Below are 121,098 nucleotides of genomic sequence, written 5' to 3' on the forward strand. Positions count from 1 at the left end.
GGATTAAAATAATAATAATAAATATATGTGATGTGAGCGCACGAGTTAATGTGTGGTTGTGTTTACATGAATAGCATATGCTAACGAGCTAACGTAAATAAACTGTATAAATACTGAGTAAACAGCGTTCAAGTTACTTTTATACTTTATTACATGACATTTAAGGGATATTTTTAATCGAGGATCACTATTTATTCATATATTTAATTCACAAATGAAAAATTATAGGCAATAACACTTAAATAATTAGTATTTTGCATTAACTTGCTTGTTATACAGACCTACGCTGAAGCTGAATGAGGCTCCGCCCACCGGCGCCATCTTGTCTCGCTTGTTGTTCATTGCGTATGCAGCCAATAGGGGCTGCGGAATTAGACTCCGCCCGTCGGCGCCATCTTGTTTTCGTGATTTCCCGCCTACCAGTACCGATCTGACCAATCACAGGCCTCAATACTTACACTTGTGTGAAAAATGCAAATTTTCGATGACGCCGGTACAGTACCAGGACCCGGCTGCAGGGGCGCACTCTCGTACACAGAGGATACACAGTGTATGGTATAAAATCAGGTTTTTGTGGTATATAAGGACATGCCGCGAAAATTGGAGAGGGTGCTTCTGGGACATAGAGAAAGGCATCTACATTGCCGGAATTACAAGGACATGGCCTGTGTCCTCATAAACCCAAATGTCCCCGTAATGCCGGTGCGTATTCAGGTCAAAAGTCCTCGTAAACCACAAAAACCAACACACACACACACACACACACACACACACACACACACACTTCTGTCCCACTAACTTTTTAAAACAAAGTTACACCACTGTACATTTGTTAAAAAAGTAATTAAGTGCCAGTTTTGTCAAATATTTAGTTTACCGTAAAGACCTCTCGTGCTCGCCAGTTTCTGTTTGGTTTTATTGCAGCTCTCTTTATATAAAGCATAATGTGGGTGTGACAATATTCTTTTAAACCACAAAACCTGCTAGGTGGCCTAAATTAGATACCAGTATAGTTTTTGTTTAGAAACGAACAAAATATAGATAAGAACTAAATGTTAACATAACTTAACACCAACAAACTTGTCAGACTACCTTATTAAAAGTAAAAAGTGAGAGACAAGCTGTATAAAAATAGCAAGAATGAATTTTCCTCTTCAGCAGCAGATTTCCATTCAATTTATAGCTTTATATATATATATATATTTTTTTTTTTTTGATTAATTAAATTCAACCTTATAAAATACACTCTAAAAGATTACTTTTTAAACATATTTTACACATAGTATGTTCTAGTTAAAACCATATGGTAAAATGGTTATTTATTTCTGTCTTTTTTTTATCTGTAACTCCTTTCAAAGCCATGCAACTCATTATTGATTTCATCGAGCTCAACCATCCAACATTTTCTCAACAGGTAATTGATATCCTTCTTAAAACGTCTACAAATGTTAATGTTTCAATTTGCAACATGGTTTGCTCGATTATGTCTATGTCTAGATTAATTTAAATATCAGTCTTTGTATCATGATTACCTAAATAAAGAAATATAACACATAAATCATTGAATTTGGCAAATCAAAGAGCAATTAAAGAGCTTTTGTCATTAAATTACTATTATTTGCAATACCTGGCCCATCAATATTAACAAAGCTTTTCTTCTGCACTTGTTTTACATATTGAACTTTCTGTTGATCAAAACATTGCTGTCTTACCCACCACTTCCCTTTGCATTTATTTTTCATAGATATTTTCTGACTGGTCTGTAATTTCTTAATAGTGATTTTATGATACATGATAAATTATCATTGTGGCTGAATGTTTTTTAAAAGAGAATAACATATAACATAACACAGAACCAGATGAACAAGTTACTAGATGGTTTAAAAAAATCCTGTATGTTCACATTTTACTGGCTATTGCATGAAAACTTAGCAAAACCTTAGATTATCTCTGTTCATAATCAAAACAACCTGCATGACATTCCCATCCTCAATCTGAATCTAAAAGACAAATTACTAACATGCATACAACAATTTTAATCTAAAAATCAAATAGTTTTATTGTTTTATTATATTGTTTATTATATTTGAATGGAAGTTTCCTCTCTCCATCTAGGATGACTTCTACTTTGCTAAGTGGCTAGCCTATGTTTTTATGAATCATTATACACACTCATATGTACAGGAGGACAAGATTAGTTTGTGAGGTGTTAGTTGTCAGAGCTGTCTGAAGTTTACTAACAAGATAAATAGAAAGGTGAAATACCTGATGCTCTGAGATAAATGTGTCATCGAACTTACTTGTCATGTCATGCAGTCCCTGTAAAGCAATGTGTTCTGTGTTTGTCACGCCACAGAAAAATGTGTTATTAACCACCCAGCCAAATCTGAATGATTAAAAAACGGCAAGTAAATTAAATAAGTTAGCAAAATCTTGAATAAATTAACAGTATAGCTTGTTTGCAATCATGTGATTCTGATGATGTGCAAAATTCAGGTGGAGGGCAGGAAGTGAAAATTAGAATGGACGAGATGGAGAAAAGTCAGTACTGTTGTAACGACGCAGGACTCATGGTAAGATCCATTTGCAGCTTTATTTAAACAGAGTTCATAGTCAGACAGGCAAAGGTGTTACAACAGCAAACATGGCAGAGAGCAGGCAGAATCGTAGTCGTGGAACAGGCAGTGGGTCAGGGCTGGCAGATAACAAACGTAAATCCAAAACAGAGCAAAGGGTCCAAAGGGCAGGCGGCAGAGTATCATAAACGAGGAACAGACAGGATCAGAAACAGGTAGACAATCAAGAATTGTAACAGAAGTTAACAAGACCTCGCAAAGTATGTGAGTGTGTGAATGGTTTAAATAGTCCAGATAATATGCTGCAGCTGGGTGTGGTGATTACTGATTGGTGAAGTGAGTGCAGGTGATTGCCAGGGAGGATTGTGGGAAATGTAGTCCGGGAATGAACGGAAACGTGACAACTGTGCTGGTTTAAAAAGGTATAAACAGAAAATGATGGACGTGCAGGATCTGTGTATTATTCTAAACCTGCATACATTTCTTTGTTCTGTTGAACACAAAGGAATATAATTGGAAGAGTGTAACCCAGCAGATCTTGCCCCCATTCACTACCATAGTAGGAAAAAAAAATACAATGTACTATTTTTTCAGACAATTAACTATATGTTATTTACAATTGAAAATGTATTATAGTTTACTACTATACTATATTATTAGTTGAACTTAAGAGTGCTTTTTTTAGGAGGAGTAGGAGTTGAGTACATCTGTAATTTCATGATTATTTCTATTGTCTTTGAAATATTATTGTAGATAATTGTTTTTGAAATATGGCTACTAATACTGCAGAATGTACTGACAAGCATTTATGGTAAACTAAAATATACTTTATTTATATTGAAATGTGCATGTCATGTATTTAAATATATTTGTAATTAATTACACATTTGTAATGACGAACTTCCAATTTAGTACATTTAAAATACAGTACAGTCCAAAAGTTTGGAACCACTAAGATTTTTAATGTTTTTAAAAGAAGTTTTGTCTGCTCACCAAGGCTACATTTATTTAATTAAAAATACAGTAAAAACAGTAATATTGTGAAATATTATTACAATTTAAAAGAACTGTTTTCTATTTGAATATATTTCACAAAGTAATTTATTCCTGTGATGCAAAGCTGCATTTTCAGCATCCTTACTCCAGTCTTCAGTGTCACATGATCCTTCAGAAATCATTATAATATGCTGATCTGCTGCTCAAGAAACATTTAATGTGTACAATTGTACAAAATATTTGTGTACAATATTTTTTTTCAGGATTATTTGATGAATAGAAAGTTCAAAAGAACAGTGTTTATCTGAAATCTAATCTTTTGTAACATTATAAATGTCTTTACTGCCACTTTTGATTGATTTAATGCATCCTTGCTGAATAAAAGTATTCATTTCTTTAATTTCTTTTCAAAAAAATAAAAATAAAAATTCTTACTGACCCCAAACTTTTGAACGGTAGTGTATAATGCTACAGAAGCTTTGTATTTCAGATAAATGCTGTTCTTTTGAACTTTCTATTCATCAAGGAATCCTGAAAAAAAAAAGTACACAACTGTTTTCAACATTGAAAATAATCATAAATGTTTATTGAGCAGCAGATCAGCATATTAGAATGATTTCTGAAGGATCATGTGACACTGAAGACTGGAGTAACAATGCTGAAAATTCAGCTTTGCATCACAGGAATAAATTACTTTGTCAAATATATTTAAATAGTACACAGTTATTTTAAATTGTAATAATATTTCACAATATTACTGTTTTTTACTGTATTTTTAATTAAATAAATGTAGCCTTGGTGAGCAGACGAAACTTCTTTTAAAAACATTAAAAATCTTAGTGGTTCCAAACTTTTGGACTGTACTGTATGTGTATAATGTTTTAATAAAACAGATCTCAATGTGTGTTCTGGAGTCAGATCAAGTGGTAACCACTTCCTGTCCTTTAGGAATCACCAAAGAGGTGTGAGTATCACATAGTGGCCTTTGTTGGTACAGCAACTAGTCTTTAATTTCCTAACATTTGAAACCACATAAAATGCATGTTTCTACATTACAGTTTAGTGTAATCTGTTATCAGAGGTGATCGTGTCAAAGTAATGTCTATATGTCAAAAATGTACAATTCTAAGACAAATCATGCAGTTAGCTAACATGTATTAATTTAGGCAGAAACAATGAAATCATTTAAGCAATTATTACAAGTTGTGATCATGAGGATTACAAAATATAGATAATTTGACAGTTGGTTCAGAGTTGGTGTCATCCGAAGTCCTCGCAGGAGACAAATGTGAAAACGCTCTCCCTCCTTTAGTGGACTTAGATAACCTAGGTATTACCAAAAGTCCAGAGTTTTGTGACCTTAATGAGCGTGATCGATTGTAGGACAATAGAAGATCAGTTAAATACACAGGAGCTGAACCATTTAGGGCCTTTTAAGTCAATAGCAATACTTTGCAACTGATAAGGAACTTAAAGGGATAGTTCACCAAAAAATGAACATTTTGTTTTCATTTACTCACCCTCAAGTTGTTCCAAACCTGTATGAATTTCTTTCTTCTGAACACAAAAGAAGATAGTTTGAAGAATATGAGTAACCAAACAGTTGATGGGCCCCATTGACTTTTATAGTATGGAAAAAAAAATATTTCTGTGGAAGTTAGTACATTATGAACTAACTGTAGCTTGTAGCATCAACTGTTTGGTTACCCATATTCTTCATAATATCTTCTTTTGTGTTCAGAAGAAAGAAATTCATACAGGTTTGGAACAACTTGAGGGAGAGTAAATGATGACAGAATGTTCATTTTGGGGTGAACTAACCCTTTAATAGGTAACCAGTGTAGAGATTATAAAATTGGGATTATATGATCATATTTTCCTGACCTGGTATGAACTCTAGCTGCTACATTATGAACTAACTGTAGCTTGTTTATTGAGGATGCAGGACAACCGGAAAGTAATGCATTATAGTAATCCTGTCTAGAGGTCATGAATGAACTAGCTTTTCTGCATCAGAAACATATATTTTTGGTATTTTCTGTTTTTGTAGCGTATGAAATATGTTTTTCAAAAGAAAAGTGTCTAATAAAACACCCAGGTCTTTAACTGTAGCGGATGAAGTAACAGTATCCTAAGCAATTCTGAGTACAGGTTTTTGCTTTTTATCCGGATTTAATAAAAAGACTGGTCATCCAATATTTTATATCTTTAACACACTCTCTCAACTTGGATAATTTAGAGATTTCATCAGTATCATCAGCATAACAGTGGAAATTAATTCCATGTTTTCTAATAATACCAAGCGGGAGCAGCTTGTATATTGAAAACAGCAGAGGGCCTAAAACAGAGCCTTGAGGCACTCCATAATTTACTGACATTAACTTGGATATTTCCCCGTATATATAAAATGATAACAGCTAGATAGGTATGATCTAATCAACTTTAAAGCCTGTCCCTGAATACCAGTGTAATTTTCTAATCAATCTAAGAGTGTGTCATGATTTATAGTATTGAAAGCAGCAAGATTGAGTTAAACTAGTATTGCGATGCATCCTTGGTCAGAAGCTAGAAGTTAGTCATTTGCAGTTTTAACGAGCACAGTTTCTGTGCCATCCTTTACATTTCATTAGTAGACCTAATCGTTTCATAACTCATAGTTCAACTATTGTTGTTTACCTCTGCAATGCCCTGGACAAATGGACAACTCTATACCCGAATTAATGAACACCGAACGTCTTTTTCTATGGCGAAGGCGACAAGAATAAACTCAATAAACGCACGAGGAAAGCTGGTTCTGTTCTTGGAATTGAGTTACAGAAACTTCTTAACATTATGGATAATACCTATCATCCCCTGCATGCCATAGTCACATAGCAGCATGTTTAGTCACAGATTACAGCTGTACCACTGAATGTTCATGTTTTTTTCCGCATGGCCAAGAACATTTGTATCATCCTCCTTTTTTGCTGATTTAAAAATCTAAAGTATGCCTAATATAAATAATTGTTTTGCAGCTAATTATTTCATTATTTATTTTCATCTGTTGTGCATTTATTCAATAGCCTACTGTTTTAGCGAAGTAAATAATTAAAAGTAAAAAAATTAAGTAAAATTAAGAGTTAAATCATGACATTAAAGCCACATTGTGAGTATAACCATCAAGTTTAGGTGTCATTTTGCGGATGTCCTGCAGGTGACTGCATGAGACTGTTTCTTTGGCACTGGATTCACATGACACAATAATCCAGAGCACTCGGAGATCTGAAATGATTTTCAACCTCTAAAGTTACGGTGATTTTGTGAAACCGTCTAAAATACGATTCGTACGATCGTTTCTGCGTAGGATACAATATGCTTCTTAGAAACACAGCACTGTTTAGGGCTATTACTTAGCCGAAAATAAAGCAAAATATTGCCTTGAATTATAGCCTAACTCTTAAATACATTAAATGTGTCACACATTGATAATTGAAATGTGTTAAATTACGTCATTACGTTACTTTAAAAAAAAAAATCACCCACATGCTTTATTGTAGCTATTTGTTTTTGTTATAAAAACCAGTGTTATCTAGCCTACTACTGTATTTGTTATCTGCTAAATTAGCTAGGCTACAAAATATAAATGTAATAAAAGCGCGTCTAATATCGGCCTCGTTTATTTAGGCTATTAAATTTGCTATTTTTAAAATATATTTCTCTTGGAAAGGAGGGAAAAAATACAATGTTGTTCTCTTACCCACTTAAACAAGCTTATAGTTTTTTGTTTTTTATTTTATTGAGTAGGTTATTGCCGAAATATGGAAGCGCTGGGAAGTGCGTGCTCGAATGATCGAAAGACAAAAGTGTATGCCTTGGCTACAAATTAAAATATTATTTTTCATAGCTCGGTGTTTACAAGGGCAAAGAGCTCTCTGTCATGAGACATTTTGCTTTTTTTCCTTGCATTATTATCAACCATCAGCATTTGTTACACTCTTTGTTTTTCGATCCAAACAGAAGTCCGTTTTCACAGACATACATTTTAAAAAGATATAATTCACGGTGTAGCTACAAAAAGAGCATACTATATTTTAATCAACACTGAAACACATATTTGTTAATATATAATTTGATTTGTAATTTATATCAACTATTGAAAATCATCAGTCTTTCACAGAGTTTCCATCAGTTTCATTCTCAGAGTCAGCAGGTCGATGAAGATATTCTCACCCTTTTTGTCTAAAGCTTTTCCCATTTCAATCACAAGGAAGTCACACTTGGTTGTGAAATGTATCCCACACATCTAAATCCCCTCAAATCTATTCATCCTGCTGAACTGACAAAAATCCTTTGCATTATTGTTTCCTCAAAGTCTTTTTGGTTGGGATAAAACTTGTTTATTTACTAGTGTGCCTTATGGATTGTAAATGGTTTCTGTTTGTGCGTTTTCAGATGGTGACCTTAGGCCTATCTTAGTTGAGTGACAATGTTAAACTTCAAGAGGAAAAGTATAGACAGTCTAGCAGTTCTCCTGAATAATAAATCACCAAATTCTGAGGAATTACCTGTTATCTTTTGATTAGGAATATCCTGATAATTTGTGTACATATTAACTAATTAAGTTTACAATATATATATAGGAAGAATACAAAACAAGTCTAAACTACTCAAAAAATTAATATCAAGTAGGCAATAACAAAGCAAAGTAAGAAAGTATCTTCAATTACAGTGTTATCAATTTTTCTAATCGAACCCTGAAGTTAAATAAAGCTACCATGATTATAAAATAATTATGCCCAAAACGCACACTGTCTTTACAGTATGAACTGCCGATAGCCTACAATCATAAATATCAATGATTACACATATAACTAGAAAAAAAATAGCCCAAGACCTCGGATAACCTATGTTCAAAAAATAGTGTAAAAATGAAACAATTTTCTCAAGGAAATTTCACAAGTAGCCAAATTAAGAAACGACTAAATTAAACGTGAAAAGACCGAAATAGCCTATTTTCTTGTAAAACGTAGCTACTCCATAATCCTTATTTTCAACTTCGAAAAACGTGTTTTAGCAGCGTGTAGCATTCACACATATATTGCAGATGTGTGATGATGATTTCATTCGCCTCTTGGCATGACTCAACACTATCCTGGACCTTTTTTTGTACAGGTCATATTTTATGGCCGTATGTTTTAGATGATAGAAGACTGATATGAGACATCCGGAAATATAATTTGCTATATTAGTTTTATCTCTGTCCAATTTCTCCTTGAAAACATCGACGCTTCTTTAAACACGTAGCTTTGAAAAGGCATGGTAAAATAAGTTGTGTGCATGTGCACGTGGCATTGGTGACTCCGGTATAGAAATATTCATTATACATAATTGTGTTATAAGCTACCTCAATGCTTGCTCTCTGTCACATACATAAATCAAAAACACACATTTCGATTTTTTGCTGTATGATTGTATGCGTACTTTAGTTAAATCTAATGTTAAAAATCACATTTGCAATAACCAGAACTAACAAATACATTAGCTATACGCTATATTCAGCATTAAATGTAACCTAGTATTGTATAGCTACCATAATTAAGATTATCTAAACCTCCATTTTGTCTTGCGCCGCTTCATTCTAACCCGAACACGGCGAGGTTCGATCGAACGCCCGTTTAACTGAGAACATTCTGCTGCTCCCATAGACATTCCATGTATGGTTCAAAAAAGCATTGAAATAATCTTCTTATAACATCCAGTGTAATGAGAATATATAAAATGTGACTGCATATAATCAGTGCTGTCTAAAAATGTAGGCCTGCATTATAATGCACATCCCATAAAATATAAAATTACATAAATGTAAATGATTATGGCCATGATCTTTGCCTTGTTCGCACTGCAGCCACTGTTTTAAATCAAACGATAATCGAATGTCGTGTGTGTATAACTATAGGCCTATTATAAATAGCACATTGCAAAGAAATATGGTATAAACTCGTAGTTATTAAAACAGTGACAAAGTTGTATTACGGCATGGTATTTTGGTCACTATATTTACAGTTCATGTCATTAAATCATAAAATGTTAATTTACTTAGGCTATATGTCTATCTGAGCTAATTTTGTACTGTAAAATGATAACACAGGTGGCAAAATGGAAGTCCACATTATGACTTAAAGTTTATGATAATTATTTTCTCCAACAAAGTAACAACACCAAACTATAAAAACATAAATAAACCACAAACACTCCACTGTTATGAAAACAAAAAATAAGAATAACAAAATCAAAAAAAAAAAAAAAAAAAAAAATGATAACGCGCACAATTTTGCAATGCCTCTTTCCCTTTTACGTCTAAAAAGTCATTTAGACAATAATTTACCTTACAAACAGCGATCATTTCTTGTTAAATATACATTTTGATCCGTAAATTCTAAATGAAATCATATTTTACTTTTAAAAACATTTCTTACAATATTATAGTAGTACATTTAGGAATGTAGACCTATTGTCTCTTTAAATGCATTTAACGTTTTTACAGTAGCATTTTTACATTTTCTTAATTGCTAACATGTTTACAGTGGATAATAATGTAATAAGCATAAATTCCGAATGTCACTCTTTCATGGGCCGCTCTGAACTGGATCATGACCAAGGGCAGTTTTGATACCGTGGGAGGGTGATCGACTCGTGATCATAAAAGTGACGTCAGCGTGGCAACCTTTAGCAGGCACCGAGGCTGAAGAGGGTTCAGAGAATCTGGCCAGGTAGACGAACCGTCAGGTTACAGGGAAACCTGGGTCTAAGGAGCCAAGATCAATTGTTTGGGTGCATATTATGCACTGGAGTCATCAGGCGGGAAGATGTATGTGAGTTATCTCTTAGAGAAGGACAGCAGTATGTACCCAAATTCCGTCAGACACCCAAGTCTAAACCTGAACCAGAATTTTGTAACCGCACCTCCACAGTATCCGGACTTCACAGGATACCATCACGTCCCTGGAATTACCAACGACCCTCACCACAGCCAAACTGGAGCCTGGAACCCCGCGTACCCTCCTCCAAGAGAGGAATGGACACCTTATGGGCCAGGAACTGGACCTTCAACCTCGAGCACTGGTCAGCTGGGCTTTAGTCCTCCAGAGTTTTCATCTGTCCAAGCGCCCGGCCTTCTTCCATCTTCATTAAACTCGTCAGTCGGTCAGCTGTCGCCGAACTCTCAGAGACGGAACCCGTACGACTGGATGCGTCGGAGCGCTCCGCCGACAAACTCAGGTGCAATGCTGTTGTTACACTTTCAAAAGTTTAAGTAAATGATTATTATTATCAAAGAGACACATATCTATCGGATTCGCAAAAAGCCACTTTAAATAAGTCCAGTTATGTAGCGGTAAAACTGCTAAGCTAGATGCCAAGGCCACAGCTTTACGGCGGACAATAGTTTCTGTATTCACGCGTTTGTCATGCTAATAGTGATTCTTGTGAGTCTCTTTGCTTTGAAGTCACTCTTTGTTCTTTTATAGAAGTCTGTTGAACACACGGATGTGCGCGTGTCATTAACAACATACTAAAATAGCAGTAAGTTTAAAATAAACTGAAAAAAAGGAGTAGGCTAAATAAGATAGTCATGTAATAATTCATGGGATTATGTTAACACAATGTGGCAGTCAGTTAGATAAAGCATCTTAAATTTAATGCAGCTTAAACTTTAATTATGTGGATCTCGCTGATTATGAAAATTTGAAAATGGAATAAAAATTAAGAAATTTTAATATGTTTACATGGACAGTTGGACCTAATATTTCCATCAGATGGGTTATAATGATATTTGGAATTATAGTATTGCAATTACTTAAAATAACTTTGATATTTCAGCATATTGTTGAAGAAAATTAGTTCAGTTTCATTTTTATCATGACAGGGACCAACTATAACTCTCATTAAATAATTTTATGCCATAGAAACATAGAAATCATAGACTCAAATTGGTGGTAATCTCTGTTTGAACACTATTTCACTCATAGTCTTTAATACAGATAAGCCATACACTCTAAATGTTGGGTTAAAAACAACCCAAGTTGGGTTAAAAATGGACAAACCCAGCGAATGGGTTGTTTTAACCCAGCGATTGGGTTGTTTTAACCCAGCGGTTGGTATAAATGTTTGCCCAACTTGCTGGGTAGTTTTATTTAACTCAACTATTGTTTAAACATTACTATATGACTGGCTTAAAATGAACCCAACATAGGTTGGAAATTAAAAATCAGACACATAATTACTAGAGGCAACAATAATAATCAAAAGGTGAACATTTATTAATAAGCAATTTAATAAATGTTTATTGTTTAATTATTATTCATTACACTTATTAAACATATTAATAAATACGTTTTCAGCATACTTAGGGTTCAATTTACGATTAAACAATAGTTGAGTTAAATAAAACCACCAAGCAGGTTAGGCAAACATTTAACCTATTCACTGGGTTGCTGGGTTTGTCCATTTTCAACCCAACTTGGGTTGTTCTTAACCCTGCATTAGAATCTTGAGGCAATTCCTCAAGACAGTAGACATTAACATACATCTCAGTAACATGACTGTCAAAAGTCTGGAGCCATTAGCTCACAATCAGTTTTATACTAATGTTCTAAATGCTTATAAGTGTTTTATATCACAATGAAATAAATGGCTTTTAAAATGGAGGATTGTAAGAGTTGCTTGGCTGAGTTAATGATAACTGGAGATTATGGTCTCTAGTGAGATTTTCGATGAAGATGCTATGGTTGAGAAGCCTAATTATCTGGAGTTCCTCCCTCTGCGGCTGTTGCCCTAGACAGGCGGTGTCCTTCTCTTTGCCGTGTATGTTTTAATATTTAACCTGGCGGCCACTTAAGTCCCCTCTTGCCACTGACAGGGTAAACTAAGTTTGAAATATAGAGACATGATTCCAAAGACCTTTATAACATGGATATCTTGGTGTTTTATAAATGTGTGCTCTTAACGATTGGCTTGATTAAGGGAGCAAACACTATGTTCCCATAGTTACTTTTTAATAGAGAAGATAAACACATAACTACATTAACTCAAAAAGACCCTTTATTTTTATCGCATTATCATTAATTATAGTCGATTTGATTTCTCACAAAACATTTTGTTTCGAATCATCCCTTAGTGAGCATAAGATGTACTTCATAAGATAGGATAAAAATGGAGAAAAGCCTTTAAATGAAACAAATTTACATTGAATTATTCTTCTATAATGTGAAGTGAAAATGATTCATCAGATGCCATGCGCCGTGAAAAGAAAAGGGACGTGTAGAATTAATTATTCACCATTGTTTGTTTACATTTGTAATCGATTATTAATTAATAATTGATTTGTTGTGGTGTTTTTCTTTTAGGAGGAAAGACCAGAACAAAAGACAAATACCGGGTAGTGTACACGGACCATCAGCGTCTGGAGCTGGAGAAAGAGTTTCATTACAGTCGTTACATCACAATAAGAAGAAAGGCAGAGCTGGCGACAGCGCTCAGTCTGTCAGAGAGACAGGTTAGCTGCTTTAATACAGTCTACAGAAATCTGACAACATATTCTTAGCCTAATCACGCATACATAACTAGATTATGATCATTCACATGCAGTGTTGGGGAAACGCGAGTTACGTAATCAGATTACTTTTTCAGGTAACTAGTAAAGTAACACAATACTTACTATAATGCATTTACTCATCTCACTTGCACAAAAACAGATTCAGTATTGCTCATAATGAATATGCAAAATGCTGAATATTACGCGAATCTGGGATAATTAAATGTTAAATAATTCAAATATACTTTGTGTATTTAATCTCACTTTATTTTGTTGCTGACCTTCGATGATCCAATTCAGTCATGCTATTAAGCAAAATTGACTTTAGATAAACATTCACATCACATTTGTGTTTTGTTTGTTTTTTTTCTGAAATAAGAGTGTTGAACTTTCTTTTTCTGCATCCTAGTTCTGTAATGCAGCATGGCCAACACAATCTCACAGCAATTCGTAACTTTTCACATTTTGGCGGCTAATCCGTATGAATTCTTATCTCATTTTATGTTTTCATACGATCTGTTTAGACCCCAGTGACAGGTAGGTTTAGGGGCGGGATTAGGTGTGGTCCTTCATAATGAAATTTTTTCTAAGGGGCTGTTTATACGACACCGTTTTGAGATAAAAACTGAAAATATTTTTATGCGTTTTGGTCGTTCATTTACACGACAATGACTTTTTAAGGGGGTCTGAAAATGCAAACTTTTGATTCACATTTCTGTGAATGTGCAAGACTTCAGATTTATTTGCCACTATAGGGAAATAACAAGAAGAATATCAAAGTGCAGTAAACTGTAAAAATAAGGTGGATAGGCATAAGTGTTTGGCGTGAGTGCTCTGTTAAAGAATGGAGTGCGTAGTCTTTCTTTAAGTGAAGTCGGCAACTACTTGTCTGGCATGCGTAATACAGCATTTTTAGTCATTTTTGTGGATCCATGTGAACAGGGATAGTTTGTCAGCTATACAAAGAAAAAACGTTTCCATTTTTAATACATTGTTAACTCATAATTTTTTGTACAATTCAATTTATACGGAATCGCCACCTATGTACAATAGTTATGTTTTCCCGTGAGATCGGGTCGGAATGGCAGAAGAGTTGAAAGGTTTGTTTGAGCGGCGCCCTCTATGGTACAGGCGTGAATTTGCATTTCCTTTAGCCTCATTTTACTTTGGTGAAAGGGCCTTTACATCTCTACAGAGCCCCGCACATGACAGGCAAGAACAAAAAGTAAATTGTGCATACGATTTACTAATTTGTTCCCTCGATTTGCTAAATCCTGCAGACGTTTTACTGTTTAGTTCCCTCAATTTGCTAAATCGTGCACGTGATTTACTAATTTGTTCCTTCAATTTATAAATTGTGCACACGATTTACTAACTTATTCCTTTGATTTTACTATTTCGTTTCCTCCATTTATACGATTTACTAATTTGTTCCCTTGTTTGCTAAATCGTGTGGACGTTTTACTACTTCGTTCCTTCGATTTGCTAAACCTTGCACACAATTTACTAATTTGTTCCCTCGTTTTATAAATTGTGCACATGATTTACTAATTTGTTCCCTCGATTTGCTAAATACTGCAGACGTTTTAGTGTTTAGTTCCCTCAATTTGCTAAATCGTGCACGCGATTTACTAATTTGTTCCTTCAATTTATAAATTGTGCGCATGATTTACTAATTTGTTCCCTTGTTTGCTAAATCGTGTGGACGTTTTACTACTTCGTTCCTTCGATTTGCTAAACCTTGCACACAATTTACTAATTTGTTCCCTCAATTTATAAATTGTGCGCATGATTTACTAATTTGTTCCCTCGATTTGCTAAATCGTGCACGTGATTTACTAATTTGTTCCTTCAATTTATAAATTGTGCACACGATTTACTAACTTATTCCTTTGATTTTACTATTTCGTTTCCTCCATTTATACGATTTACTAATTTGTTCCCTTGTTTGCTAAATCGTGTGGACGTTTTACTACTTCGTTCCTTCGATTTGCTAAACCTTGCACACAATTTACTAATTTGTTCCCTCGTTTTATAAATTGTGCACATGATTTACTAATTTGTTCCCTCGATTTGCTAAATACTGCAGACGTTTTAGTGTTTAGTTCCCTCAATTTGCTAAATCGTGCACGCGATTTACTAATTTGTTCCCTCAATTTATAAATTGTGCACACGATTTACTAACTTGTTCCTTTGATTTTACTATTTCGTTTCCTCCATTTATATGATTTACTAATTTGTTCCCTCGATTTGCTAAATCCTGCAGACGTTTTACTGTTTAGTTCCCTCTATTTGCTAAATCGTGCACGCGATTTACTAATTTGTTCCCTCAATTTATAAATTGTGCACATGATTTACTAATTTGTTCCCTCGATTTGCTAAATCCTGCAGACGTTTTACTATTTAGTTCCCTCAATTTGCTAAATTGTGCACGCGATTTACTAATTTGTTCCCTCAATTTATAAATTGTGCACATGATTTACTAATTTGTTCCCTCGATTTGCTAAATCCTGCAGACGTTTTACTATTTAGTTCCCTCAATTTGCTAAATTGTGCATGCGATTTACTAATTTGTTCCCTCCATTTATAAATTATGCACATGATTTACTATTTCGTTTCCTCAAGTTATAAATCGTGCACTATTTTTTTTCCTGCATGTCATGATGCGGGGCTCCGTACATCTGCCAAAAATAGAACTTTTTCTTGTAATTAAAAAACAAACATGCAAGCCCAGGTGAGAAAAAAAGTTAACATTACTTTCCATAAAAAGTAAGTAACCACAATTAGTTACTTTTTAAGGGAGTAACTCAATATTGTAACGGATTACTTTTAAAAGTAACTTTCCCCAACACTGTTCATATATAAGAAATAGAAGAAAATGTTTCTTCTCACAACACAACTTTTACCTCAATAACCCTCAAAGGAAATGTTTTTTCAGTATGACTCATGGCATGTTGTTGACAGGTGAAGATCTGGTTCCAGAACCGGCGTGCTAAAGAGAGGAAAGTCAATAAAAAGAAGATGCAACAGCCGCAGCCAGCATCCACAACCACACCCACCCCACCGGGTTCAGCTCTACCAGGCAATGTTCCCATGGTGACAAGTAGCAGCGGTGGCCTGGTATCGCCGTCTATGCCAATGACTATCAAAGAAGAGTACTGAAGAGAGAAGGATGTGCAGACTTTGACTGTTAATATTTTTATACTATAACAGAGCCCTTTCACACTTCTACACACATGGTACTTTAAAATCAACATATCTTTGATGCAATGAAAAAAGAAACTGTGACAAACGTGACAAAGACTGTCTGCTGCATGGGGTTTTATTGAAAAATACAAATCAAAAGTAGTCAACAACCATTCCAAAAGTAATGAAGCAACATTCTAAGCACACGTAAATCTGAAAGGTTGTGTAATATTCTCTGGTCGTGTTGGTTTCTTTATTCTAGTACTTTATTACTGCTGTTGTTTTGTTCATCATTGTAAACTTTAAGATGTTTTGAGATTCTGAAACTGAATTAAAATAATTGTGTATTTCTAAAGTAATTTGTATTAATAAAATAAATGTTTTATTGTGGCAAATTGATTTATTTCAGACTTGCCAAGAAGAGCAGCGTTTCTATCCATCAGCTGTACGCTTTGTTAAATTGTGCCTTCCCACAGATATCCAACAAAAATTATGAACTTTTTTTTATTTATTTACTAATTTGTTCCCTCAATTTACTAAATTTTACTATTTCATTCCCTCGATTTGCTAAATAGTGAGCACAATTTATTAATTAATTCCCTCAATTTATCAAATCTTGCGCATGGTTTACTATTTCATTCCCTCGATTTGCTAAATTGTGCGTTAACGGTAAAAGACAGTAAAAATGCTACAGTAAAAAACTGTTAAAGGTGCGGTAATATTTGATATTTGAAATCACCAAAACAAACACGCCCTTACACCATCTTCATAGCTCCACCCACAAATTCACAAACATGATATGTAACACAGGCACCTCCTCCTCATTAGAGTGGACACGCCCCTTACTGCTGATTGGCTACAATTGTGTTTTGGTGCTCGGCTGATCAACTTTCAACAGCGTTTCAGAAATCGCTTTAATTTGTTAACAGAAGGTTTCCATACTATATATGGTGAATAACTATAATCTAACTGTATATTTAATGTAATTTAACAGTAAAATACTGATAAATTTACAGTTTTTGGAAGTGAAAAAGAATGTCATTGTATAATTTACAGTAAAAAAAATCATAAATTGTCATTCAAAATTCCCTGCGTGACACTTCAAATTTGATGTATTTTTGTTGAAATACTGTTTCTTAGTTTTTTAATCAGTTATGTACACTAGGGTTTTATGTTACATCTAATGTTGTTAAATGAATGTTTATTGCATTTTAGTGTCATGTGTGTTACCATGATTGTGTTTAGTGTTTGTGTAAATGACGCTGTGCACCTTCTATATTAATATTTACCTTCTCATCTTGTAGAAAAGCTGCTTGTGATGAGCTTTGATTTATCATGTGACTTTCTCAACACCATTTGTTATTGGTGGTTGTCAGTGTATTACAAAGATTCAAAACAGATGTTAGTACTCCATTAGGTTGGTAAATTAACATTATATTAGTTAATGAAATACATCTATACATTTGCAAAACCTTAAATACCATTTTTTTTACAGTGTAGAGCTTACAGCCAAGTGCCAAATTTCACCCTATCAACAAAATCACATTGTGTTGCTCAAGCATTGATTTGTCAGTTTTGAAAGTGTTTTCATATTATATGTCAGATGTTTACACGCGTTTCATCCACACTTCACTGAAATTTATGTAGAGAGAAAACACCAATGGAGCATCATCTTAGGAGAAGCCCTGTCAGTGAGAACGAGTGAATAGACAGCACTCGAGCAGAAGCTCTCGCTGTTTACACAGTGTAACGGCATCGCTGGATAAGAGACAAGTGCACACCGAGAAACTGTGAGCCATTTCATTATCAAGCACACTCTGGACTCTCTTATCAATGGTGTGACAGAGAAGCTCAGCTTGACGGGCATAAAATATCTCCTCTACCGCTTCGCTGCAACAGGACCTGTTTTATGACCACGTTAACAAAGCCAGGGTGTGGCGTCCAAAGGCCGAGGCGAAAGGGACTGTTGAGCAAACAATATGCATCTGCCTGCGTACATGTCCATTCACAGAGAGCGTCCATATGTCCACACAGAACCTCCATCAGTATTATCTATGATTTTTAAATGAAAGAAGACATTTCACATTTTCATTATGATCGATATGGGTTTTTTTTTTTCAGATATTTCAGATATCCATCTCTGAATCATACAGGAACTTTTAAAGGCTAAACCAGATCCCATCTAAATAATATTAAAATGATAACTGGTAACAAAACCATTATATTATATTCTTGAGTTCTCTTAAGTATCCTGATTATACTGTACATTAATTGATACATAGAGTGAATTCAGCTTGATTGGGACACTTTTTCCAAGTCATCTCAATGGCAAAACGTGTCCCAATCACCCTGAATTCACCCTATGAGACAAATATAGTGACATAACATTCTAATTACAAGTTGTTTTATTTAATAAAGATCTGTTTTAAATCTGTCTTGTTACCTTACATTGTTCCATTTTCTTTATCACTGCTCTATTTCTGGTAAGGGGAGTGTATAAACAAGCTTGCTGATAGCTCCCTCGTAGGTCATAAAGTTTATTGGGGGTATGTTGTAAAAATATTCTCACCACAGTAACAAAAACTTGTTGACAGTGTTCTACACACAATACTGAATGTAGTACAAAGAGAACTTTTGGTAACACTGTATTTTAAGGTGACGTTCACACTGTAAACCCTAACGCTCAAAAATAATTAATTGGTTTGAGTAGGACAAACTTAAATTAAACAAATTAGTTCAGTCATATGAACTTTTATGAGTATTTAGAACTTTTTTTTTCTTTCAAGTTCACAGAACTGATATATTTTACGAAAACTGAACTTTTTCATTGTTTTGAGTTTTATGAACTTATTTCTTTTAATTTAGACAAATTTAAGTTCAACTGAAACTGGGCTGGGATTTCTATTTCCCACCATGCTTTGCCCATGGCACTCGAAAGGGAGAGTAAATGCAAAAATTAAGTGCTTTTTTGTGCAAAGATTCAGTGGTGATTCATTTAGAAAAATTAGTTTCTGTTAATGTGGGAGAGTCCATCAAGTGGTGCATGAGGTTTGGTTTGAGAGCAAGTACATTAAATGCTTTATATTTCTGCACTCATTCAGCAAGTGCACACTACTGTTAACATGTTAGTAAATTAGCAAGTTAGCATTTTCTGAATTAACTTGTTATAGCTAGCTAATTTTGCACTCATAAAAATGTTTACATTGAGGTTACATGATCATTTTAAGTTAAATGCATGAGTGTACTCAAACATTTTAAGTTAAGAACAATTAAACTGTACAAAGTACAAAATAAATATTTGCCAGTTTTTCTTACTTAAACTTTGAATTTCTTAACTTCTTAATGGATTGCCTCAAATTTTTTGAGTTTTGCCAACTTATTTGGGTTTAAAGTGTACATGTACTTACTATAGTAATAAGTAATACACTGTTAGCCCGGATAAGTTGAATTTACTTAAAAAATTTGAGGAAACTGGTTGCCCTAAAAAAATTAAGTAATGTTAACTTAATAATTCGAGTTCATTTAACTTAAAATGTTTTGTAATATTAATTACTTTGTAGTTATTACACCTAGTATATTTAAGTTCAATGTACTAAGCAAGTTAACTTGCCACCAATCAAAATTCATCCATGCCTCCCATCATGCATTGCTGCATGAATAAATTATGAGCTGAATCGTCTTAGTAATTTTCTTTATTCTCACTATTTACATTTTGCTGTTTTTCTGTGACTTTTTAGTAGCTTGTTTTCTAATGTTCAGAGTTGATCTGTTTATCAGAATATGTTGCTTGTCATCGTTGTTGAGATTCAGACACTGATTCTTGATGTCTGTGTGTGCCTAAAATATATATATATATTTTTTGTGATAAGGACAACTTTTTAAAAAAAATTGATCTTCCGCTGTAGAATCACAGTGCTGCTGTAATCAATAATGTAAATCTAACTCAGAGATTGGGCTCTAAATGAGTTCAGTGATTCAGGTCAAATAATGATTATGTGAAAACATAATCAACACCACCTGATCATCTTTTAACTTTGCTTGTCTGGTTGGTTTTAATGCAGTTAAAACTGCCCAATCAAAATCTAATATTAAAAAGTCAAGGGTCAAGAGCTCAACTAAAACAAACCCTGACCTCGATGATGGTAACTTAAAAATTTTGATTTTCTCCTTTGGTGAAAAACTATAAAAAGGTAAATGTTTGGAAAAAAAAAATGTCCAAAAATGTTCCAACTGCTCATCAACAGCTCCTTGAATTCACACACACCACGACAAAATTGTGTCATTACCCGCCGCAAACCAGTGTGTAGGAGGCGTGGTCTGGAGAAAAACTTCATAATTTAAGTGCATTTAACTTACATTTATTAACACATTCAAATACACCCACAAATTAGTAGAATATACTTATATTTTATAAGTAATGCAACCAAACTTAAATATTTTAAGTATATTGTAATTATATTTTTAAGTAAATATAAAATCCAGGCTAAGAGTGTAGTAAATTATGCATAATTTCAATAATAACCCTAACGGTGACTCTGTTGTAAGTCCATGTAATTAATTAGTACTTACAGTACTTGAGTAAGTACAATGTAAATACGTCACCTTAAACTAATCGAACCTTTTTTATTAGGAAGTCCAAATAATTTCTTGATGCATTTAATAATAGAAACTGAAAGTGTGTCTAAATTAATCAGGTGGAAGAAGAATCCTGTGGTTAATTTTAAAAAATGCAACACCATCAAAAAATGTGTTAAAGTATCATGGAACTACTGATTTTTAAAAAACAAAAAAGTCTTAATTTAAGATTGAAGATAAATATTTGTTTGTTTGTTTGTTTTTTCATCTTAAAACTTCTTTTCAAAATCTACTATCTATAAATAGTTTATTAGGGCAAATAGTGTAAAAACATCGAATACCCTTGTCTATCTTCACTTAAAATGGCTAAACAAACTCATTACCTGTCTAGTATTACTTATATAGCTGCTTGTTTACGAGGCTATTGTATCATAAACTTTCAATTACAATAGTTATACCCTCTAATAATCTCTATAATGGCGAGAATAATTCTACATAAACACTGGAGCTGTAAAGCAATGATTCTAGTGACTCTATAAATAGCAGATATGGTTAAGTGCCTATGACACCTTTTCATTGAACCCGGCGGAATTCACTCACAGAAATACCTGTGTCATAAAATAACTATATTATTATTTTTTTAAACAAAAACCTATACAAAAGGGTTCATTTTATTGGTAACAGTCAAATATAAAATATTAAAAAATATATTAAAAAGAAAGCAAGGCCCCATTATGTACCCTATTTGTGGAAGCTATATCAACATTATTCATATTTTTGAGAATTTTTGAAAAAAGGAGTGGGCCGTTGTTTTTGCACCATAGCAACAGATGAACGGCCGAGAAATAGTTTGATAAATTGCATAATCGTGACATGCCTTGATATCAAATATCAGATATTTGATAGCAGTGAGTGAATTTTCTCGGGCAGCTTTGAATGTCTCATCCTTCACCTTCATAATCAACCTTTGCCTCTGTTGATAATTTAAAGCATTTCAACACGACAGTGTATTGATGTCAAAACAAGTTCATGTTTGGCAATCCAAGATAGACGTGCAAGAAACAAACCTCAGTTCCTGAGATGTGAGAATCATTAACCACACAAAATGCTCAGTAAACTTTAACATCAATAAAATTGCAGTATGATTTCAACTGTCATTCTGAGTATTATTTTTCACAGCATTGCTGGTGCAGTAGTGCGATTTCTAATCAATTTTTCATCATCTTAGGTTGTAGTTGGGTTACACTTTATTTTAAGGTGTCCTTGTTTAAGTGCAAATTTACATTTAAGTAATATTAATTAACAACATGTAATTCCTATAGGGTTAGGGTTAGTAATTATGCATAATTCATAGTTATTACTATGTAACAAGGACACTAAAATAAAGTGTAATATTGTGCACATACTTGCTTTTACATTTTACTTATGTTTTATAAACTTTTCAGCTGAAATTAATTTCTGTAATTACATGTTAATTACACTATTGACCTTCACATAGACCTTAATCCATGCTTAAACTGCCCATACCACAAAAACCTGTCCCTAACCTTACTCATATCCACCGCAATAGCAGCAAAAGTGTAGTACATAGTAATTAAAGACACCTAATATAAAATGTGAGCTAATACGGATATTTTTATTTGAATATAATAATAGTCTGAACAGCTGAAATACTCACTGAGAATTAATTATTAACACTTATTCAGGAAAAAAAAAAGGCTTATCTCATATTTTTATTAGAGTCTTGCATTAGCTGTGCATTCATTTGAACAGAGACAGATGCTTTGCGGATGGCTTTATACAGCGCCGGAGATGAAGGAAACATGGTAAAACATGCTGTAGAAAAGTGTTCTTGATTTTTACGGTTTTCAAGTCATGTAAGTAAAGTAAAGTAAGTAAGTAAAGTAAACTTTTATTTATATAGCACCTTTCACAGATATAAATCACAAAGTGCTTTACAAAGTGCAACAGTATTAATAAAAGAACAATAAAACTTAGATAAAAAAATGAAAAATTTAAATTTACATTTACATACCAAATGCACATCTATGTTTTCAATTAGCCCCAAACTGATATCTGCTTGATTAATAAAACACACAACACAGGAAATGTGGTTTTCCCAAATGTTTACGCATTTATTACAGTTGCATTATGTAATAGGGAAAATATAAAAGGGAAAGTATACACAGAGCAAGGAAATATGCAAAAGAAGGGGAAAATAGAGAGGTGTAAGTGTGGGTAGAGGAAGGGATGTGATGAGAAGGAAAGAAAGAGTGGAACATATTGAAGGAGATCATATATGAGGAGAGAGGAGGAAGTAAAAATGGAGGATAGGAGAAGAGCTGAGTACATTGAAAAACTTTAGCCCGGCAATTTGTATATTCTCAAATGTCAGGGTGGCACAACTGCAAATATTTTATTTTAACTGACAAGGTAATAACTTTAGGCCTGATACTGTAATGCAACATCCAGATGACCCAATAGATCACTGTGGCAGAGTGAAAAGAGTTGTAGATATCTCTGAAATACTTAATTTCAGAGCTAATTTCAAGTATGGTAGATATATATTTACAAATATTTGGTTGTACCACCTGACAAGTTAAAAAAAATTTAATTTAAACACTTTGAAATGTTATGTAACAACTGAAACTTTTTAAATACCATTTCTGAAGTTATATAACAAAACCTATTGGAAAAACTTTACAGTGTTTTCATTAGTGTATTTGTACATCTACAGCTGAAAGTGTTGTAAAATCATTAGAGAATACACTTGTAGATTTGATGTTAGTATTTACTTTTCTAGAAAGAAAATGCAGTGCTTTATTTTGCAGTAAAGCTGATCTGTTTGGCTAAGGTGTTTAGATCACTGTGTTAACTGTTTTGAGAGCAGGTACATTACTTTGTAGAAGTGTGTCAAATCGATTGTGAATCCTATCACAAACAGTTTAATTTATCTCCCTAACTTGATTAAAAAATCTGACATATTTAATATAATCTCGGATGTACTAAGATAAATGCGAAGAACGGGGGACCAGAGATGACCAAATAAATAGGTTACAAATAAACAAATAAATTTGATAACACTTCAGTATAGGGAACATGTATTCTGTACTAACTACAACTTTTGCCTTAATTAACTCCTAATTTACTGTTTATTAATAGTTAGTAAGGTAGTTGTTAAGTTTGGGTAGGAATAAGAATGTAGAATAAGGTCATGCAGAATAAGGCATTAATATGTGCTTTGTAAGTACTAATAAACAACCAATATGCATGCTAATAAGCAACTAAAAGACCCTAAAATAAAGTGTTACCATAAATTTCATTTAATTTTCATTAAGCGTGAGGAGGATATGCTGATTAACTTTTGTTAATGTCTGCAATACGGAGACCTAAGCGGTCATGGTGGTGTATAAAAGTATGAGATGGTTGTAAATATTGTGACGTACAGTACAGTCCAAAAGTTTGGAACCACTAAGATTTTTAATGTTTTTAAAAGAAGTTTCGTCTGCTCACCAAGGCTACATTTATTTAATTAAAAATACAGTAAAAAACAGTAATATTGTGAAATATTATTACAATTTCAAATAACTGAGTACTATTTAAATATATTTGACAAAGTAATTTATTCCTGTGATGCAAAGCTGAATTTTCAGCATTGTTACTCCAGTCTTCAGTGTCACATGATCCTTCAGAAATCATTCTAATATGCTGATTTGCTGCTCAATAAACATTTATGATTATTTTCAATGTTGAAAACAGTTGTGTACTTTTTTTTTCAGGATTCCTTGATGAATAGAAAGTTCAAAAGAACAGCATTTATCTGAAATACAAAGCTTCTGTAGCATTATACACTACCGTTCAAAAGTTTGGGGTCAGTAAGAATTTTTATTTTTATTTTTTTTTTTAAAGAAATTAAAGAAATGAATACTTTTATTCAGCAAGGATGCATTAAATCAATCAAAAGTGGCAGTAAAGACATTTATAATGTTACAAAAGATTAGATTTCAGATAAACACTGTTCTTTTGAACTTTCTATTCATCAAATAATCCTGAAAAAAAATATTGTACACAAATATTTTGTACAATTGTACACATTAAATGTTTCTTGAGCAGCAGATCAGCATATTAGAATGATTTCTGAAGGATCATGTGACACTGAAGACTGGAGTAACGATGCTGAAAATTCAGCTTTGCATCACAGGAATAAATTACTTTGTGAAATATATTCAAATAGAAAACAGTTATTTTAAATTGTAATAATATTTCACAATATTACTGTTTTTACTGTATTTTTAATTAAATAAATGAGCAGACGAAACTTCTTTTAAAAACATTAAAAATCTTAGTGGTTCCAAACTTTTGGACTGTACTGTATGTGAGAAACCCAGCTTCCAAAGTGGGATGGACGTCCCTATAATATTTCTCTTATGGAGGCTCCGTACTGTATACCTGAGTTCTCCTTTATGTGCAGTCAGCAGACACGTTCTTCACTTCATTTTGCTTCCTTAAAGGGTTGAAGACCTCTGATTTACGATAATAAAGGAAGTTCCTTTCCTACTGTATCAGAGGTCTTCAACCCTGAAGTGTCATTGCAGCTTTCTGCTGAATACAAAAGTTCAAGTTTAGTTAACTCTGACCTGCAAAATCACACAGCCAAAAGTCAGGTGACCTTTTTTTTTTTTTTTTTTTTTGACACCAAAATTCTAAAAAGATTTTTGTTAAACCTAATTGTTTTCGAGTAAACAGATCAACAAATTAGTACTATCACCGTCTTTGGGCCATTTAATTGCTACTTACTAAACTATATGTCATCATCACCACCATTTCCTTCAGGATACCGGACTAGTTTGGGGAGAGGACAGGAATATCCAGAGCCTTTGAAGGTACGAGTTGAGTTGGGAACAGCGCCGTTCAGTGGTCAAAACACATAACAAAAATGTTTAAGTGTTTAAGTGTTTAAAACTTTTGATTACCTTATTTTAAAGCAATCCTGACAGCAATCACTAAGTTAAGTGGTCTAAATGTATATATTTGTATATACACCGATCAGGCATAACATTATGAGCACCTTCCTAATATTGTGTTGATCCCCTTTTGCTACCAAAACAGCCCTGACCCATCATGGACTCCTCTAGACCCCTGAGGGTGTGCTGTGGTATCTGCACCAAGATATTAGCAGCAGATCCTTTAAGTCCTGTAAGTTGCGAGGTGGAGCCTCCATGGATCAGACTTGTTTGTTCAGCACATCCTACAGATGCTCGATTGGATTGAGATCTGGGGAATTTGGAGGCCAAGTCAACACCTCAAACTCGTTGTTGTGCTCCTCAAACCATTCCTGAACCATTTTTGCTTTGTGGCAGGAGCATTATCCTGCTGAAAGAGGCCGCATAACCTGATATTGCTAAGTTCAACATGTTCCTGGATCAACATTTTTGTTAATCCTGGAACAACATTCAAATCAACCATCAGATTTCAGGGACAAGTTTACAGATTATGTCAAGTTTAGGCCTGGTGCTTCTACATTAGTGTTTTTCATCTATCATTTCCCTCTGATTTTTGGGATAACTTTTGGGTAGGGTTAGGTTTAGGGGTAGGAATAGAATTAAGGATAAATTTTCAGACTAGAATGTTGTTCCATGGTCAACAAAATATGTTGACCCAGGAACGCATCTAACTCAGCAATATCAGGATGTGCAAAGAGGCCACAGCCACCAGGGAATACCGTTTCCATGAAAGAGTGTACATGGTCTCAACAATGCTTAGGTAGGTGGTACGTGTCAAAGTAACATCCACAAGGATGGCAGGACCCAAGGTTTCCCAGCAGAACATTGCCCAAAGCATCACACTGCCTCCGCCGGCTTGCCTTCTTCCCATAGTGCATCCTGGTTCCATGTGTTCCCCAGGTAAGCGACGCACATGCACCCGGCCATTCACGTGATTCATCAGACCAGAACACCTTCTTCCATTGCTCCGTGGTCCAGTTCTGATGCTCACGTGTCACTGTTGGCTCTTTGGGCGGTGGACAGGGGTCAGCATGGGCACCCTGACTGGTCTGCAGCTATGCAGCTCCATACGCAACAAACTGAGATGCTCTGTGTATTCTGACAACTTTCTATCAGAACCAGCATTAACTTCTTGAGCAGTTTGAGCTACAGTAGCTCGTCTGTTGGATCGGACAACACGGGCCAGCCTTCGCTCCCCACGTGCATCAATGAGCCTCGGCCGCCCATGACCCTGTCGCCGGTTCACCACTGTTCCTTCCTTGGAGCACTTTTGATAGATACTGACCACTGCAGACTGGGAACACCCCACAAGAGCTGCAGTTTTGGAGATGCTCTGACCCAGTCGTCTAGCCATCACAATTTGGTCCTTGTCAAACTCACTCAAATCCTTACGCTTGCCCATTTTTCCTGCTTCTAACATCAACTTTGAGGACAAAATGTTCACTTGCTGCCTAATATATCCACCCACTAACAGGTGCCGTGATGAAGAGATGATCAGTGTTATTCACTTCAGCTGTCAGTGCTCATTATGTAATGCCTGATCGGTGTATATCTGTAAAAGGCGTAGGACAATGAAATGTCCATCCAATCATTGCATTCGGGTCAGAGGTCACTCTTCCGCCAGAACTAGACTTGCGTATGGACGTCTGTCTCTGGCAGGAGACAGTGATTATAGTTTATAAAGTTTTAAATATTGATATTTTCTTACAAAAATCCATTGCTTCTCTTCAGAAGGCCTTTATTAACCCCCTGGAGCTTTGATGGATGGATGCGCTTGGGCTTCAAAATCTCAAGCCTCATATTTTTTAATATAACTCCAATTATGTTCGTCTGAGAGAAGATAGTCATTTACAAATGGGATGGCTTGAGGCTAAAGTAAAACCTTCCTTTTTAGGAGAACTAACCCTTTAAAAAAGCATCTGAATGCGTTTAAACTGAATCAAACAAGCAAACGATATCTCACCATATTAGAATTAGAAGAGACCGCCTTCTCCAGCGTTCCACGAGATCTCTCTGGAGAAATTATTAATTGTCTCGTGAAGTGACAAAAACCTGCAACACTTGAATAAAACATGATTTATTCTCATTACTATAATGCAGTGGTTCTCAACCCTGTTCCTGGAGCCACCTCCTCCTTCATCTCACACACATATTACAGGTAGGATTCTCTTTATGGCACTCATTCATTTCTATGGTATCCACAAACAATAAATGACTGTCATATAACTCAGGCAGAATTCCAATGACGTCAAGCTTGTAATGTGATTGGTTATCAAGGTTATCATTGGTTATCAAAATTTAACCTCCACAAGAATATTGTTTACCAAATGTCGTGAGAAGCCATTTTATAATAAGGAATAATTGATATCTGGCTGTTGAACACGTTTGTCAGAATCATTGTATATGCACACAGTATAATAAGGTGGACCTAAAATAAGCAAGAGGCTATAACCATCCCACAAATTTTATGGTTCCATCTGTACATTTTCCCACCATTCTAATTTTCTAACCAACTAACTCCCATAGGCTGGATCTTCACTAAATTGGGCTCAGGTCAGTGCTAGACCACGTTAGTTATTATAAAAAAAAATCTATTTCTCTAAAAGGGTGTTTAAAATACTTAATTAACATGAGTAAACACCATAAAAACAAAAAACAAAGTACCACACCTTATGACTAACATTTTTTGTACGTTTTTTGGAAAACTATTTTATTGGACTTTGTTATTATTATTCTATCCTAAAAGCGTCTGGGCATCAGTGACCATAAGTCACCAACATCCCAAACTTGGAAGGATGGTTATAACTCAAAATGACAACTAAATATCAATATTGTCCACTAGAGGGAGCCACAGGATACTAGGAGGAACTGAATTTGACACCAACACAACAGTGTCTACAGCACTTATAGAATGGATTGTCAAATTTGGGCATGCTTTTGTGTCTTCTTGGACTAATAATTTCAAATCGTATTATTTGTTTTGTTTTCTTTCCCCTAAAAGTGTCTGATTGTCAGAGACCATGAAAGTCCACAAGCCATAATCTTGGCGGGATGGTTGAAAAATTCCACCCACTACTCAGAGAAGTGTGATGACATTAGTCCAACTCTAGGTGGTGCTACAATAAGAACATTTAAGTTTTCTACTTTTGCTACAGAGTATAGGGTGCTCCAGGGATGACGCATTTTTGTAGGCAAAACCCGGAAGCGAGTTAGCATTTTAGGACTTCCGGTTCCAACACCGTAAAGTCTATGGGTTTTTTGAATGGGTTTTTGCTAAATCGCCTGAAATAAGGTCTGTGGTTAACAAAGCCTCTAAATACTTTCACGTTTTGATCTATGACATAAAACACACCAGTTATAACCCCCTTGTGATTTTTTAAACTTTTACTGTGTCTTAAAATCTGCGGTTGCTAACAAGTTGCTAAAAGGGACTACTTCCTTTGGCGGGGACTTTAGACATCATCACTAAAAACGGGACATTTGGACAGCATTTCTCATGAAAAAGTGGAAAAGTATTCATAACAGCACAGATCATAATCAGCGAGCATGTTTTTAAATAAAGTTGTTTTTTAAATACAGTTTGAGGAAGCTTGGTGGTGACGACGTTGATCCGCGACCATGGTGTGCTGTAGTCCGTTTATAGCCTACTGTTAGCCTTTTATATCTGACGACTTTATTTAGGCTTCAAAATCTATAAATGTTGTGTTAACTTGTAAAGATTATCTTGATAGACAAAACGTGTAAGTGTCATAACCCTTTGTTAAACACAGAGCTTATTTTCTGCGATTTTCCAAAAGTCTATGGGAAAAATACATAGGCTTTCAACCGAGGGAACCAGTGCGCCGCTAACTTCCGGATTGGCCTACAAAAACACGTCATCCCTGGGGCACTCTATTACAGGGATGAAGTACATTTCTAGGCCAAAACCCAGAAACGAGTTAGCATTTTAGCACTTCCGGTTCCATCCTCTGGAAATCAAAGGGTTTTTTGAATGGGATTTTGGTTAAAAGCCTGAAATAAAAACAAAAAGGCTAAAAAGTATCTAAGTGACACTACAGAGGTTGTCAGAGACATTAAACATCATCAGCCGAACAGATAAACTCATCTACGCACTAGTCGCTTTCACAGCCTGGTTGTGTTTATAATCATGCTCTTGCAAACTATTCTAACTCAACTTTCAGGGATATTTCAGGGACTGAAAGAGTTGTCGGAAGCTTAGTGGTGACGCTGAAGTCAAGCAACCATTTATAGCCTAACTTTAGCTTTTTACTTCTGGCGATTGAATTTAAGGCTGATTTATACGGACCTACGCCGGAGCCTCTGCGCCGTAGGCTATGCGTCTGTTTTCATTTATACTTCTGCGTCGTTGTCCGCGTCGACGTGCATGCAGACCACTAGGAGGCGGTGTCCGCGGTCATGTTGAGTATCAAAACAAAAGCCGAAGAAGAAGCAGCTCGTCATGTAAGTTGTCAGAGAAGTTTACAAACAGAAACGGCAGAGAAGCAGCTAAATAGGTAATGACTTTTGTTGCATGTCGACTTCATGTGTCTTCTGAAACAGAGTGTTTTTTCATTCATAGTGAAGTTGAAATTGCTCGCTCTTCTCCGAGTGCTCCGCGCCAGTTTTTTGACCCGAGGGAGGGGTTCTAGCAGACCAATCACAGCGCTTGCGGTCCGCGTAGAATTGAAGCATTACATTTTGGACGTCAGGCTACGTTGCTACGGCGTACACTCGACGCAGAAGTATAAATCAGCCTTTATAGTCTTCAAAATTCATACAAGTTCATTTGATGGACAAAACGTGTAAGTATCACAATCTTTTGTTGATCACAAAGCTTATTTTTTGCAATAATTCAAAAGCCTATGGAGAAATCCTATTGGGTTTTTCCCAAAAGAACCATATCATGCAAATTTCCGGGTTGGCCTACAAATTTACGTTATCCCTATCCATCTTATTTTTCAGTGCGGAAGTAAGGTGTTTACTCTGAATGTGCGAGACTTCTGTTTTATTAGCCTCTATCGGGAAATGACGAGAAGAATATCAAAGTGCAGTAAACTGTAAAACTGTTTGAGCTACAAACCAGCGTGTTTATAATTAAAGGTGCAATATGTAATATTTTGTGTCAGCTAGAGGTCAAATGACAAATGAAGCAAATGACGTAGGAAGCCAAACACATAAAAATTGCAAATGGCCACACCCGCTCCTACCTGAAAAGTAAGGTGGATTGGGCGCTTCAGCAAAATTCTAAGGGCGCCTTATTTAAAATAATATAAATCAAGAATTAAAATATCTCATCCTCTCAACAACTGTTATTGCTGTTGTTGTTTTCTTTCTTTCTTTGAAGAACCAGGGTTTCTATGGTCTTGGAAAACCTTTATTTATGAGATAGCCCAATTTAAAAAATTTGATTTCTAGACCTGGAAAAGTCATGTATGATTATGATTTCACTTTTTTAACTTCAGTTAGTGTGTAATGTTGCTGTTTGATCATAAACAACATCTGCAAATCTACGACACTAAAAGTTCAATGCAAAGAGAGATATTTTCTTTTACAGAAACTGCTTTTTAAGGACTACAATAAACAGCTGGTAGGGACTACAACGAGCTTCTTACTGGGTTGGACCCTAAGTAACCCTAAAATTTACATAAACCCCGCCCCCGAGAACATGCAACAAAAGGGGCAGGGCCATGTTGGGCTGCTTTAGAGAAGAGGAAGAGTTGTTGTAGTAGAGTGTTGTTGACATGCCGTCATTTTACGCTGGACTGCTTCACAAACGAGGGTCATTTCAACACCTGATTTGCACTAAAGATGAACATGACGGCACATGCTAGTGGATGAGTTGAATCGACTCCACAGCAACTATTATATTACATCGTGTAAAAAGGGGCATTATAGGTCCCCTTTAATAAAATGGTCAGTTAATAATAAATACACGTTTAGCCAATAATAACATTTTATTAAAATATTTTCAAATATCCTTTTCCTTAATCCTTATCCAGCAAGTCACAAACAACTGGAAATTTCATGGGGCCTTTGAATAATGTTGTGGACAGTGGGGGCCTTAGAGTCAAAAAGGCTGAGAAACACTGATCAGCCACAACATTAAAAACACCTGCTTAATATTGTGTATGTCCCGCTTTTGCTGCCAAAACAGCTCTGATGAGTTGAGACTAGGAGTTGCATGTCTAGTCCTAGTCGTTTACTTGTCAAAACAATACCCAAGTTACTTGAGTACTCATGGTTTATGTTACCATTAAAAAAATATACGTAATAACAGTTTGTGTCAACAAGCGTTTATTAATTCACAGCTCAATGTTTGCAACAATTATCTCTCTTACATGTTTTAAAAACATCTTGTGCAGCTTTATTTGTTGATCTTTCAAAAGCATTTGATTCTGTAGATCACAGTTTACTGTTAGACTCAGGTTTATAGGTCTTAGTGAATTTGCTCTGAAATGCTTTAGAAATCTCTCTGTGAACCCACTGTGTTTCTCTGAAGTCGTCCTCACTCAAAGACAACAGATATGGGCATTTTTAATTATTGAAAGAGTTTTTATTAATAAATAGCCTAGGTATACAGCTTGACGAAAGACTAGCTTTTAATGTACACATTGATAGCTTGTTGAAAAAGCTTAGGCCGGAATTGGGGTTCATTTATCACTTAAAAAATGTATTTATTTATCTATCTATCACAAAGACACTTTTAGGTAAATTATCTTCTTATATTTCAAATCTTTTTGCCTTTTACACAAATAGTTATTGCACTAGATCTGCATCTCAAATTCAGTTGAAAATCCCAACTGAGATTTTGGTACATTTGTTTTTTCATTTCATGCTGCTTGGGTTTGTACTCAGACATACTTCCACCTTTGAGCACTTTTAAATGTCTTTTGCAAACTCTTTTAAAGGAGACCTGTAACTGTTTTTCTTGATTTGATTAGATTTGATTTGATTTATTGACTGTATATGTGTAATTGTAGTTTTTTTTTTTTGTAATTCTGTGATTCTTTCTTTGTGAAACTTTTTGTGCTGCCATCTTGACCAGGAGTCTCTGGAAGAAGAGATTGTAATATCTCAATGGCATGTTCCTATTTAAATAAAGGATAAATTAAAATTGTTTATGTACAGTCTGACTCTATGGATGGCTAATGTAATTCCCAAAGGAGAGAAATAAAATACAAAAACAAAATTATGAATCACAAAATTAATGCAACCTGACAACTTACAGCAGAATGTTAAATGGAAGGTTTGTGTGTCTGTGACAGTGACTGGTTGCTATGATGCAGCTTGGGTGTAAGTGACTTGGTCGTCATGGAGACGACACTACATGTCAGAATGATATGAATAATAGTGTGGGCATTATTTTTCATTTTGTTGAGTGTGAAGGAGGTTTACTGATGAAACATTACAGATGTGTTTGCAATGGGCAAATGTGTTTTTTCATCAAACAAATGGATAAAAGCATCTGCTAAATTAATAAATGTCTTCAGAAATAATGACCTGTAACCAGTGCACTCACGGTAATCACATCAGATCATACAATCTCACATCAGATGCTGTTTAAATAAACAATTAATAGTCTTAAATGCGTCTTTTGAAAATTTTTGTAATTGAGGAGGCATTAAAGGTGCCCTTGATTCAAAAATTGAATTTATCTTGGCATAGTTAAATAACAAGAGTTCAGTACATGGAAAAGACATACAGTGAGTCTCAAACCCCATTGTTTCCTCCTTCTTGTATAAATCTCATTTGTTTAAAAGACTTCCGGAAAACACGCAGATCTCAACATAACACCGACTGTTACAACAGTCGGGGGCTCCGCCCCCAATATTTGCATAATGCCAGTGTTCAATCATCAGACTAGGTAAGCAAGCAAGAACAACAGCGAAAAATGGCAGATGGAGCAATAATAACTGACATGATCCATGATATCATGATATTTTTAGTGATATTTGTAAATTGTCTTTCTAAATGTCTCGTTAGCATGTTGCTAATGTACTGTTAAATGTGGTTAAAGTTACCATCGTTTATTACTGTATTCACGGAGACGAGCCGTCGCTATTTTCATTTTTAAACACTTGCAGTCTGTATAATTCATAAACACAACTTCATTCTTTATAAATCTCTCCAACAGTGTAGCATTAGCCGTTAGCCACAGAGCACAGCCTCAAACTCACTCAAAATAAAACGTTAACATCCACTTTACTTACATAATTCGAAGCATGCATACAGCATGCATGACGAACATCTTGTAAAGATCCATTTGAGGGTTATATTAGTTGTGTGAACTTTGTAAATGCGCTGTAATATAGTCAACAACTCATGTGGCAGGGAAGACGTGAATTAATGGGGCGGTGTTGAGTGAAAATCAGTGCATTGTTAATGATGCCCCAAAATAGGCAGTTAAAAAAATTTATTAAAAAAAATCTATGGGGTATTTTGAGCTGAAACTTCACAGACACATTCAGGAGACACCTTAGACTTATATTACATCTTTTAAAAACATGTTCTAGGGGACCTTTAAGAATTTCCCATGTTAAGATCTGTTTTCTGTTTTCTCTTAATTATGTCATTTTCAGGAGTATGTAAGTTTCATTGTGTTTTAGTTTTGGTTTTGTTCCTGTTTTCCTGTTCCCAGTCATTTGTTAGTTTCTTTGGTTACTGACCATGTCCTTGTTTGTTTCCATGGTTTCTGATTATGTTGTGCACCTGTCTATAGTTCATGAGTTCACACTTACAAATAAGTCTATAGAATATATAGTATGCGTATTTGGCGTGCTGTCCTTGGAGAGGCTCTGAGCTCGGTATTTGGCCCGAAACCAGAGTACTCACCCTGTATTCCTGGCTGTGGTAGGAACAAGCCAAGAATGAGGAGTCAGGGTGGTCGTGGAATGTGTATATATATATATATATATATATATATATATATATATATATATATATATATATATATATATATGTATATGCTCCCTCTCATGCTGATAGGATAGACATGGTAATTGCTGATGATGAGTTGATTGGATAGATCATTTGCACGTGCTCCTCCTGAACTTTAATGAAACATCATTTCTGTTGATTAGCTTCCCCTGTGTGTTTAAAGGGTTAGTTCACCCAAAAATGAAAATTCTGTTATTAATTACTCACCTTCATGTCATTCCAAACCCAAAAATGAAGATATTTTTGATGAAAACCGAGAGCTCTCTGACAATTTAATTACCAGCAATTTAATTATTGGCATCGGCCAATACTGATTCGGCATTCTGATGTAGAACCTGGAAGTGCTGCACTGTGTTTACAACGTGAACAGCGTAGGAGACTGACAGGGGAGAGAAGAAATTGTTGAAGTTGTTATTTTTGTTTTGTTTTTGTGCACAAAATGTTTTCTTGTCGCTTCATAACATCAAGGTTGAACCACTGTGGTCACATGGACTATTTTAACAATGTCTTGTTAAAATAGTCTAATTGCTGTGCTGTTTCCACCTGGTATTAAAGGATTAGTTCTCCTTCAAATAAAATTTTTCTGATAATTTACTCACCACCATGTCATCCAAGATGTTCATGTCTTTCTTTCTTCAGTCGAAAAGAAATTAAGGTTTTTGATGAAAACTTTCCAGGATTATTCTCCATATAGTGGACTTCAATGGCCTCCAAACGGTTGAAGGTCCAAATGTCAGTTTCAGTGCAGCTTCAAAGAGCTTTAAACGATACCAGACGACGAATAAGGGTCTAATATAGAGAAACCATCGGCCATTTTCTAAAAAATTACAACTGTATATGCTTTATATAAACAAATGATCGCCTTACGAGTGCTTCCGTCAAAACCGGACTTTCGTATTCTTCAAAAAGCTTAGGCTGTATGTCCTACGATTTCCCTATTCTACTTACGGAAAAAATGGAACTGGTGCTGCGTTTGTTCCGTAAGTAGAATAGGGAAGGCATAGGACATACAAAAAGAATCTCCCCCTACTGACCTAACGTGTAAACATTATGGGAAGTGCTCTAGTCAAACAGGATTTAAACTTTGATGGCTGAAGACCCAAGTTTGAAAATGAAAATGTACCAATCACAATGTTCTCTCACCATTCCTGATTTCTAACACACACTCACAGCGTTCGGCAGGTCTTATGGCTGTCAGAGCAGAAACGAAAGCTGATGCTCTCCATGTGTTTTTCCGTATATATATATATATATATATATATATATTTTTTTTTTTTTTTTTTTTTTTTTTTTTTTTTTATTATATATGTGGTTTCAACAACCAGATGCATTTACGCTTGTCCAGTTTCATCCGAAATGCGTCTCAAACCACCTCCTGAAGTGGTTTGAGTGATCAGATTTAAAACCATCTCGAATGCATTTCGGAAGGCATTTACACCTGCTCTGCATGCAAAATCGAATACTTCCCTAATATATAGTATGCAAGCTTCTTAAGCGCACAGTCAGTGGACACTTTACTATCCCATGAGGCCATGGGAGGGGATTTATGAATGGCAGTGAAGCAACGCAACTGACGCTCTAGGTCACATGACAGTAACAACATGCCGGATGTAGCACATCTGAATTTCATTCATACTACCCATATTCATATTACATAGCGCATACTTTTTAACAGTCTCAAATTCAAATGTAGTACCTACTCAGACAGTACGTGATTTCAGACGCAGCTCTGGTCTTTTCAGCTGTCCGAGCTGTCTGAACAATCTGTAATGAATGTTTTAATATGTTGGTAGGAGAACTTAAATCACCATACTGTTGGAAATGCATCCAGTCTGACCAGAAGCGGGGATAAAGCGTATCCCCTCCGGAGATGAAAAATAAACAACCATAAGGCTGGATCTCAAAAGCAAAGGCAGAAAAAGGTTTATTTTTTTCTTTTGCACAAAGATAGTCACACAGCCAGCATAGTTTCTTGTAATAATTTATATCTGTGTGTTTGTCACAGAGGTCTTTGCAGGTTAAAAATGAATCATTTTCATTTAAGCGTTTGGAAGACACTTTCATTCAAAATGACTTACATTGCAATTACATATACATTTTTATACATTTACACATTCCCTGGGAGACCTTGGTTCTAACAACGCTCTGTTGCTCGTTTACATAAATGCAACTTCCAATTTTACAGACAAAATAAAGGAAAGCACATTCAATCATTGAGCTTGTGTGTGAACTCTTTGTAAAGGGTGAAGAGCATGAAAATAATTATTTTACCTATTGGTGAAAGGCGGACGCCTGCTCAGACTAATTGCCAGCCCAGCATTTTCCAACCCTGTTCCTGAAGCCCTTCTCAATAGAGCACATTTTGCATGAGTGTGTCAGACACAGGAGATATTCAACATGTGCAGGAAAAGGGCTTGAGTCCCTAACTGAACCCTATGAGCCACCCTGGGTAAATTGTGTATTGTTTCTACACTATTTTTCCCTTTATATCCTATCTCTTTAATATATAGATAGTAGGGGTGTAATGGTACACAGAAGTCATGCTTCGGTATGTACCTCAGTTTTGAGGTCACGGTTTGATAAGAGTTTGAAAAATCAACATATCCCCAATGCTAGGTTTCTTATCATTTATTTTGAACAGATAGTAGTGCAAATGAGAGTATGTCCCACCTAGCGGCATTTAGTCCCCCTGAGGTTTTTGGTACACTAAGCAGTAAACAGAATGCACTCTTGCATAGGTCATATTAACTACTATGTACTTAAATTAATCATTTGATACATAGCACTTATTTTGTACACACGTGTTTTTACATTGTGCTTATATATTTTTTTAAAAACCTGCATGTAATTACATTATAATTACACTGTTGACCCATCCCTATTATGCTTTTTCAAGAAATCACTGAAAGATGAGCGAGAAGAGACCTTTCCGTGAAGAGACGGCGAGTAAAGTGGCACCTGAGGTTTCCCACTTCCAGGACATGCATATTTCATCACTGGACTGTAGTGAGACTTCCACAACACAATGCCAAACAATGGAAACAACTTAAAATACTCTGTCATGAATGGTCATACAGATAAGAGTAAGACATCATTCGAAACTCACAATAAATCAAAACATTGTGCTTTTGTAAAAAAAACAACAAACAAACAGGATGCCGCTTTCTGCCATCCCGGTTTCCTTTCCGTGAAGTTTGTGGAGCGCGTCACAAAAATTAATCAACTCAGCGTATAGGCTACTAGCAATCTCTTGTGTGCCATCTGAACTCTTGTTTTGGGTTGGTGTGTAGATCGTCTCTTCTTCTGCTCTTTTTCCTTTTGTGGCGGTTAGCAAACAGCGTTGCATTACCGCATGCGCCCCCTTCTGGGTTGGAGTGTGAATCGCTGTATTTGTCGTCTGACTGTATGCAGGATGATACATGTACCGTTACACCCCTAATAGACAGAGAAAAGACAGACATCATTAATTTTGCATGCAGGGGAATTTCTGCTAATGAGCAGTAAGGAATAACAGGCCAACCTAGTCACATCTTTTTCAGTGAATTAGTTAAAAGATATGCTGCAATGGTTGCATCTGAATGAAAGGATTTCAACTGAATACAGATATAAAGAAGTGTACTGTAGCCGTCATTTTATCTGAGAGCCTTTAAAATAGCTAATCTATTCATACAGTATAAGCAGACTGCTGTGAAGTAACAGTGTGATGCACACTGAAGGTGTGTGGGTGTGTTTTACTGTCTGCATGGCTTCATGTGTGTGAGCATGTGAGGAGAGGAGGAGGATGCGGCTGCCATGGTAACGAGGGCTGTGTATGGAGGACAGCAGCCAGTCGCAGGCAGCCACAGAAAGATCTATCTTTTTTTTTCTCATTCCACTTCCACTTTTCCAATATAGAAAACGATCTTCAGACCAGGCGTTTGATCGCGCTTCTGTTCCTCCTGCCTGACGCTTCAAACGCTTCACCTCACAACACTCTCATCAGACGCAGGAAACACACGCACTTCCAGGATGGCAACCATCACCTGCACACGCTTTACAGAGGAATACCAGCTGTTTGAGGAACTGGGAAAGTAAGTTGGAATGGCTACATTTCTTTAAACCAGTGTGACATGTTTGAGCTGCACACAATGCCCCAAGATGTTATTTTCAATCAAATGCAATATTTTGTTTTACATATCAGCTAATGTTAATTGTTAAAAATCTTGTCCCTTGAAGAATAATCTGGAAAATGTCCACGATAGATTCTAAAAGGACTGCGAATTCACTTCACGTGAATTGAAAACAGTTAAAAGGCAAATCTCATTCGTGCATTTGGGTTTGAATGTTTTAGAATGTTATGAAATCAGTGCAGTCAGAACGTGTGGGAATGATCCATGGGTATGTACTAACTTGAGAATGCACATAACGCAACTTACATTACATAACATAACAAGCAGACACTGGCTGAAGGAGATCCACAGAGGAAATGAATTAAAAGTTCAGACGCAAGATCTGATGATCGATTCTACAATCTTATGCCTACAGAGAGAGCATGTTGAAGAAAAAAATCACAGTCTAGTGTCTAGTGTTTGCGCTTCTTCAAAAATCTCTCATGCTGCTTTTTAAATGTAATTGTAGTCAGAGCTTAATTAAGTTGCAGGCAGCAACCCAACTGGGTTTTGCAAAATTCAGTGACTTCCCTGTCAGTGATGTACTGACTGAACACAACCCACTAACAACATCGAGATTAACATCATCTTCCAAGATGGCAGAAGAGAAAGTCATAAAATACTATGTATATATATATATATATATATATATATATATATATATATATATACACACGCACATACTTATATGGTATTTTCAGCCGTCTTTTATGCCATCTATATATATATATATATATACTGTATATGTGACCTTGGACCACAAAACCAGTAATAAGGGTCAATTTTTTTAAAATACATCATCTGAAAGCTGAATAAATAAGCTTTCCATTGATATTGATATTTCAGTAGCCCCGCACTGCAGAACACACACGAGATCCAGGGGGGTGGAGACGGGTAGGTTTAGGGATATGCAAAGTGGGAGGAGTTGGATCTGGATCCAACCTCACCCCCTGGATCTGGTGTTCTGCAGTGAGGACCATCTCCAGTATTTGGCCGAGAAACAACTATTTGAAAATCTGGAAGTCTTTAGCAATGCATATTACTTACAATTTTTTTTTTTTTTTGATATATTTATGGTAGGAAATTTACAAAATATCTTCATGGAACATTAATATCCTTAATACACTTAATATCATAATGATTTTTGGCATAAAAGAAAAATGGATCATTTTGACCCATACAATGTATTGTTGGCTATTGCTACAAATATACCCGTGTGACTTATGGCTGGTTTTGTATATTTATATATATATTAGTGCTGTAAATCTATAAAAAAAAATGTAACTAGATTAATCACACATTTTTCTGTGATTAATCACAATTAAATCGCAATTAATCACAATTTTACACGTTTTTAATATATTTTATAATGTAATAATTTCACAGTTAATCTCCAAATTACGTATACATACATATATATATATATATATATATATATATATATATATATATATATATATATATATATATATATATATATATACACTGAGCCAATTCTAAATAATTAAGAACAAACATAATATACTGACTGCACACAACATCATTTTCTGGCTTTCTATTCTGCCATATATATATATATATATATATATATATATATATATATATATATATAATGATCACTGTGATTCATGTGTCTGGATCAACATATTTTGTTTTGGCAATCCGAAAATTTAGCCCTACCTAAACCTAGTCCTTTCAGGGAAATTATGGTGAATAACACCAATGCTGAAGCACCTAAACCTGGTAGTAAGACTAAACTTGACATAAACGTGTCCCTCAAATCTGATTGGTTGATTGGAATGTTGATTCAGGAACATGTTGTACTTGTGAAATCAGGTTCACCATATATATATATATATATATATATATATATATATATATATATATATATACATATATACAGCTATGGAAAAAATTAAGAGACCACTTAACATTGATTTCTGAACTTGGAGTGGTCTCTTAATTTTTTCCATAGCTGTATATATATGTATACACAAACACACACACACACACACACACACACACACACACACACACACACACACAAACCAATACAATAAAATGAGCCAGATTCTAATTATAAATAATTATGTTCATAAATGTTGGTGAGTGTAATACATACCACATTATAAAATTCAGATATTCATGCATCAATGTACATAGCGCCAGTAACAATGCTCTGAAATGTTGAGGCAGAAGTACAAAAAAATCAGCTTGCTTCCCTCTTTCCATCCACCCACTCTGTACTACAGCATTTTTTCCTGAGCGAGTGCACTGTATACTTGTTTTCTTGATTTGAGAGCATATAACACCTCTACAGAGATGGGTCTTCAACTCCATCTGGCCTTGTGCCCACTGCTCTACTCCCACACACACCCTCATACTGAACACACACACATCTCTTTCTGTGGGCAGTCAAACCGCTTACATAATTACATTTGTGGGTGGCAATTCAATTCAGACATTGAAATATTGCATAATCCAATATATTACTGCTTGGCTAGCAGGTAAATCTGCACCTTTTTCTTGAAGTTTACATTCACTGTGCCATGCTGCACTCGATGTTCACCATTCAGACATTCCTTCCATGTTCTCTGATTTTTAGGGGAGCCTTTTCTGTGGTGCGAAGATGTGTGAAAGTTCTCTCAGGGCAAGAGTACGCTGCTAAGATCATCAACACAAAGAAGCTGTCTACTCGGGGTAGGTGCACTGATCCGTTCAAGAAACAGTTCAAATGCATTAATATGACCCGCTCAAGGATCAGGACTGTAAGCAATCAACAGTTAAGAACAACAGAACATCAACACTGGACGACAGTCAATTTATTGCCAGATGATCTGTAGTCAGTCTAAAGCCCCCATTTACAAAACTGGAGATTTTTTGCTTGACTCATTCTGTGTTATCTGGAACAGGAATTACCTAAAGGAAGGATCTGACATGTAGTCATTCATAAGAATATTATGGAAGCTTGTTTTCTGCCACGGAATAAAACAATTTAAAAGATAATTAAGATAATTTTCCTCACAATTCTGACTTTTTTTTTTCTCAGAATTGAGAGATATAAACTCGCAATTGCAAGTTAAAAAGTCATAATTGTGAGGAAATTGTGGGGGGAACTGCTAACTTCAGACCGCCGTCCTTCATTTTACTCGTAGCCAAAAAAATGCTGTGACTGACTCCATAACCTGTCCATAAATAATCAGTGTACCATCACGCAAAAAGACCGACGCGACACTCGTTTAGGTGACTCACATCGAGCCCCTCTATGTTTCTTTGCATAGAATTAAACAATATACAGAACAATGGCAAATTTTTAGAATCTTTAGATCCTGAAGAGGGTGCAAAAAACCACAATAAATAACTCAACCCCTGGGTTGTTACATCTGACTCAGGATCTGGGTAACACAAAAACTACCCAAAGACTGGGTTGTTACGTCTGACCCAGGATCTGGGTAACACAAAAACTACCCAAACACTGGGTTGTTACGTCTGACCCAGGATCTGGGTAACACAAAAACTACCCAAACACTGGGTTGTTATATCTGACCCGGGATCTGGGTAGCACAAAAACTACCCAAACACTGGGTTATTACATCTGACCCAAGATCTGGGTAACACAAAAACTACCCAAACACTGGGTTGTTACGTCTGACCCAAGATCAGGGTAACACAAAAACTACCCAAACACTGGGTTGTTATATCTGACCCAGGATATGGGTAACACAAAAACTACCCAAACACTGGGTTGTTACGTCTGACCCAGGATCTGGGTAACACAAAAACTACCCAAACACTGGGTTGTTACATCTGATCCAGGATCAGGGTAACACAAAAACTACCCAAACACTGGGTTGTATTATATATGTGACCCAGGATCAGGGTAACACAGAAATTGGGTTGTTACAACAGACCCGGGATCTGGGTAACACAAAAACTACCCAAACACTGGGTTGTTACGTCTGAACCATGATCTGGGTAACACAGAAACTACCCAAACACTGGGTTGTTACGTCTGACCCAGGATCTGGGTAACACAAAAACTACCCAAACACTGGGTTGTTATCTCTGACCCGGAATCTGGGTAACACAAAATCTACCCAAACAATGGATTGTTACGTCTGACCCGGGATCTGGGTAACACAAAAACTACCCAAACACTGGGTTGTTATCTCTGACCCGGGATCTGGGTAACACAAAAACTACCCAAACACTGGGTTGTTACGTCTGACCCGGGATCTGGGTAACACAAAAACTACCCAAACACTGGGTTGTTACGTCTGAACCACGATCTGGGTAACACAGAAACTACCCAAACACTGGGTTGTTACATCTGACCCAGGATCTGGGTAACACAAAAACTACCCAAAAACTGGGTTGTTACGTCTGACCCAGGAGCTGGGTAACACAATAACTACCCAAACACTGGGTTGTTACGTCTGACCCGGGATCTGGGTAACACAAAAACTACCCAAACAATGGATTGTTACGTCTGACCCAGGATCTGGGTAACACAAAAACTACCCAAACACTGGGTTGTTACATCTGACCCAGGATCTGGGTAACACAAAAAATACCCAAACACTGGGTTTTTACATCTGACTCAGGATCAGGGTAACACAAAAACTACCCAAACACTGAGTTGTATTATATATGTGACCCAGGATCACGGTAACACAGAAACTGGGTTGTTACGTCTGACCCAGGATCTGGGTAACACAAAAACTACCCAAACACTGTGTTGTTACGTCTGACCCAGGATCTGGGTAACACAAAAACTACCCAAACACTGGGTTGTTATGTCTGACCCAGGAGCTGGGTAACACAAAAACTACCCAAACACTGGGTTGTTACGTCTGACCCTGGATCTGGGTAACACAAAATTTACCCAAACAATGGATTGTTACGTCTGACCCGGGATCTGGGTAACACAAAAACTACCCAAACACTGGGTTGTTACATCTGACCCAGGATCAGGGTAATACAAAAACTACCCAAACTCTGGGTTGTATTATATATGTGACCCAGGATCTGGGTAACAAAGAAACTGGGTTGTTATGTCTGACCCGGGATCTGGGTAACACAAAAACTACCCAAACACTGGGTTGTTACGTCTGACCCAGGAGCTGGGTAACACAAAAACTACCCAAACACTGGGTTGTTACGTCTGACCCGGGATCTGGGTAACACAAAAACTACCCAAACACTGGGTTGTTACGTCTGACCCAGGATCTGGGCAACACAAAAACTACCCAAACACTGGGTTGTTACGTCTGACTCAGGATCTGGGTAACACAAAAACTACCCAAACACTGAGTTGTATTATATATGTGACCCAGGATCAGGGTAACACAGAAACTGGGTTGTTACGTCTGACCCAGGATCTGGGTAACACAAAGACTTCCCAAACACTGTGTTGTTACATCTGACCCAGGATCAGGGTAATACAAAAACTACCCAAACTCTGGGTTGTATTATATATGTGACCCAGGATCAGGGTAACACAGAAATTGGGTTGTTACATCTGACCCAGGATCTGGGTAACACAAAGACTTCCCAAACACTGTGTTGTTACATCTGACCCAGGATCTGGGTAACACAAAAAATACCCAAACACTGGGTTGTTACATCTGACCCAGGCTCTGGGTAACACAAAAACTACCCAAACATTGGGTTGTATTATATATGTGACCCAGGATCAGGGTAACACAGAAACTGGGTTGTTACGTCTGACCCAGGCTCTGGGTAACACAAAAACTACCCAAACACTGGGTTGTTACGTCTAACTCAGGATCAGGGTAACACAAAAACTACCCAAACACTGAGTTGTATTATATATGTGACCCAGGATCAGGGTAACACAGAAACTGGGTTGTTACGTCTGACCCAGGATCTGGGTAACACAAAAAATACCCAAACACTGGGTTGTTACATCTGACCCAGGAGCTGGGTAACACAAAAAATACACAAACACTGGTTGTTATGTCTGGCCCGGGATCTGGGTAACAAAAAACTACCCAAACACTTGAAAAATAACTCCCAAAAAAGGCTCAACCCAGGACTTTGGTAGAAAAAACAACTCAAGATTTTTTTAGGGTGTAGTTGGTTGTACAAGTTCATAACATCATGGCTATTTTTATGCACCTGTCATACATAATTTTTACCTTATAACAATCATTCATTTTCATTTATATTTCTTGGCAGGATTTTCCTACACAAGAAAATTGCATGTATTGAGTTTGTGACGAATGCCTGAAAGTGCCCACGTATGACATTCACTAATGATGACTAGTGTTGTCATCAAGTGCAAAGACAAATTCAGTATTAAACCATAAAGTGCTCAAATGCAGCTGTGGTGCCTTTATTAACAGTGCCATGTTAGTTTAAATAAGTATGAATTGTCAGGTATATTTTCGATAATTTAATGTGAATGTTAAACAGTTCCGTTCTTTTTGCAATAGGGATATAAGCTTTTGGAAACGAAACAGAGGGTTTGAATGAATAAACAGACAACTAGACGACTAAATTATTAGACTAGGACTGAAGATATTGGAGTAGGTATATATGTGTTTGTCATTTTTAAAGAATTTTAGTACAAATGGTGATTGTGGTATGATTGTCATAGCTGAGAAAGAAAGGCTTTTTTTCCCTGGAAGCTGATATTGTAAAAGCTGAAAGTCAAGTAGAGCAGTAGGAGGCAGTGATATACCCTGAAGGCAGCCGCACACCTCCTACACCATGTTGCCAAGCACACATCATATTATATGCTTCAAATAGTAGCTACTGTACTTGCATTGTTGTTTTAATGGGTTTTTAAACAATGCAGTGTGCATGAGATCCTTCATTGCCGCTAACAGCTTCGCCATCAGTCTCCAATTATATTTTATTACTTTATAATAGCAATACATATTCTGTCAAGATATATTCTATTCTATATTTTGGAGCAGTTTCTGTGCATGTAAAAACAGAGGTAGTCGTAACATTTGGTGAGAAAATCATGTGAAAATTTTATAGAAGAGGGAAAGATAAAACATTCTGTTTTTTCCTGTTCAGTACGTGGCAGCGGAAGCCAAAAAAACTGGCATCCTTGCACTTAAAAAAACAAAACAATTTCTTCCAGAATTAAAACATAATTTGGTATCCATATATATGTATGTGTGCAGTTGAACAAAACAAAATGAGCTAATTCCACAGAGAAATCCTAAAATTAAATGAAAATTATTATTGATGTGAAATATTATTGAAGTGAATGCTAACATTTTGGTATGGGGAACACATATTCATTATTATCTACGACTTTTGCCTCAATAAACTCTTCATTTACTGCATATTAATAATTAGTAAGGTAGTTGTGTAGCGTTTAAGTACGATTTAGGGATGTAGAAGAATATGGCATTAATATGTGCTTTGTAAGTATTAATAAACAGCCAATGTGCAAGCTAATAAGCAACTAAGTGAGAATTGTTCCCCATACTAAAGTGTTTCCAGTGATTCTTATTTACTTTGGAACTGAACTTTCTTGTGGTGAGTTGAAAGTGCCTACAGTATAAAATCTTGTATTCAACCAGTTTCAATAGAGAAAATGACTCATTCCCCTGTTTTGTGTTACTGTTTGTACTGCAATGAGCATGAACAAAAGAAAGAAAACCAGAGAATTATCTAAGGTCATACGCAAGATTATAGCCAAGCATGGACAATCTCAAGGCTACAAGCGCATCTCCAGAGACCTTGGTGTTCCTGTGTCCATGTACTTAATGTTAGCAAGAAGACACTGTAGCCAACCGCACTGGATGAGGCCAAGAGAGAAAACTTGATAGAAGATTGCTGTAAAGAAAGTACTTTAGGTAGCTGCCACCAGATTCAAGCTGACCTTTAGACATGAAATATATCTTTTTTGCACCAGCACACTCACACAGCAGCTCATGCAATCCGTCACCAAATCAAAAAAGATGGTAAGGGAAACCCAGCACTGTAAACATGAACAAGTTGGCAGAGGTAAGAGGTAAATCAGTTTTATTACAACTTTTAAGTTGAAAGATTAGTTCACTTCAGAATGAAAATTTCCTGATAATTTACTCACCACCATGTCATCCAAGATGTTCATGTCTTTCTTTGTTCAGTCAAAAAGAAATTAAGGTTTTTGAGGAAAACATTCCAGGATTTTTCTCCATATAGTGGACTTCACTGGGGTTCAACGGGTTGAAGGTTCAAATGTCAGTTTCAGTGCAGCTTCAAAGAGCTCTACATGATCCCAGACGAGGAATAAGAGTCTAATCTAGAGAAACCATTGCTCATTTTCTAAAGAAAATAAACATTTTTATCATTTTACCGCAAAGGCTTGTCTTGCACTGCTCTGCGATATGCCACACATTACTTAATCATGTTGGAAAGGTCACGCGTGACGTAGGCGGAAGTACCAAGTAAGTGTCTACAATGCGAACGTGCAAAGACAGCCTTTACAAAAAAAAAAAAAGGAAAACAACGAGTCGGACAATTTTAAAGTTGGAGATCCAAATAATTAGTAATTCCTTCTGAAGTATTTGGTAATACTTCAGTCATTACTAGTGTGTTACCATGACCTTTACTCTAGAATTAATTATACATTATGCATTATACACATTAATTATGAACCTGTATATAATAGTTCTTAGTAGTTCTCTGTGAGGTATGAAAAAAACACTAGTTACTGATTAGCTAATAGTGAACTACTATCTTCAACTGAGCACTATTACTTACAAATTCATTAATCAGAGTTTCTTGATAGTTAATAGTACTACTACTATAGTGTTAATAATGCATTATTCATTTGTTCCTGTGTAGTTATTCATTAATGAAGGATCAGTATTCTAAAGTGTTACTGAAATTTTCATTACCACGGCAGCACTCTTCAAGACATCAAAAGTCCTTTTGCAGTTTAACATCAGCTGTGTCTCAACATTTTTCAGACCAAGTTTGACGTGATTCGAATAAATATAAAGCATGTTGTAAATGAAATCCAAAATGGCTAACTTCCTGTTGGATAGAGCTAGTGAATGTCAGTGTAAAAGAGGAGGAAAAATCCCCATAGTGCCATCATGAGCCTTTTTCCTCTTGGCCAAATGAAACAGAGAAGGAACAGACAGTTATCCCCTACCTACCATTAAATATTCTAATCTTCAAACATCCAATATAGATACTAATCTTCAAACAGAAACCTACAGAGGGTATCTATGCAATTAAATCTGGAAGAGCAACCAAGAAATTAGTGACTCCCCCACATCCTCAGATGTGCAGTGCCTACTGTATGATACTGTTCAAACAGGCTAAACTAAAAACAATTGGATTGCTATGCTTAACGGGGGAAAACTGACTAGATAGATAGATAGATTGGGTTAGTTAATGGATGGGTCAACAGTGTAATTATAAATGTAATTAGAGAAGTTAATTACAGCTGTAATTACATGCAGGTATTTTTAGAAAATTTGAGAATGTATGTACACAATAAGTGCATTGTGTCAAATGATTGATTTAAATGTAAGTCATAGTTAAGGCCACTTAATATAAAGTGGGACCATTCTGACTTTATAACACGTAATTGCGAGTTTCTATCATGCAATTTTGAGAAAAGAAGTCAGAATTGTGAGATATAAACTCACAATTGTGAGAAAAGATGTCAGAATAGCTTTCATAGCATCACTTGTCTCCCTAGCAGAGACAAAACTAAGAAATTCTAGGTTAATGGGGGTCTAATATTGGAAGCGACTGGCATATTTGAAGGTGTTCATTCTCTGAAGAGGCTGCTACAAATGGAAAATGGATCACTGGGGTGATGGTTTTCCATTTTTCCATTGCTCATCCCTTCTTTGTAGATGATCCACAACTCCTTGCTCTAATTTGGCCAGTGATCTGTGCATAAATGTGTCTATACAAATTTGTATTACAAGAAGAGGTGACTTATGAGGACATTCCCCATGTCCCCACTTTTCAAAAGGCTTATAAATCACACAGAATGAGTTTTTGTGAGAAAGTAAAAGTGTGCACAGTTTCCTGTGATGGTTAGGGTTAGGGTTAGGGGTAGTGTAGGGGGATAGAAAATACAGTTTGTACAGTATAAAAACCATTACGCCTATGGAATGTCCTCACAATTCACAAAAACGAACATTTGTGTGTGCGTGTGTTTGTGTGCGTTTGTGTATTATTCCTGTGATAGAAAAGCAACAGTGTTTCACAAATCTTTTAGAAAAACCAATTTCAAAAACATTTCGGTTTCATCATCATCAATGTGGCAGACAGCAAGATCTGTAGTAGTAGCCCAGTGAAACCAAACCAAACTTAGTCTGCACTGAATACTTCCCATTCTTGGTATAGTCAGAGTAACCAGCTGTCCACATTACACACAGTCAGTTGTGCAACTTAGAGCTGGGGTGCCCAAGAGTGTGAAAAATCACTTTTTACTTGCTCACATAATCTTATCCTCTGTAGGTTCAGGCATATCCCAGCATCTCAAGGCCACAGGCGGGGAATACCCCAGACAGATGGCCAGTCCGTCACAGCGCTCTCTCTCTCACACACACACACACACACACACACACACACACACACACACACACACACACACACACACACACATTAGCACAATTTAGTTTCTCCACTTCACCAATGCTGCATGTCTTTGAGGAAACTCCTGGCTCAGCCGGGACTTGAACAGGGGGTTTCTTGCTGTGAGGCACCATGACGCCCTTATTCAAGAAAAAGTTTTTTTTTTTTTTTTTTTTTTTTTTACCAAATTGCTTTTTCCAAATTTAACTGCATGTTGGTGGCTTTAATTAGAATTTCTCAAGTAAGGTTTAGTTTTGGAATACCGTTTCAAGTAAAATGGTTTATTTTAAAGGTGCCCTCGAATGAAAAATTGAATTTATCTTGGCATTGTTAAATAACAAGAGTTCAGTACATGGAAATGACATACAGTGAGTCTCAAACCCCATTGTTTCCTCCTTTTTATATAAATCTCATTTGTTTAAAAGACCTCCGAAGAACAGGCGAATCTCAACATAACACCAACTGTTACGTAACAGTCGGGGTGTACGCCCCCAATATTTGCATATGCCAGCCCACGTTTCCAACATTATAAAAGGCATTAGACAAGGGCAGCCAGTATTAACGTCTGGATGTGCACAACCAAATCATCAGACTAGGTAAGCAAGCAAGAACAATAGCGAAAAGTGGCAGATGGAGCAATAATAACTGACATTCATGATAACATGATATTTTTAGTGATATTTGTAAATTGTCTTTCTAAATGTTTCGTTAGCATGTTGCTAATGTACTGTTAAATGTGGTTAAAGTTACCATCGTTTCTTACTGTATTCACGGAGACAAGAGAGCCGTCGCTATTTTCATTTTTAAACACTTGCAGTCTGTATAATTCATAAACACAACTTCATTCTTTATAAATCTCTCCAACAGTGTAGCATTAGCCGTTAGCCATGGAGCACAGCCTCAAATTCACTCAGAATCAGAAGTAAACAATATAACAGTATACAATACTCACATAATCCGCCGCATACATGCCGCATGCATGACGAACACTTTGTAAAGATCCATTTTGAGGGTTATATTAGCTGTGTAAACTTTGTTAAGGCACTGTTTAAGGCAAGCGCGAGCTCTGTGGGCGGAGAGCATGAGAATTAAAGGGGCCGCAGCATAAAATCGGCGCATTTATAATGATGCCCCAAAATAGGCAGTTAAAAAAATTAATAAAAAAAAAAATCTATGGGGTATTTTGAGCTGAAACTTCACAGACACATTCAGGAGACACCTTAGACTTATATTACATCTTTTAAAAACATAATCTAGGGCACCTTTAAAAATAATAATTATATATATTTTTTTAGTAATGTTTAGTAAAGTAAAGTAAAGCTAGTCCCAGACTAAAATGCATGTTTGAGCTGTTTTAACTGAATGTGAAAATGGTCCTGTGAGTATCTGGTAACACTTTACAAGGTCCAGTTTGTTAACAAAATACAAATCATTTCTTAATCTTGGTTGATGTTAATTTCAACATTTACTAATACATTATACAAATCAATAGATGTGTCCATTAATATTATTGAATGGACCTGAGCTAACATTAAATAATGAACAGATGTATTTTTAACAAAGATGAATAAATACTGTTTCATTGTTGTAACAAATGTATTGCTCATTGTTAGTTAATGCTTTAATGTTGGTTATTACACGGCTCTGTGGAATACTTGATTCTGATTTGTCAGTCGATAACCAGATAACAGCTGGAAACAGATATCACAAGCTCATCCGGGTTACTGAAGTCAGCAGCACTAAAAGCTTGCTAGGGACGTTTTTTCTTTGTCAAAGTTTTGCGTTTGTTGAGCTATTAAAACTCAGTCAAATCAATATATTGTGTACAGTTATTTAAGGTGAGACACTACAGGCAAAAACACTTTTTTCATGCACCTGTCAATTTTGAGATTTTGCACTTTTTGGCTTTTCATAATGTGTTTTTTCAGACTGGTGGAAAAAAAACATCCAAAATACACTTTTAAGTGTATGTTTTATAGCATTTTATCTATTTGCGTCCATAGATTTCAATTACAGTAAATATCTTTAAAAACTCAAAATGAGTTTTTTCTCCTGCTCTGAGTCAGAAATCTCCACTTCAGCAGAACTTACATACACCATGTTTTTTGAAGCGTTACAGTGGCATTTGTTTAATGGAATTTTTTTGTTTTTGTTGCAATTTTGCAATAGCTGAATCTCAGTCAAGAAACCAAAGAGAAAGAGCCCTCTTTGTGATGGTCATTTGAAAGGGCTTTCAAACAGTAGTAAATTCAAGCAGATCTGATCCTTCAGTCTTTTGATTCAGCAATGTACAAGTGTTTATTGTGAAACACTATTGCAATTGCTCAAACACAAACTATTTTATAGACATAAAAGTGTCAACTAAAACAAACCCTGACCACCATGATGGTGGCATAATTTTTTGACCAATAAAACATCTAAACATCTAAACCGCTGTTAATTCTCACCACTAAGAACTTCTTTACACGTCTGACAGAAATAAAGTCAATCTGGTTAGTAATAAGTGAATCAGACCTTTTAATCAGATCTTGAGAGATTTAATGTCTTTCATCTTCAGTTGATTTCATCTAAGGCTGTGGCTGAAGTCAGTTGTAGTTCTTGTGTTTCTCTTTTCTTCAGTGATTCTGCTTGTTAACAGCAGGTGTTCATCATTAATGTCCAATTATCACTTAAGTAATTGCTTAATTATCTGATTAACTTTAACTGTGCTTCAGTGTTACTTTAACACTATTTAGAGAGGAACCTCTGAGCAGAGCTGGATTAACTCGATGTCTCAGAATATAATATTTGATGCCACATTTTGCAGCTTTTGGTTGCAATTTTCAGTCGAAGTGCAACAAGAGAAGTGATGTAAGTCTTCACTGCTTTACTAGAGATAAGAGGAGGAGAAAAGAAAGGGAAGTTGTGAAGAATGTGGATGAATGAAACTTCCTAAAGAACTGCGTCTTTGTTCTCTTCACTTTAGCCCTGGTGCCTTTGATACTTTTCTTCTGTATATGTTGGTGTAACAGTAATCTAGTAACACATACAGGTCTTAATATCCGCAGGGTTCCTTTTAAAACACGATTAGACTTTTCAATTTGAGCCAGAGTGCAAAATTAGTGAGGATGAAAACATCGAAGACGTGTAATGTTTCTGTTGTATGATTGATGTGTTAAAATTGTCTGATCACCTGAATGCATTACACACAGTTAAACATATAGGCTGCCCTCGTCAGTCTCCATGACAGGCACAGCATTCGGTTAAAGTCTACACTTATATCCATTGGCAACTATAAGCTCTTTCAACTGTGGTCTGCTAAAAGCCTCAAAGGCTCCAGGGCCTGTCAAGAGAACAAAAACGCAGATCTTTAGGAAGCTTTATTCATCCACATTCTGCACAACTTCCCATTCTTTTCTCCTCTTATCTCTAGTAAAGCAGTAAAGACTTACATCACTTCTCTTGTGGCTCATTGACTGAAAATTACAACCAAAAGCTGCACAATGTGGCATTGAATATTATTTTCTGAGTTGTGGAAAAAATAGCAACAGGGTATCGTTAGTGTTAGTAGCTAACGGAGTGCAACCATTTGACGTCATCGACACAGAACTGTGCACTGTGCACCTAAACAAAATAGCGCCCTCCATTGTCCAAATATGTCGTGGATTTTTTAAATAACGTAAATCTTTCATGGGTTTTCTACAACATATTTCATTAAGAGACATAATTTACGTTATATTAAGCCATACAAATTCCCTTTAAATAGTTTGAACTTGCCGCATAGCAATTGCTCTCTCCGGCATCAAGAGCTAATCAAATATTTCAATTTAAATCAATATTTCGCATCTATTTATTTACTTATGTGCCAAGTAGCTTCGTGTCGGGGTCCTGATCACCCTGTCGGGATTTATTCTGAGATAACAACCAGCTGGATGTACATTATCCCTTACTTAACTAACAGAACATTATTGTAATGTGTTACCAAGTATTGTATTATATATTAATACTGATAATATGTTCAATAAAATATCTGAACATGAGCCAATTACATTGACAGATTCAGTGTCATTCAATTGTAAATATATTATAAATACATTAAAGGTGCCCTAGATTCAAAAATTGAATTTACGTCGGCATAGTTAAATAACAAGAGTTCAGTACATGGAAATGACATACAGTGAGTCTCAAACTCCATTGTTTCCTCCTTCTTATATAAATCTCATTTGTTTAAAAGACCTCCGAAGAACAGGCGAATCTCAACATAACACCGACTGTTACGTAACAGTCGGGATCATTAATATGTACGACCCCAATATTTGCATATGCCAGCCCATGTTCAAGGCATTACACAAGGGCAGCCAGTATTAATGTCTGGATCTGTGCACAGCTGAATCATCAGACTAGGTAAGCAAGCAAGAACAATAGCAAAAAATGGCAGATGGAGCGATAATAACTGACATGATCCATGATATCATAATATTTTTACTGATATTTGTAAATTGTCTTTCTAAATGTTTCGTTAGCATGTTGCTAATGTACTGTTAAATGTGGTTAAAGTTACCATCGTTTATTACTGTATTCAGGGAGACAAGAGAGCCGCCGCTATTTTCATTTTTAAACACTTGCAGTCTGTATAATTCATAAACACAACTTCATTCTTTATAAATCTCTCCAACAGTGTAGCATTAGCCGTTAACCACGGAGCATATCGCCTCAAACTCATTCAGAATCAATATAAACATCAAAATAAACACTGTACTTACGCGATTAGACATGCTGCATGACGAACACTTTGTAAAGATCCATTTTGAGGGTTATATTAGCTGTTTGAACTTGTTTTATGTTGTTTAAGGCAAGCGCGAGCTCTTGGGGCGTGGAGCACCAGATTTAAAGGCCACACACCCTGAATCGGCTCATTTCTAATTATGCCCCAAAATAGGCAGTTAAAAAAATGAATTAAAAAAAATCTATGGGGTAGAGTGCTTCCCACACATAGACTTTACTTGGGCGGGCCGCCCACATATAATAACGGCCGCTCAAGTATATTCGGAGACACATTTTTGCTTTTATTATTTTTATCCTCTTATACTTTTATATCCGCGCAAGATAATGAAACCATCCGTGATCGATTAACTAGTCGTTTCATACCTGCTCGTTATGTGTGCATCAGAACTGTTTACTCCCAATAACATTTAAACGGGCGCTGCATTTTGCAAAGTCACAAGGCGGCGCTGTTGCGAGTTCTACAAGCTCACGCGACAGCGCTTCAGACTGCTTCAAAGTGATTCTCAATCAATGAAAAGTGCAGATTTATGCCAAGCTATTGCTAATGAACTAAAGTTGATGAATTATTACAATGTCTACTTTATGGCCTTTATATAAAATGTTTTAGACGATTGTAAGAATCTGAAGGATCAGCCTGCAATAGTACAGACATTTCAAAATAAGAGTACCTGTGTATTTATGGGCTTGTTTATAATTAAAAGTCACAAGCTAAGTTTTTTCTTATTCTTTTGGGCATTAATGGTATTTTGGTTACACATTAAATTGTATTTAATTTGATTTCCATTTAATTCATAGTAAATTATTGGCATCTCCCCCACAGGAAGAAAACACTAAGAACATTATTTAACACATATTATTCATTTTATAAATTTTACTAGTGTCCCATTCACTGAGAGAGACACTATATGACAACAAGGAGAACATAGGAAAATGTAAACCATTTAAATGCTGTAATTTTGCATAATTTACAATGCATAATAATGCATAATATTAGTATGTAATAAAATGTAATATGCTATGTAATTAAAATTAATTTCAATAAATAAAAATACTGTTAAAAATCACACATTATTTGTTTGTCACATGTAGTAGACCATTTTTGTGACGTGGGTAATAGGAGGATTTTTTGCCCGGCTACCACCGCAAGTATATTTCAAACCTGTGGGAAGCACTGGGGTATTTTGAGCTGAAACTTCACAGACACATTCAGGGGACACCTTAGACTTATATTACATCTTTTTAAAAAAAAGTTCTAGGGCACCTTTAACAGATAAAACAAAAAAGGTAAGTAGAATCGAAATAAAATCTATTAGTCTCCTGTCCAAAATTCTCTTTTACCCTTCAAAAGCAAATGAACAGAGTTGGATAAGTTGAGATTGCCATCTCACATACAGTACTGGAAAGTTAATTAGCGTAGGTTTATTTTCCCCAGAACCGATGTTCATACAGTGCTAGTGAAACATCTGCCAATATTATGTTATTATGTGAAGAAATACACTTCAAGCCAATTGTTTTCAACATAGATGTAGGTTTCTAACAAATGCAATCTTGAATGACTGATGCTAATTATGATGCATTTATTTTTCTCATCTTAACTATTGTAACGCTATGTATACGGGCTTGCCTAAGGGATGTAATTGATACAAAATACAGCAGCCAGAGTACTAATGAATGAATTAAAGAGGAGAGAGCATATTACACAGGTTTTAATGGAGTTACATTGGTTGCCAGTTCACTAAAGGATTGATTTTTCTTGTATTCATTTGTAAAACACTGCATAATCTGGCACCTTTATATTACCGACTGTCTGTCGTTCTGGACGTTTCAAATCATAGTTTAAGGTCCTCTAGTGCTGCTCTTTTGGCACATTATACAGTAAATCTTAAGCGATTCGGTGGTGCTTCTTTTAGCCACTATGCTCTGAAAATTTAAATAGTCTACCAAATGAAGTGAGAGAGGCTATAGCATTAATATTTTAGAAAGCAGGTTAAGACATATCTTTTTAAAATTGCTTATGAGTATATTGATATTGTGTGAAATTGTGTGAACGTTTGTTTTATGTCTTTATTTTACCTTTTATAGTTGCTTTGGAGTATTTTTATATTGATTTTGTGTGAAATTGTATTGCGAATCTCTTTATTTTACCTTCACTCTAAAAAATACTGGGTTGTTTCAACTCATGTTTGGGTCAAATGTGGACTGTTGGGTATACAAATGTAATTTAAAAATCTAAACCAATGGTTGGGTTTGTCCATATTTGACCCAAACATTGGTTGAAACAACCCAGCATTTTCTAGGGTGTTGTGAACCTTTAATAGTTGTTATCAAATGTTTTATATTAATATTGTGTGTAATTGTATTGCCAGTATTTGTTTACATGCTTGTGAAGCACTTTCAGCTGCATTTTGTGTATGACAAGTTCTATAACTTGATAATAAGAAATAACTTGATAATAAGAAACCTGTGGTAACCTGCACCACAATTTGCTGCGTAAACATTACTGAATGGGTTAATAATTGAATTTTGTTGATCTCCTTCCTTAAGTGAAATTCCCTAATCTTCCATTGGACAAGCCTTTCTGTACTTTGTTGCTCTGTTAAAAAAGTGGTATTAATTAAAAACCATTACATTGTGTCAGAAGCGCTTGACGAACACACAGCCTCAAAGGATGGCTAAATTTAATCCTCCGGAGAGTTTTGCATTTGTGCTTCATCCAAATGAGTAGGCTGACTGTGCAGTGTTTCAGCAGTTTAAAAGTGCAACAAAATTAGAGGAAATGACCTTATCGTGCCCACCCAAAACAAAGTTTGTTTTCAAAGTAGAGATATCTGAATATTCTTCCAAAAAGACCGATATAATCTCAGAATATTCTTCCTAAACACTGGTATAATGTTTTGCCTAAACTGAAAAGTGTGAAATGTACTTAGTACGCTTTAAGACACATTCATCCCATTCCAAATAACTGAAGATTCCACATATTCCACATAACTTCTAGTAAAACATGAATTTTCTGAGAAACATATTTTACTTATGCTTTGTCTTATTTCAAATTAAAAGTGGGATCATGTCTTAAAATATGTCACTGCAATTGTTTTGTCTGAAGATGCAACCAGTAATGTTAAGATAAACGTACACATCTATCGTAACTTTGACACAAGATGATGAACTGAAGAAAACTTGAGGGCTTAAATACACAAGGAAAGATCATTAACAGAACAGGGAACAGGTGTGAACTAGTCAGGAACCATGACAACGAATGAATGAATGAGAACACAGCCAGACGAAATGGAACATGGCAATAAAACTAAGCAGAACTGTGACATTTTGAGGCTTGATAGTGAATTAAACATGCTAAAGAGGCAGTGAGGCCAGTTGTGAGGGAAAAGTTTTGTAGAGCTCGACACAGAAACCGTATGGCCCTGGGGCCTTATTAGTCTGCACATAGTTTAATTGATTCCTCTATTTTCTGAGATTGAACAGATTTGGTTCCTTCTTTTGTCATGCTTAATGCTGGGAATATTCACCAAAACTTCCAGTATAAGGTCTTAAAATCTTGAGTGAATTCTAATGTGTATGATGAATCTGACTAGTATTTTTGAAAAGTTATTCAAAATACACTGTTATCTCTCGAGCTGTTTTCCTAACATTGGGAATATGCTGAAATGCCACTTTTGGGCTACAATCAGGGCTTGACATTATTTTTTTGCTCATCAGCCACTGTGGCTAGTGGTTTTCCAAAGTTTCTAGCCACTCAGCATTTTCACTGGCCACAATTTTGACTTCGATGTCATGGGAAAAAATATTTTTAAAAATTTTTTTAATATTATCTCTTAATTTGGCAGCAGGTTTATTAGGCTGCTGTCACTTTAAGACCTGACGTACAGATCCATTATACTGTTACACATGCGTTTTCTTTCTCAACTGTTTACGTTCACTTAAAACAAACTGACTGTGTTTACGTGAATACTCACCAAGACTGGCATTTTGACATTATTTTGTGTGTATTTGACAGTTTAAGCGCAATAAGCAACGAAAAAGAACTCAATTTATTGCTGAGAGGCGGCTTTACAAAAACTGAGGGAATGAGTAAAATTATGCACAATACAAGCAATCCTATGCCATAATTCAAGCCCTGTAACACCAACAATATTTTAAACCCGCAAATAAAAGTGAGGGGAGGAGGGTTTGTGTGTCAAATCGCTGTCGGAGAGATGAGAGAGAGAGAAAGAGTAGCTGATATTGTGTATCTATTATGTGGAAAATGAGTACTGGAAGCGTTTCAGATATCAATATGTATCGAAAAATCTATATCTTTGACACTACATTGCACTTAGTTTATTATTTCAGATGCCTTTTTGAAAAATGTGTATATATATATATATATATATATATATATATATATATATATATATATATATATATATATATATATACTGTATATAAAATTCAACCCGCCAAAGTGGAGTATCTGCATTACACGCCACTGCTGAAATACATCTGCATTTGGCAGGTATTAATGTCAAGCCCTGTATACAAATATTTTAAATATGGGAGAGTGGGAGTGAAATCTCATTGACCAACTTTATTCGTCTTGACCTAGAAACGGCCCTGCGTCTTATGTATTGTTTTAAATCTGTCACATCCTTGTTGAAATTTACATATACCCGTCCCCAAAACATATGTCACTATTGTGATTTAAAAGTCAGAGAGTGCTGAAAGTTGCTGCTAATATGCTGCTCCATGTGCTCTTGCTATGTATATGGACTTTTAGTTTGTAATGTTCTGTTCCTGTTTCCTGTTACCCTTTGTGATTCACTGATTATTCGCACCTGTGTCTTGTTACCCTGATTATGCCTTGTATATTTAATGCCGTGATTGAGACGAGGTCAAAATGGGAATTTCCTAAATGCTTGAAATATCCCACTTCTAACCTCACATTTACATGTTGACCACATGATGTCACCATAACACATTTCGTGTGTGCATTTCGTGTTTTTGTGTCAAATTATGGCAAGAGCTGCTGAAAAGTAAAAAAAAAAAAAGTAAAATCATTATTTAAACTTAAAGGGTTAGTTCACCCAAAAATGAAAATTATGTCATTAATGACTCACCCTCATGCCGTTCCAAACCCGTAAGACCTTCATTCATCTTCAGAACACAGTTTAAGATATTTTAGATTTAGTCCGAGAGCTTTCTGTCCCTCCATTGAAAATGTATGTACGGTATACTGTCCATGTCCAGAAAGGTAATAAAAACATCATCAGAGTAGTCCATGTGACATCAGTGGGTTAGTTAGAATTTGTTGAAGCATCGAAAATACATTTTGGTCCAAATGGTAACAAAAACTATGACTTTATTCAGCATTGTCTTCTCTTCCGAGTCTGTTGTCAATCCGCGTTCACGACTCCGCAGTGACGCTGCTGATGTGTTATCCGGTGCGCCCGAGCTTCGTTTACAGTCTGAGGGAGACGCACGCTGTAAACAAAACAACCTTCGCAAACATGTCTAAGGATTTCGACACAGAGGAAGACTTGCATTTTTTTGCTCAGCCATATTTATTGGAACCCGAATACACGGACGAAGAACTACGTCGTGAACCCGGATTGACAACAGACCCGGAAGAGAAGACAATGCTGAATAAAGTCGTAGTTTTTGTTATTTTTGGACCAAAATGTATTTTCGATGCTTCAAAAAATTCTAACTAACCCACTGATGTCACATGGACTACTTTGATTATGTTTTTATTACCTTTCTGGACATGGACAGTATACCGTACATACATTTTCAATGGTGGGACAGAAAGCTCTCGGACTAAATCTAAAATATCTTAAACTGTGTTCTTACGGGTGTGGAATGACATGAGGGTGAGTCATTAATGACATAATTTTCATTTTTGGGTGAACTAACCCTTTAAAGTCTTTGTTTGTTAAAGATGCCGCCACCCTGGAAGTGACATCAAATGGCAGGACTAGCTGAGGACAGGGTTGATCAATCTGCCCATAGTTAACAGTTCGAGTGACCTTCTACGTGTTATTTTCTGAGTTCTGAGTTGTCTGGAATGCAGCACAAGCCCTTGTGTTTCTACTGTTCAGGGTCAGGTCTTGTCTATGGATGTGTTGGCGTTGTGCTTTTTGCATGCTCTTTTGTTATTATTGAATGAAAAATGAATACCGCATTTGGGTCCTGCTCTACATTGAGTTTACTTGAACAGTACAGATAGTTCCATATACTTCAATGCTTATGACCAAAACAGACCACTTTATAGAGGTTTATTAGAAGTGTGACCTGCTTCTTTAATGATGTTCTTTAATATAAATGATAACTTTCATATAAAATTAAGAAACGTAATTTATATAGGGTGTACTATTTTTTTCACAGCACGGTAAAAAAGAAGAAGCTATTTACTCTTTTATATTTTCCATTTTGAATGTTGAAAACTAGTCATGCTTTTCTTTTAATCTATATGAAAAATGTCTTTGTATATATATTTTAGATCACCAGAAGCTGGACAGGGAGGCTAGGATCTGCAGACTGCTGAAGCACTCCAATATTGGTAAGTTTACCACACACCCAGACTAGTGATCGACCGATGTATCGGTTTGCCGATATTTTTCCCGATATTTAAGCATTTTTCCATAATCGGGTATCGGTTTTGTAATATCGGATTCGCCGATTTACGGCGCCATCTTGTGGCCGTTTTGAGACTTCCTCCGTCTGAGGAGATCAGTCAACAACAACTCAGTGCACAGGTAAAGTATATGTTCTACTTGGTTTGCTTTAATTAATCAACTTTATTTAACATAACAGACATGCACAAATGAGATCTGAGACATAAATTCCTGATATTAGTTAATTTATGCAGCTTGTTTCTAAACAATTGAGACGAACTCATTGAGTCACGTAGTGCAATTCGTCATGTCCTGCCCCAATAAAGACGTAACTTTACATGAATTAAATAAAACAGACATGAATGAGTGCATGTTGAAAATAAAAGCGCTGAATTTAATTATCTATCTGTTGTATTTGCTCACCATTAGTCTAGAAGAAAAAGTTCGTTCATATTGCTTAGCAACTGACGGATGATCAGGAGACTTAAGCACGGCCACTGAATGAAACTTTTGACAAGATTATCTTGTTTAAACACCCTAGATTATATTATCATTTACCACATAACAATTATTTCGCTAATACACATATAAATATAGCCTACCGCTTTGTGGAAATTAATTATTTATTATCTCCATGCGCGGTCGCGGTTGATTAAGTTATAGTCAAACAGCACTTTGTCAGTTGGCATTTCATGATTTAACGTTAGATTAAATTTAGATCATAAAATGCCAACTGACAAGTGCTGTTTAACTTTATTAGATTATATAATCATTTGATTTACTACATAACCATTATTTAGTTAATACAAATCTAAATAAATGCAGCTCTGTGGAAATTATTTAGTATCTCCACACGCGATCGCGGTTGAGTAGCCCAATTTATAGTTTTGTGTAAATGCATAGATAAGTTACAGCACTTTGTCAGAAAGCATTTCATGATCTAGACCGACAAAACATAATAATTAATAACACTAGTTGGAAAATGCAATGATGTATGCTGTTTTGTTTGTTACTTTCCTGACAATGTTATATATTCCAGCTAATATTATTCAGTAAAGTTTTTTTTTTTGTATGCAAGGAGGGAGTGATTGTTATAAATAAAATGGTTTGTTCAGCTCATTTGTGTTGTAATAATTGTCAAAAACAGAAGTATAACAGTAAATAAATATCGGTTCTGCATATCGGTTATCGGGTACATAAACATGCAAATAATCGGTATCGGTATCGGTTATAAAAAATCAATATCGGTCGATCACTAACCCAGACACACAAATGTTTGCTTATCTAAATGAGATCATAACATAAACCATTCATATGAAGCCAATTATAAATATAACTGCTATTAATGAACCAATCTTAAGGATTCTAAGAAGACTACTCTCATTATTTTAGGCCAAACTATTTAGAAATTATAAGCCATTTTTCAGGTACCCTCTGGGCATGCTGGGTATGACCAAGTATCAATATGCCAAAGCCGTGCCAAAATATAGCTTCACATTCTGTTTATTCTTATTATTGATGCATTATACAAGAGCAGTTTGGTAGGCCTAATTCAAAACGTTTTTAATAGCTTTTTGCCTGCATGGTCTAAACATGTTTTGAATGCCAAATTTGGTGACAATCTGAGGAATTCTCTAGGAGGAGTACCAAAAAAGCAGATGGAATTTGACAATGTGGTGTAGCAGCATCAACATGAGAGCAAATCTGAGTTGTTAGAGGATCTGAGACAGCTTTTTATCATATGGTTCAATGGACTGCCTTATATTGTAATGCAGATGTAAGGGGAAAGAATAATAATACTAGCAACATTTTGCAGCAAATTAGCCCAAATGGGAAATATGTATAATTAATTATGATCAATAAGCATTTGGATTGAGTAATTGATTTGGGGGATTTCTGACTGAATCAGTCTCAGACGTCCGACCAACAAAGTGAGAATGTCTATAGACTATAGTAGGATATTACTCTCTTGGCCATAGATCATAGTATGCTAATACTGACTAACACTTTCAAAGAGCATGTGTTGTAGCTGTGTTAGGGACTATAAACACATAGGGCCTGATTTACTAAGAGTTTGCGCAGCGCAAACCCTCTTTTGGCCTTAAAAAAATTACTCTCAGGATTTACTAAAGACACACAGTGAAAAATTAGCGCTGAAAAGATGTGGACATGGTTGTTTTTGCGGCTAACCTTATTGCATATGCATTTGTAGGAGTTTCCCTTTCAGACAAAATTTATGGGAGGACAGTATTTAAATGAATCAAGGTGATTTACTGTCAATTTACTGGTATTTGCACCATTATTTACCACCCCAAAAAAGCATGTCTTAAACCAGACACTAATTTGTGCTGCTCTTGGTAGATTGAGTTGGTCATTATGGAAATGATCCGGCTGCGTCTGTGTTCTTTATTTTGTGTGTCGTCAGTATATCACGTGCAGAACTTAAACTATTCTAAAACACAAACACAATTTGGTATAGGAAGAGAGTTCAAACTGACGCAGAGTAAAAATAAAAGCATGAAGTTATGGCAGTATTTGATATACAGCCTGTAGGAAACATCGGTTACTTGCACATCTTGCCTGTTTGAAAGAAAGTGTTGATGCAATTTGTTGAGGCTCCAGTTAATCTTTGCTGAAGTTGTATTGATGAGAGAAATCCATATTGATGCAGAAGGTCTTTGATGATTGGAAAGACAAGGCCGCAGCCTGGCACAAACTTAAGGGTCCTTCGAAGACTTCTATCTCAGCATCCCAATGTTCATGTCAGAATTTCTAATTCTTCCTTCTCCCACATGTGTTCTTAGCCAGAAATCAGTGTGCGGCTGTCACAGGAGTTGAGTGAGCCAATAAGGATTTGTACTTTCAGAGGGAAAGTTTACTGTCTTTTGTCTTTTAGCAGGGTGTCTTGCATATGAAATTGGATTGGGTGTTAACATAAAAAATTCTTATAATACTAACATGTTACAGAGGTAGTAAAACATAATGTAAATTAACATACAGGAAATTAAAATTGCAGCTCATAGATACCAAACATGTTATATACTGTATATATGTTTCCCTAAAGAAAATATTGTTCCCTTTTAATGTGTATGTAACAGTTGCGTATGGGTTTCAGTAAAGTGTCAAAAGAGACCACCGCAAGTCTCGTTCTGTTGCCGAAACATTGCTAGGTCATGTTATCATCCGGTTGCTAGGGTGCTCTGAATGGTTGCTAAGGCATGTCTAGGCAGTTTCCATGGTAATACTGTCTACTTGCTGAACTGAGTGAATATAGTGAACTCTAGTCTCCATGACACTGAAAATGGTTTAGAGGGATATCTTCGGATCATTGTACAGTATGTGGTATGGTTGCTATGGTGCATTAAGGCTGTAGAAGCCGTGGAGCATCTTTTTTTGCTAACTGTTTGTCAGGAGCCTCTTGAGGTGCATACTAAAATATTGTGTGCATCAGGCAAATTGTTTTGAAATGGATGTGCACATGGGCATGGAAGGGATCAGAAGCTGGACAAAATTTTTATACTAGCTCTATAGCTATAGAGTTGATTTGAATTGAATTACATCGCTATCTCATGGCCAATTCTCACCAGATTTGGTACAGAGTCTAATTTATACAGCCTCTATGGATCTGACAAATTTCATAATGATCAGTCATGCACAATCTGAGTAATTAACTGAAGAAATTTGATGGGCTGCTGGCAGCCATTTTTGTTGCTTTGTACAATAATTTTTAAAAAGTTTTTATAGTACTTAGTAGATACACATCAAATTACAATTTTCTTGATCAAACAAAAAAAAAAGCGTAAATGGCTTTGTAAATGTAAATGCATGTGACCCAAGCATAGATATTATTAAAGTTATTGGAGCATTGAACATTGAAAAAAGCATAAATTAATTTTTGCTTGAATCCCTAATAAAAAGATTTCAAGCAAAAACAACAGCTTTTGGTTTGCATTTGCACCTTAAGGGTGGGCACACACATATTAAAGGTACAATATGTAAGATTTTTGGAATAAATGTCCAAAAATGTTATATATTTTGTTGACTTGTGTACTTGCATTATCCCAAATGTTCCCAATGATTTTTAAATCCAGAGAAATGCGCAATTTTAATCAGTATAAAGTGTCATTGCGTCACCTGTCAGTAACGTCATATCTGTGCTATTTACGGTTTTACAGCACTTCCGTATAAACCATGGAAACCACAAAGATGCTTTAATATATTATGTGTTTTATTAGACAGGTAAGAAACTGTTTGGATACCTTTATCTACAGAAAACTAATCTTTTTTACATAGCTCAACACGGTTAGTCTTATTGTTTGAATCTCTTGTTTTCTTGATTCACCGCGAGTACCATGTTTGTACCATGCCTCAGAGACAACACTATTTTGTTTAGTGGCTAACATAGCATAATCAGAAAGAGCTTTAACAGTATTACAGCATTTCTCAACCATACAATATATTTTAAAATGAATTATGCCATTTAGCAACTCATGTCATCCAGCTTTTTATTAACTTCCTGGGGTTGGTGGTCGCACTGGCGATACCACCTCTTTTTTTTTTTTTTACCAGTGCAAAAGAGACTCAAAATACTCTGTTGATTTTAGACATCCAGCGTTAGCGTCAGTTCTGGCAGGTCACGGCAGTCAAGCTTGCATCAGCTGACTCCCATGTGACTCGCGTCAACCTATTGGAATATGACACCTATCACAGCATTCATATATAAGCTCCTCAGTATTATCAGCAGCTATTGCATTTCTCAGTAGAAAATTATTACCCTCCTCCATCCCCAGCTCCTCCTCTCATCAGTCAGGATTTGGCTTATGATTCCCTTGAATCAGACTAATTCTTGAAATATGTGTATGTTAAATTATAACATTAATTATATCTGCATATGTTGGTTCTGTTCTGTTTACCCTATTGCTGCTCTCCCTGCTCTTATCCATGCTAGGCTACATGGATGCACAGGGAGTTCTTGGCCAGAACAGAACCATACCGCCAATACAAACTCTATACATTATCAATCATATTTGACGATAGTGGTCCTGACAGAAATACAGATAAGAGTTATACATCATTCAAAACTGTGAAATGTCTTCTTTTATTTGTGTACACTCACAGTAAAAACACAATGTTGTGGCTTTTTTGCAAAATAAAGAAAACTAACAAGATATGTGATCTGCCATCTCTCTCTAAATGAAGTCCATTATGATATTCCTCAGAAAATGAACTGTAATTTAGAGAATACTTATCACACAAACATGATACGTTGAAATGTCAAGTTTTAAATAAAGTCAGTAAAATCAGAAACAAATAGCCTGTTTTTATGTAATCTGTTTGAAAAGAGAGAAATGTCAGTCGTTTGTGAGTCACCTCATTATCCGCTAATGCGGCCACGCCCACGGAGAGCTTGTACTATTAAAAGGCGATCCATGTAAACAGAGTCAACGACACTCAAAAAAACACATCAAGTTTAGTCAGACTAGTCTGCAGCTATGCAGCCCCATATGCAACAAACTGTGATGCACTGTGTATTCTGACACCTTTCTATCAGAACCAGCATTAACTTCTTGAGCAATTTGAGCTACAGTAGTTCGTCTGTTGAATCGGACAACACAGGCCAGCATTCGCTCCCCATGTGAGTCTTGGCCGCCCATGACCCTGTCGCCGGTTCACCACTGTTCCTTCCTTGGAGCACTTTTGATAGATAATGACCACTGCAGACCAGGAACACCCACAAGAGCTGCAGTTTTGGAGATGCTCTGACCCAGTTGTCTAGCCATCACAATTTGGTCCTTGTCAAACTTGCTCAAATCCTTACGCTTGCCCATTTTTCCTGCTTCTAACATCAACTTTGAGGACAAAATGTTCACTTGCTGCCTAATATATCCACCCACTAACAGGTGCCGTGATGAAGAGATGATCAGTGTTATTCACTTCACCTGTCAGTGCTCATAATGTTATGCCTGATCGGTGTAAAATAATTTTTAGTTTTAGTTTTAGTACCAAAACAGGGTGGAGACAAGGTTTCTAGCGCTGAGCCAAGGAGGCCTTTCTGAGTTGAGTTTACATGTTCTCTCTGTGTTGGTTTGGGTTTCCCCACAATTTAAAGACGTGCAGAACAGGTCAGTTGGGGACATTAAATTGTCTGCCATCCTTGCCTGTGGCACTGGGATACGCTCCAGCATTCCCTTGATCCCCTTGACAAACATTTTGGAAAATGGATGAAGTATCATGACCGTACCTCCTGTTGAGGTGCCAATCGCACTGAACATGGAGTCAGAGAAGTTACTGACCTTTATACTTAAGGTTGTTTACAAGTGCCATAAATTCAGCAAGAGGAGGGAGCATCAACAATTTCCACACTGTTTTAGTTCCTACAACACTTAATATTACACAGTGTATGCCTGCCCTAAATGTCTTAAAAGGTGAATGTCTTACAATCACAATCTGTCATGAAGAACAATCCTAAAATCTATATCTGTAAGAATACCATAAGAAACAAAAATGACTTCATGATCATGTTATCTCTTTTTTTTCCAATTCCATGCAAACCACAACCGTCAATCCTTCCCCAGTGCGACTCCATGACAGCATCTCAGAGGAAGGCCACCATTACCTCATCTTTGACTTGTAAGTTTCTCTGACCAATCATACCAGATAAAAAGCATCTAATAATTTTGTACAAACTATAAACCAGCCGAAAAAAGGCCCAAGTGAGTAAATGCATGAATTGTTTTCAGAAATGGCTAAATTCTGTCTAGAGTTTATGTGGGAAAAGCTAATAGACTTTTTTTTTGCTATAGTATAGGGTGGATACAATAGATCTCTTCATATTGAAATAATTATAGCACTTACTGTGTGACACCATCATAAAACCATTGTCTTCTTACAATTGCCAGAAGTTAAAAAGTATAACGGTGTTTCTTAGATTTCAGGCAATCTAACAGTTTATTAGAACTAACAAATTTCAGCTTTTGGTGGCACTTTATTTTAATATGTACTTTTTACAGTTTAATTACACTGGTATTGGTACTGAGTAATATTAACAACGTGTACTTACTATAGGGTTTGGGTTTTTTTAGTGTTAATTGCTTGTAATTAGACATTTTTTACTGTTATTATTATAGTAAATGCAGTACATGTACCATGTAATGAGGACACATTCAAATAAAGTGTTACCCAACATTTTGTTATATTAAGATGACATTGCAGAAACTACTGTTTCAAGTAAAATAATCCTTTAACTAGTGCCATTACTTGCTGTTTCTTGTCGTTTGGTCCAGAGTAACGGGTGGTGAGCTGTTTGAAGACATTGTTGCCAGGGAATATTACAGCGAAGCAGATGCCAGGTGGGTGGGCTATCAGCATAACACAAACGGACTCTATGGATAAAAGCATTACACAAATAATGTAAAATATGCAAATACATAAAAACACACTAAATTAAGTTAGTACAAAGTTAAGTCTCCTTGCCTTAACAAGAGCGAGATAACTCACAAGTTTTGCATAACTTGCCAAAAATGCTATTTTTCATTTTCATCAGACTGCATAATATTTACTTTAGTAAGCAGCATTATTATTTTTACAGTAAGCAAAGCAAAAAAACTGTAATGTGTACATTTGACATTATATACATCACATGGTCGTGTGTTGAAGTCCAGTGTGGCCAATATATTCCAGTGTATTTGTGTAAAAGTTTTCTCTTTTTTTTGCCTAAAGCCACTGCATACAGCAGATTTTGGAGGCAGTACTTCATTGCCATCAGATGGGTGTCGTGCACAGAGACTTAAAGGTATTTTATAATGATTGACCTTAATTGTCTGTCATTAGCACTCGTAATGGGCCTTCACTTGTTTAATTACTTGTTAAATCAGCGTATATGAATGAATCTCTTGAATGAATGATTCAATGACAAATACATTTTTAACAGTCACTTGTCACCACCTACTGGCGTAATGATGTAATTGACACAATCTTTATTTGAAGCATCAAGTTACTTTCAAAAGCTGATTTGCTCTATTTTGATCGCTACCGTAGACATCAGTGTTTATATCAGAACTATAACCATTTATCCAGTACTTGTAATAATTTGAATTATTGTAACAGAAATAATGTATAAAAAGACTGTCTGTGAAGCTGGTTCATACGATACATGATAATTGCTCTCTCTGGCTCAGATCTGAATGTTCTTTGTGATCGGTTTAATAGACAGCAGAATCACTGTCATTTAGGAGTAAGATCATGTGCCTGTTTGAATTGATTTTATACAATCTTTTAACAATTAATCAAGCGGCTAATCTAAATGCTCTCAAATGTTCTGTCAGTGTGTAGGTAGCAATATATCAACTGATGTCACTGTTCAGAGACGTAACAACTATTTCACATACAGTATACTGCATAAGCAGTGCGTTTTCATTTTAGTGGCATTATTTAACAGGTTAACACATTCACACTGGGAGTGAGAGCCATGCAGTGAGATCCCACACGTGGCTCATTTTTATCGCAGAGGATTTTTTTTTCTTCAGTACGACTCATGCTAATTTCAGAAGCTCTGACCACTCTAGAAAACAAACACCAGGAAACCAGAAATAGCAAAAAATTTAATTATAAAACACTTGAAATTTGCAGTCAACTAAAGCAGCCAAGACTCAGCAGGTTGGGGGTCTCACAAGGATCATTTTATGAATAGTGGTTAAGAAAAAAAAACTGCTTATAAACTTTGACCTTATAATCTTATAAACTTTTGATTGTGCTGTCTCCAACTGGGCGTGGTAAAGAAGCCAGAGTGACGTTTAAGTGTTTGGTCTGGGAATTTACGGTCAATTATAACAGCAACGGTCATTGACAGAACAGTTACTGCTCTGCAGATATTGCTCAACACTAGAACCAAATACAGTACACATGGCAGTACAATTGATATGACTAGCCATTTACAAAGCACAGGTGTGACTGAAACAACACACACTGTGTTAAATGTCAACAAACTTGCCGAATAGAGTGACCTAGTGTTCTGAGTTGCTCATATAGTGATGTTAAGATACCATGATCGATAGTATCGAAAGCTAATAACATCAAGGCAACGCAATTTACAGAATCGACTCAAAGAGAATATAATTGTTTTTGCCTTTTATTAATTAATTTTAGTGAAATGCCACTCCAATATGTATGTTCTAATATGTTGAAAGAAAAAAACAACAACTAAACTTTCATTAGCACTTTTAATATTTTTCTTTTTTGTCCCATTTGTTTTCATGTTTCTAGCCAGAGAACCTGCTTCTGGCTTCCAAATCGAAAGGGGCAGCTGTGAAGTTGGCAGACTTTGGCCTTGCCATTGAGGTTGAAGGGGACCAACAGGCCTGGTTTGGTAATGACTCATTTATTACCACCAAACAGCATTAATATAGAAATTCCAAAAAAAAAAAAAAAACATTGATTAACACTACAAATCTGTCTTCACATAATATTAAGAATATGAATTGCTATGCCGTTCTATTCACTTTTTCTATTTTTTTTTTTTTTCTTTTGAATATTTGCACCTATTTTGGTGCTGATTTGAATCTTCATGCATTTGACACAATTACATGTAAATGTAGGAGAATAATAAAAACAATATGAATTTGTTTTCTCTTTCATATTAGTCACTTAAACACTTGATCCTGCCCATCTGGGGGGGTGTTTTGACGTGCATATCATTGGGCCTCAACACCATCTCGTACAGATTTCTGTCTTCAAGGTTGCAATTACATATGGTTACTCTGCAAGCCTGACTTGTTTCTCTTGTCATCTTCTCTTGATTCAGTCACAATGGAAGGTCGTTTTTAGGGTATACATATTATGACCATAAGGCAGTGCTTTAACCTGTTTCAGCTAGGTTTTTGGCTGTCACTTAATTTTTCAGTGCCTGTTGGGGTTGGTGACCTTACCTGCTGCTGGCTTGTCAATAAATAGGCTTTACTGTACCTGAATATGGAATTTTATTGAGTACCAGATATGTCAGAGTAATACAATGTATCTGTCACAACTGGGTTGCAATCATTTAACAAAAAGTGCTGAATCTAATCTCTGGCAGTGAAAGTCTTTATTAAACAAACAACTCAAAACAAAAGGCACAGTAAACTCACAGGATATGGAACAGAACAACCAGGTTAAGCATGATAATAACGGACAACTGAACAGAACCAAACAGAGGGCTTAAATACTAAAAAACAAACCAATTAATGAAATGAATCACAGGTGTAAGACATAATCAATGCACAACCAACGAAACAAACTGAAAAATAGGTCACAGAACTAAAAATACATGACAAACCCACCCTAAACAGAACCAAAACCAGATTATCCGTTAAATTATCCTTTACATTATCCGCCTTCATAACGTCCACAAAAACAGAGTCCAACAGAAGAGGGAGGGAGGGGGCTTAGGTGGGGGATGCAGAGCAGGGACACAGGTCAGGCAGGGCCAGTGCGGAGACAAAGGTGGGAGGAATCAGGGTGGAGGCAAAGGCAGGAGGAGCCAGGGTGGAACCCCCAGCCGCAGTCCCAGGACAAAAGCCCAAGGTGAATTTGAGGGAGGAACCAGTCGATGGTGATGAGGACCCAGATGGAACTGAAAAGCTGACACGACCAGATGACATTGAAGGTCCTGGAGGGCTGAAATGAGCAACTGAGATGGATCAAGGCTGCCGAAGGACTGAGGCGAAGGCGGAGCAACCCGAGGACCTAGGCGGAGTTGGAGGAAAGGAGGAGCCCAAAGGAGCCATAGAAGAGAGGGGATTACGCGTAGCTACTGCCCGGAAGTCCGTAGAACAGGCAGAGTGATGACTGACCAAGGTGGAGCCAGAGGGACGAGGAAGCCCGGTGGAGCCGAGGGGACAACGGTCCCAGGTGGAGTCGAGGGGCCGAGATGGAGTGATGGACACAGAAGTTCTGGGCGGAGCTAGTGGGTTGACACTCCAGGGCTGGACTTTCGAACACAAAGGACAGGGCACACCCAAGCGTGGAGGAGGAGCCAGCATAGGAGGAGCTGAAGGGCTGAGAGGAGACAGTGCAGGCGGGGCTGGAGAACTGGGCAGTGCACACAGGAATTTCCAAATAAACATTTTAGGATGACACAGGACAGACAAATTTCTCAGAAATACCACTCTACCACTCTCACGCAGATAATTTTTAGAATGACTCTCTTGGCTGACACGGAACAGGCAGACATTTCATATTTGGCAGACTCGAAACAGGCAGAGGAGGTGGGAGTGGGAGGCAGGGCAGAAACACAATTTCTAAAAGATCATTGCAGACTGGGGAAACAGGTACGATGCAGGGAAACAAAACAGGCTGGATGCAATCACTTCAAGTCAATTAAACCTCCATCAGCCGCTGTAGAGGTGTTTGGGCTCCACTTAAACCCCTCAAACTTCACCAGTAATCCCAGGGGCACAGGCGATGTTGCCGGCTCACACACCTGGTCAAACGTTTCTTCAGGCTCGGGCTTCAGGACGATCCTTGGCTCAGTCATTGATGGTGGCGTATTGATTGTTTTGGGTTCTGGCTCTGCATCTGAAGTGGGCTCTGGTTTCACCATTGCTGGGCTGGTGGCTTTGGCTGGCACGCTTGTTTTCTCCTCCCTCTTACCAATGGAAAGGGGAAACTGTTGCATAGGAGTACCCGGTCTACATACTCCCAAAACATCCCTCGAGGTCCATCTCTGGCAGTCACGCTCTAGTCTTCACACTGAGACCTGCCCGCACACACAGGCTGTCATCATCGTATTTCACAAAAGGGTACAAGTCCAGGAAAGCCTGCGTGTGTCTCTCGAGGGGCTGGCTCCCCTGTGAGAGGAGGAGAATCTTCACTGTCACTAGATCTATATTAGGTCCGTTATTCTGTCACAACTGGGTTGCAGGACCAGAATCCAGCATGAATACAAGAGCCAGGGCAGAGCCAATAACCAGAAGCCATAACCGAACCAGACAAACAAGGTGCCGACACAGAGCTGAAGGCCATGGTGGAGCCGGCAGGACTATCCCCCTTGTTTGTCCCCCTGGGGTATGGATCAAGGCAGAGCCAGGGGACCGAAAGATCACCAAGACATCCTGATTACTAAAGACCCAGCTGAAGACAAAGGGATGCACAGCCAGAGTGAAACTGCAGGCCCAGTGGAACCCAAGAAATCAGAGGGCCAAGGCAACATCAGTGGGAGCAAGGACAAAAGCAGAGCTGGCAGGAAGGAGAAGCTCAGTGAAGCCAAAGAGGTGAAGGGTGATGTAGCCGGAATCCCATACATCTGTGGTGGAACCAGATCAATGACTGAACAAGGCAGTCAAGGGAGTCGAATGGAGCTGCTGGGATGACAGACCACGGCGGAGTCAAGGGAGCGACGAGCCACGGTGGAGCTGACTGGACAAAAGGCCAAGGAGGACTGATGGACCCTGATGCATGTAGTGGAGCCAAATAGTCATAAGTCCAAGTTTATCAACCATTGAAGGCTGGGCAGACCCAACAACCGTGGTCAAGCCGGTCAGGCCAGAGAGTCGAGAAGGGTTAGTGACTCAGGCAGATGAAGCATGGCCCAACAACCAGCTGGATTTTCAGAACAAACAGACATAGATAAGGGAAATACCACCAGAATCACCAGACTAGGGAGCGTTGAGACCGGAACGGTGCATTGATCTAATAAACTAATAACCAAACAAAGAAACATACAAACATGTGAAAACCAAGCAAACAAGGAAACCAAGGAATACGGGGGAAAAACAGAAAAGAACACAAACACATGCAACATCCATGGGAGGACATTGTACAACTGACCAGGAACAAGGGAACACTGAGGTATATAAAGGCAGAACAAGACACACCTGGAATCAATAACAGGGCAATCCAAAAAAAAAACCAAAAAAACTACAACATGACTACAAATACACAAGAATCCGGAACAGACATAACTACAAAATAATAGAAATGAAAAAAAAAACATAGCAAATCAATCAAAATCATGACAAACATAATGGGGAGAAAACATCCTTATGTAATATATGTGTGCACTGCAGCAGGGATGATGAAGGGAGAGTTGAGGAAGGCATCTTTGAACCAGTTTTTACTCTAATAAACAAGATATTCCACAAGGTGATGGAGAACACAAATGCAACAGAAACAGCTTTGCACATAAAAAAAGAAAATAACCAACAAAGAGCGGCAGAAAATGAGGTCACTAAATACACATTTTATTATTCAGTATACATACTGTATGTACAATATACAGTATGAATATGCAGTGCATAATGTGGGTTTCTAAGACTGAATGGTTTGTTCCAAAGGGGACCAGGTTCCAAATGTGTTCTGCTTTGAAGTGTATAATTTGACAATCCACAATTTTCTTGTGGCCCCAGTTTGAAAGGGCATGATGCTGACTATCTCAAATATAGGCTTAAATAAAGGTTATGAATGTTTTTTTTTTTTTCTGTCATCAGGGTTTGCTGGCACTCCTGGTTACCTGTCCCCTGAAGTCTTACGGAAGGACCCTTATGGAAAAGCTGTAGATCTGTGGGCATGTGGTTAGTGTCTCATATTTTTGCATCAAACACTGAACAGATGCATGATGATGCTGTATGGTACTGAAGCATTCATTGCAGTGTGTTGCATTGCAATGCCACATTCACTTTGACGTGTTTATGACCTGTTTAATCTTTGAAGGTCAAAATGCAGCGAATTTTGACTTGCACTTCTGTAACCTTAGCTGAATGTCTTTTGGTCTCTGTATCGCTCTAGTTCACAGCTTTTTTTATCCTTTACAGCGACAACAGTGTACAACAGTAAGATAATATTCTATTATGATCTAATGATATATCTATAATGATTCTGCGAGGTCAACTACAATGACGCATAGCCAGATCTATCTCCACACTTTGTTTTAGCCCTGTTCCAGCACTGGAGAGCCAAATATAGTCTATAATCAAACTATCTTAACAGTGTAAATTACCTCATCTGATGCCAGTGAATTACAGAGCTGGTGCAAACACATCCACATCGCTATGATCAGATGCTTTCTGAACTGCTGTTTTCTCACCACTGTCATTTTTGTTCTGTTTACTTTGTTATTGAGAGGAAAGCGTGCAGCACATAATTACATATTTATCTAAACGTCGCTGTCAGCAGTGTGGACAGTGTCTGGATGTTCACTAACAGTATATCACAGCCAAAGGATTTCAAACTTCTTTTTACCCCTAAGTGAAGAATGAAAAAGACAAACTCACAGACCACTTATCAGGGCCTTGAATCATATTCAGTCTCTTGAACGTTATTCGTCACTGATTTGGTTGTCACTAAAAACAAGAGATTCTGAATTCTACATAATGCACCTTTAAAATTGCGATGAAATGGAAGTGGTGAGAAATTCTTCCAGATTTTAAAGGGGTGGTTGATTATGATTTAACTTTTTTAACTTAAGTTAGTGTGTAATGTTGCTGTTTGAGCATAAACAACATCTGCAAAGTTACGACGCTCAAAGTTCAATGCAGAGGGAGATTTTTTTTTTTTTACTGAAATCACTTTTTAAGGATTACAACAAACGGCTGGTAGGGGCTTCTTCCCGGGTTAGTGACATCACAAACCCTAAAATTTACATATACCCCACCCCCAAGAACACACAACAAAGGGGGCGGGGCCATGGACTGCTTCACAAACGAGGCTCAATTCAATGCTGGATTTGCACAAAAGATGAACATGACGGCACATGCTAGTCAATGAGTTGAATCAACTCCACAGCAACTACATAAATTTATCCACTAACCATTCAGAAACGTCTAAAAGTTGTAACTTCTTCCTGAGTCTCTCCATCAGTGTCGACTCCGGTTTGAACAATGTAAGGCTGAACACCGTTACTGACAATCCTCATTTTGGCTGCGTGAGATTCTCCAGCTTTGTTGTTGTTGAGCTGTTAAAGCTCCGCCCTCTTCTGGAAAGGGGGCGGGAGCAGCAGCTCATTTGCATTTAAAGGGACACACACAAAAACACCCAAATAGGGGCAAATTTGACAAGCTATAATAAATGACTGTCCTTCTGTAAAATACAAGTATGCAAGACTTCCTCAATTATTTAGTGTGCTTAAACCATGTCCCTGCCCTACATTTTTCTTTTTCAATAAGCTGTTACACTCAGATGAACATTAAAGGGGACATATTATGCCCCCTTTCACAAGATGTAATATTTTTGAGCTCAAAATATTTTGAGCTGAAACTTCACAGACACATTCTGGAGACACCAGAGACTAATATTACATCTTGTGAAAGGGGGCATAATATATCCCCTTTAATGTTCATCTGAGTGTAACAGCTTATTGAAAAAGAAAAATGTAGGGCAGGGACTTGGTTCTGTGCATTGGTTGTTGATTGAATGTTGAGATGTGGTAAAGTGGAGGCAGATGAACGTGAGCTTGCAGGTGCAGGTTTAAGCACACTAAATAATTGAGAAAGTCTTGCATACTTGTATTTTACAGAAGGACAGTTATTACATTAAAATATTCAACATTTAAAATGAACATTAACATTAAACATTAAATGAAACACACACTCTTAAAAATAAAGGTTCTTTATTGGAATATAGGAATCCACATAGAACCTTTAACATCCATGGAACCTATTCCTTGCATACAAGATTCAGTGGAAAAAGGTTATTTAGGTTATTAAGATGTTCTTTCCACTAAGGAAAAAAAGAAGTTCTTTTAATAACTATTCGCTGAACGATTCTTTGGGGAACCCAAAATGGTTCTTCTTTGGCATTGTTACAAAAACGCCCTTTTGGAACCTTTTTTTTTTTTTAAGATATATTTTAGTTGTATATGCACTGATGAAACAGTCACAATAAGATGCCTTATGCTGTTTGAGAGGACCAACACTCTATTAATGCAGATGTTAAATGCTCAACAAGTAAAAAAAAAAAAAAAAAAAGTTACAACACTCCTTGGTCTCTTCTTATACCTTATATGAAGTGCCTTGCTCAATAGCACCAATATTGCATGGATTAAAGCTAAAAGTTCTTTTGTTAACAGAGTATTCTTCTCGCTCACCTCATCCATCTTAATTTCCTCTTTAGGTGTGATTCTCTACATCCTGCTTGTTGGATACCCCCCCTTTTGGGATGAAGACCAACATAGACTCTATCAGCAAATTAAAGCTGGCGCCTATGATGTCAGTTAAAGCATCCTTCATATAATTCTGATGGTAACTCCAGAAATAATGATGTGTGTCTGATTCATACTTGGATCACTTTGTTGCACCCACAGTTTCCTTCACCTGAGTGGGACACAGTCACTCCTGAAGCTAAAGATCTCATTAATAAGATGCTGACCATCAACCCAGCCAAACGCATCACTGCTGCGGAGGCGCTCAAGCACCCATGGATCTCAGTGAGTTTCGCTCCTTACATGCATCTTTTATTGTGACTTGGGAAAAATGCCTAATTAATGCATTCACATATTATTTAATTGGATCTTGTGTATACAGTATTTGAAGTCAGCAAAGGAATTAAATAATTTAGTCAGATTTAGCTATTGGACAGCCACAGAGGTCTGAAGGGAATGTTTATTGGATGATTAATTCAATGTTGAGATTGCATGTTCTGCAAAGCTAACTTTTCCCTTGCCTCTTTTTGCTTTTAGCATCGCTCCACTGTTGCATCTTGCATGCATAGACAGGAGACTGTTGAATGTTTGAAGAAGTTCAATGCCAGAAGGAAGCTCAAGGTAAGCTGTGAGGCTGTATTGACTCTGTATATATAAGGCTGTGAGGTTGCATTGACTCTGTTTAGAAAGATACGCAGCATGTAAAGATCTCGATTGATACCTGAAAGGTAGCAGGTTTAAACCCCACATGTGTTCCATCAACTATAAACATTGTTCCCCGAGTCACACGCCTCACTTTAATACATGTTGGGTGAAAACTAGGCCATTTGGAATCATATTACCTGTGTTTATTTGTTTATATTCTTCTTGTCATTCCATTTCAACTTCCTGTGGGGCCAATTCCATTCAAGTTCCTACTTACGAATTAAAAGGGAGCCAATTCATAAATAGGGCTGGGCGATATGGCCAAAAATATTATCACCATATTTTTTTCAATTTCATACAATATCGATATTTATCACAATCTTCATTTACTATTAATGTGGAAGGAGATGCTTTCCATATATTTGTTAGACCTTGAGAATGAATGTAAACATTTATTCAAAATAAAACTCCACAGACTGGCTACCTTTTAATTTAAGGCCCCATGAAATCATTTTATTTTTCACTAAATTCTGTGTTTTCCATTTTATTCTATTTTTTGGGAATTCCGTGTAATCAAATGAAAATATAACAATTAATTTACAACAAAACATTGCATTTTTACTTTTTGTCAAGTAAGATGCTGCACAACAGATATTTAAAACATGGATAAAAACATATCTTGGTTGTATGATATTCCTTAGAAATATTATGATTAATTTTATTATTATTTCTTTGAGAAGTACATTTTAGTATACATTAGTGATATATTTCTGTCATCATTTCTTGAAGTTAAATCGAACTTTTATTTTGACGGTTTGTCGTGAAGATCTTTCAGTTTCAGTGTGTATTTGATTAAACGGTGAAAATCTTGTAAAGTGACTCTCGGAGCAGCTCTGGAGATGAAGTTCATGTGTTCATGTCCTCATATTTAGAAACGGCAGACGCTGAAAACACAGTGAGCGTCACGTTTGTGTATCAGACGAAACCACGCCGTTCATTCACACAGAGACACGCAGAAATCACTTATTAGCGACATGCACTGACTAGCTTTTGTCGTGTTTATTTCTGCTGTGTGATATGCTGTTAGATCAATTCATACTGAGTAAAAATGTCCAGAGCTTATCGTTATTGACGTAAATTTTTATCACGATCTCGATATGATAACGTTTATCACCCAACCCTATAAAATTCTGAAGGCCGTAACCATGTCTTGAATATTGGAGGGGACCTTTTTTATTTTTTATTAAGCATACTAAAGAAACCGTAGTGGAGGAAATTCGAGGTCTAATTTTAGTAGGGAAATAATCATTTTTGAACTATCTGCAAATAGGTTTTGCATTAAAATATGCACATATGTATGCCTAATTTAATTTTCGTCGAAGTTGAAATGTAAAACGTTTCTTGTCTCGTCACACTCAGTTTGGAATTACATGATCTTGTGAAATGGCCATATTTGAGAAAAAAGTCAAGTAGTTTGCATCACTTGATGTTACTGTCAGGCTTTTAACATTTCTATCGCAACATGTCTTAAATGTTTTGCTTTTTACATCTTACCTCATTCACTTTCAACGTTAAACTGATGGTTCACGCTGGAATTCACGTTCTGCTTCTGTAAACAATAAACCCCGCCTACTTTGATTTGATTGGCCATCTCAATCATTTTGACATTGACGAGCGATGCTGGACCGCTGAGGCAGACCAGACTAAAAATGTAACTTTTAAACCTTTTTTTCATCCTAACAACATACAGAGCACTGCGTAATGAAGTGATGTCAAGAAATTCAGAAACTGGGGGCGACAATTTGGCCATTTCTAATTATTGAGGGGGACTTGTACAGTGACAAGAAAAAGTATGTGAACCACTTGCAGAATCTGTGAAAATGTGAATAATTTTAATAAAATAAGAGAGATCATACAAAATGCATGTTATTTTTTATTTAGTACTGTCCTGAGTAAGATATTTTACGTAAAAGATGTTTGCATTTAGTTCACAAGACAAAAAATATCTGAATTTATTAAAATAACCCCATTCACAAGTATGTGAACCATTGATTCTCAATACTGTGTGTGGTCACCTGATGATCCACGACTGTTTGTGTGTTTTGTGATGTTGTTCATGAGTCTCTTGTTTGTCCTGAGCAGTTAAACTGAGCTCTGTTCTTCAGAAAAATCCTCCAGCTCCTGCAGATTCAGCAGTTTTCAAGCATTTTTGCATATTTGAACCCTTTCCAGCAGTGACTGAATGATTTCGAGATCCGTCTTTTCACACTGAGGACAACTGAGGGACTCAAACTCAACTATTAAAAAAGGTTCAAACATTCACTGATGCTCCAGAAGGAAAACCCGATGCATGAAGAGCCGAGGGGTGAAAACTTTTGAATTCAAATATCAAGGTAAATTGTATTTCATTTTTTTTCCGGAAAACATGCAAGTATCTTCTCTTGCTTCCGAAAGCAAGTACTAAATGAAAAACAATGATATTTAAACAAAATAAGAAAACACTTCGACACTTCATCCTGTTCAAAAGTTTACACCCCGACTCTTAATGCATCGTGTTTCCTTCTGGAGCATCAGTGAATGTTTGAACCTTTTTTAATAGTTGAGTTTGAGTCCCTCAGTTGTCCTCAGTGTGAAAACACAGATCTCAAAATCATTCAGTCACTGCTGGAAAGGGTTCAAATATGCAGAAGATGCAGGAGCTGGAGGATTTTTCTGAAGAACAGAGCTCAGTTTAACTGCTCAGGACAAACAAGAGACTCATGAACAACCATCACAAAACACAAAAACAGTCGTGGATCATCAGGTGACCACACACAGTATTGAGAATCAATGGTTCACATACTTATGAACGGGGTTATTTTAATAAATTCAGCTATTGTTTTGTCTTGTGAACTAAATGTAAACATCTTTCATGTAAAATATCTTACTCAGGACAGTACTAAATAAAAAATAACATGCATTTTGTATGACCCCTCTTATTTTATTATTTATTATTCACATTTTCACAGATTCTGCAAGTGGTTCGCTTACTTTTTCTTGCCACTGTACACTCTGATAACAATACACCGCTGTTACTGAGAAACATATGCTAAAATTTCCTCTGTGTTTTTTGTCTTCAGGGTGCTATTCTCACTACTATGCTGGCCACCAGAAACTTCTCAGGTGACTTTAATTATTATATTTCTACTGTTTTCATTTCAACCCTTTGTGCAAATCTGTATGAGTCTGTCATGATCAGGAACCACTCTATCATACACTGGAATTGTGTTGATTAACGTTGCAGTGAAGGTTTGTACAGATGCTTGAAAATGCTTGTGTTGGAGGTGCACTACTGAAAGATGGCTGATGCTTATGAGTCTGAACATTTGCAAGCATTTCTGTCCAAGCCATGTCATCCGATCAAACACAGTCCAAGAACTGGCCAAGACGCTAGAGGAAGGTAGTAACTATCCAAACAGGCTGAACAATGCTGCCAAGATCAAGCTTGAAAGAAACTTGCATTTTCAATTGCATTTCTAATACAGTGAAGGTATTGTGAGTTAAGTCACCTTTATTTATATAGCGCTCTATACAATACAAATTACTTCAAAGCAGTTGTACAGTGATAACAGGAAAATAATGATCAATGATTCAGTTCTGCTGTGAAGCATTGTTCAGTTTCATTGTTCAGCTGAAGTCAGTTCAGTGTTGATTCAGTTCAGTTCAATAACTGTAAAGATCATCAATTATGAAATGAGTTCAGTTCATCTATAAAGCAGCTCTGCAGAAAACATCGTCCAGCTCAGTTGATCAATAATATTGCTGATGCTGAATATTAAGAGCGTACACTATCAGAGACATCTGGCTGTGCGTATACATCATGCTGATAACAATGTTTACGTTTACCCTAGCGTGTACATAACAAATAAACGAGCGAGTAATGAGCGAGTACATAATAAAAGATATTAAAAAAAAATCGGCACACTGCCACTGCTGCTTCAAAGATCAGTTTATTAATGAACAACGTTTCAACGGATTTCCCAGGAAACTGCATATTTTCTACTGCATCTTTTGTCTGTCTGTTTATGTCATAGCCATAAATAAAGGAATGAAGGTCAGACTACTATTAAATGCAGTTTATTTATTGCTTATTTATTTATTATTGCATAAAATGTAAAAATATTCCACAACTAGTGCAAGAAACCCCCCTGGCTAAACATTTACAGAATGCATTAATGGTGTTCTTATTAATATTTATATGTTTTAAAGTGTCATTAATGTAAAATACTAAATCAACTATTCTATTTAAAATTATATTTTGACAATTTATATGAATAATTGAATAACTGATGACAGACAAGGCAGAATCACAGTAAAAGAGATTCATCTTAAAGTACATTTATTCAATGACTGAAATAAAAGTATAGGAATATATACAGTGGGTACGGAAAGTATTCAGACCCCCTTAAATTTTTCACTCTTTGTTATATTGTAGCCATTTGCTAAAATATTTTAAGTTCATTTTTTTCCTCATTAATGTACACACAGCACCCCATATTGACAGAAAAACACAGAATTGTTGACATTTTTGCAGATTTATTAAAAAAGAAAAACTGAAATATCACATGGTCCTAAGTATTCAGACCCTTTGCTGTGACACTCATATATTTAACTCAGGTGCTGTCCATTTCTTCTGATCATCCTTGAGATGATTCTACACCTTCATTTGAGTCCAGCTGTGTTTGATTATACTGATTGGACTTGATTAGGAAAGCCACACACCTGTCTATATAAGACCTTACAGCTTACAGTGCATGTCAGAGCAAATGAGAATCATGAGGTCAACAGGAACTGCCTGAAGAGCTCAGAGACATGAGGAAAAAAATGAACTTAAATAATTTTAGCAAATTTTAGCAGTATAACAAAGAGTGAAAAATTTAAGGGAATCTGAATACTTTCCGTACCCACTGTATATAATATTTAATCACCCATGTTTTAATTAAAGATATGTCATAATAGCAACACTGTGATTTGAAATTGAATTATTTCACTCAATTGGCCTATATGTTTTAATAAAAAATCAATGTACATCTAACTCTGGAATTATTGAATAACAACCCCATTAGTTATAATAAGTATAAAATAAAAAAAAAGAAATAAATTAGTGCTGTCAAATCGATTAATCGCAATTAATTGCATCTAACATAAAAGTTTGTTTACAAATATATGTGTGTGTATATATATATGTATTTATAAAACAGTTAGTTCCTGTCCTTGATTCTGATTGGTCAATAGCTGTGTTTATTCATGATAAAACACGACCGCTTCACCCAACGGTTCTCACTACACAACACCCTTAGTAACCACTCTTAGCAACATAAACTGTAGTTGCGTCCCAAATGACGCACTATACACTATGCACTCATGTACTATGTACTTGTGCACTATGCACTCATCCATGTAGTGCGTGAATTGTACTGTATAAGGTTATTTTGTCATTTAACAACGGAGTCCGATCCTCCCTTCCCCTCCTCTACGTAATTAAAGCTGCGACAGTCGAGTGCACAAAGTGTCCAACATTCCACACTTCGTTTTTTCCGTTAATTTAGTGCATCATCCGGGTATTTAAAGTGCACTTTTTCTTTTTGGAATTTTCTATGTGAACGCACTACTCGCACTATTTATACTTAAAAACGTCATAGAATAGTGCACAAGTTATTATTGTACAAGTACTTATTATGTAGAAGAGTATTGTGAGAGAGATCGAGTGAACGAGTTTATTACCTGCATTCAGATTTAGCATTTCCCTTCAGGTCAGTCCTATGTTCATAATAAAAAATCTGTTTAAATGTCTGATGTATTATCTTGTCCTTTTAACAGTTAAGGGGTTTTCCCGTGACTGACAGCGCTAGTCAAAGCATTTGTCAGTTGCGTCTTGTTCCGTGTTCACAACAATTCAGTCTTTTCAATGTAAAAGTCTTTGCTACTGACTGACACACTCATAAAGACAGTGTTTGCCGCCATCTAATGGCGTAATAATGTAACTTCTGTTGCTGTTCATAGTCAGGGACTATTTTTTCTGGCGGAAGCAAGGCTTTAGTGAAAGTTTACTTCATGAAAGTTGCATTGATACATATTTTTGGCTTTAATATTTGTATTGTGTGGTAACTGTTTTATAAAAAACAGCAATAAGGTACTCAAGGCTAGTGCTGTATCCCTGTAAAACCCAAATATAGAAAAAAAAAGAGCAAAAATTACTTTTTAGTACGTTTTTAGGGAAATGTTGTAATATTGCAACGTTGGGCCTAGTTAAGAGCAGAATTTCTGTATTTGTACTCACTTTGTCTGAACAGATATACAGAGCATTTAAGCATTAATTTGCAGGGTTGATTGCTTACATAGCCCCATAACAGAATATATCATGAGTAATAATCACGCAACAATCATATTTTTTATGAATAAGCATTTATTAATAAAAATATTGAAAAAAATTGTATTTAAAAAAAAAATTTTTTTTTCTTCTATCACTTTCAATGTGGTTTGAATGAAGTCTGTGTTTTACAGTGATAGTCCCTAAGACTGTCCCTAAGTTCTTTTCAATTGCACTTGCTACAGTGTATTTGTGTGTCCATTATTGCAGTGTCTACAGCGTCCTCTCTTCATTGGAAATGTGCAATCATGTCTTTGCATATATCCAGTGGGGGGTGGTCCGATGACATCTTGGCATTCTGAAATGGAAAAGGTCAAAAAAATTAATAAGTGAATAATACAAATGGGTCTTATATTGTAGTAGATAAACTGAAAGAATAGACAGGGTGGTAGATCATGTGTCGAGGGTAGAGATCTAAGTATTATCCATCAAAGTATTATCATTTCAATGCAAATACTAATCAAAATTCCACTACTACATTCAAACAATACTGTCTGGCTGGCCTATTATGCTCTCTACTTATCATACTAAAAGAACACATGCATCCCCCCAGAGCACTTACAGTATCATGTTCAAGACCATTCACACCTGTCCCTGAACAATGCAACAGGCATCTACCCCCTCAAAAATCCAGAACATTCAGAGCCTGTTTTTCTATCTCCAAATGCTATAAGCTGCTACTTGGGCAACACTCATGAAAATCTCACGATCATTTAGAAGTTAAAAAACAAATAAATGACAAAGATACAGGGAGTTTCACTGCTCTAGATGATGGAGTTTCAAATCCCACATACAGTTTATTCCTGTGTTTAATTATGGTCTAAACTAAACTAAGTACAAATTTAACAGAAAAGCACATTTAGAACTTAGTTACAATGAATCTAACAATTTCAATCATCTTGACAAATCCAGTCATGTAAAAAAAGGAGATGAGCTTGACACGAAGTTTGCAGGTAGAGTAACTTCATGGCCAGATGACCGGACCTATAAACACTTATTCTATCCATTAGCATTGTGAGGACAAACAATAGAACCCATTAACTATGTAAATGTGATCTTGAGAGAAAAAAAACTCTTGCAAGCCTTTTTTTAAAATTGTTGAATGTGATGTTGTAATTCTGCAACAGTAGGCTTTACAGGGTATCGTGAATAAGTCATGGCTGAAGGGGTGCACGGTGTGCCTAACAACACCCTTCAGCCATGACTTATTCACAATACAGCACAGCCTTTCATACCTTATTGCTTACATGTATACACACACACAGGCATATACATAATATATATAAACATTATGTAAATGCAAACTTTTATGTTAGATGTGATTAATCACAATAAATCAATTTGACAGCACTAAAATAAATGAATAAATAAATAAATAAACACTAACACTAATAACAGTGAGCTATATACTGTGCCAATTTTAGGCATCTTACCCCAAGGTTTGATTTGATCTTTTCCCTTCAAAATGAAAATATTTTTTCCTCTACAAATCAAAAAACATTAATGTGTCCATAAATCATCATAATAATCCCACATTAACAAATAGACACACTTATAGACACTTTGACATTCAACATAATATAATGTCATAAATCACAATTTGAGAATGAGAGCATATACTGTGATTTATCACATTTTTTTTCTTTTGTCAAATCAACTTAGATAATCAATGTGGTTCAGATAACATAATATTTTGAGTTTCTGTTGATTAAATCAATCACCTTCATTTCAATGAACTCAAAATTTTAAGGCAACCTGGTAACTTACTTTTTTAAGTTAAACCAACAATTCTTTTTTACAGTGTAGACATTCAAGGAATGAAGGTGGGGGTAATTATCTTACCCCATCTTGACCTATTATATATAGAAACAGATTAATGAATGAGAAACCCTTGTGAGATGCAATGTTTCAAACACTCAATATACAGGCGATACAGGCGACCTCTGGCGGTGAGATGAGGGTTATCTAAATGTGCATGGGACACCCGATCCAACCCCCCCCCATCTCTTGCCATATGTAAACCCCAAAATGTAATATGACCCTTTGCATTTGCATGATGTTGGGTTTTACATTCTTAGTTTTTCAGGTATAAGTGCACAGTAAGATTAGCCAAACTTCACTATTTTTCCATAAGCACCGCTTATTCAGATGTCACTTGGGTAAAATGGGTAAAAACAGTGAGTTTGCATGTTCAGAGTTCAACAAACTTGAATCCGATGGAAAATCCACGAAGAGACATTTTTCGCCTCCTGATTTCACCAAGTGCAGCATGTTCCTGAACCACCATCTTTGTTGATCCTGAAACTACATTCCAGTCAACCAATCAGATTTGAGGGTCAAGTTCACAGTCAAGATTGCAACCAGGGTTAGGTGCTTCTACATCAGTGTTATTCACCATCATTTCCCTCTGATTTTAGGGATAGCTTATGTGTAGGGTTAGTGCTAAATTTCTGGACAGCAATGTTGTTCCAGGATTGACCCAGGAACGCGTCTTACTTGGCAAAATCAGGACGTGCTGGAGTGAACGTGGAGAACATTCCACAGATTCAGGGGCGCCACCACCTCAATCCGATCCTGTTTGGGAATTATTTTCTTTTTTAAGAATTCTGTTCCTTGTGGGGGTGTCGTGCGGGCGAGGGTCTGTAAAAGGTCAGCTATGTCTAAACTAAAATAGATTGCTCCACCTGTTCAAGTTTAGCAGCCGTAGCTTTTGCATAGACCATTCTATCACTCCCAAACACTCTTGATCATTCATCACATTCTGTCTATTTTTACCAGAGCGGACATTCTCCACTACTTAAGATAACGTTCAGCGGAAACATACTTGCTTGAGTCAGCAGTGCACTTTTAGTTTCTGGTACCTCTGCCTCTGTTTAGTATTCAATGTGAACATTTAACAGATGTAGGTCAAGCTTAGATCAAGACAGACTTCGTGACAGAGCTAATTCACTTCTCAGTGTTTTTGGGAATGGCTTCTCACACAGTGTGAGTGTGCCTGCACTTTAGTTTATATGCATTTGAAATGGCAAAGTTTCCGATAGAGGGTGAGGAAATACCCATCCAATAACAGTTTCAATAAAAGACTGCTATCACAAATCTTTGGACTATTTCTTGTGTGCTTTTTTCTTTATTCTCCAATGTTTTTAGATTTTTGAATTTCTGAATTAGATGGGTTTAACATTTGACTCACTGTTCCTGATTATTTGTTTGTTTTGAGCGGCCATTAAGAGTGACCAGTTCCTGGAGTGTGGGAGTATGTGATTATGTATGCTGGAAACTCCCAGCACCTATTTTAGAAAGTCAATAGATCTCCAGAGCCAAACTTGAGTCGGAGAGCAGAGCAGTGCTATGCCTTTCACTATGCTTTTCTGGGCTTTTGTGCCCTTTCTTATAGCAATTTCACTCTTTTTCTTTGTCTATCATTCAGGTGGAAAGAGTGGCGTCAGCAAGAAGACAGATGGTGTGAAGGTAGGGTGGAAATCAGATATTCAGTTAAGATCATTGATATTGATAATAGTTTTAATTGATACTATTTGGATTTAAGCCTATAACTTCCTGGATATTTTTTTTATGTTATGTTATATAATAATATATCATAGACAACAATTGACTGTTTTTTGTGTGTTTGTGAGTGAGTCTTTGAATCATTCAGATAATCGATTCATTGAAAACACACAGGAACGAAACATCACAGCTGATTTTGGAATAGCATACTACTTTCACTATTTCTGTCATATCATGTTAAAGTCCAGTCCTCCAATTCTTTGACACTGGGCCTGTCTGTTGTCTCCATGCATCCACTTTGGACCTCCTCTCATTCTGTTGTGAAGGTAAACTGGTTTGTTGAATGATTTTTGCTCTTTTGTGGCAGCTCTTATCTGCAGAATGATACCACTGCCTCTGAAGAAAGATTGGTATTTTGGCTTGCTACACTGTCACAAGGACTTGATTGGCAAATCTGTGCTGCTACTGTGAAAAAAAACAAGATTTTTAGATATTTTTGACCATAAGTCCTGAACTGTATGTCCTTAAGACCAGGGCTGTTCTAGGGTCAGTGGGTATTTGGGCTGGACTTCTGTGGATGCCAGTGAAATGTGAAAAGTGAAATGTGCTCGTCTGGATGAAGATTGGACCATTTCAGAAAATCTTCTAGGATTCCCTCAATCGTTTAAAAGACATTCTTAAACCAAAATAAACTACAACTTGCAGCATTACCAATTGCTCTGAATGGTTTTGATTGCGACAAGAAGTACCTGACATGAAAACTTAATGAGAAAGAGAAAGTAATTACATTTTTTGAGGCTTGGAAGTCTAACTTTGCCCATTCTTATAACACTGGAATCACTGGATCATTGGACAGTTTTGAGTTTTGCCATATTGTATTTTTTGTACTTTTGAGAATTAGTCCTGCGACTGAGGATGGTGACTTGTACTTAAATACCTGTAACTCTGAGATAATTTCACCAATTTTTTAACTCTCATGTAAGGGCTCAATCTGAGGAAAATGTAGCTTGATATGACAGGGAAAACATTGTCACTGACCACTGAACCATTGGTCCAGTTGCCTTGAACATTTGCATGCAGTGTTATTTTACTTATTTATCCAAGCTACCATCATTTTCTATGAGCTTATCTTGAAAAACATGGCAGACATTGGCCGATAAAATTTCATTAGTCGTATTATTTAAATATTTAACATTACAAGCTAGTCCTGATATTTTTGCTCCATTCCAACAAAAACATAAACATAAAAAAAATGCTGTACCTCCCTGGGCTGTTTTTAAATTTAGGGTGCATTGTTCTTTTTTTTTTGATGCACACTGTTTGAAAAACCCTTAATATTTTGCAAAACATTCCAGTTCCAATTCTCTTATATTGTAATTGCATACAAGTACAATGAAATTAGATTCAAACCTTACAGTGCATCCACACATAACAGCACAACAGCAACAGGTATAACTATGACACAATAAGTATAACACAATACAATACAACAACTCTGGCAACTGAAGTAAGGTACTGTATGTTAGAATATTGCACATTGTCAAATTGCAGTGGCCCTATGAACAATTAGTGCAAGTATGTCCGTTCAAAGTGCAGTTGAGAGTTCATAAGCCAGTGTTTGACAGAATTAATTTCTCGTATGACTCTGGGGTAGAAACTTGAGTATGTTTGTCCATGATAAAATGGACCTGAAATGCCTACCACAGGGTAGCCGGACAAACAGTTGTTGTCCATGGTGGAATGGGTCTTTCAGTATGTTAGCTGCTCTACTTAGAAAACGAGAGCTGAATAAGTCGATGCTCTTCTGGGCTGTACTGATGACTGTACTGATGACCCTCTGGAGGACTCTCCTGTCCGCTGCTGAGCAGCTGGCATACCACACAGAGATGCAGTACGTCAGTACACTCTCAATGGCACAATGATAGAAGGATACCAGCAGTTTTCCATACAGTATTTTGGCCTGAGGATCCTCAGAAAGTGGAGTCTCTGCTGTGCCTTCTTGACTACTGCGGTGGTGTTGGAAGCCTTGGAGAGATCTGTGGAGATATGTATGCCCAGAAAACTGAAAACAGGGACCATTTCCACAGTCCCTGATAATGTAATAAGTCGCTTTGGATAAAAGCGTCTGCCAAATGCATAAATGTATAAAGACTTGAGGACTACACTGCTCTTCTGGAATTTTATTATGAGTTCTTTTGTTCTTAAAGAGTTCAATATGAGACCATTGTCTGAGCACCACACTGCCAATCTTTGGACTTCTTCCCTATAAGCTGATATATATATATATATATATATATATATATATATATATATATATATATATATATATATATATATATATATATATATATCGGCTACCTCTGGAAGTGGTCGAAAGTGGACAAGCTCAAAACATTTTAGACCCCATTAACACCTGTATTTAGTGCCGTCAACTTTTGATCCAATCAGTCAAAATGCATCTTAATGCCAGGTGTAAACAGGGCCAAACTGTCTGAGGGCGATTTGCCAAAAAAAAGTCATTGACGTCCATGGCAAATGGATTGGGAAAACCTAAGTCATTAAGTTTGCTGAACAATCTGCCCAGAATGACTGTGTTAAAGGCAGAGCTAAAGTCTATGAAGAGCATCTTCACATAGTTCCCTTGATATTCATGGACATAAAGGCTCAACAGCACTTGAATCTGAATAACTGCAGATCGCAGTTATATTGATATCTTAAAGTCCTTTTATGTCCTCCAGAATAGAGTAGGCTTTACACAAGTGAGAAAGGTGCACATATCTCTAAATTAACATTTATCAACCAACAGAATGTTTTTTTTTAATGAGCCCCACCCCCAAACCTACCCTACATTTTTAAAATATATTTAATTTTTTATTTATATCCAAAATTCAACTTCAGAATGGACCATGACATACACCATTTACAGTGCAGCTGAAGAGCCAATGCCAGCCACGAACCCTCAGCCAGAGGCAGAGGCCATGTCTGTTCCAGAGTCAGTGTCAGCCACTATGTCTATCCTGGTGCCAGCGCTCATTGACCTGTCTGCCCAGGAGTTAGTTCCCACCCTGAAACCCACCTTAAATTTGTTCCTCCTCTGACGGTCACATCTAGCTTGTTAGACTCTATGGTCCCCTGGTCCTTCCTCCTTCGCTGGCTCTGTCCAGTTCCCTTGCTCCACTTCCTTTGCTGGTTGTGTCCTGTTCTCTTGCTCCACTTCCTTTGCTGGCTCTGTCCAGTTCCCTTGCTCCACTTCCTTTGCTGGCTCTGTCCAGTTCCCTTGCTCCACTTCCTTCACTGGCTCTGTCCAGTTACCTGGCTCCTCCTCATCCTCCTGATCCAGAGGCTCTCAATCCTACAGCTCCACCGGCATGACCACTATCTCCTGGTCTTCCAGATCCACCATGGTCTTCAGAGTGGTGGCCTCCGAGTTTCGACCCTCTGGGTCCACCTCAGCCCTCCAAGCCCATGATTTCACCTTGATCCTTCGATCCCTTGGCTCCACCTTGGCTCCACCGTCGTCTGTCATAGCTCCGGTTCCTCCATGGTTACTTCTTCCTCCTGTGCCACCATGGGGGTCCTTAGACCTGACTATCCCTCCATCCCCCAGAAATCCATTATCACCTGCAATTACTGCAATAGTTCATGCAAAGTAAAATCCATCATATCCACTTACACACAGGCTTCTCTTTTCCATACAAATTGTGTTCTATATTCCAAGTAAAACCATACGGTTGCTATCGTGTATGGAATAGACTGAAATATGCTGAAAATCTCCCACTTTATTTGGACTTATTGCCAGTAGTGGTCATTTCACATGTAGACTACAGTGATATTACCTGCAGTCGATTATTTCATGTTTTGCAAAAATGTAGAAACCAGGTAGGTTAGTTCTACAGGTACTCGTACGAATGCTTCCTTAAGCCAAGGAATAGACACCAAATTTAAGATGGACTGATTTGAGGAGAAATGTTTTGGACTTTAAGCAGGAGCACATTATTCACATATTCACGGCTGTTCCTCTCATCTCCCTCTGTCAGTTTCATACTGTTTGTTCCTGTCTAACCTCTTCTCATTTCTCTTCCAGAAAAGGAAGTCCAGTTCCAGCACCCAGCTGATGGTGAGTGTGAAACAGGCTCAATCCTGTTGACAATCTGCCACAACTGGCAACCTTTAAAGGCAACCTAACAATGAGCAAAATATGGCTGCCATGGAGCTGGACTTTCTTTTTGTTGATGTTGATGTTACATCACATCTGTAAAGTTGATGCAAATCTGACACATTCGTTATTGCAGGACTGATGTCAAGTCAGCAGCTTGACACCTCTGATTTTCACTAACTCTTTCTTTCTTGAAGTCACAGAGAAAGGAGCTGGTCAACTATGATCATGCATTATGTGATCCTGGCTTTGAAATTAACAATTAAACCCTGAATCTCAATGTATCCTTTTTAGGAATCATCGGAGAGTACCAACACCACAATTGAGGATGAGGATACTAGAGGTGAGACTATCTATCCATCCATCCATCCATCCATCCCACTTCCACATCTCTGATAAATATCCCTCCATCCATCCATCCATCCATCCAACTTACACATCTCAGATATCCGTCCGTTCATCCATAATCCCACTTCCATATCTCTGGAAGATATCCGTCCATCCATCCATCCACCCACCCCACTTCCACATCTCCAATAGATATCCGTCCGTCCGTCCGTCCATCCATCCATCCATCCATCCATCCACCCCACTTCCACATCTCCAATAGATATCCGTCTGTCCATCCATCCATCCATCCATCCATCCACCCCACTTCCACATCTCCAATAGATATCCGTCCATCCATCCATCCATCCATCCATCCACCCCACTTCCACATCTCCAATAGATATCCGTCCGTCCATCCATCCATCCATCCATCCACCCAACTTTCACATCTCCAATAGATCTCTGTCCATCCGTCTGTCCATCCATCCATCCCAATTCCACATCTCTGATAGATATCTGTCCGTCCATCCATCCCACTTTCATATCTCCGATAGATATCATCCGCCTGTCCGTCCGTCCATCCATCTATCCATCTGACTTTCACATCTCCGATAGATATCCATCCATCTATTCCACTTCCACATCTCTGGTAGATATCCATCCATCCATCCCACTTTCACATCTCCAATAGATATTCATCCATCCATCCATCCATCCATCCCACTTCCACATCTCCAATAGATATCCGTCCATCCATCCGTCCATCCATCTGTCCATCCATCCATCCATCCATCCATCCCACGTTCACATCTCCAATAGATATACATCCTTCCATCCATCATCCCACTTTCACATCTCCAATAGATATTCATCCATCCATCCATCCATCCATCCCACTTCCACATCTCCAATAGATATCTGTCCATCCATCCATCCATCCCACTTTCACATCTCCAATAGATATCCATCCACCCATCCCACTTCCACATCTCCAATAGATATCCATCCATCCATCCCACTTCCAGATCTCCTCTCATATCTAAGTATTCACATAACCCCTGACTTGTTGAGTTGCAGCCTGGAATTAAAATGGATTTAATTGGGATTTTTATTATTACAATTATATATGCCTTAACCCTTTAAAAGAACAAAACATTTTTTATTATTCAAGTGTTCACCCTTTGCTGTGATTGCCCTGTCATAGCATCATTTGGATGGAGTCCACATATGTGTTCTCTGGTCTGATGAGTCAAAAATTGCACCTCTCCAGCATTGGTAGAAAACAGTGTCTGACAGAAATTCAATGTTGTCAATCAGAACACCATTGATGCATAGTGGTGTTAGCATCTTAATGTGGAGATGCTTTTTATGGGCAGGGACTGTGAAACTTTACAGGAATGTGGGCAAGATAGATGGAGTCAATTATAGGACAATTCCAGAGGAAACCCTGCACAAGTATTGAGACTGAACCTGAATGTCTTAAAATGGCCCAGTCAAAGCCCAGGCCTTTGTCCAATTGAGAATATATGGCAACTGCTGATGACAAACAATTGATGGAACCTGACAGAACGTTTAATAAGAATAAGAAAAGATATACTTATAGCAGAGTGTAAATAGCAGATTCTATTTACACTACGTGAAAATAGTAGTATCTTTTTGTCCTAACTGCAAATAGTGTCCATTGACCATGGGTTGGTTACACATTTATTAAGCAGGTACTTTTATCAAACGTGACATACTAAGCCATGATAATGATTACACTGGTTACTACATAAAAGTTTAACTTAATAAGTGAAAATAATCGTTTAAAAATGACCTTTATACTGTGGTATCTACCATAATCTGCACCACTGAAAAAACCTTTAAAATATGTATCTTTCTGTTTTCAGTGAGGAAGCAAGAAATCATCAAAGTAACTGAGCAACTCATTGAAGCCATCAGCAATGGAGACTTTGAGAATTACACGTGAGTTTGGGCAACATTTGTTTTTCATCCAGTCCTTCATCATTTGCATTTGCTAATCATTAAATATGAATGTACTGTAGTGGAGACTGGGAACGGTTGTAACACTTTTTTTAACACCAATGATGTTGAACCATTGACAGCCAAACAAAGCTAAAGCATTTAAAGCAGAAGTCAAACTTTCTCCTTCTACTGTGGTTGAACATTCACTCAATAACTGACGCCTTCAAACTGGACCATTTGTATATCCATATAGATTTGATTGCAAAAATAAATTCAGTATAATTTGTCAGGCCATGGTGCCAGTGATGCCAAGATACAGCCTCATTTCCTGTCAGCTACATAAAAAATGCCTCCCTGAAATGGAAATTGTGATTTTAAAAAGCAGATGGCCTCCTGTCATGCTCATGAGGGAGTAAGTTATCGTTTCAAGGTTCCAGATATTCTGCATCTCTTTTCCTGTCTGAATGCTGGTGAGCCCAACTTCCTAGGCTGGTTATAAAATGAGATTTTAAAGAGCTCCACAACCAATAAGTCAATGCCAAGACTTCATTCAATAAGATATATTATCATATTAATTGGCTGTGTCCGAGACATGCAGCAGGAGGATAATGGTTTAGCCAGTTCGACTACCAAATTACTTCAAATAATCCTGTATATTTGTATGCTTGGATAGAAAAAAAAAAAGAACCATTGTTCATTAGTGTCAATCTGATGAGCTTTAGAAGTGTGTCATCCTTTCAGTGATCCAATAAGTGATGTTTGTGTGCAGGAAGATGTGTGATCCCAGCGTTACAGCGTTTGAGCCTGAGGCCCTGGGCAATCTGGTGGAGGGACTGGATTTCCATCGCTTCTACTTTGAAAACTGTAAGCTTAAATATTCACACACACACAGGTTTCTTTTGCTATCAAAGTGAGGACATTGCATAGGCGTAATGGTTTTTATACAATGGTTTGTACATGTACAAACTGTATTTTCTGTCCCTCTACACTACCCCTACCCCTAAACCTTCTGCAATTTTAAATTTTTAATAAAACATTGTTTAGTATGTTCTTAAAGCTATTTTAAATATGAAATGTCCTCATATTTCATGTTTACATCGTAAGACCAGTGTAATACCCATGTCATTATACAAATGTGTCCTCATAAATCACAAAAACGTGCGCACACACATACAAATGAATTAAAAGCAAAATTCCAAATAACATTTGCTTAATGCAATTTGTCCAAGATTTTTATAACGCTAATTGAATATCAGTAGTAATCTATTCTGTGTGTTATAAACATTTTTACTAGAGTTGAGAATCAAAAATCGTTTCCAATTCTGGAATCAGATACTTCAGGTCAGGAATCGGATACTTGTTAGAAAATTAAAATTCAGATTCCTCTAATAGATTCCTTTGTCCCCATTTTTATATTACTTTAAACCATTCAAGCGCAAGAAGACTTGTTCGTGGACTTTTTGCACTTGAACGGACAAATACACATAAAAATATGTCAAAACATCCTCATAACACAGTCGGTTATGTCTTCAGTGAACATAACCAGTTGACCATGAAAACGCATGTGCAACAGTATATTGGATCCGTGCAGCTCTTAAAGTGACAGCAGCCTAATATTCCTGCTGCTGTCTCTATAATAACGTTAATCAAGCAACAAAAGACAAAGAGAAAATTCACTCGCTGTTCTTGACTGAATAACTTTTCAGACTATATTTGTAATGTATATTTTATTTATAAAGTGCAATGTTATTTTACATTTGATTTCAGTTTCTGAACCTGAATACCTGAAAACACTTTATTTCAATCGTATCTTTAAACAGTTGTAATTAGGCTATTTGTGCGATTGCAAATTTTCTAGCGTTTATTTCTCTTTAATAATGCTTGACATTTATGTTAGTTAGGCTAGTTGATTTATGGTATTCTTAAACCATAGGCAAAAGTTCCTCGTGTAAGTGTTTTTTAGCCTGTTGTTTTTTGTTTATGGGATTCAGCTGCAATAAAATATTTTGCAATAAGAATAAGAAATGTAAATGATATCCAAGTTTGTTTGTTTTTTACCATATTGGAATAGAAATTAAGAATTGGAATCGATAAGAAAATTAATTTCCAACCCTAATTTTCACCAATTATATTATATTTAGCATAATATTTCTTCGTGACAAGGAGGCTTGAGAGTTAGGATCAAAGTGCAGATCATTGTTTGCGGATATCAGAATGACAAAGAATGTGCGTATAACGGCAGCAGAGAGGTGATGCAACAAACATCAGTGCATACAGCGAAATAAAGTGTAACAGTTCCAACACACAAAGTCCAGGCATGAGAAATCAGTCCAAGTTAATCTTTCAGAGCAACAGTGAAACAGGCTGTCCAACTTGCTCCTGGAGGACCACTGTCCGGCAGAGTTTAGCTCCAACCCCAATTAAACACAGCTAATCAAGGTCTTATTAGGCAAGTTGGAGCTAAATTCTGCTGGACAGTGGTCCTCCAGGAGCAAGTTTGGACACCCCTGGGCTAGGGTATAAACAGTCCAAACAATCCAAATCAAGGGAAGAAGCAAAAATAATCATGTCCAATAATCATGCATGATGTCAAAACTCAGGGTATGGAGACCTCTGGTGGTGCTCAGGGGAAGCAACCCGTTCAGTGGGTGTTACATTCATATTGGTGTCAAACGCTGCATATTTTCTGTATATTCACCTTATAAATCAAATAGTTGCTATTGTGTGATCCAAAATATCAGTGAAGTTTCTAATTTGTCAAAGCAGTATGTGATGTGGTGTTCAATCATGACATCCAATGATTCACAACATTTGGGGATCATTTGTTCAAAATAATACAGAAAAATAAGAAAATATCCTGCATACTTCACATACTGCATCACCATATGTTGAAGCCTTTCTTTCTGAAAATGACTGGATCACATCCAAAAAGGCCACTGTTGTTCATCAATATCTTGTTTCTAAACTAAATTTTTCAATGTTGCACCGGTTGCATTGAAAGTTAAGCTAAAGTCAGACACGTGTCAGATCAAGTGCATTATGCACCAAGTCATGTCTTTTTTAGTCGTATCATATGTTGTTGAAACATGCTTTGTGGCACATTTTGAAATGTTATGCATTATTTTAAAGACCTTCAAGGCAAGTGGTATTTTTACAGTTAAGGAAGCACTTGCGTTCTCCTTCCCCCCTTGATATTTAAAGAAAAAAACTGTGGTTTGAGAAAATGTCTGCTGAGTATTGTGCTAAAGTTACTTACATTGCACACTCCCAAGATTCAGATCCTCTAAGAATCTGTATCCATACAGCTCTATTGAGGCACTATTTATTTGAAAAGGTGATGTTTTTTGTTGTTTTTAACAGTGTGGTCAAAGAACAGCAAGCCAGTTCACACTACCATCCTGAACCCTCATATCCATCTGATCGGAGAGGAGGCCGCCTGTATCGCCTACATTCGTATCACGCAGTACCTGGACACGAACGGAATGCCATGCACTGCCCAGTCAGAGGAGACGCGAATCTGGCATCGTAAAGATGGCAAGTGGCAGATAGTCCATTTCCATCGGTCAGGCTCTCCGTCTGCCATCACTAAATAAGAGAGTCAGGTAAGATGCGTCAAAATTAATTTATTATTGGAGCAAATTATGGAAGATGATTGTATTCTAGTTCTTTTTCTTATTTTTCTGTAGCCCATAGAACCGAACACAAGCTTGTGCAGTTGCTGGGAAACAAATAATTTCCTGCTTTCTAACATTTTTATATTTAAAAAAACAAAAAAAATAAACAGGCGGGCTTATATGATACATAGGCTTATTAGGGTCACTTCCTCTTTTTTTAGTTAATGATTTCTCAACCCAATCTCACGGCAATTTGTATCTATTTTACGAGGTGGCTAATTCATACGAATTCGTATGACCTCACTTGTACTTTTTTTTTTTTAATCGTATGTTTTTTACGAGTTGCCAAATTCGTATGAATTCATACGAATGACCTACCCCAACCCCGCCCCTAAACATACCCGTCAATGGGGTTTAGACAAATCATATGAATTCGTACGAGTGAGGTCGTAAGAATTCGTACAAATTAGCCACCTCGTAAAATACGTATGAATTGGTCGTGAGATAGCATTGAAAATTTCATTTTCATTGGCAACAAATGGTCAATATCTAAAAAAAATTTCTTTAACCCTCTGGTGCTGTTCGGCCATTTTTTACTGAAAATTTTTACGTTAAGTTTTTTTCCCAAAATTTTTTACTATATTTGAATGGTACAAAATTTTGTATTTTGCTCTGTGAAGATTGAAAATTTGAAATGTTTAGAAACAGTTATGGTGTAACAAAGCCTTGAATACTTAATTGAGGGAAAAATCTGGTTTCTTTAGCTTTGAATAACAAGGCACAATATGGTTTTAAGAACTGTCATAGAGTATAAAGTAAGATACACTATATTGGCAAAAGTATTGGGACACCCCTCCAAATCATTGAATTCAGGTGTTTCAATCACCTCCATGGCCACAGGTGTATAAAATCGAGCACCTAGGCATGCAGACTGCTTCTACAAACATTTGTGACAGAATGGGTCGCTCTCAGGAGCTCAGTGAATTCAAGCGTGGTACCGTGATAGGTTGCCACCTGTGCAATAAGTTCATTCGTGAAATTTCCACACTACTAAATATTCCACGGTAAACTGTTAGTGCCATCATAACAAAGTGGAAGCAATTGGGAACAACAGCAACTCAGCCACAAAGTGGTAGGCCACGTAAAATCACAGAGCGGGGTCAGTGCATGCTGAGGCACACAGTGTGCAAAGTCACCAACTTTCTGCAGAGTAAATAGCTACAGACCTCCAAACTTCGTGTGGCCTTCAGATTAGCTCAAGAACAGTGCGTAGAGAGCTTCCTGGAATGGGTTTCCATGGCCGAGCAGCTGCATCCAAGCCTTACATCACCAAGTGCAATGCAAAGCGTCGGATGCAGTGGTGTAAAGCACGCCGTCACTGGACTCTAGAGCAGTGGAGATGTGATCTCTGGAGTGACCAATCACGCTTCTCTGTCTGGTAATCCGATGGACGAGTCTGGGTTTGGCAGTTGCCAGGAGAACGGTACTTGCCTGACTGCATTGTGCCAAGTGTAAAGTTTGGTGGAGGGGGATTATGGTGTGGGGTTGTTTTTCAGGGGTTGGGCTTGAACCCTTAGTTCCAGTGAAAGGAACTCTTAATGCTTCAGCATACCAAGACATTATGTACAATTTCATGCTCCCAACTTTGTGGGAACAGTTTGGGGATGGCTCCTTCCTGTGCACAAAGACATGGATGAGTGAGTTTGGTGTGGAGGAACTTGATTGGCCTGCACAGAGTCCTGACCTCAAACCAATAGAACACCTTTGGGATGAATTAGAGCGGAGACTGTGAGCCAGGCCTTCTCACCAACATCACTGCCTGACCTCACAAATGTGCTTCTAGAAGAATGGTAAAAAATTCCCATAAACACACTCCTAAACCTTGTGGAAAGCCTTCCCAGAAGAGTTGAAGCTGTTGTAGCTGCAAAGGGTGGGCCAACTCCATATTAAACCCTACGGATGAAGAATGGGATGTCATTAAAGTTCATGTGCACGTAAAGGCAGATGTCCCAAAACTTTTGGCAATATAGTGTATTTATACTTTTGATTATAGTGAAGTAAAAAATACTCTGATCGTGTACAGATATTCTAAAGAAATTACAGATTAATTACTACACTATGGCAGGCATGAGTTTAGGGCGGGACTATCTATTTGGTTGACCAATGAAAGGAGGAGGGTGGGTTTGGGGAAACTGGTTTGATAACATGTCTTGTTTGGTGTCGCTAATGGTGAAGAAATTAGACTTAGAATTATTTGTGAACAGACAATTCTGGTTCTGCAGAGTTCAATTCCAAATCAAACATGCATGGAAATTCTGAGCAAAGTCTTCAGGATTACTTGGAAAAATGACAGGAAGTTGTGTTTGATGAGGGATGAAGCTAAACATAACAGTATTCTGACTCCATTACAGTTTGCGAACTGACCTTTCTCTCTGTTTCTGTCTCAGTCGTCAACATCAGAGTTGCAGGATCACTCGCTTGAGGATGTACAAGCTCCGAGCTTCTCATCTTTTCCTTGAACTTCATTGGCCCTCTGCTTTACAGTGTCATCACATTCACATCAGCATTTATTCCTCATTGCTCAGAACACTTCTTTTATGGATAAACTATGATGAAGCCACGTTGTGCTGTGTGGTATTAATTTTTTTCAGTATATTTGGGTATGTTTACAAAATCAGCCACCATGTTTCGACCATAAGTGTGCAAAAACGTGCTATTTGGGACAAGCATGGAGCAAGTACTACATTCCAACCAAAAGAGATCCTGTTGCCTGTGTTTTATAAAAACGACACGGGTGTTTCGATATATTCTTTTTAACTTTTCTTCAATGCAGTAAACATTTAGGCATTAGTTTTTCAATCTCTCTCTCCTATGCCTGTAATAAAACTCGATTGTAACAATCCTATTGAAAAGGAGACAACAAAATCTTGAATACATGTTTAGATATTTGAAATAAAGTCAATTCCACATCTACATTTAACGTTTAACTGCTAGGTAAGAATATTGTAATTACTTTTTCATGTGAATAGATATCAACCAATTTTCAGAACTCTTTCTACCGTAGTTAAGCACATTGAACAACAGCGAATTTCAGTATACGTTTAGCCCTTGAAATCAAAGCTGCATCGATAGCACAAAAAAAAAAAATCTGCACTGCAAGAACAGATGGATCAAGGGGGCTGAGCAACCCACTCAACGAACTGTTGCTTAAAGTTAAAGATGATGCTGACGGTGGCATTATGCTTTGTGGGGCTACAGTAACTGCATGTGAGACCTTTGCTCCAAGATTTTTTGTTTTCCAGAGCCTGGGTCTGGTGTGGTGTGCTCAGAGCACTTTGATAAAGTTCTTCCAGTAGAGCTGGTATATTTGTTCTTCCTTTTGTATCTTAGGATTCAGGGATTTTTTCTTTTCACTACAAAAGGAAGTCTCTTGAAGTCACAGAAGCTCTACGTTTGATGTCTAGGCTTAACGTCTATTCAAATTCAATGGAAGCATGTTGTTGTTGGAGAGGGAGAGCTTTCAATAATGGGTGTTGTTACCAGTGAGGGAAGTGCTAATCTACTGGTGTTGTTTTTAAAACGCTCTATTTGCTTGACAACAGAAGGCGCTCATCGCTCACAAATGTGCGTTCATATTTATTATCAAGAACAATGGAATCACAGCTGTTAAAATGATTCAAGAAAGAAGGTGGACATTGCTAATTCTACATAGTGATGCTCAGCATTTTAACTTGTTGATATTGTATTCAGACTATTGCAGTTTCTGGGCTATTCAACTCAGTCTTTTTGTCTTATCTAAAAATTTGTAAGGTATATTAACACATTTTGCATCTTATATGCACAGATTAATGTATGTTCAGATTTATTAAACCATTTACATTTTATTAGTAATACTGTATGAGCTGATTAGTCAGATTTGTCAAATAATGCTTAGTATTTATTTTGAAAAACAAGAATGTTGATGTGATGAATGTATGCACGATTTTTTTGGTTATTTGATTCATTTTATCAAAACAAGGTGTACAAATGTTTGGCCATGGCTGTATAAAACCGCTATTCATCAGGTTTGATTGTGTGATATACTACCATAAACAGAAAACCACCTGCAATCTTCACAATTTTATCCGACAAAGATCCACTCGTAATATTTGAACGAGTGAATTATTATTCAACTGTCATTACAGAACTCAATCCTTTTCCTCTTTATTTACCTTCTTAGAAAGACATTTAGAACTGAAAAATAAAATGCATGGAAAACCTTTTCTATGTCCTCTAGTAACATGTTTCATTGTAAACGGCTACTGAAAGACACTTGCTTTGTGGCCTCTTTGATGTTTTTGTCTTCTCTATTGTTTCAGTACAGTTTATGAAAGGCATAGCAGCATTTTGATAGTTTTTTGACGTATATACTGTGTTTTGTTGAGGCATGCTGTTTTTATTGTCAAAAAGTGGGTGGGTACGATATTGTTTTCAGAGTAAAATGTACTTTTTGCAGTTTGGCTCTAATGCAACCGGGCTTATAAATAAAAGTGCTTTACAAAGTGTTGTTGTTGTCATTGTGTATTTGTTGCGGATGATACGGCCTTAAACTTTATTTGGTAACACTTTATTTTTACAGTGTCCCTATTACACATTTTACATGTAGTTACTATATTAATAACAGTGAATTATGCATCGTTACATGCAACTAACCCTAAACCAAACCTTAAACCTAACCCTAATTATATAGTAAGTACCGAATAAAAGACTATCACAATCATGTTTCCGCAAACACTTTATTTTGTAACACTTTATTTTACAGTGTCATTGTTAAATATGTTACATGCCGTTACTATAGTAATAACTATACATGCAACTAACCCTAAACCAAACCCTAATCCTAACCCTATAGTAAGTGCATGTAGTTACTTAATATTACTCAGTACTTAAATGTATAATTACAGTGTAACAAAGACCTTAAAATAAAGTGTAACCACACTTTATTTTATTGTTACATAGTTACACGTTACATGTACTTACTCCAGTAATAACAGTAAATTATGCATAATTACAAACAACCCTAACTTTAAACCTATTGTGAGCACATGTTGTTACTTAATGTTACTCAGTACTTATTTGTGTAATTACACTGTAACCATTTATTTTAAGGTGTTTGTTACAGTTACATTGTTACATTGTAATTACACTAATAAGTACTGAGTAATATTAATTAACAATGTGCTCTCAATAGGTTTAAGGTTAGGGTTAGTTGCTTGTAATTATGCATAAATAAAGTGTAACCACACTTTATTTTGGTGTTACACGTTACATGTACTTACTATAGTAATAACAGTAAATTAAGATTAATTACAAGCAATTAACCCTAACCTTAAGCCTACTGTGAGCACATGTTGTTACTTAATGTTACTTGGTACTTACTTGTGTAATTACACTGTAACAATGTCCTGTAACCATTTATTTTAAGGTGTTTGTTACAGTTACATTGTTACATTGTAATTACACTAATAAGTACTGAGTAATATTAATTAACAATGTGCTCTCAATAAGTTTAAGGTTAGGGTTAGTTGCTTGTAATTATGCATAAATAAAGTGTAACCACACTTTATTTTGGTGTTACATGTTACATGTACTTACTATAGTAATAACAGTAAATTAAGAATAATTACAAGCAATTAACCCTAACCTTAAGCCTACTGTGAGCACGTCATGTACTTACTTGTGTAATTACACTGTAACAATGTCCTGTAACCCTTTATTTTAAGGTGTTTGTTACAGTGTTACATTGTTACAGTGTAATTACACTAATAACTACTGAGCAATATTAAGTAACGTCATGTGCTCAGAATAGGTTTAAGGTTTGGGTTAGTTGCTTGTAATTATTCATTATTTACTGTTATTACTATAGTAAGTACATGTAATGTGTAACACGTCAAAATAAAGTGTTACCGGAAACGGAAATTGCCTTTTTTTCACTATTGTGATGCTCATCCCAATGAAACTGCTTATTAAAAAAGAAAAAAAAAGAAAAAAAAAACTTGATTGGGAACTAATAGGATTATTGTCATTTGCTAAATATAACGAGTGCTCATTATTATTATTTTAAATTATGTGCATTGATAAATAATTTCTAATGAACACTATAGAAATAAGAATTGTCGATTTTGATTTCATAGTGACTTTAATGAAACAGTATGACGAAAAAATGAGACAATGGACTGTACTGTAAATGATGGGGTATGTCAAATATTCTCAAAAGAATAACCTGAATGTACGGAAGAGGATTAGGGCCAAGCAATAATAAAAAAATAAAAGCATCTCGAGATTAAAGTTGTTAAATTTCGAGAAAAAACTCGTTAAATTACGAGAAAAGTCTTTAAATTTCGAGAAAAAGGTCGAGATAAAATTTTGAGAATAAACATTAAATTACGAGAAAAAGTCGTTAAATTACGAGAACAAATTTGTTAAATTACGTATTTGTTCTCATAATTTAACGACTTTTTTCTCGTAATTTAACGACTTTTTTCTCAACATTTTATCGACTTTTTTCTTGAAATTTAACGACTTTTTTCTCGAAATTTAACAACTTTAATCTCGAGATGGTTTTATTTTTTTATTATTGCTTGGCCCTAATCCTCTTCCGTATTTATGAAATTTGAACAAAAAAACAAACTAACTAAAAACACGTACAGATGACAACATTGTCAAAATGATCCCCATTCACACGGATCTGCTAAAATGATTAAAAATGTTGTATTCTGCCGCCAGGCCAGTAGTTGGCGATGTCACTTTGTAAAGAAACACTACGTGGCTATAGACTGGACACCATTTTCACAAATTCACGTTTTATGTAGTTTACACAAAGATGAGAAACTTGCACTTTGAAATTGGTTTTCAATTTTTGCGTTTTCAGGCCCCCAAAACGCTGTTGTCGAGTAAATGAATGGCCAAAACGCATAAAAAACTTTTCAGTTTTTAGTTCAAAATGATGAACGGCCCCTGAGGGAGTAACTAAAATGTGTTTCCAAACACCAGAGGCAAAAGATGGCACAATAAACATTGAATGCGTCTCAATCAGCTCGCGAGCTCCCTAGGTGGTGAATCGGGTAAAGACCCTCTTAACGCTTAGCACTTCAGAACTTCCGTTAAGGGAACATATTGAGTATTGATGCTTGTTGGTTTTCACAATGCATTGAGCGACTTTTTAGGGAGTGAACGTTTCAGTGCACTGGAAGGATTGTAGGATTGAGACAGCCCTCAAAATGGCCGACTCCCTCATCAGAGCCCTGACTACTGAACAAGGGCTCTAATTGAGATGCATATTGCACAGCGCTCAAACTCAATTACTGCATGCAGCTTAATTTCTTCTTATTCTTTTTCTTCCTTTGGACTGAAGTCTATGACAGCCCATAGAACCCTTCGGAGGAAAGTTATGAATTTAGCAATTTGTCTAAACTTACACCGTAACAAATTTGCAGTCTCTATAACTCAAAAAAAAAAAAAAATATGGTGGTAGACTACAAATTAGCTATGGCACAATAGACCGCTATTGTGTCAAACTTTACTATGTATGGATCCAGAGGTTTCTTTGATATGCCAAGCCCTATGCAGTTTCAGAACAGCACCACCTACTGGTTAAGAAATATGAAAAATATCTCTTTGCTTAGAATATTCTAATAGTTTGGTCTAAAATCATGAAACTGTCTCTCATTTTTTGGTAATAAGGCATTCTTTGTTTTAATGTATAATGCCAAGAGATACATTTTAAGTGTTTTAGGTGATATTGTGCATGTACAACAACTGGAATGCAACAAAGACAGGCTTTTACTTCTGATGTTGTGAACTATGCATAATGTTATAATGGTTACAACAGGCAGTTTGCCAAAAATTTGAGGCTAGGTTTCAACATCTATTTTATTGCACATCTTAACTGTACTGATCAAATCTGTGGACAGCTACTGATTTGTTTACCTATTACAGTATGTACAAATCAGTTTACCTATATACAGTAAAGCATACAATACAGTTTACAGTATATATTTATATTTGTACATAATTCAATACCATCTCAGTTGAGCCTGTGAAACTATGGGCTTTTTTCAGGCTGAAATAGTTGCTCTTTTAAAAGCAGATTTTTATAGATAGTAGTAAAATACTTTTCATTTACCAACATTTTCAATTTTTCTCAAAATACAAAGCAAATTTATGATGAAGAAAGAAAGAAAAGAAAAGAAAAGAAAAGAAAAGAAAGGAAAGGAAAGGAAAGGAAAGGAAAGGAAAGGAAAGGAAAGGAAAGGAAAGAACTGTTCCCCAGCACCACCCTACAAAAATAAATGTAATATTTGATGAACTAGATGGTAATGGGCGGTTTTTTAAAGATGGATAATACAAAACTTTACATAAGTTAAGACAAATCACTTCGGCAACTTGTCCAATGAATTCATGAGTTTTCCGAGAAGTACTGGATATCATACGGTCCTCAAGACCCTGGATCAGTGCAGTTGTTGATCTGTTCTGGGTTCAGGGACCGAGCTTCAGCGATGAGACGCTTGACTCCCACCATCCACTGACTGACTTCAGAAACATGGTCGACCATGAGGCCTCTGTGGATCTCATCAGCTGCATCCCAGTTTTTTCTTTTCAAGTCTGAAACGAAGCACATCTAGCAGGTTTTTCCTCAGTTTTGTCAACTTTTACCAAGCTAGACAACAGCAGTCTAAATAACTGAATAATGAGCTTCAATAATGTCCTAAAACACTGGGAAAACTTCTCAAAGGGATAGTTCACCCAAAAATGATCCCATGATTTACTCACCCCCAAGTAACAGAGTTTTCGAAGCCTAAAAAAGATCACCCATCCATCATAAAAGTAATCCAGGTCCAGGGGGTTAATAAATGCTTTCTGAAGTGAAGCGATGGGTTTTTGTAAGAAAAATGTCCATATTTAAAACTTTATAAACTATAATCACTGGCTTGTGATAATAACGCAATGAAATATGAGAAATTGTGCGGACATCATTTTTGACCAGGCTGTCACACAAAGAAATTATGAACACATGCAAAAACAAGAAAGAACCAACAAAATATTAATAACTGATCGTTTGATAGTCAATTTTGCCTTTTTGGCCAAAAAAAATTTGTCAGATGAATACTTCAACCAAGTTTAGAGATTTGTTCTTCCCTCATATTTAAAATATTTTGAAATTATAAAATATTTTCCTCATATTTTGATGGTTTAATCGAACTTTTAAGGGTCATTGAAAACAAATATCCCCTCCGGACATCACTTTAGGCCACTACTGCACACATAACTGGCTAAGTTTACAACCCTTGTTCTGCAATGTTTTACGACTGAACCAGTGAATGGAAGTGAACAACACTGACTCACCTTGGGACAATCCATGCATCCTATGTTTAACCAAAGGAGAGAGTTTCCCACTTTTCCACATGTCCTCAAAAAGCTTCAGACGCCTTTCTACATCATCACAAATCTGTTTCTGAAAGAAAAAGACAACAGGAACATAAATGTCCATAGCTCCATCACACCTGCCTGGATGTTTCTAGTGTTTTCTAGCCCAACTGTGGTTGGAGCTAAAGTTTTCCTGAGCAGGATTGGACACCCCTGACCAAAATTGAGAAAATGTTTTTGATGTTTGTTTCTTGTAAAGACTCTAGATATTTGCTATATGTTTTGTGATTGATACAATTGTTCCATTTATTTACACTTTTTCCAAACTCCGTGTTTTTTATTATTAAAACCCTAACAATCAATTTCCTCCTTATGAAACTGTGCAGAAATCCATAAATATTTCTTACTCCATTATTTCCCATTCTGCCTGTTTTTCCCATTGGTTTCCCATTAAGTTTACCTTCACAGCATGTCTACATGCATTCAATGCCCAATACAGAGGTTCTTGCACATCTTCAATGCATGGCTCTGTCTCCAGCTCTACCGCCTCTGCCGTTCCATCTGAGGAAATTCTTGGACACATGGAAGGTGGAGTGACGCTGTCCATCGGAGGAGGAATTATTCCCCGGGGAGGTGTCACACTCGCCACTGGTGTGGATTGCATCTCTGATCCTGAACCTATATGGGCATAAATAATTTAGGTAACACTTTATTTTGAAGGTCATTCTTTATTTCGGTTAGACTTTCTATTAGTTATTAGTGACTTGTCAACTACATGTCAGCTAACTCTCATTAGAGTATTAGTAGACTGTCTGCTTAATATCTGCTAACACTTTATTTTGATGCTCCCAGCACACATTCTACTGACTATAAAGATACTTTGCAACTACATGTCAACATATTCAACTAACCAAAACCTCAATACCTAACCTTAACAGTCTACTAATCTTCATTTGTGTTCAAAAGTCTTATGGCTTTGGTCTTATGGGTTTGGAACAACATGAGGGTGAGTAAATGATGATCAATTATTGAGATGGACTGCCCCTACAGATTTTATTGTAAGATAAGATTAATTGAGATTAATTGCACTTATAATATTAAAGGCCTGGAAAAGATTAAACGATTCATACAGTACAAAAGTTTAGCAAAAATACAATTAGTCATCTTTTGCAAACATGTAAATAGGTGAATCAAGATGTAGATAACAACATTTAATATGGGGGATAAGCTTGACCTGTAAGTTGGGGTGCATGAACCCTCTTGTTGAGAATATTCCGCTTGGGTCCACCTGTATCCTTCTGCAAGCCATAGGAAAACTGCGGTGGGTCGTTCCATCCATGCTCCTGATTACCTGTGCAGAAAACAACATGATGAGTGAGTGAGGTTCCTTGCATATCTTACCATCTATGCTTCACAAAAAAAGATAAAAAATAAAGCCCAAGCCCAAACACCAGCTCATCATGCTACTATGTCCTCATCACACCCCTGCTTCTGCCTGATTTTTCACAAGAGAAAGTGAAAACAAGACTGATCCTGGTGTCTCGTAATTGACCCTTCGCAAAGACCTGCCCCCCCTTAGTTACTGTTGCTTTGTCCGACAAGCCATGGCCGCGGAGCAAAGAGGACACTGACAACACGTCGACAGACAAGACAGAGCAGGTTACTTATGATATTAAACAAAGTCCCAGCTTTCAAACTGTGTAATTTGTTAAGAAATTCTAACAATAAAAACCATTTTGTGGCTCTTTAATGTGTCGTGACAGATCGCTGTAGCGCCTCAGCTCAAGTGGCTCGTGAATCGATCATCTCTTCCTACTAGTTAATTAATAGCATCAAATAAACATGAATGAACATGAGAAGGAATGTTGTTTCAAAGGCGGAAAGACGTCAGTATGCACCATTTTTCAAGTTCAAGTCCACTGAGGTTAATCTTCTAACTCCTGACTGCTTTGTCGGACAAAATGGCGGATTCGGTGTTATGATTGGTTAGATCGCTTGTCAATCAATCTCCCGGCGAAGGGTCAGTTGTGAACCCTAAGCTAATTTATTCTTTCTCCGTGCTGTATTAAGCAGTGCTCCAGACTACGCCTGAAATGGTCACATTTGCAACCAAAAATATTAATGCAAGTGATATTTTTGCTAAGATCGTCACTGGCGACAATACAAAAATATAGCTGCAAGCAACAATTAAGGGGCCAAGCACAAAGAAGGCAATGCCTAAGTCATGCCATCATGGCTGGGAGCATCAGACCGACTGCAACTATGAGCAATTAAAGCCATATTAAAATGATTTTAGGCAAAATGGCTGAAAAATCATAAATACAGTCACTAAGTAAGTAAGGTGACAATGACACATGCATAGTTTGGTGTCAAAGAATTGCAGAGATACAGCCTCAGATTCATTTTGGCATCATGCCATCAAATTTGTTGATGCGGTATATAAAAAACGATTTCTTCTATCAATCCGAAATCCATAACTTTTTCCAGCATAATCTGAAGAAGATACAATTTGATTTTGGTGAAAATCAGACAAGTGCTCTAGGAGGAGTTTGAAAAAGTTTTTAAATAAAATCAAAATGGTGGACAGGAAGTTTTGCCGACTATGGCAAAATTGGTATCTATGTTCTCGGCATGACATACCGAGTTTTGTAATGTTATGCCAATGCATTTGTTAAATAGCATTTTACAACAAAATTCAAAATGGCCAATATGGGACAATTGGGTATCGTTCAACTTGGCATGCTGCACCAAATCTAAAGAGTCTAAAAATGTCAACTTTTCATATCTCCTGACCACTAGGGTCGTGCATGTACCCTCAGGTCATCGTTGTCATAACATAAACCAAGTTTAGTCAGAATAAGCTAAAGTGTTGCGGAGATATAGCCTCATGTCTATTTTGGTGTGCACAAATTTGTCGAATTCATTCGCAAGTTATTAGTGAACAGTTTAAAGAATCAACTTGAATTTCATGACTTTTTGTCGGCATGGTCTGAGAATAATCTGGTTCAATTTTCATGAAAATCGGATGAACGGTCTAGGAGGAGTTAAAAAAAAGTTGGTTTTTCAGAAAACTCAAAATGGCGGAAAAATTTTGCAATCGAATTATCTTGAGCAAAGGAATCGAAGGAAAAAAAGATTTTGTTTCAAGCCCTTATGGTTAAAAAGGTATTAGCATAAACATGAGTGCAAATTTGGTCAGTTGGTGGTGCTAGAGCGACTGAGTTAGAGACTACAAAATTTAAAAAAAATTTGCATGCCTTTGTACCTGTGTGTTCTGTGATGAGTAGCCTATCACATCTTTTGTTGTGTTGACTTAATAAAACGACATGATGTGCATCAAAGTTTCAGTGAGAGAGAAAAAAACACAAAAAACGTTTCACTCACTGAATTTGAGTGCCAAAATACACAGGCATGAGCACACTGATGTAAACAAGCTCATGGCGGAACAAGTGGAGACACACAGAATGAAAAATGCACATTCAATCTCTGGCAGTAGATGCCACTGACGGAACAGCAGAAATGCAGCGGTTACCCCGTAACCTCCGCAAACAAATGTTTTAATTGAACATTCAGATCACCACCAAATATTTAAATAATTAAACTGACAATGAAAAATACTTCTAAAGCATTTATTAATCTTACTTAATGTTAATTTCAACATTTAATAATAGATTATTAAAATCAAAGGATGTATCTGTATTATTTAATGGACCTGAGCTAACATGAACTAACAATGATCAGTTGTATTTTTATGTAATAACTAAAACTGAGAATAACTTATAACAAATGTAGCTATTGCTCACTATTAATGTTAGTTAACTAAAGTTAACTACTGAGACCTGATTGTAAAGTCTTACCAAAGACTATAGAATAACACAAGACGTGATACCGTGATCAAAGCTTCAGCAATATCTGATACCTTCACATGCCTAGTTAAGTGACACGTGGGTCACATGACAATGACAACATGACGGATGTAGTATATCCGAATTACAATCATAGTACACACATTCATACTATATCTTACCTTTTTAACCCTCACAAAGTAACACAATAAGTACACAGTATGCAGGACCACAGCAAAATATGCATTGAAAGAAAGACCAGAAGAAAACAACACTTTTCTGTGTTCAGGGTGAACCGCACTGAACTTTACAATGTTGGGCTGGTTAGATCACTTTGCTCGGGTTTGGTTTCAGGCTGTGTTTGTAGTTTCATTGTATGGTCGTGTATCTTTAACAGAGACATTAAACACCAGATGCCACGTCACGAGCTGTCAAATGCAAACACTCTAATACAAATTTCTTTAATAGTCAATTAGCATTAAGTTGATTATTATTCTATCACACTTTTCTGCATTAGCCATCTCTCCTGTCCTTGTTTATAACTCCCAGGAAATATGTCACGAAAAGTTCCTAATTAACGTATCCGGGAATGAATGAGATGGACGAAAGACACCGCGATGTTACCATTAACTTCTGCTGTCACTCACACGAATGTCATCATATGTGAGCTAATTAATTAAATGGTTTATATACATGAACTACTGTTGTTTCTGTGCTCTTACCTGGTTTAACAAACCGATCGCTCATAGCAGCCTAGAGACTCCAGCAGCACCAACCCTGTGAAAACTGTGAGTTCAGCAGCATTTCATCACTGTTAATGTCAAAATAAAAGTCACCGTTTAAAAAAATATAAATATATTTGTAATTAAATATATTACATATATACGTATATGAATACTATACATATTTGAATGCACAGTGTGAGTACAAGCACTCGGGTTACATTAAAATACGTAATTCTGCTCTGTTTTTAGCCTTTATTATCTTCAGTCAATATGAATTCACCACCTACTGTTGAGAGTAGTGAAAACAGTTTTGTTTTTTGTTAATTTGTTTTTTTACAAAAAAAAAAAAAATCCAATTGAATTTCTATGGAGCCCCGTACATGAAATGCAAGAAAAAAAATAAAATTGTGCACACGATTTACTATTTCGTTCCCATGATTTATAAATCATGCACATGATTTACAAATCAAGGGAATGAAATAGTAAATTGCGCGCACGTTTTAGTAAATCGACGGAACGAAATAGTAAATCGCATGCACGTTTTAGTAAATCGAGGTAACGAAATAGTAAATCGCGTGCACGTTTTAGTAAATCGAGGGAACGAAATAGTAAATCATGTGCACGTTTTAGTAAATCAGGGGAACGAAATAGTAAATCGTGTGCACGTTTTAGTAAATCGAGGGAACGAAATAGTAAATCGCGCACACATTTTAGTAAATCGAGGTAACGAAATAGTAAAATGCACGCACATTTTAGTAAATCGAGGGAACGAAATAGTAAATCGCGCACACATTTTAGTAAATCGAAGGAACGAAATAGTAAATCGCGTGCACGTTTTAGTAAATCAGGGGAACGAAATAGTAAATCGCGCACACGTTTTAGTAAATCAGGGGAACGAAATAGTAAATCGCATGCACGTTTTAGTAAATCAGGGGAACGAAATAGTAAATCGCGCACACGTTTTAGTAAATCGAAGGAACGAAATAGTAAATCGCGTGCACGTTTTAGTAAATCAGGGGAACGAAATAGTAAATCGCGCACACGTTTTAGTAAATCGACGGAACGAAATAGTAAATCGCACGCACGTTTTAGTAAATCAGGGGAACGAAATAGTAAATCGCGCACACGTTTTAGTAAATCAGGGGAACGAAATAGTAAATCGCGCACACGTTTTAGTAAATCAGGGGAACGAAATAGTAAATCGCGTACACGTTTTAGTAAATCGAGGGAACGAATGAATAAATCATGCGCACAATTTAGCCTACTAATTTTTTCCTGCATGTCATGTCCATGGCTCCATAAATTTCAACCAGTGAAAATTGTGGAGGCAAATTTGTATAAATTTTTTGGACCAATTATTACATGTGGAATAATAAAGTGATAATAATAATAATTATAATAATAAAAACAGAATATTTCACAACTGAATTTTGGAAGGCAATTATTAATTTTAATGATGTGAAATTGAAATTTGTCAAATGTTTTCAACTGAAATATTCACTACTTGAAAAACATGTTAAATTGTAACCTGTCAAAATACAAGCACTGTTATTGCAATGTTTTTTATTAATTAGAGCAAATTAGTTCACTTATTTCATTTATTTGTATTAAAATTTTGTCGTTTAAAAAAGTCAGTTTAAACTAACTATAATTTGACTATAATTTTGGGCAATATTGTGTTTATTTCTGTTATTGTTTTGTAAAAAAAAACGTTTTAGTAAATCGAAGGAACGAAATAGTAAATCGTGTGCACGTTTTAGTAAATCAGGGGAACGAAATAGTAAATCGCGCACACGTTTTAGTAAATCTAAGGAACGAAATAGTAAATTGCGTGCACATTTTAGTAAATCGAGGGAACGAAATAGTAAATCGCACACACGTTTTAGTAAATCGAAGGAACGAAATAGTAAATCGTGTGCACGTTTTAGTAAGTCAGGGGAACGAAATAGTAAATCGTGCGCACATTTTAGTAAATCGAGGGAACGAAATAGTAAATCGCGTGCACGTTTTAGTAAATCAGGGGAACGAAATAGTAAATCGCGTGCACGTTTTAGTAAATCAGGGGAACGAAATAGTAAATCGCGTGCACGTTTTAGTAAATCAGGGGAACGAAATAGTAAATCGCGTGCACGTTTTAGTAAATCGAGGTAACGGAATAGTAAATCGCGCGCACGTTTTAGTAAATCAGGGGAACGAAATAGTAAATCGCATGCACGTTTTAGTAAATCGAGGGAACGAAATAGTAAATCGCGCACACGTTTTAGTAAATCGAGGGAACGAAATAGTAAATCGCGCACACGTTTTAGTAAATCAGGGGAACGAAATAGTAAATCGCACGCACGTTTTAGTAAATCGAGGGAACGAAATAGTAAATCGCACGCACGTTTTAGTAAATCAGGGGAACGAAATAGTAAATCGCGTGCACGTTTTAGTAAATCGAGGGAATGAATTAATAAATCATGCGCACAATTTAGCCTACTAATTTTTTCCTGCATGTCATGTCCATGGCTCCATAAATTTCAACCAGTGAAAATTGTGGAGGCAAATTTGTACAAATTTTTTGGACCAATTATTACATGTGGAATAATAAAGTGATAATAATAATAATTATAATAATAAAAACAGAATATTTCACAACTGAATTTTGGAAGGCAATTATTAATTTTAATGATGTGAAATTGAAATTTGTCAAATGTTTTCAACTGAAATATTCACTACTTGAAAAACATGTTAAATTGTAACCTGTCAAAATACAAGCACTGTTATTGCAATGTTTTTTATTAATTAGAGCAAATTAGTTCACTTATTTCATTAATTTGTATTAAAATTTTGTCGTTTAAATACGTCAGTTTAAACTAACTATAATTTGACTATAATTTTGGGCAATATTGTGTTTATTTCTGTTATTGTTTTGTAAAAAAAAAACACTGTAAAGTTATATCACTCAGTCTGAACTCAACCCCGTCACGCCTATAATAATTTACACTCCACCCGTATGTGACATCATTCAGGTCTCTTTAACAGTGGTGCAGAAGATGGTAAGTGTATCATACTTTTTATTCATATTTTTGAGGCGTATTATAGTCAGGGAGGGTACTGTCAAGCTTAACTCAACCACATCACATAAAATTAAGATGGAAAATTATTATTTTTCAAAATTTTATTTTAATCCATAAGTATATACAATGTACTTAATTAATTGCTACCATCTATGGTCTGTTCCCCTACACTGCAAGAGGAGCAGTGGCCATTTTGAGCGAAAAACCTCAAGACAGATTTCACTTCATTTATCTATTATTTTAATGAAATATATATAAAAGTGTCATGGTTTCAGTGAAGATATACTTACCAAAGTCATGACAACTCATAATTTTATAGAGTACAAAATAGAATATTTGATGTAATGTGTGCACTTAAACATTGACAAGCGTGTCAGAAATGGCAGCCAATCAGCAGCAGAAAGATTGTGTTGTCTATATGCAGATCTGGGCACAATATGAGAGAGACAAAATTTCTACTATCTCCCTTCAAACCTGTTACAGTCTTCAACCCCATCACACTATTCTCAACCTTATCACATTAATAGCTATTTTTTTTTTAGAAAAAATAGGGAAGACAATTAGAAATTAAGGCATTTCTTGCTGATTACCACCTGACATGTTAACGACTAACACAATAAAATTTTGGTTTTAGTATAAAATATATTTTTTTCAACAATTTATCTATTTTTAACTTCAGTCCCATAAAAATGTGAAAATAATTATCATAAATGTTACATTTATAGTTATTAAATTGTTATGAGGGACACATGAGCAGTAGGTAGATAGCAAGTTTTGTGTAAAATCCTTTTAAAACAATTTCATTTTGTCTGTTGGGTTGAGAATAAAAGGTGTTTAAATCAAATGTGAAAGAAAAAAAATGAAAATAATAAAAGGTCTTTAATGCCTGAGGTGATATGTGCCTAATGATGTGGGGCATTTAGAAAATGAATTACTTATATGTAGTTTAAATCAAAGTTGGAATATTACTGAATCCCAGGAATGACCCTTGAGAGCATTTTGGGTTAGAACCACATCTAAATCTTACAATTTTTGGTGCTGTGAAAGTGTTTTTATGCTTTATAAATCTATTTGAAGTGGTTTGGAGCTTGTTTTGAAGTTCACATGATTTATGCAAACGACGGTTCGTCGATAGATGGCAGTAATTTGGTGAACTAATGAAAGAGTCTAAGGTTTAACTGATCTCTGGTCAGTTTTATAATATAAACTCATTTTAAATTAATTGTATTACATAATTATATTTAATAATTTATTTAATTATATGGAAGCCACAGCCATGTCAACTTCAAGGGACTGTTCTCCCGAAAATGAATGTTTTGTCATCATTTACTCCCCAAAATTCCTTTCAAGGATAATCTGTTCACTCGGCAGCCACATTTGCAACGCCTCTGACCAGTTGTTTTGGGCATCCAAGTCCTATCTATTTGAATGGGAGAATCCTGAAATCTCAAAAACTGCTTGGCAAACTCATAATTAAATAACATATTTCAAAATCAGCAACAAAATCTGACATGAACTGTCCCATAAATAATGTTTCTTATGCTCAAATGCTAAAAAAAGCTACACAAAGTTTCTATGGGAAATCAATCAGCGATTGGCTATTTTACTTTGAAGGCGGGGTGTATTCCATACGGAAGAGGATTAGGGCCAAGCAATAATAAAAAAATAAAACCATCTTGAGATTAAATTTGTTAAACTTGTTAAATTTCGAGAAAAAAGTCTAAATAAAATGTTGAGAATAAACTCGTTAAATTACGAGAAAAAAGTCGTTAAATTCCCAGAACAAATTTGTTAAATGACAATAATTTAACGAATTTGTTCTGGTAATTTAACGACTTTTTTCCTCATATTTTAACGAATTTGTTCTCGTAATTTAACGACTTTCTTCTCAATATATCTCGACTTTTTTCTTGAAATTTAACGAGTTTTTTTTCTCGTAATTTAACGAGTTTATTCTCAACATTTTATCTAGACCTTTTTCTCGAAATTTAATGAGTTTTTTCTCGTAATTTAATGACTTTATTCTCAACATTTTATCTCAACTTTTTTTCTCGAAATTGAACGTTTTTTTCTCGTAATTTAACGAGTTTATTCTCAACATTTTATCTCAACTTTTTTTCTCATAATTTAACGAGTTTATTCTCAACATTTTATCTCAACTTTTTTCTCGTAATTTAACAAGTTTATTCTCAACATTTTATCTCGATTTTGTCTCGAAATTTAACACGTTTTTTTCTCGTAATTTAACAAGTTTATTCTCAACATTTTATCTCGACCTTTTTCTCTAAATTTAATGAGTTTTTTTCTCGTAATTTAACAAGTTTATTCTCAACATTTTATCTCGATTTTGTCTCGAAATTTAACACGTTTTTTTCTCGTAATTTAACAAGTTTATTCTCAACATTTTATCTCGACTTTTTTCTCGAAATGTAACAAGTTTTTTTCTCGTAATTTAACAAGTTTATTCTCAACATTTTATCTCGACTTTTTTCTCGAAATGTAACGAGTTTTTTTCTCGTAATTTAACAAGTTTATTCTCAACATTTTATCTTGACCTTTTTCTCGAAATTTAATGTTTTTTTCTCGTAATTTAACAAGTTTATTCTCAACATTTTATCTCGACTTTTTTCTCGAAATTTAACGCGTTTTTTTCTCGTAATTTAACAAGTTTATTCTCAACATTTTATCTCGACCTTTTTCTCGAAATTTAATGATTTTTCTCGTAATTTAACGAGTTTATTCTCGTAATTTAACGAGTTTATTCTCTACCTTTTTCTCGAAATTTGATGTTTTTTTCTCGTAATTTAACAAGTTTATTCTCAACATTTTATCTCGACTTTTTTCTCGAAATTTAATGAGTTTTTTTCTCGTAATTTAACGAGTTTATTCTCAACATTTTATCTCGACCTTTTTCTCGAAATTTAATGTTTTTTTCTCGTAATTTAACGAGTTTATTCTCAACATTTTATCTCGATTTTGTCTCGAAATTTAACACGTTTTTTTCTCGTAATTTAACAAGTTTATTCTCAACATTTTATCTCGACCTTTTTCTCTAAATTTAATGAGTTTTTTTCTCGTAATTTAACAAGTTTATTCTCAACATTTTATCTCGATTTTGTCTCGAAATTTAACACGTTTTTTTCTCGTAATTTAACAAGTTTATTCTCAACATTTTATCTCGACTTTTTTCTCGAAATGTAACAAGTTTTTTTCTCGTAATTTAACAAGTTTATTCTCAACATTTTATCTCGACTTTTTTCTCGAAATGTAACGAGTTTTTTTCTCGTAATTTAACAAGTTTATTCTCAACATTTTATCTTGACCTTTTTCTCGAAATTTAATGTTTTTTTCTCGTAATTTAACAAGTTTATTCTCAACATTTTATCTCGACTTTTTTCTCGAAATTTAACGCGTTTTTTTCTCGTAATTTAACAAGTTTATTCTCAACATTTTATCTCGACCTTTTTCTCGAAATTTAATGATTTTTCTCGTAATTTAACGAGTTTATTCTCGTAATTTAACGAGTTTATTCTCTACCTTTTTCTCGAAATTTGATGTTTTTTTCTCGTAATTTAACAAGTTTATTCTCAACATTTTATCTCGACTTTTTTCTCGAAATTTAATGAGTTTTTTTCTCGTAATTTAACGAGTTTATTCTCAACATTTTATCTCGACCTTTTTTCTCGAAATTTAATGTTTTTTTCTCGTAATTTAACGAGTTTATTCTCAACATTTTATCTCGACTTTTTTCTCGAAATTTAACGAGTTTTTTTCTCGTAATTTAACGAGTTTATTCTCAACATTTTATCTCAACTTTTTTCTCAAAATGTAACGAGTTTTTTTCTCGTAATTTAACAAGTTTATTCTCAACATTTTATCTCAACCTTTTTCTCTAAATTTAATGAGTTTTTTCACGTAATTTAACAAATTTATTCTCAACATTTTATCTCGACTTTTTTCTCAAAATTTAATGTTTTTTTCTCGTAATTTAACGAGTTTATTCTCAACATTTTATCTCGACCTTTTTCTCGAAATTGAACACGTTTTTTTCTCGTAATTTAACAAGTTTATTCTCAACATTTTATCTCGACTTTTTTCTCAAAATTTAATGTTTTTTTCTCGTAATTTAACGAGTTTATTCTCAACATTTTATCTCGACCTTTTTCTCGAAATTTAACACGTTTTTTTCTCGTAATTTAACAAGTTTATTCTCAACATTTTATCTCGACTTTTTTCTCAAAATTTAATGTTTTTTTCTCGTAATTTAACGAGTTTATTCTCAACATTTTATCTCGACCTTTTTCTCGAAATTTAACACGTTTTTTTCTCGTAATTTAACAAGTTTATTCTCAACATTTTATCTCGACTTTTTTCTCAAAATTTAATGTTTTTTTCTCGTAATTTAACGAGTTTATTCTCAACATTTTATCTCGACTTTTTTCTCGAAATGTAACGAGTTTTTTTCTCGTAATTTAACAAGTTTATTCTCAACATTTTATCTCGACTTTTTTCTCGAAATGTAACGAGTTTTTTTCTCGTAATTTAACAAGTTTATTCTCAACATTTTATCTCGACTTTTTTCTCGAAATTTAACGTGTTTTTTTCTCGTAATTTAACGAGTTTATTCTCAACATTTTATCTCAACCTTTTTCTCGTAATTTAATGTTTTTTTCTCGTAATTTAACGAGTTTATTCTCAACATTTTATCTCGACTTTTTTCTCGAAATTTAATGTTTTTTTCTCGTAATTTAACGAGTTTATTCTCAACATTTTATCTCAACCTTTTTCTCGTAATTTAATGTTTTTTTCTCGTAATTTAACGAGTTTATTCTCAACATTTTATCTCGACTTTTTTCTCGAAATTTAAAGAGTTTTTTTCTCGTAATTTAACGAGTTTATTCTCAACATTTTATCTCGACCTTTTTTCTCGAAATTTAACGTGTTTTTTTCTCGTAATTTAACGAGTTTATTCTCAACATTTTATCTCAACCTTTTTCTCGTAATTTAATGTTTTATTCTCGTAATTTAACGAGTTTATTCTCGACCTTTTTCTCGAAATTTGATGTTTTTTTCTCGTAATTTAACGAGTTTATTCTCAACATTTTATCTCGACTTTTTTCTCGAAATTTAATGTTTTTTTCTCGTAATTTAACGAGTTTATTCTCAACATTTTATCTCAACCTTTTTCTCGTAATTTAATGTTTTTTTCTCGTAATTTAACGAGTTTATTCTCAACATTTTATCTCGACTTTTTTCTCGAAATTTAAAGAGTTTTTTTCTCGTAATTTAACGAGTTTATTCTCAACATTTTATCTCGACCTTTTTCTCGAAATTTTATGAGTTTTTTTCTCGTAATTTAACGAGTTTATTCTCAACATTTTATCTCGACTTTTTTCTTGAAATGTAACGAGTTTTTTTCTCGTAATTTAACAAGTTTATTCTCAACATTTTATCTTGACCTTTTTCTCGAAATTTAATGTTTTTTTCTCGTAATTTAACAAGTTTATTCTCAACATTTTATCTCGACTTTTTTCTCAAAATTTAATGTTTTTTTCTCGTAATTTAACAAGTTTATTCTCAACATTTTATCTCGACTTTTTTCTCAAAATTTTATGTTTTTTTCTCGTAATTTAACGAGTTTATTCTCAACATTTTATCTCGACCTTTTTCTCGAAATTTTATGAGTTTTTTTCTCGTAATTTAACGAGTTTATTCTCAACATTTTATCTCGACTTTTTTCTCGAAATGTAACGAGTTTTTTTCTCGTAATTTAACAAGTTTATTCTCAACATTTTATCTTGACCTTTTTCTCGAAATTTAATGTTTTTTTCTCGTAATTTAACAAGTTTATTCTCAACATTTTATCTCGACTTTTTTCTCAAAATTTAATGTTTTTTTCTCGTAATTTAACAAGTTTATTCTCAACATTTTATCTCGACTTTTTTCTCGAAATGTAACGAGTTTTTTTCTCGTAATTTAACAAGTTTATTCTCAACATTTTATCTCGACTTTTTTCTCGAAATTTAACGTGTTTTTTTCTCGTAATTTAACGAGTTTATTCTCAACATTTTATCTCAACCTTTTTCTCGTAATTTAATGTTTTTTTCTCGTAATTTAACGAGTTTATTCTCGACCTTTTTCTCGAAATTTGATGTTTTTTTCTCGTAATTTAACGAGTTTATTCTCAACATTTTATCTCGACTTTTTTCTCGAAATTTAATGTTTTTTTCTCGTAATTTAACGAGTTTATTCTCAACATTTTATCTCAACCTTTTTCTCGTAATTTAATGTTTTTTTCTCGTAATTTAACGAGTTTATTCTCAACATTTTATCTCGACTTTTTTCTCGAAATTTAACGAGTTTTTTTCTCGTAATTTAACGAGTTTATTCTCAA

The 121,098-nt window shown here is 36.0% G+C and overlaps 3 protein-coding genes across 5 annotated transcripts; 2 read left to right on the top strand and 1 right to left on the bottom strand.

Annotated features, from left to right (window-relative positions):
• The first annotated feature begins 9,501 nt into the window (after positions 1-9,501).
• Positions 9,502-16,862, top strand: cdx1b (caudal type homeobox 1 b). Its single transcript, XM_048167593.1, has 3 exons — positions 9,502-10,829; positions 12,956-13,104; positions 16,108-16,862. Exons 1-3 carry the CDS (start codon positions 10,418-10,420, stop codon positions 16,303-16,305), a joined length of 759 nt encoding a protein of 252 aa, XP_048023550.1. The 5' UTR covers positions 9,502-10,417; the 3' UTR covers positions 16,306-16,862.
• A 13,490-nt stretch (positions 16,863-30,352) lies between these two features.
• On the top strand, positions 30,353-102,214 carry camk2a (calcium/calmodulin-dependent protein kinase II alpha). Of its 3 annotated transcripts, none has more exons than XM_048165537.1 (20): positions 30,353-30,421; positions 38,739-38,914; positions 41,598-41,692; positions 60,825-60,884; positions 67,515-67,569; positions 68,223-68,288; positions 68,659-68,731; positions 70,201-70,303; positions 74,400-74,483; positions 77,020-77,114; positions 77,210-77,332; positions 77,585-77,668; positions 80,812-80,854; positions 87,529-87,569; positions 91,690-91,722; positions 92,056-92,104; positions 93,981-94,056; positions 94,826-94,920; positions 97,417-97,658; positions 100,118-102,214. In XM_048165537.1, exons 2-19 carry the CDS (start codon positions 38,853-38,855, stop codon positions 97,647-97,649), a joined length of 1,470 nt encoding a protein of 489 aa, XP_048021494.1. In that variant the 5' UTR covers positions 30,353-30,421; positions 38,739-38,852; the 3' UTR covers positions 97,650-97,658; positions 100,118-102,214. The 3 variants fall into 3 exon arrangements, with proteins under 3 accessions (XP_048021494.1, XP_048021493.1, XP_048021495.1); XM_048165536.1 differs by lacking the exon at positions 30,353-30,421 and adding an exon at positions 30,567-30,709; XM_048165538.1 differs by lacking the exons at positions 30,353-30,421; positions 91,690-91,722 and having other exon boundaries at positions 38,581-38,914.
• A 3,163-nt stretch (positions 102,215-105,377) lies between these two features.
• sra1 (steroid receptor RNA activator 1) lies at positions 105,378-111,767 on the bottom strand. Its single transcript, XM_048165539.1, has 5 exons — positions 111,643-111,767; positions 108,310-108,426; positions 107,536-107,753; positions 107,055-107,163; positions 105,378-106,313 (listed from the first exon to the last, which is right to left on the bottom strand). Exons 1-5 carry the CDS (start codon positions 111,665-111,667, stop codon positions 106,147-106,149), a joined length of 636 nt encoding a protein of 211 aa, XP_048021496.1. The 5' UTR covers positions 111,668-111,767; the 3' UTR covers positions 105,378-106,146.
• Positions 111,768-121,098: the final 9,331 nt, after the last annotated feature.

The sequence above is a fragment of the Megalobrama amblycephala genome, linkage group LG18 (assembly GCF_018812025.1).
Source record: "Megalobrama amblycephala isolate DHTTF-2021 linkage group LG18, ASM1881202v1, whole genome shotgun sequence".
NCBI lineage: Eukaryota > Metazoa > Chordata > Actinopteri > Cypriniformes > Xenocyprididae > Megalobrama > Megalobrama amblycephala.

Coding starts and splice junctions, on each gene's coding strand:
- cdx1b (XM_048167593.1), top strand. CDS start 10,418: ATGTATGTGAGTTATCTCTTAGAGAAGGACAGCAGTATGTACCCAAAT. Junction 10,830..12,955: donor CGCTCCGCCGACAAACTCAG/GTGCAATGCTGT, acceptor TTTTTCTTTTAG/GAGGAAAGACCAGAACAAAA. Junction 13,105..16,107: donor TCAGTCTGTCAGAGAGACAG/GTTAGCTGCTTT, acceptor TGTTGTTGACAG/GTGAAGATCTGGTTCCAGAA.
- camk2a (XM_048165537.1), top strand. CDS start 38,853: ATGGCAACCATCACCTGCACACGCTTTACAGAGGAATACCAGCTGTTT. Junction 68,289..68,658: donor TACAGCGAAGCAGATGCCAG/GTGGGTGGGCTA, acceptor TTTTGCCTAAAG/CCACTGCATACAGCAGATTT. Junction 68,732..70,200: donor TCGTGCACAGAGACTTAAAG/GTATTTTATAAT, acceptor TCATGTTTCTAG/CCAGAGAACCTGCTTCTGGC.
- sra1 (XM_048165539.1), bottom strand. CDS start 111,667: ATGAGCGATCGGTTTGTTAAACCAG. Junction 108,427..111,642: donor CGATCGGTTTGTTAAACCAG/GTAAGAGCACAG, acceptor TTTTCTGCACAG/GTAATCAGGAGCATGGATGG. Junction 107,754..108,309: donor TCATGCACCCCAACTTACAG/GTCAAGCTTATC, acceptor ATGCCCATATAG/GTTCAGGATCAGAGATGCAA.